The 138,581-nt window shown below is 32.8% G+C and overlaps 11 protein-coding genes and 3 long non-coding RNA genes across 22 annotated transcripts; 6 read left to right on the plus strand and 8 right to left on the minus strand.

Moving 5' to 3' along the window:
- Positions 1-197: 197 nt before the first annotated feature.
- LOC7455032 (palmitoyl-monogalactosyldiacylglycerol delta-7 desaturase, chloroplastic-like) lies at positions 198-2,108 on the minus strand. 2 transcript variants are annotated; one of them, XM_052445368.1, is made up of 5 exons: positions 1,495-2,108; positions 1,280-1,420; positions 1,043-1,183; positions 570-676; positions 198-492 (listed from the first exon to the last, which is right to left on the minus strand). In XM_052445368.1, the coding sequence occupies exons 1-5, from the start codon at positions 2,065-2,067 to the stop codon at positions 294-296; spliced, it is 1,161 nt and encodes a 386-aa protein (XP_052301328.1). In that variant the 5' UTR covers positions 2,068-2,108; the 3' UTR covers positions 198-293. The 2 variants fall into 2 exon arrangements, with proteins under 2 accessions (XP_052301328.1, XP_052301329.1); XM_052445369.1 differs by lacking the exon at positions 1,043-1,183.
- Positions 2,109-17,133: 15,025 nt separating this feature from the next.
- LOC18103457 (palmitoyl-monogalactosyldiacylglycerol delta-7 desaturase, chloroplastic) lies at positions 17,134-19,023 on the minus strand. 2 transcript variants are annotated; one of them, XM_006377824.2, is made up of 5 exons: positions 18,431-19,023; positions 18,216-18,356; positions 17,979-18,119; positions 17,506-17,612; positions 17,134-17,428 (listed from the first exon to the last, which is right to left on the minus strand). In XM_006377824.2, the coding sequence occupies exons 1-5, from the start codon at positions 19,001-19,003 to the stop codon at positions 17,230-17,232; spliced, it is 1,161 nt and encodes a 386-aa protein (XP_006377886.1). In that variant the 5' UTR covers positions 19,004-19,023; the 3' UTR covers positions 17,134-17,229. The 2 variants fall into 2 exon arrangements, with proteins under 2 accessions (XP_006377886.1, XP_024436850.1); XM_024581082.1 differs by lacking the exon at positions 17,979-18,119.
- A 22,121-nt stretch (positions 19,024-41,144) lies between these two features.
- Positions 41,145-42,501, plus strand: LOC112329088 (uncharacterized). The gene is made up of 2 exons (XR_002984563.2): positions 41,145-41,416; positions 41,500-42,501. It is a non-coding gene; the product is annotated as an uncharacterized LOC112329088 (long non-coding RNA).
- A 3,310-nt stretch (positions 42,502-45,811) lies between these two features.
- LOC127903993 (uncharacterized) lies at positions 45,812-52,705 on the plus strand. Its single transcript, XR_008056802.1, has 2 exons — positions 45,812-46,931; positions 51,554-52,705. It is a non-coding gene; the product is annotated as an uncharacterized LOC127903993 (long non-coding RNA).
- Positions 52,706-53,498: 793 nt separating this feature from the next.
- Positions 53,499-55,438, minus strand: LOC18103461 (palmitoyl-monogalactosyldiacylglycerol delta-7 desaturase, chloroplastic). Its single transcript, XM_006377828.3, has 5 exons — positions 54,784-55,438; positions 54,569-54,709; positions 54,326-54,466; positions 53,860-53,966; positions 53,499-53,781 (listed from the first exon to the last, which is right to left on the minus strand). The coding sequence occupies exons 1-5, from the start codon at positions 55,354-55,356 to the stop codon at positions 53,583-53,585; spliced, it is 1,161 nt and encodes a 386-aa protein (XP_006377890.1). The 5' UTR covers positions 55,357-55,438; the 3' UTR covers positions 53,499-53,582.
- Positions 55,439-67,865: 12,427 nt separating this feature from the next.
- On the plus strand, positions 67,866-72,363 carry LOC7455034 (granule-bound starch synthase 1, chloroplastic/amyloplastic). Its single transcript, XM_006377829.3, has 14 exons — positions 67,866-67,929; positions 68,343-68,701; positions 68,798-68,878; positions 69,006-69,104; positions 69,239-69,328; positions 69,864-69,927; positions 70,012-70,112; positions 70,212-70,321; positions 70,432-70,675; positions 70,761-70,937; positions 71,033-71,224; positions 71,367-71,453; positions 71,531-71,659; positions 71,761-72,363. The coding sequence occupies exons 2-14, from the start codon at positions 68,360-68,362 to the stop codon at positions 71,875-71,877; spliced, it is 1,833 nt and encodes a 610-aa protein (XP_006377891.2). The 5' UTR covers positions 67,866-67,929; positions 68,343-68,359; the 3' UTR covers positions 71,878-72,363.
- On the minus strand, positions 69,635-71,223 carry LOC112329159 (uncharacterized). The gene is made up of 2 exons (XR_002984640.2): positions 71,087-71,223; positions 69,635-70,631 (listed from the first exon to the last, which is right to left on the minus strand). It is a non-coding gene; the product is annotated as an uncharacterized LOC112329159 (long non-coding RNA).
- A 3,644-nt stretch (positions 72,364-76,007) lies between the features above and the next one.
- On the plus strand, positions 76,008-78,929 carry LOC7455035 (glucan endo-1,3-beta-glucosidase 11). 2 transcript variants are annotated; one of them, XR_002976823.2, is made up of 4 exons: positions 76,009-76,261; positions 76,351-77,447; positions 78,184-78,378; positions 78,766-78,929. XR_002976823.2 is itself a non-coding variant. In XM_024581490.2 (3 exons), the coding sequence occupies exons 1-3, from the start codon at positions 76,210-76,212 to the stop codon at positions 78,262-78,264; spliced, it is 1,230 nt and encodes a 409-aa protein (XP_024437258.1). In that variant the 5' UTR covers positions 76,008-76,209; the 3' UTR covers positions 78,265-78,929. The 2 variants fall into 2 exon arrangements, 1 of the variants encoding a protein (XP_024437258.1); XM_024581490.2 differs by having other exon boundaries at positions 76,008-76,261; positions 78,184-78,929.
- A 635-nt stretch (positions 78,930-79,564) lies between these two features.
- LOC7489085 (ubiquitin carboxyl-terminal hydrolase 9) lies at positions 79,565-88,181 on the minus strand. Of its 2 annotated transcripts, none has more exons than XM_052445704.1 (14): positions 88,135-88,181; positions 87,660-87,850; positions 86,411-86,647; positions 85,596-85,743; positions 84,912-84,971; positions 84,714-84,809; positions 83,572-83,967; positions 83,320-83,460; positions 82,598-82,768; positions 81,781-82,038; positions 81,558-81,700; positions 80,617-81,177; positions 80,228-80,498; positions 79,565-80,015 (listed from the first exon to the last, which is right to left on the minus strand). In XM_052445704.1, exons 2-14 carry the CDS (start codon positions 87,827-87,829, stop codon positions 79,851-79,853), a joined length of 2,817 nt encoding a protein of 938 aa, XP_052301664.1. In that variant the 5' UTR covers positions 87,830-87,850; positions 88,135-88,181; the 3' UTR covers positions 79,565-79,850. The 2 variants fall into 2 exon arrangements, with proteins under 2 accessions (XP_052301664.1, XP_002317669.4); XM_002317633.4 differs by having other exon boundaries at positions 87,943-88,166.
- Positions 88,182-90,978: 2,797 nt separating this feature from the next.
- On the minus strand, positions 90,979-97,677 carry LOC7455037 (uncharacterized). 2 transcript variants are annotated; one of them, XM_024581106.2, is made up of 8 exons: positions 96,438-97,677; positions 95,895-96,253; positions 93,649-94,743; positions 93,399-93,557; positions 92,945-93,188; positions 92,747-92,817; positions 92,507-92,629; positions 90,979-91,844 (listed from the first exon to the last, which is right to left on the minus strand). In XM_024581106.2, the coding sequence occupies exons 1-8, from the start codon at positions 97,372-97,374 to the stop codon at positions 91,494-91,496; spliced, it is 3,339 nt and encodes a 1,112-aa protein (XP_024436874.1). In that variant the 5' UTR covers positions 97,375-97,677; the 3' UTR covers positions 90,979-91,493. The 2 variants fall into 2 exon arrangements, with proteins under 2 accessions (XP_024436874.1, XP_002317671.3); XM_002317635.4 differs by having other exon boundaries at positions 92,945-93,293; positions 96,438-97,676.
- A 7,163-nt stretch (positions 97,678-104,840) lies between these two features.
- On the plus strand, positions 104,841-110,301 carry LOC7455039 (polyadenylate-binding protein-interacting protein 12). 4 transcript variants are annotated; one of them, XM_002317021.4, is made up of 11 exons: positions 104,841-105,154; positions 105,248-105,758; positions 106,308-106,415; positions 106,520-106,564; positions 106,642-106,714; positions 106,826-106,938; positions 107,053-107,112; positions 107,216-107,263; positions 107,360-107,428; positions 109,783-109,844; positions 109,948-110,301. In XM_002317021.4, exons 2-11 carry the CDS (start codon positions 105,279-105,281, stop codon positions 110,003-110,005), a joined length of 1,116 nt encoding a protein of 371 aa, XP_002317057.2. In that variant the 5' UTR covers positions 104,841-105,154; positions 105,248-105,278; the 3' UTR covers positions 110,006-110,301. The 4 variants fall into 4 exon arrangements, with proteins under 4 accessions (XP_002317057.2, XP_024437323.1, XP_024437324.1 ...); XM_024581555.2 differs by having other exon boundaries at positions 104,841-105,065; XM_024581556.2 differs by having other exon boundaries at positions 104,841-105,025.
- A 149-nt stretch (positions 110,302-110,450) lies between these two features.
- LOC18103462 (alcohol dehydrogenase-like 3) lies at positions 110,451-113,388 on the minus strand. The gene is made up of 10 exons (XM_006377830.3): positions 112,944-113,388; positions 112,707-112,843; positions 112,552-112,601; positions 112,129-112,457; positions 111,879-111,961; positions 111,498-111,573; positions 111,335-111,396; positions 111,145-111,240; positions 110,827-110,988; positions 110,451-110,689 (listed from the first exon to the last, which is right to left on the minus strand). The coding sequence occupies exons 1-10, from the start codon at positions 113,122-113,124 to the stop codon at positions 110,579-110,581; spliced, it is 1,287 nt and encodes a 428-aa protein (XP_006377892.1). The 5' UTR covers positions 113,125-113,388; the 3' UTR covers positions 110,451-110,578.
- Positions 113,389-116,636: 3,248 nt separating this feature from the next.
- Positions 116,637-119,411, minus strand: LOC7489086 (alcohol dehydrogenase-like 3). Its single transcript, XM_002317637.4, has 10 exons — positions 119,209-119,411; positions 118,970-119,106; positions 118,819-118,868; positions 118,396-118,724; positions 118,145-118,227; positions 117,714-117,789; positions 117,551-117,612; positions 117,361-117,456; positions 117,043-117,204; positions 116,637-116,905 (listed from the first exon to the last, which is right to left on the minus strand). The coding sequence occupies exons 1-10, from the start codon at positions 119,387-119,389 to the stop codon at positions 116,795-116,797; spliced, it is 1,287 nt and encodes a 428-aa protein (XP_002317673.4). The 5' UTR covers positions 119,390-119,411; the 3' UTR covers positions 116,637-116,794.
- Positions 119,412-128,248: 8,837 nt separating this feature from the next.
- Positions 128,249-129,267, plus strand: LOC7455040 (uncharacterized). The gene has a single exon (XM_002317022.4). It carries the CDS (start codon positions 128,543-128,545, stop codon positions 129,170-129,172), a length of 630 nt encoding a protein of 209 aa, XP_002317058.2. The 5' UTR covers positions 128,249-128,542; the 3' UTR covers positions 129,173-129,267.
- The last annotated feature ends 9,314 nt before the right edge of the window (positions 129,268-138,581 follow it).

The following is a 138,581-nucleotide window of genomic DNA, read 5'->3' on the forward strand; positions in this document are numbered from 1 at the left end:
ATTGAACTCATGCAAATATTTTATAGCGATTATGAACCATTTTCGTGTTTAATATTATATCATGAATCTGGGAATAAATTTTAATAGATATCTCAAAAGAGACTCACATTTCCTCCAAATTAAGATTTAATTTTTTTCAATATTTTCGAAGTCCAAATATTCTGTGAAAAAAAAAAAAAAACAGTACACCATGCACGTATATATAATAGTAGAATTATATTATATTCTTAAAAAGAAAAAAGCTTCTCATAACTCCACATAATTTCATTAATGATATCACACACACACGAACTTCAATTGTTGAAAGCCATCCTTTGCTTTTGAACTTCCGATGGCAGCTTCACATCTGTTGCCAGTCCAATAGCTTGAAGAAACCTTACAACATACCAAGTCATGTCAATCTGCCACCATTCCAGGCCATGTCTGGCTGAGTATTCAAAAGCATGGTGATTATTATGCCAACCTTCTCCAAAAGTAAGCAACGCAAGCCACCTTAAACAAGTTTGCAGAACAAAATTATTAGAAATAACCAAATCAGAATGATAAAAGCTAAGAGCAAAAGGTATTACCAATTGTTCCTAGACAAGTCGCCGGTGTTCCACGCTCGCTTTCCCCATAAATGAGAAGCTGAGTTTATTAGCCAAGTGATGTGCAAAGCCAGTGCGGTTCTCACACCCTGAAATGGTCAGCAGTAAATTAGTTTTGTTGCATAAGCTATACAAGAATGAACCTAATTGACTACTGAGGCCTGAGGAGGGTGATAAGTGTTTAAATTTTCATGTCCATTTCAATGTCTGGTCACCGATCAAATATGAATGAGTAAATCCTGAGTTTATTAGCAGACAGTATTGCCCTTTCATTTTACACCATGATTTTCGTGCCATTTGCCATTTACTTCCAATCAACTTGAGAAATTCATGTTCCAAGAGGTTGCGTTTGATGAAATTAAGTTCCAGTATAAAAAAGACAAATACTAATTTTGGCTATCTCTGTATATTTTCATGAAAAAATGAGAGAGGAGGACATGAGAAGTATTCCATACCATTCCCCATACAAGGAAGGGAAATCCTCCCACTGCATATAGCAGAACTCCAAGCGCAATTGGATGTAGAAAGTACGTGTTTTGCATGAACTTGTAAAAGGGTTGCTTCTCTAAATCCCCAACATTGTTTTGCCCTCCACACTACCAAATCATATATTTTTAACAGAATAAGCAGCAATAACACAATTTAATTTACACTAGGAAATTTGTTCATTTGAGGAGGATGAACATACAGACCTTTTCAGTAATATAATTATTGTCAAAGAGCCAAGTGATGTGACTAAACCAAAACCCTTCAGTAGGGCTATGCGGGTCTCTCTCAGAATCACAAAACTGGTGGTGGTGTCTATGAGTGCTAACCCAAAAAATAGGATCCCTCTGAAACCAACATGAAGCCATTAAAAACTGATAACACAAAAAATCAAGGAAAGAAAAGGGGAGGGTACACTTACTTGAAGAGCTTGAACCCCACAGTATGCAAAAAAATACTCGAGCCATTTTGGAAGCTTGAAACTCCTATGAGAAAGATTCCTATGGAAAGAAAGAGTGATACCTAGAAGTCCAGTGACAATACCGATGCCAAGGGCAACCCAAAATGCAGGCCAAGTGAAATAAAAAGGTCCAAACAAAGATAGAAAATGCACCGCCGAAATTACACCAGCATTGACTATATCTGATGAATTCCATTTCCTGCCCCAAAATACCTGCCTTCTTCTCCTCACCACCACATCTGACAGAAAGATTTTCCCGAGGTTCCTAGGCTCGGCCTCTGATAGAGGTGCATTACCAGCATCAGCCACTACTTGTAGTGCTTTTTTTGTACTGCTATAATTCTTATTTGAAGCATCCAAAAGACTTGATAATTTTTCTTTTTTGCATTTGTTGGTTGTTAGTGGTAGGAACTTGGGGTTATAGTGACCATAATTTAGGAGTATAGCAGGTGGAGAACCCAGTTTCTTAGCATGGGTAAAAGGCAGAAAAAGGCAAGGTTTGGATTTGGTTAATGGAGATGTCATCAAAGCCATTGAGACTTAAAAGAGGATGTATTTTGATAGAACTGATTATTTTGCGGTGGTTTATATAGCGGATGTATATCAAATTCTATGTCTCCAAGCTGTAATCTATTCCTAATTGATAGGTTAAGATGTTGCCTTTTATTTTTTGTTTTTTTTTTATATATTTATAATTCAGCTTGTTTGTTTTTTATTTTAAAAATAATTTAATTTTTTTAAAAAAAATTAATTTTTTTATACATTTTTATATCATTTTTACGTGCTAATATCAAAAATATATTTAAAAAAATATATTATTTTAATACTAAAACAAATAATTTAAAAAACAATCACGGTAAAAATACCAAACATGCTGTCAGCGCAATATAACAGGGGTGTCAATCTTTAAATCTCAACTTGGCTCCACCAAATTAAATAAAGTATAATTAATTATAAGGGTGGGGCTAATTAATTAATTGAGAGGTAGGGGAAAAACTAACGAGATCATGATTGAAGTTTCATCTCACATGACTATGCAAGAATCTCCTTCTTTCATCTTCGTGCGCCAGCAACTGGGCATATGCATATGGATCTTAATTTGTTTCAACTAGCAACCGCACCGAGCTAGCTATATGTCATTTGGCGGTTCATCTGATCTGCACTTGAAAATTGGAAGCCGTGAATCTGAATTATTCGTCATTAAAAAAAAAAATTATTATTACTAGTAATAATGCTATTCCATCCACCTCGAACACTCTTGGTGAGTGTCTTTTAATTTCAAACGTTTGTTTAGAAACGCAGATAAACTTAGTTTATAAATAAAATGTTTTTTAAATTATTTTTTATTTAAAAAAAGTATTCAAGTGATGAATTTTTCCTTTTTATTTATAATTTTGATGTGCTAATATTAAAAATATATATATAATTTTGATGTATTTTATATTGAAAAGCATCATGCACTACATTACTAAAAACACAATATTTTATATGTTATGGAGGACTGATTTCAATTGGGGAAAAAAAGGAGATGATGTGCTTCATTTTTCATATTTTGTTGCTTCTTTCAAACTAATGAGACTGAGATGGGTGTAGGAGAGGTGTAGCAAGTGATTTAGCAACTAAGTGAGAGAGAAAGGGGTTAGTGTGAGAAGGAGTGATTTTAAAAGAGAAAGGAGTAATTTTAGAGAAATTAGTTCAAGAGATAAGGCAAGCTTGGCAAATTGGCTACGGTAAAGTATTTTTCTTTATTTAATTTCATTATTTTTGTGAAATCTTGCTAGAGTTGAAAATCCCTAATTTTGGGAAAGTTTGGGTGACGTTGGAATAGTACTGGGAGTGAAGATTTTTTTTATTGATGGGTTGTATTATGAAATGTGTTGTAGAATAAAAAATATTGTATTATTGATGTATTGAAACACCGCAACCCATCTCACTATTTTTTTTTTTTGCTGCATCGTCTTCTTCAACCTTGCATAAGCCACCACTTTCCATGTAGATTTGATGTAAATCTGAATTAAATATTGGTCAATGAGGACGCCAACTTGCTTTTCAGTTTCCTATGCTTTCAGTAAAAAGTTGTGGTTAATGCCCTTTTTTTGTTGTGCTTTCACTAAAGATATGGTGGCAAGTTCTAGCTCCTACCAAGATGAATAGGTAGGTGAGGGGTAGAAGTTTTGTGTTAATAGGCCATTTGGTTTATGCAGAAAAAATGGTTTTCATGTTGTGTTGTTGGTACTTGCTTGGTCATGATGGATCAACAATGTTTGGAAGGCATGGAATAATTAAATTCATAGTGATCGGTACTCGTGTATCAAGGTAAGAAATATATTTTAATGTTGAGAACAACCAACAAGTCAAAAATAATAATTTAATTATGTATATTTATTATTATGCAATGTGATTGAACATATCATTGGAGTTTGGAAAAAATATGAAAATTTTTATAAATTAATTGAACTTGTCGGATGATGGAATTACAAATAGTTTAATGGAACATTATAAAATATTTTTTATAAAGTATTGTTTATTTCATGATATAATAGTAATAGTTAAATCTATAATTTTTTAATTAAAAATGATATATATATATCATTTTTACTCATTTTATTATCAAACCACAATTTAAAAATTATTTTTAACTAAACATTAATATATTGAACTACTTTTTAATCAATCTTAATTTTAATTATATTTTTAACTAAACATATATTTTATCAAATCAACCTCAACAAAAAAATATTTTTATAAAATAATTTTTTAAACCACAATCATAGAAATTATCACAATATCAAACATAAAATCTCATTAGTTGCAGAAACCTCCACAGTAATATAAAATGCCTAAAGCAGTGAAAACGGAGGTCACATAAAGACCATAATTTCCACCGCCGGTAGTGGTCAAGATCTGGTGAGAACACCTCGTCGGATCTCGCCCGTCAAAAGCTTAAAAATCTCTTCTTAAATCAAATCCCGTAAATTAATAGATGTCGTTATGTGGGGTTTCAATTAGGTGATAGTTGTAGCAGTTATTAGTTGTCCTTAGGGTGTCCTTGGGTGATAGTTGCAGCAGTGATGGCTATCGTGATGGTGATGGTGATGGTGATGGTGATGGTGTTATCGCGATGGTGATAATAGAGATAGAACTAGGATTATTTGTTAGGGAAAGTCAAAATTAATATAATAAAATATAATATTTATTTTAATTTATTATACATGAGTTGTGAAACAAAACCTATATAATTTAGTTTTATTCAAATAACTTACTACAAACACATAATAATCTTTGTATAAGGTAAAAGGTTTGGAGCAATACCAAATTGAGTCAAAGCAATGAAGTTAATTTCATCTTCATAATGTATCCATCACTTTAATGTTGTTGGTCTTTATACCTATCAAATATAAACATACAAAGTATATAAGAAACATTAGATAAAACGAAACATTATTTATGTTTGATAAACTTTGAAATAAAGCAAAAAATAATAAAGAATGATTCTTATATATTTATTTTAATTGTGCTCGTCGTTCTTTCATAGAATAGAAATCATCGATTATCATATCAATTGTGAATCTTTCAGCAATTTCTTTTTCTATATAGACAATCAAATAATTTGCAAGAAAATCATCCTTCATTCGATTGCGAAGTCTTGTTTTAACAATCTTCATCGCTGAAAAAGCTCGTTCAGTAGGCTGTATTGAGTTATCAATATATATTTTTTTTCAAAAAAAGAATCAATTCTTCTTATTTTGTTCATGGTTCAACCTAAAATCAAAACATATATCATAAGAAAAAATTGATAATTTTGGTGGCTTTGCTAAAAACAAAACATAAAAAAAATCCAAGCATAATCAAAACAAACCAATAAAATATATCTAATTAATTAGAAAAAAAAATCACTATAACAAGAATTCAAAAACAATTTGGTAGAACTAGCAGATCTGAGAAAAAAAAAAGCAAAAATGGTAGAATTATATAAAAAAACCTCATCAAATTATTAACAAACATCTCAAAACAAAACAAAAATATATTTTAAATTTAAGTTACCTTGTTTTGTTTGATGAAAGATAAATTAATTAGTAGCTCTACTTTAATTTGTTGTAGAAAACTTTTGCTCGCGATTTATGTTTTTATTTATGTTTTTGATCGGCGGCAGGATTTATATTAGGGTAAATTGGTGGCTCTGTTTTTTATTTCACAAAATAATACATTTATATTTTTTTCTTTTCCATGTAGATCAAGAGTAAATTTAAAGAAAATCAAAAATAAAATCACACTTAATTTGAGAGGCGCACCTCTTTAAAATATAACACTTCCTTATTATTTAATTACCTAATTACCTTTTATATATATATATATATATTGCAGGGGGCCCGGGCCTGTTGCCCCATGCTTCCGCCCCCAGTGATGTGATGGTGAAGAATGATCGGTCAAAGAAAATAAAAAACGGTAATAGAGTTCTGCAATCAAAATTAATAGGTGATAGTTGCAGCAGTGATTAGTTGTCCTAGGTTGTCCTTAGGTGATAGTTGCAGCAGTGATGGTGGTGGTGAAGGATGATTGGTTAAAGAAAATACAAAACGGTAATAGGTTCTGCAATCAAAATTCAAAGGGCTTGTGTTTGAAGGCCGAAGGGTTGCAATGATGGTGATAGTTGCAGGGGTGGTGTAACTAGTTGTTGTTGTTAGGTGGTTGCGGCAGTGATGGTGGTGGTTGCGGCATTGATGATGATAGGGATGGTGGTGACGAAGGAAGATTGGCTAAAGAAAAGAAAAATGGTAATGGGGTTCTGCAATCAAAGGGCTTGTGTGTGAAGGCCTAAAGTTTTGTTTTATCTCTACAACCGCGCAAATGGAATCAATCCCTTCAACTGTCCTGTTCAGGGCACAAATCTTGATTCGAGATTTGTTTTGTGGAACGAAACGTGTGGATTGGTTAGCTTGATGAATGCATTTGGTTTTGGGTGGTAGCTGAAAATTGTGGTAGTTGATTTGGCGATTATTGGAGCAAGTGGGACGCATCCAACCCAATTTCTGATTTCATGCTTTCTGCAAAGCTTCAGGAAAATAATGTGTATTGTATATTTTTATGTTTTAAAAATATTTTTAAAAAAATTTAAATTTTTTTTATTTTTTTTATTTTAAATTAATATATTTTTAATATTTTTATATCATTTTGATACGCTGATATTAAAAATAATTTTTAAAAAATATATTATTTTGATATATTTTTAAGTGAAAAGTAGTTTGAAAAGCAACCGTAATCATACTTCCAAACAGGTTATGTATAGGTTTACAATATCGATTGTTTTTTGAAATGATCTTTATTTGAAAATATATTAAAATAATAATTATTAATTTTTTTAAAATTTATTTTTGATATTAGTATATTAAATCAATTTAAAAATTTGGCGATTATTGAAGCAAGTGTGACACATTCAACCCAATTTCTGATTTCATGCTTTCTGCAAAGCTTCATGAAAATTATGTATATTTCATGCCTATATATTTTTACATTTAAAAAATACTTTTGAAAAAATTTAAAAACTTTTTATTTTTTTTCTTTGCTTTAAATTAATAAATTTTTGATATTTTTACATTATTTTGATACGCTGATATCAAAAATAATTTAAAAAAAAATATTATTTTGATATATTTCTAAGTGAAAAGTATTTTAAAAAGTAACCGTAACCATACTCCCAAACAGGGTATAGATTTACAATATCGATTGTTTTTTGAAATGATTTTTATTTGAAAATATATTAAAATAATTATTTTTAAATTTAAAAAAATTTATTTTTGATATTAGTATATTAAACCAATTCAAAAACAAAAAAAAAATTATTTAATTAAAAATTTTAACTTTTTTTTCAAAAACACGATGTCATCGAAAAAATAAACACAAATATAGGCTATGCCTATTTTCCTAAGTAGTGCTAATTTCTTTCTTGTTTATAAATATTTTTTATTTAAAAATATATCAAAATAATTTTTTAAATTTTTTTAATATTAGCATAATTTTTTTTTTTTACGTGGTGGTGTTGATCTTAGTAGTTGGTGGATGCTGCTTTGGTGTGTTTATAAAGGAAAAGATTTTTCATAATGGAGGAGATGCATAGAATAGAAAAGAGAAGAATATTACAACTTGAGCTCAAATAGCTAGGTGATTAATTTAAGCTTGTTTGTTTTTATGTTTTAAAAAGGTATTTTTAAAGAAATTTTTATTTTTATTTTATTTTATTTTTTTTACTTTAAATTAATATTTTTTTGATATTTTTAAATCATTTTAATGCATTAATATAAAAAATAATGTTTAAAAAATATAAAAAATATATTATTTTAATACATTTTCAAACAAAAAAATATTTTAAAAAATAACCACAACCACACTTTCAAACAACCCCATCATTATTATAATCCAAAAAACTTAACAATTATTCTTAAAGTAAAGTCAAATAATGAAATTGAAGAAAAAATCATTTTCTTTAAAAAAAAACCTAAAAAATGAAAGTCAAATCAAACTAATCTTTAAACTCTGTAACCTGAGTCATAAGATTAAGATTATCCTATAAAAGACACACCAAAAAAATCATGAAGTAAAATTCTTAATTATCCAAAATTAAAAAAAATAAAATAATTAGCAATCAAAACAATAATGATCAAATATGATATAAAAACTATATGAAAGAAAGTAATGAGGGAATAAATTGAAAATAAAATTAATCAGGAAAATAATAAAAACAAAAAAAATAGCAATCAAAATAATAAGGACTAAATTAGATACAAAAATTAAATCAAAGAAAATGTCGAGGGACAATTTAAAATAAAATTTACTTCAAAAATTTAAAAGCAAAACAAATAGCAATAAAAAAAATAATGATTAAAATTGATACAAATACAAATTCACATGACACATTTAACTTTTGGAAGGGCTAGCGTGAAATCTGAGGTTATGAGAGAGAAAAAAGGGAAGAAAAAAATATATCTATTGGCGCCTAACTACTACGTTGCCATGTACATATAATGACTACCAGGACGAGAACAATACAACACTTTCAATATTATTATGGAAGATGGTGTTTGACAGCTGGAAGGCACCGCATTCAGCTCCCAAAAAAATGAGTGCCTCTCATTTATTTGTTCATGCATGATATGCGTCAACAATTTTTGTTTTTTTAATTATATTTATATTTATCAAAAAATTGAATTACCCCTCAATCAAATTGATTATAACTAAAAAACAATTAAGAAATACAAAAAAGTCACTCGACGTCAGTTTTAAATTTTTACTTTAAAGGGAAATGTAGTTATTTCATTGTGCAATCAAAGCATTAAAAGATCAAAAATCCCTTGGATCCTAGTTTTAATTTATTTTTATTTTTTTTCTTTTAAGAGTATTTAAGTTATTTAATTTTGCATATAAAATGTTAAAAGACCAATTTGTCTCCAATCAATATGATAGTGACAAATAAACCCTATAAAAAAGAGTGGTTTGCCATCAATAACTACTTAAGTGATTTTTGTTTGAGAATGGGAAAAAAAAATCATTTTACTGTTTCAATTTATATTAAGAAAATACAAAACGGTAATAGGTTCTGCAATCAAAATTCAAAGGGCTTGTGTTTGAAGGCCGAAGGGTTGCAATGATGGTGATAGTTGCAGGGGTGGTGTAACTAGTTGTTGTTGTTAGGTGGTTGCGGCAGTGATGGTGGTGGTTGCGGCATTGATGATGATAGGGATGGTGGTGACGAAGGAAGATTGGCTAAAGAAAAGAAAAATGGTAATGGGGTTCTGCAATCAAAGGGCTTGTGTGTGAAGGCCTAAAGTTTTGTTTTATCTCTACAACCGCGCAAATGGAATCAATCCCTTCAACTGTCCTGTTCAGGGCACAAATCTTGATTCGAGATTTGTTTTGTGGAACGAAACGTGTGGATTGGTTAGCTTGATGAATGCATTTAATTTTAGGTGGTAGCTGAAAATTGTGGAAGTTGATTTGGCGATTATTGGAGCAAGTGGGACGCATCCAACCCAATTTCTGATTTCATGCTTTCTGCAAAGCTTCAGGAAAATTATGTGTATTGTATATTTTTATGTTTCAAAAATATTTTTGAAAAAATTTAAAATTTTTTTATTTTTTTTACTTTAAATTAATATATTTTAATATTTTTACATCATTTTGATACGCTGATATTAAAAATAATTTTTAAAAAATATATTATTTTGATACATTTTTAAGTGAAAAGTATTTTGAAAAGCAACCGCAATCATATTTCCAAACAGGTTATGTATAGGTTTACAATATCGATTGTTTTTTGAAATGATTTTAATTTTAAAATATATTAAAATAATAATTATTAATTTTTTTAAAATTTATTTTTGATATTAGTATATTAAACCAATTTAAAAATTTGGCGATTATTGGAGCAAGTGTGACACATTCAACCCAATTTCTGATTTCATGCTTTCTGCAAAGCTTCATGAAAATTATGTGTATTTTGTGCCTATATATTTTTACATTTAAAAAATACTTTTGAAAAAATTTAAAAACTTTTTATTTTTTTCTTTGCTTTAAATTAATAAATTTTTGATATTTTTATATCATTTTGATGCGCTGATATCAAAAATAATTTTAAAAAAAGTATTATTTTGATATATTTCTAAGTGAAAAGTATTTTAAAAAGTAACCGTAACCATACTCCCAAACATGGTATAGATTTACAATATCGATTGTTTTTTGAAATGATTTTTATTTGAAAATATATTAAAATAATTATTTTTAAATTTTAAAAAATTTATTTTTGATATTAGTATATTAAACCAATTCAAAAACAAAAAAAAAATTAATTAAAAATTTTAATTTTTTTTTCAAAAACACGATGTCATCGAAAACATAAACACAAATATAGGCTATGCCTATTTTCCTAAGTAGTGCTAATTTCTTTCTTGTTTATAAATATTTTTTATTTAAAAATATATTAAAATAATTTTTTAAAATTTTTTAATATTAGCATAAAATTTTTTTTTATGTGGTGGTGTTGACCTTAGTAGTTGGTGGATGCTGCTTTGGTGTGTTTATAAAGGAAAAGATTTTTCATAATGGAGGAGATGCATAGAATAGAAAAGAGAAGAATATTACAACTTGAGCTCAAATAGCTAGGTGATTGATTTAAGCTTGTTTATTTTTGTGTTTTAAAAAGGTATTTTTAAAGAAATTTTTATTTTTATTTTTTTACTTTAAATTAATATGTTTTTGATATTTTTAAATCATTTTAATGCAATAATATAAAAAATAATGTTTAAAAAATATAAAAAATATATTATTTTAATACATTTTCAAACAAAAAAATATTTTAAAAAATAAACACAACCACACTTTCAAATAAATTCACATGACACATTTAACTTTTGGAATGGCTAGCGTGAAATCTGAGGTGATGAGAGAGAAAAAAGGGAAGAAAAAAATATATCTATTGGCGCCTAACTACTACGTTGCCATGTACACATAATGACTACCAGGACAAGAACAATACAACACTTTCAATATTATTATGGAAGATGGTGTTTGACAGCTGGAAGGTACCGCATTCAGCTCCCAAAAAATGAGTGCCTCTCATTTATTGGTTCATGCATGATATGCGTCAACAATTTTTGTTTTTTTAATTATATTTATATTTATCAAAAGATTGAATTACCCCTCAATCAAATTGATTATAACTAAAAAACAATCATGAAATACAAAAAGGTCACTCAGCGTCAGTTTAAAATTTTTTACTTTAACGAGAAATATAGTTATTTCACTGTGCAATCAAAGCATTAAAAGACCGAAAATCCCTTGGATCCAAGTTATATATATATTGCTTTTAAGAGTATTTAAGTTATTTAATTGTGCATATATAATGTTAAAAGACCAATTTGTCTCCAATCAATATGATAGTGACAAATAAACCCTATAAAAAAGAGTGGTTTGCCATCAATAACTACTTAAGTGATTTTTGTTTGAGAATGGGAAAAAAAAATCATTTTACTGTTTCAATTTATATTAATATGTGTTTAGGTGTATAATGAAAATTAAAATCTTTTATTTTTTTTATAATTATTATACGCATCATTACAATGATGTGATCAAAGCAATTGAAGTACACATTATCTTCTAAAAAAATACATAAAGAATATTGATTATTGTTATAAAACTTGGCTCAATGTATCAATTATGGGGGATCTTGTCCAACTTTAATTTTATATCAAATTAGGTTTGGAGTTCACTTGGTCAAATTTAATCTTGGTTTGAATTTTATATCAAGCCATGGATTGGGCTAGGTTTTGTAGAAATGAAAGAAAGTCTATCAATTATTTATGGCAAGGGCATAAATTACGTATGATCCAATATAGAAACACACACAAGACAGAGATCCATATACAATATAGGAACAAAGGCTGGGCTAAGGGAGCTTGAACTCATATGATTTTCATTATTTCAGGCTCACTCTGCGGTCCTGCAATAATAACTATGCCATGATATCGAAAGGTAAACAATTCCAAGCTGATATTTTCTTTTTAAATCACCATTACGTTTACAATTAAATGGTAATTTATTTAAGAAAGGAAAAATGAAAAATAAGAAAGGAAATTCTTAATAATGTCATTCTTAATTTGTGTATTCTAAATTGGATTGAACTCTGTAAGATTGTTTAATATTGTGATATGATATTTTCTGTTTTTTTATCTAATAATAGTGAAAAAATTATTTAGTTAGTCAAATAATTTATATTTTTTTCCTCGTCCTCGTATATAATTGCATTTTAAATTTTAATTTTATAGAAATTAAAATAACTTACTTTTCATTTATTCAGATATGTTTTTTATTTATTAAGACATAGTTTTTATTTATTTTATATACAAAAATTCATCTCACAATATTTTTAACTAAGAACTTATATTTTTTAAACTACAACTAATAATATATATTTTTAAATCACAATCATAATGTGAAACATACATAATAACGATGAAGCAATATAATTATAATCCCTTTAAAGTGAGATAAGAGATCAAAACGTAAAAGCCAGAGAAATGTGTGGCTAATTTAAAAGAAAACATTTAATTGCATAGAAAAAACAATTGATTTTGTATGGCTAATTATCTATGTATGGTGCCTAACAAAAATTAATTATTAAATATTTAAATTATGAAAATTTATAACAAATTAAGTACACAACAAACTAAGAAATACATGGAATTGAACTTAACATTTTTGTTGTAACTTAAATTTAAAAGTTTAAAACCAAATAACGACTTAAGAAAAAATCAGACCAAGAAGAAAAGTATTATATTAATGATATAACGCAAAAATAATTTAATGGAATATTTTACTTCTCCTAGTTTGTGGTAAAGTAAGGCAATGTTTATTTTTGTGGTGGCACCGTATTTTTTAAAAAAACATTTCAAATGTTTTTTGGTATTTTTAGATTATTTTCATATACTAATATAAAAAATTAATTTAAAAAAAAACATTATTTTTATCGTGACATGAACGACGTTAGATGACAGGTTGAATCAAGAGGGTTTTGGATGTGTTGGGATAAATCATAAAAATATGCTTTGAAGAGTTCAGGAGTTGCTACCTAATATTATGGTCACTAAGAAACCTAATGATCTGCGACAATTTGGGTGGAGGGACTAGTTGCGCATGAGAAAAATACATCACCCCCAGTGTACCCTACCTTTGATAAGCCGCGTTGTTGATTGATTGTTTTTTCTAAGATCATGTTTTTATGTTTTTATTCGTTGATCTGTCTAAAATTCAAGAAAAGTCTTTCATGGTAAAGAAATCCTTATCTTATTTGGCTAAAACCTAACATTTCTAAAGTCCAAAAGAAATGGGTAAAATACATATCCCAAGCTTAAACAAAATGATTTTTGTGGTGCTTTTTTTTTTTGAAATTCTGGTCAAATCTTAATAGATAATCACAAACTTGTTGTGATACTCATTAATTGATCTTTTTCGTATTTCTTCAAGTGATAGAATACAATTTTTATTTTTTATAAAATATGGATGAAAATTAAAGAATTTGATACTTTGATTTTATTTAATTTAGTTCTTGAAAAAGTCTGATACAACTCCTAATGTTACGTACCTTTTGCAGAAAGGTCCTTGGTTTTGAGTTCTTTCAATTTGGTTCTTAATTGACCTCTAAACTCTGATTTTCTTGCAATTTCATCCCTGATTCCATCCAATGAACTTTGCAAAAATTAAATATGGTCCTCTAAAATTTCAATCTTCTCAATTAAGTTAGCCTTGAATTTGCATTGTCCAATTAATTCCTTGCAAACTAGGCTTCCAGACTTAATTTCTCACCAATTAAGCTTTTAATAAAATTAATTTGATCAATTAAAAATCTAATTAAGTTCTTACACTTAATTAATTCTTTTAATTTCAGCCTAAGTTAATTTCCAAACTTAATTAAATCTTTAATTAGGCTCATGATTAAATCAAATCAGTCTATTAAATATATAATTAAATTCTTAAACTTAATTTTTATGCAAATTCGTTCAATATTCACATTAAGTTAATTTTGAATTTGCATTTAGATCCTTCAAAGGTTCAATTGAGTTTTCAATATTGTCAAAGATCCAGTTTGGTCTGTCTATCCCTCATTTATGCATGTAGATCTCTCTTCAACATGTTCTTGTCATCCAAATCGCTTGTCTTCTTGTATATATTTTTTATTTTTCAATTTTTTTTTGGTATAAAAAAAAACAATAATTTTGGAGGAACTCGAAATTAAGTTATGATAATTTTGATATATTTTCAAGATAAAAATATTTTAAATTAAAAATAATTGTTATTACAATATCAAACGCTGCCTAAGACAAAAGAGCAAACTTTGTGGAAGAGATCAAAAGAGTATAATATCAAACTTTGTTGAAGAAAAGTATTATATTAATGATCTCTTCAACAAAATCTTGATCACCAATCACTTTAAAGCTTTTTGAGGCAGATACGACATTATCATGACATAGCCCTACCGTGGCCGGTGCCTTATTACTTTCTGCTCACTACTTTTAGGGCACGTGGAGTACTTGAAGGAGCCCCGTCCCAGGGCCTTTCCGACGGGAAATTGCAAAATAAAATGAGGGTTGTTGCACACACGGCAATTGCTCAAGTTTAATTTCAAAAACAAATCGCATCTGTTTAGGTAAGAATTATTATTTATATAGTTAAGGATTTATACCAACTAAATTTACCAATCACTTTAACAAGAATCCATTGATTTTAGATTTTTTATTATTATTATTAATGTGGGTGTCCGGGCCAGTATGCGCATACCTCGACTAATTTCCCAGGTCCTGAAGTTAACGACCATATAAGCCTCTAGTAGCTTTAAGATTTATAAAACTCGAACCGGTAATCTATAAAAAACAAATCTAAAATTTGATCAATTAAATTATATTTTTATATTAGATTTTCAAATAATAAATGAATGATGCAATTTAACTTGTATATCAATTGTTTAATTTTAACTTTGAACCTTTATAATTTATTATTTCTTTCCTGCCACTTGCTTTCAAGACCTCGTTGTGTTGGCAGATTTTATTTAGTGATTTACCATAAAAAAGGCTTGGGTTAATGGGTAATTTTTTTTATTTGTTGAGATATTTTTATTTTTATTTATTTATGAAAGCCATCTTTGCTTTTGAACTTCCGGTGGCAGCTTCACATCTGTTGCCAATCCAATAGCTTGAAGAAACCTTACAACTTACCAAGTCATGTCAATCTGCCACCATTCCAGGCCATGCTTGGCTGAGTATCAAAAGTATGTCAAAAATTGACCATCCACGACGGCGTTAGAATCTTCTTGATGTCCCTTTCTCGATGAAGTATTGTGTGCGGTGGTCAATGCGGTAATATGGCTTTGCTCAACTTTTTTTTTATTCTTTTTTCCTCCTTGAAAAACACGTTGCTTAATATTTTTTTTTAATATTATCCTCTTATTTTTGTTTAACTTTCTAATTTATTTTTCTTGTTTTTGATTATTTGATTTTTATCTTATTTCTTTTATAAAATTTGAATTTGTTTTTGGTTTCATTATGTATTAAAATGCTATTTTTCCTTTTATTTTTTTAATTCAAATTTGATTATTTTTCTTTTGATTAATTTTTTTCTGGTTCCTTTTGTAAAGTGTAAATTTTTTTTTTCACCCTTAAATCATACAATTTGTTTTTTTTAATATTTGATTCTTATTCTTTTAGATTGCTCCTTTTTGTTTTGGGGTCATTTGTCAAATTATTATTTTTTTCAATTTCATTCTTCAATCTTGAATTAGTTAGGAATTGAGTGTCATGATTTAGTCTGGTTGGGTTACATCGGGTTCATGACTCAGGCCGCGTGTTTGAAAGGTTAACCTAATCTTTATTTTTATTTTTTTACTTTTTTGGGTATGTTATTTTTAAAATCGATTTTTTCTCCAGTTTTGTCGTTCATCATTTTTGTTTTGTTTTGCATTTAGCTTTATAACTTTTCCTGGCATGTCTTTTATTGTGTTGTCCAATGCGCACGATCTGAGTCACGCGATTTAGTAAGCTAATCCAAGTTTGTTGGCTTTTTTTTTTCCAATTTGTTAATTATTATTTTATTCAATCAAGTCTTTGTTAGTAATTAGAACTTACATGTCTTTTTGGTTTGCTTTCTGATTTGTCATCACAACCTCTTGAACAAGTTGCGGGTTTGGTAGATATATTTGGATTAACTTTGATCATATTATTTTTTATTTTCTTCCTACCGTACTTGGTTAGATTGAAATTTATCATCATTTGATGAATGTTATTTCTTTATCCTTGTTTTTTTTTTGTCATCTTATTAGTTAAGATAACTTATTTAATCTAGTCGAGTCTATGATTTAAATCGTGATTTTTTTTTATGTTTTTATCAAAACACACTTACTGTCTCTTAACATTTTTTTTTAATGCTATTTTTTTTCCCGGACCACGAGATTAGTCATGTCTAAAACATATTGAATCATGGGATATGTTTATACACACATATACATCTGACATAAGCTAATTTAGTAATATTTATAATAAATAATTTTAAATATCAGAAAAAATGATAAAAAAATCTAAAAATAAAAATTTTGAAGGCCTCGGTAGGGTTCAAATTAAGAATGTTGAATTGGTGAATTTTGTGTATAAAATAATTGATCATAGGCTTTTAAGCCTATTTGTAAGATATCATTCGGTTTGCAAGCATAGATTAAATTTTGAAAAAATAAAAATAAAAAGAAAATGTCCTCACTTTCCTTGGTGAGTAACCGATAATTAATATATGTTGCCATTTGTCTAGTAGATTAATTACAACTCATCAATCTTAATGTGTAATGTGTTGAAATTAATGATGTGATAATGACTTCCAATTGAACTCATGCAAATATTTTATAGCGATTATGAACCATTTTCGTGTTTAATATTATATCATGAATCTGGGAATAAATTTTAATTGATATCTCAAAAGAGACTCACGTTTCCTCCAAATTAAGATTTAATTTTTTTCAATATTTTCGAAGTCCAAATATTCTGTGAAAAAAAAAAAAACAGTACACCATGCACGTATATATAATAGTAGAATTATATTATATTCTTAAAAAGAAAAAAGCTTCTCATAACTCCACATAATTTCATTAATGATATCACACACACACGAACTTCAATTGTTGAAAGCCATCCTTTGCTTTTGAACTTCCGATGGCAGCTTCACATCTGTTGCCAGTCCAATAGCTTGAAGAAACCTTACAACATACCAAGTCATGTCAATCTGCCACCATTCCAGGCCATGCCTGGCTGAGTATTCAAAAGCATGGTGATTATTATGCCAACCTTCTCCAAAAGTAAGCAACGCAAGCCACCTTAAACAAGTTTGCAGAACAAAATTATTAGAAATAACCAAATCAGAATGATAAAAGCTAAGAGCAAAAGGTATTACCAATTGTTCCTAGACAAGTCGCCGGTGTTCCACGCTCGCTTTCCCCATAAATGAGAAGCTGAGTTTATTAGCCAAGTGATGTGCAAAGCCAGTGCGGTTCTCACACCCTGAAATGGTCAGCAGTAAATTAGTTTTGTTGCATAAGCTATACAAGAATGAACCTAATTGACTACTGAGGCCTGAGGAGGGTGATAAGTGTTTAAATTTTCATGTCCATTTCAATGTCTGGTCACCGATCAAATATGAATGAGTAAATCCTGAGTTTATTAGCAGACAGTATTGCCCTTTCATTTTACACCATGATTTTCGTGCCATTTGCCATTTACTTCCAATCAACTTGAGAAATTCATGTTCCAAGAGGTTGCGTTTGATGAAATTAAGTTCCAGTATAAAAAAGACAAATACTAATTTTGGCTATCTCTGTATATTTTCATGAAAAAATGAGAGAGGAGGACATGAGAAGTATTCCATACCATTCCCCATACAAGGAAGGGAAATCCTCCCACTGCATATAGCAGAACTCCAAGCGCAATTGGATGTAGAAAGTACGTGTTTTGCATGAACTTGTAAAAGGGTTGCTTCTCTAAATCCCCAACATTGTTTTGCCCTCCACACTACCAAATCATATATTTTTAACAGAATAAGCAGCAATAACACAATTTAATTTACACTAGGAAATTTGTTCATTTGAGGAGGATGAACATACAGACCTTTTCAGTAATATAATTATTGTCAAAGAGCCAAGTGATGTGACTAAACCAAAACCCTTCAGTAGGGCTATGCGGGTCTCTCTCAGAATCACAAAACTGGTGGTGGTGTCTATGAGTGCTAACCCAAAAAATAGGATCCCTCTGAAACCAACATGAAGCCATTAAAAACTGATAACACAAAAAATCAAGGAAAGAAAAGGTTAGGGTACACCTACTTGAAGAGCTTGAACCCCACAGTATGCAAAAAAATACTCGAGCCATTTTGGAAGCTTGAAACTCCTATGAGAAAGATTCCTATGGAAAGAAAGAGTGATACCTAGAAGTCCAGTGACAATACCGAGGCCAATGGTAACCCAAAATGCAGGCCAAGTGAAATAAAAAGGTGCAAACAAAGATAGAAAATGCACTGACGAAACTATAGCAGCATTGGCTATATCTGATGAATTCCATTTCCTGCCCCAAAATACCTGCCTTCTTCTCCTCACCACCACATCTGACAGAAAGATTTTCCCGAGGTTCCTAGGCTCGGCCTCTGATAGAGGGGCATTATCAGCATCAGCCACTACTTGTAGTGCTTTTTTTGTACTGCTATAATTCTTATTTGAAGCATCCAAAAGACTTGATAATTTTTCTTTTTTGCATTTGTTGGTTGTTAGTGGTAGGAACTTGGGGTTATAGTGACCATAATTTAGGAGTATAGCAGGTGGAGAACCCAGTTTCTTAGCATGGGTAAAAGGCAGAAAAAGGCAAGGTTTGGATTTGGTCAATGGAGATGTCATCAAAGCCATTGAGACTTAAAAGAGGATGTATTTTGAAAGAATTGATTATTTTGAGGGGGTTTATATAGAGCTAATTTGTTTTTATGTTTCAAAAACTTTTAAAAAATTAAATTTTTTTATTTTTTATTTTAAATTATTTTTTCTATATTTTTATATCTTTTTATATACTAATATAAAAAATAAATCTTAAAAAATAAAAAATATATCATTTTAATATATATCTAAAAAACACATTTTAATAAACAATCAATAGAAATTCCACACATGCTAAAAAGGTGAATCACATTCAAATGGCATGCAGCGCAATATAATAGGGGCGTCAATGTAACACTTTAAATCTCAACTAGGCTCCACCAAAATAAAGTATAATTATAAGGGCGGGGATTTGGAGCAAATATAAAACTAATAACATGATGAGTTTAAAATGTTATGCTATATACTTAGTAGCTATTTGCTTTTGCGTTTCAAAAATATTTTTAAAAAAATATAAAAAAATTTTATTTTTTTTTTTGCTTCAAATTAATATTTTTTTGTTATTTTTTGATCATTTTGATACACTGATTTTAAAAATAATTTTTTAAAAATATAATTTTGATACATTTCTAAGTAAAAAATACTTTAAAAAACAACCGCAACCACACTTCCAAACAATCTCAGAAAATAGCGCGATGACTTGTTGTAATAGAACATTTAACTAAGTATTAATTGTTATAGATCGTGCAATGCTTATTCCATGGGATTATTGTTGTATTTCACAAGTTCTTCACACGCACCTCTTCAGCCTGACCATCATTTTTCATTACTTATTATAGATAGTTAGGTAATGAAGTATCATTTGTATCTAATTATTAGTAATGTTAATTGTAATTAAGTTAATCTTAGTTTCTAGAAAGAATGGTTGGTGAAGTAATTTCTGAATTCCTTAATATATGTGATTGTGAGCCTGAGGTCATTATGAATGAATGATTGTTGAATGTTAAACAATATGTGACAGGACGATATTATAGTTGTATTGAAGAATTTAGTAGACATTAATTTTTGGATAGTGCCTCGAAAAAAGAAAATGCTGTTGAAATTTTATTAAATAACTAAATTAACCATTGAAATGGTATAGTCCTTATATGATGATAACACGATGAGTAATTAACGAGGACATGAGTATATCAATTTATACATAAGCAATGAGGACATGAATATATTTATTTAAAAAAAGTATTAAATTGATGAATTTTTCCTTGTTATTTATAATTTTGATGTGCTAATATTAAAAATATATATATAATTTTGATGTATTTTATATTGAAAAGCATCATGCACTACATTACTAAAAACACAATATTTTATATGTTATGGAGGACTGATTTCAATTGGGAAAAAAAAGGAGATGATGTGCTTCATTTTTCATATTTTGTTGCTTCTTTCAAGCTAATGAGAGTGAGATGGGTGTAGGAGAGGTGTAGCAAGTGATTTAACAACTAAGTGAGTTCTAACGTGAGAGAGAAAGAGGTTAGTGTGAGAAGGAGTGATTTTGAAAGATAAAGGAGTAATTTTGGAGAAATTAGTTCGCAAGCTTGGCAAATTAGTTGCGGTAAAGTATTTTTCTTGATTTAATTTCATTACTTTTGTAAAATCTTGCCAAGAGTTGAAAATCCTTAATTTTGGGAAAGTTTGGGTGATTTTGGAATAGTACTGGGAGTGAAGATTTTTTTTTTAATTGATGGGCTGTATTGTGGAATGTGTTGTAGAATAAGAAATATTATATTATTGATATATTGACTTATCGTCTGTGCATTGAAACACCGCAACTCATCTCTCCATTTTTTTTGTTGCATCGTCTCGTTCAACCTTGCATAAGCCACCAATTTCCTTGTAGATTTGATGTTGATCTAAATTAAATATTGGTTAATGAGAATGCCAACTTGCCTTTCAGTTTCCTATGCTTTCAGTAAAAAGTTGTGGTTAATGCCATTTTTTTTTGTTGTGCTTTCACTAAAGATGTGGTGGCAAGTTCTAGCTCCTACCAAGATGAATAGGTAGGTGAGGGGTAGAAGTTGTTGGTGTAGTTTGTAAATGAATAAAGAAAAGATATTTATCCCACTTTGGAAAGAAACACTCCCTCCTAATGTTTCTAAGTGTGGGTATCTATTGTGTAGTAAATTAAGCCATGGTAGACAAACTCTCATATTTGGCTTTCTAATGTTATTATATGAATATTTATAATATCAAAAGATAGCATTTGGAACTTGAAACTTAATATGAACAATTATACTATTTCATGAATAGTCATACTGTTTGATGAACAATCATATTATTTCATCAACAATCATGTTGTTTGATGAATAGTCATATTGTTTCATCGTTATGTTTCAAGTCTATAAAAACATGTTACTATACAGAAAAGATATACAATAAAAAACAAATATTCTTTTCTTGGTCTTATCTTCTCATTCTTTTAGAGGTTTAGAGGGCTTAGCTGTATCCTGGAGGTGTTGTCTTTATGTGGGACAAATAAACACCTTAAAGATAGTGTTTTCACGTCTTTAAGTCAACTTCATATTTGTTTCCATCCTAAACATTTCTAACAATTTTAAGGTGTTTATTTTGATGGAGATAAATATGAATTCTAGCATCAAAGTTGTTAAGGATGTCAAAATTCAACTAGATCGGTTTGATGGTACGAATTACATAAGATGGATGGATAAGATGATATTCCTGCTTACTTCATTAAAGATTTACTACATTCTTAATCCGAATTTATCTGCACTACCTGAACTACAAGAAGATAAATCTGTCACTATTAAGACTGCAAGAGTAAAACGTGAAGAAGATGAAGTGCTTTATCGAGGGCATATACTGAATACTCTGACCAGTCGACTTTATGACATCTTCTCCAAATTAAAGTCACCAAAAGAAATTTAGGCTGCCTTGGAGACACACTACAAGCAGGAAAAATCAGGTTCTGATTGTTTTCTTGCTTTAAAAGTTTTTGAGTATGAGATTACTAACAATAAGCCAATGATAGATCAAGTCCATGAAATTCAAATGCTGATATCAAAACTTAGTGATTTGGATATCAGAGTTCCTGATTCACTTCAAGTGGGGGCTGTTTTATCAAAACGTCCTCCATCCTAGAATGAATATAGGAAGAAGATGTTGCATTCTACAGACAATTATACATTTGAACAGTTTCAAACACACTTGCAAATTGAGGTTCAATCTTGTATGCGTGAATTGCAAGCAACAAATTCTAAAGTGAATTTGGTTACTGAAACTGGTTTGACAATGACTCAAAACAATCTGAAAGTGCAAAAAAAAGGAAACAAATTCAAGAAGAAACAAAATGTTAATAAGAAGCATAGAGTTTGTTTCCATTGTGGAAATAAAGGGCACCATATAAAAGAGTGCAGATTCAAGAATTTCAACAAGAAAGGTGGTTCTTTTAAAGTGAATATGGTTGAAAAAGACGAAGTTAGGGAGTTAGTTGCCATGGTTTCAAACATTCAAATTAGAATGACTACCGAATTAAATATGGCAACTAATGTTCTAAAAACTTCAGATTGGTGGCTGGATTCTGGTGCAACAGTTCATGTTTGCAACAACAAAACATGGTTCAAGACTTATGAAGAATTGAAAAAACTTAAAGAGGTCTTGATGGGCAACCATAATTCTGCCAAATTTTTGGGAAAAGGAACTATTGAGTTATATTTTACTTTTGGACAAAAATTGTCTTTACTCAATGTGTTTCATGTTCCTGAAATTAGGAAAAACTTTGTATATGCTAGTCTCTTGAGCAAGAAAGGGTTCAAGATTGTTTTGGAGTCTGATAAGGTTATTGTAACTAAGAGTGGGATGTTTGTAGGAAAGGGTTATTCCTGTGATGACATGTTTAAGTTCAGTATTAATGAAATCAATGTTATTTTTGCATATGGTTGAATCTACTTCTCTTCTTTGGCATGCTAGATTAGGACATCTAAATTATATATATTTGAAATATATGTGTAAGCATGGTTATATTTCATATCAACATAATAATAAAAATAAATGTAAAGTATGTATTCAAGCAAAGATGACAAAGAAGCATTTTCCTAAAGTAAAAAGGAATTCTCAATTACTTGAGTTGGTCCATTCTGATATATGTAAAATAAATGGTATGTTAACAAGGGGTGAGAAAAGATATTCCATATCTTTCATTGATGATTATTCTCGTTTTACCTATATTTACTTGTTAAGAACTAAAGATGAAGCCTTTGGAAAATTCAAGGAATTCAAGAAAATGGTAGAAAATCAAAAGAAAAGGCAAATTAAAGTTCTTAGAAGTGATAGAGGTGGAGAATACTTTTCTGAGTTTTCTACATTTTGTGAGGAAAACGGAATAATCCATCAAATGACAGCACCCTATACACCACAACATAATGGACTTGTTGAAAGGAAAAATAGGACCTTAGTGGATATGGTCAATGCCATGCTTTTGAATGCTAAATTACCAAATAATTTATGAGGTGAAGCCTTACTTACTGCATGTCACTTTCATAATAGATACTATCTAAAAAATCAAATGTTTCTCCCTATGAAGCATGGAACGGTAGAAAACAAAATCTGAATTATTTTAAAGTGTGGGGGTGTGTAGCTTTTTATAAAATTTCTGATCCTCAAAGAACAAAATTATGACCTAGAGGTCTTAAGAGTGTTTTTGTTGGTTTTGCACAAAATTCAAAGGCTTATAAACTTTTGGATTTAGAAACTAATATGATTGTTGAATCTATACATGTTGAATTTATCGAAGATAAATTCATAAGTGATTCAAATGTGCAAGAACCAAATCTAAAAGTAATGACTTCTAGCTCAACGTTAAGTGAAAAACGTAAAAACCTAGAAGTAATAGGTTCAAGTGAACCTAGAAGAAGTTAAAGAGTTAGAAAGAAAAAACACATAGATACAGATTTTATTTCTACTGATTCAATTATATTTTTAGTGGAAGGTGATAGAATACAATATTAAAAAAGACACCTATGATCCTAAATATAGAAGATGATCCAAAGACATTTGGTCAAGCTATGTCTTCTAGGGATGTTGTTTTTTTAGAAAGAAGCGGTAAATGATGAAATGGATTCAATATTGTCTAACAATACTTGAGTCCTAGTAGATTTACCTTCAGGTTCTAAACCAATAGGATGTAAGTGGGTGTTTAGAAGAAAATACAATACCGATGGTTCTATACAAACCTTCAAGGCAAGATTGGTTGTCAAAGGTTTTACTCAAAATGAGGGTGTTGATTATTTTGACACTTATTCTCCAGTGGCAAGAATTACATTAATTAAAGTTTTATTTGCATTAACATCAATTTATAAATTGTATGTTCATCAAATGAATGTAAAGACGGCTTTCCTAAATGGACATTTAAAGGAAGAAGTGTATATGGACCAACCTGAGGGTTTTATACTTCATGGAAATGAAGAAAACGTCTGTAAATTGGTAAAGTCTTTATATGGTTTAAAACAAGCTCCGAAACAATGGCATAAAAAGTTTGGCAAAGCAATTTTGTTGAATGGTTTTCATCACAATGGTGCTGATAAGTGTATGTATTCCAAATTTACAAAAGATTTTGGTGTGATTATTTGTCTCTATGTAGATGACATGTTAATATTTAGCACCAATATGATTGGAATAGTTGAAACCAAAAGGTATCTCACTTCTATCTTTAAAATGAAAGATCTTGATGAAGTAGATACAATTTTAGGTATCAAAGTTAAGAAACATAGTAGTGGCTATGCACTTAATCAGTCACATTATATTGAGAAAATGCTCGATAAGTTTAAGTATCTCAATATAAAGGAGGCTAATACCCCATTTGACTCTAGTATGAAGTTAAATTATTATTGTGATAAAACGGTAGCACAACTAGAATATACTAGTGCCATTGGAAGTCTTATGTATGATATGCATTGTACAAGACCAGGTATAGCTTTTCCTATATGCAAGTTATCAAGATATACAAGCAAACCAAATACAGATCATTGGAAGGCTATTGCAAGAGTCTTTGGTTACCTAAAAAGAACGATCGATTTAGGCTTGTTTTATTCTGATTTTCCAGCTATGATGGAAGGATATAGTGATGCAAGTTGGATGACTAGTTCAGTGATAATAAGTCCACATCAGGATGGATTTTCTCACTTGGAGGAGGTGCAATATCTTGGGCATTAAGAAACAAACATGCATCTCTCATTCTACCATGGAATCAGAATTTATTGCTATAGCTGCTGCAGGTAAAGAAGCAGAATGACTAAGAAATATGTTGTTTGATATTAAGTTGTGGCCACAACCTATGTCAGCTATTTCTTTATACTGCGATAGTGAAGCAACTATGTCTCGAGCTTATAGTAACATTTACAATGGTAAGTCAAGACATATAAGCATTCGACATGGATATATTCGAGAGTTGATTACAAATGGTGTAATCACCATTGTCTATGTGAAGTCTGTGAATAATTTAGCGGATCCGCTCATAAAAGGACTATCTAGAGACATGGTATGAAAAACAACTAATAGAATGAGGTTGAAACCTGTTATTAAAGATACCAGTAATAGGAACTCAACTTCGGATTAGCAAAAAGCTTATCTCTTAGTTTAATGGGTAACAACAAGTTACTGTTTTGTATCTGTTGGATACTGATAATTAATTTGAGTCCCTATTCTGATAGTATTCAGTGTATTCTATTACGAAAAGTAGGATGAGCGTGGGCTCTTAATGGAATTTAAATTTCGTGTCTAATGTAATAGAGACATGTATAATTCTACCTATATAAATATAAAAGTTGTGCCGCTTTTGACAAGAGTTAGGGTTTTCTCTTGTAAATATTCAAGAAAAAAATTATTATGATTTTAGCACATGGCCATAATAATGCTAAACAGTTGTAAACCTCTTTAAGAGTTTAGATAGTATTATGTGTGTAATATTTTTTATTCTACAACAAAAGTTTTGGTTTAATCTGCGGACACCAATAACTTTAGTAGGATTCAAGTTCTAACACTAATTGAAGGTTTAAATTGCAAAATACCTTCTTGTAAGCATAATTCTTTCAAGTGAAAAGACCTTCATTACAAAGTAGTGAGGGATTGTTGATGTAGTTTGTAAATGAATAAAGAAAAGATGTTTATCCCACTTTGAAAAGAAACACTCCCTCCTAATGTTTCTAAGTGTGTGTATCTATTGTGTAGTAAATTAAGCCATGGTGGATAAACTCTCCTATTTGGCTTCCTAATGTTATTATATGGACATTTATAATATCAAAAGATAGCATTTGGAACTTGGAACTTAATATGAACAATCATATTATTTCATCAACAATCATATTGTTTGATGAACAACCATATTCTTTCATCAACAATCATATTATTTGATGAACAACCATAGTGTTTCATTAACAATCATGTTGTTTGATGAACAATCATATTGTTTCATCGTTATGTTTCAAGTCTATAAAAGAATTTTACTATATAGAAAAGATATGTAATAAAAAAAAACATTCTTTTTTTGGTGTTATCTTCTATTTTTTTTAGAAGTTTAGAGGGCTTAATTGTATCTTGGAGGTGTTGTCTTTGTGTGGGACAAATAAACGTCTTAAAGATGGTGTTTTTACGCCTCTAAGCCAACTCCATATTTGTTTCCATCCTAAACATTTCTAACAGAAATTTTATGTTAATAGGGCCATTTGGTTTATGTATAAATAATAATTTTCTTGTTGTGTTGTTGGTACTTGCTTGGTCTTTAGAGGCGGAATTAAGGGGTGGCAAGCAGGGCCCCGGGCCCCTGTAAAACGCTCCAGCAAAATATTTTATAATTTTTTTTAGTATTTAAATATAACAAGTAATGAGCTTTCTAATAATAAATTATTATTTCACTAGTTATCTTTGAAATTAAAACTATCTCAGTAAAAAAAAACAAATAACTTTTTTAATTTAATTACCTTTCTTTACCGTTTCTCTGTCTTCCTTCTCTAAAGTTGTAACCAAAAAATATAATAATACAAAGCAATGCGGAAAGGTTAAAACAAAGCTGCCAATTAATTCATTGTTCATCAAAACAAGATAATTAGTAACCCAAATTTAAAATCTTTTGTTTTGTTTTATGTTTGTTAAGAATTTGATGAGGTTTATATATATATATAATTCTACTTTTTTTTTTCTAGATCTACTAGTTTTACCATATTTGTTTTTTCTTGTTATAGTGGATGTCGCTTTTTCTAATTAATTTGATATATTTTATGGGTTTGTTTCGATTATACTTGGATTTTTTTATGTTTTTATTTTAGCAGAGCCGTTAAAATTATCAATTTTTTTCTCACATGTACCTTACTACCACAAGGTTCAATATACAATTAGACACGATCTTTCTAGCCAAATTGAGTTCTTTGAAGAGCACATACTCAATTTTAATTCAATGTAAGTTTTTTTCTTTAGAAACCAATAATCTTATTTTTATGTTAGATTTGCTTTTATATATCAGTTTTTTTTTAATATATTAATTTTGTTCTTATATACCAGTTTGGTTTACATGTAAAAAATTATACTTTATTATATTAGTTTTGACCCTTGTCAAATAATCTCAGCTCCGTTACTGTTGGTCCTGATGTATCAATTATGTTTGGAAGGCTTGGAATAATTAAATTCATAGTGCTTGGTACTCGTGTATGAAGGTGAAAGATATCAATTGCAAGATTTTTTGTGTCCAGAACAACCACCAAGTCAAAAGGAACAATTCAATCAAGTACATTTATCATTATGCAATGTGATTGAACGAGTCATTGGAGTTTGAAAACAAAGATGAAAAATTTTACAGATTAATTGAAAGTGTTGGTGATGGAATTATAAATAATTTAATGAAATAATAAAAATTATTTTTAATAAAATATTGTTTATTTCATAATATAATAGTAGTTAAATCTATAATATTTTAATTAAAAACCATCAAAATATATATATATATAAAAAAAAAATTTAGTCATTTTATTATCAAATCTTAATTTGAAAAATATTTTTAATTAAATATATTAAATTATTTTTTAATCAACCTCAATTTCAATTATAGTTTTAACCAAACACATATTTTATCAAATCAATCTTAATTAAAAATAATTTTTATAAAATAATTTTTTTAAACCATAACTATAAAAATTACCACAATATCAAATATAAAATCTCATTAGTTGCATAAACCTCCACCGTAATATAAAATGCCTAAAGCAGTTAAAACAAATATCGCGTTCATAAAATTTTTGAATTTATTTTATTTAAAATTAAAAAAAAATTATGTTTTTAAATTATTTTGATATGCTGATATCAAAAATAATTTTTTTTTATTTTGATGTATTTCTAAATAAAAAACACTTTGAACCATCATCGCTATCATAATTTCATGCTAAAAGACCATAATTTCCACCGCCGGTCGAGATCTGGTGAGAACACCTCGTCGTATCTCGCCCGTCAAAAGCTTAAAAATCTCTTCTTCAATCAAATCCCGTAAATTAATAGAGAAAACCCATAAAGAAAACATGAAGGGTTCACGCGCTCTCGTCGCCTCTGTTCTTACTGCCTCCACTGTAGCTTTATCATCAGCCTCATCTTCTTCCCTCATGGTTTCTGAGGTATTTTTGTTTTTTTGGTCGTAAGATTTGATGGTTAACTTGATTGAATCCTGACGGTTGGGTTTTTTTTTTTTGGTTTGAAGGGTTCATCAAGATCGTTATCAATGGAGAAAAATGGTGGGTTTAAGAAGGAGGAATTTGAGACAAGATTTGATGGGTTAAGGTTTATTGAGACCCTTGTCACGGCTCACAGATGATTGTGGAGTTAATCATTGATTATCGTGGTTAATTTTGTTACTTGAGGGATTAAGACGTGATTAAAGATAGAGAGGAGCTTTTTTAAAAACAAAATGGTAAAATTGAGTTATTTGTCATTTGATGTTTGGTTGTAAGTTGTAGCCAAAACTTCAAGGTCACCTGTTTTCTTTTTTAATGTTTGTGTTGGATTTTCTTTCTTAATTTGGTTTCTTTCTTAAATTTTATTTTTGTTAATGTGGTATTATAAAGAATTATTTATTTTTGAAACTAGTTTGGAAAGTAATAATGTGAGAAGTATAATGTTCGTGGAGTAATGATGTGGTGATAGCTCTGTCGTTGGTTGTTGTTAGGTGGTGGTGTAATTAGTTGTCGTTATGTGGGGTTTCAATGAGGTGTTAGGTGCAGGAGTGATTAGTTGTTCTTAGGTTGTCCTTAGGTGATAGTTGCAGCAGTGATTAGTTGTCCTAGGTTGTCCTTAAGTGATAGTTGCAGCAGTGATGAGTTGTCCTAGGTTGTCCTTAGGTGATAGTTGCAGCAGTGATGGTGGTGGTGAAGGATGATTGGTTAAAGAAAATACAAAACGGTAATAGGTTCTGCAATCAAAATTCAAAGGGCTTGTGTTTGAAGGCCGAAGGGTTGCAATGATGGTGATAGTTGCAGGGTGGTGTAATTAGTTGTTGTCGTTAGGTAGTTGCGGCAGTGATGGTGGTGGTTGCGACATTGATGATGATAGGGATGGTGGTGACGAAGGAAGATTGGCTAAAGAAAAGAAAAATGGTAATGGGGTTCTGCAATCAAAGGGCTTGTGTGTGAAGGCCTAAAGTTTTGTTTTATCTCTACAACCGCGCAAATGGAATCAATTCCTTCAACTGTCTTGTTCAGGGCGCAAATGGAAAGTATATATATATATATATATAGATGTTGCCCTCTTTCTTTCCTTCTCTTGGTAGTTAAAAGCAGAATCACATTCAAATGGCAGCAATATAATAGGTGCGTCTATCTTTAAAACTCAACTAGGCTCCACCAAAACAAAGTATAATTATAAGGGTTGGGCTCATTAATTGAGAGGTAGGGCAAAAACTTACGAGATCATGTTTCAAGTTTCATCTTACATGACTATGCAAGAATCTCCTTCTTTCATCTTCGTGCGCCAGCAACTGGGCATATGCAGATCTTTGTTTCAACTAGCAACCGCACCGAGCTAGCTATATGTCATTTGGCAGTTCATCTGACCTGCACTTGAAAATTGGAAGCCGTCAATCTGAATTATTCGTCATTAAAAAAAATGATTATTATTACTAGTAATAATGCTATTCTATCCACCTCGAACACTCTTGGTGGGTCTCTTTCAACTTCAAAGATGTGTTTAGAAAAGCTGATCAGCTTAGTTTTGTAAAATGTTTTTCAAACTATCTTTTACTTAAAAAATATTAAATTGATAAATTTTTTACTGTTATTTATGATTTTGATGTGTTAATATTAAAATAAAACATAATTTTAATATATTTTATATTACAAAGCATCACGCATCACATTACCAAACACACAATATTTTATATGTTATGGATGGCTGTTTTTAAGTGGAAAAAAAAGGAAATGTGCTTCATTTTTCATATTTTGTTGCTTCATTCAAACTAATGAGACTAAGATGGGTGTAGGAGAGGTGTAGCAAGTGATTTAGCAATTAAGTGAGTTCTAAAGTGAGTTCTAAAGTGAGGAAGGGGTTAGTGTGAATAGAAGTGATTTTAAAAGAGAAAGGAGTAATTTTGGAGAAATTAGTTCAAGAGATAAGGCAAGCTAGGCAAATTGGTTGTGATAAAGTATTTTTCTTAATTTAATTTCATTACTTTTGTGAAATCTTGCCGGGAGTTGAAAATCCCTAATTTTGGGAAAGTTTGGGTGATGTTGGAATAGTATTGGGAGTGACTATTTTTTCTTATTGGTGGATTGATTTTGGGTTAAATGATTTGGTCGAGGAGGAAATGGAAGAAAATTTCAAATTAGAATGTTGTTTTCTTTGTGTGTCAAGGCCGGCCATGGATTAGGAAAATAGGAGGATTGGAAATTAACTAACTTATGATTGTATTGTTGTTTTAATTATGTTAGTAAGAAAGATTGGTATGGGTGATAGTGTTATACAAATTATTAAGAATTGTGTTATAGTGGCTAAATTATAATGATGAAAACTTACTATGTTGAGTTATATTATGGGATGTATTGTAAAATAGGAAATATTATGTTTCCTCTTGTATAGTTTTATCATGTGTAATAGTTACACCATAACATATGTATAATGCCCTACTTATGTAAATAGTAGAGGAGTTGCTCTTACTAAGGCACTCACCAAATTATTACAAATCTATGCTTTAACTTTGTATCAGAGCCTCTCTACCTTAAATAGGTTCTTCTATTTTTTGCAGCAGATTCTTCTCCCTACCGCCATCCCTACTCCTCTACTTTCTGCTGCAGAATCTATTTTGCTGCATACGCCATCCTTTTTTATGCTGCATCCTTGCTCTCTTTTTTTCTACTGCAGATTCGTCTCTATGCTGTCTACTCTTCCCTCTCTGCTCCACATAATTTTGTTTGCTGAATTGTTGTGTCGATCTCTCCTCTCTGTCAAAGGCGGTATCAATCAAGGCTTCGCAGGTCCTTTGTCAATCAGTTGTTTTCTCTGTTACACATAATTACCTCTCTTCTCTATCATCATCATTACTATGGATCACATAGTTAGGACTGCTGCTGGTATTAATATCAGCTTGTCTTCTCCACATTCTTCCTTCTCGGTTCCTAGACTCACAACAACAACTAACACATCCATGGCTCTATTTGTTGCAATAATTTCCCTTTCCAACACCCTGCAGGTTATTAATCTCAAACTTACCAACAATAATCATTTGTTTTGGCGTATATAGATGAAGCTGTATTTGATTGGTCAAGGAGTTTTCTCGTTTGTTGACGGCTCCACTCCATGCCTCTCTTCGCACGATTTGTCCACGTAGGCTTCTGTTATCTCTGCTACCTTCAATTCTGGACCCTGCCAAACATTTTTTACTTGGAAATAGCAAGACCAGTTTATCCTTAGTGCTCTATTGTCCTCTTTTTCGGTTGAAGTTCTACATCTCGTGGTTGATTGTTCGACTTTTGCTAGTGTTTGGAGCACCCTTGAACTTGCTCTTGCCTCCCCATCCAACTATAGGATCATGCAATTACATGGCTCTCTTCAGGATTTTCGACAAGGTGATGATACTGGCACTCTCTATTTGCAACGCGCAAAGGGTTTGTTTGATGAATTAGCTGCAGCTAGCAGACCTATCTTTCTCATCGATTTCAATTTATATGTGTTTCGGGGACTTTGCGGTGAATTTCATGATTTGGTTATGAGTCTGTCAACCAAAGCTGACCCTCTTTCATACTCTGATCTCCATAGTCACCTATCTACTCATGAATTCATACATCGCAACTCACTCCCCTCCAGTTTGCCTACTGCACCCCTAATGTCCACCCCAGCGTAGCCTCCCTCAGTCTATGTTGTCTAGCGTGGTTTTTCTGGGTCTACTAGTAGTGGTTTCACGGCTCATCGGGGCAGAGGACGAAGGAGTGGCTGGCGGCATCATCGCAGTAACTTTCATCAACCCAGCGGTCAGGTCTTTTGTGGTGCTGGCGGTGGTTCTCCTTGGCAGCAACCCCGCAATCATGGTGGACAGTGGCAGCAACATCTACACCATGGTGCAGTAACAAATCAGTGGTCATGAAAGCAAATAAAATGCCAGCTCTACCACATCTATGGCTATTCCGCACAACAGTGTTCCCAGCTTGTTCACCATGAAAATCATGCCTCGGTTAACCTCTCCTTTAGTACTGTATCAGCAGAGAATTATGCCGTTTGGTTTCCTAACACAGGTGTAAATCACCACGTTACTCCAGACATTACTAGTATGACACACGCAGAACCTTATCTCGGTAATGATCAATTGAATATTAGTGATGGTAAGGGACTTGTTATATCTAATACCGCACATAATCTCCTGCATACACCAAAACAAGTCTTCACCTTGTCCAACATATTACATGTTCCTCACATTAAAAAAAAAATTACTATTTGTTCAACAGTTTTGTAGTGAAAATTATGTCTTTTTTGAATTTCACCCTTCTATTTTCTATGCCAAGGATCTCATCACCAAGGAAGTTCTTTCCGGTTAGAGTAAAGACGGCCTCTATGTCCTTTCATAGTTTTCTGCCACATCTTTGCCACAAGCCTTTTTGTCCACTAGCATGGCCACTTCTGCCGATATTTGGCATCGTCGACTTGGTCATCCCAGTTCCTGTATTTTTTTCTGAGTCTCTTAGCGTCCAATAAAAAGGTTGTTTGTACCTCTCGTCATCTTAATTTTCAATGTCAAGCTTATCCGTTAGGAAAATCCTCTCGTTTGTCATTAGGACCTTCAGGCCATAAAGCATCTACTCCTCTTGAACTTATCTTTAATGATGTTTAAGGCCCTGCTCCTCTGCTATCATCTGATGGTTTTTGTTATTTTGTCATATTTGTGGATGCGCATACAAAATTTATTTGGTTTTATCCTATTGCCGTCAAATCAGATGTATTCAATGTGTTTCAACAATTTCAAGTACTTGTTGAACGTCATTTATCTCATAAAATCAAAAATTTTCAAACTAACTAGGGTGGTGAATATCATAAATTTCCTTTTTCAAAACCATCGGTATTCACCATCGTCTCATATGTCCACATACTCATGAACAGAATGGTATTGTTGAGCGTCATCATCGTCATATTGTTGAAACTGGTCTTACTCTTCTAGGCCAATGTAAGACACCTCTAAAATTCTGGAATTATGCATTTGAAACCTCAGTTTATCTTATTAATCGTATGCCTACCTCGGTTTTAAGCAACAAATCTCCCTTTGAATGTTTGTTTCATCAGACACCTGATTATGCTTTTTTACGTACTTTTAGATGTCTCTGCGTTCCTTTCCTTTGTCCTTCCAATGCGCATAAGCTAGACTATCGCTCCACTCCATGTGTGTTCTTAGGCTATAGTTCATCTCATCAAAGTTATCGTTGTCTTGATTTGTCGTCTGACCGCATCTACATTTCTCGTCACGTTCAATTTCATGAACAACTTTTCCCATTCATTGAGTCTGCCCTCTCGTCTTCATCCTCCTCATCGCCTGCCCCTGTCTCCAGCCTACCCTCCCTCACCATTTTTCCATCTCAACCAGTCTCAGCCCCAACTCCCCTTCTCACTAACTTGTCGGTCCCCTCACCATCATCTCTATCTATGTCTTTTGATCATTTTGCAGGTTCAAGTTCTGCGATGCTAGCTTTATCTTTATCAGATTTGCCCTCTGCTACAACCTCTTCAGCCTTGTCATCAGCATTTTCTTTTCCATCTGGGCACTCTGCTCAGTCCATGCCCGGTCTGGATTTATGTGTGGATCTCTCTAGATATTCTCTTCCACAACAGACCTTCACTGATCAGCCTTCTGCTCTACCACCCATTCGGCAGCATCCCATGGTGTCGCGTCCTCGACAACAGAAGACTGCCAACATCATCTCTGTTTCTACTTCTTCTCCGCCAGTTTCAGCTCCACAGGTGATGTCCCCCTCTGCTCTTGAGCCTCGTAATTTTAAGGAAGTTGACCAGTACTTGTGTTGGCATACTGTTATGAAGGATGAAATTGCAGCCTTACATGCCAATGCCACTTGGTCATTGGTGTCGTTTGATCCATCTATGAACATTGTTGGCTGCCAATGTGTGTATAAAATCAAGCGTCGAGCCGATAGGGCCATTGACAGGTACAAGGCTCGCTTGGTTGCGCGAGGGTTCACCCAACAGGAACGTATAGATTATTCAGAAACCTTTAGTCCTATTGTTAAACCGACTACTGTTCAATTAGTTCTCACGATTGCAGTTGCAAAAGGATGGCAGATTCGACAACTTGATGTTCATAATGCCTTCCTTAATGGCTTTCTTTGCGAGGTTGTTTACATGCAGCAACCCCCAGGCTTTGTCAACTCTGCTTTACCTACTCATGTATGTCGCCTTCACAAATCTCTCTATGGCTTAAAACAAGCATTGCGGGCCTGGTTCATGCGACTTAGTGATTTCCTCCTGACTATTAGTTTTCGGGCATCAAAGGTTGATACCTCCTTATTTATTCTGAATGTGAATCATGATATCTGTTACTTACTTGTCTATGTGGATGACATCTTAATTACCGGTAATAACTCTGCATTGATTCATCGCCTCAGTATCTTACTGGGTTCGGAGTTTAAACTTCGTGATTTGGGTCATGCACATTATTCTTTGGGGATTGAAATTGCTCCCACCAGTATAGGTCTTGAGCTTAGTCAACACAAGTATGTTCTTGATATTCTGAGTCGTGCGGGTATGTCATCGTGTAAGCTTGTTGATACACCAACGTCTGTTTCCAAACTTGATCTGCAGTCTACTGAGTTGTTTTCGGATCCCACTGGCTTCCGTTAAATTATTGGTGCTCTTCAATATCTCACATTTACTCGACCAGACATCTGTTATGTTGTGAACAAGGTATGTCAGTTTATGCATGCTCCTACCGAAGGTCATTGGGTCGTTGTTAAGCGTATCCTACGATACTTAAAAGGTACATCCTCTTTTGGTCTCCACCTTACTCGTGACTCTGCTTTGTCTCTTCATGGTTTTATTGATGCTGATTGGGCCGATAGTATTGATGATAAAAAATCCATGGTTGGATATATTGTATTTGTTGGCACCACTCCCATTTCATAGAAATCTGGCAAGCAACACACTGTTGCTCGATTCTCCACTGAAGCAGAGTAAAAGGCCTTAGTTGATGGTACTGCTGAGGTTCTTCGGCTTCGCTATCTTTTGTCAGATTTATGTTTCTCTCATAGTTCTTCTACCACTATTTGGTGTGATAATTTGGGTACTTCTTATCTGTATGTTAATCCGATCTTTCATGCTCGTACGAAGTATATTGAGGTCGATTATCACTTTGTTCATGATCGAGTGGCTAAGAAGAAGATTCAGATTCGCTTCATCTCATCCAAAGATCAATTAGTCGATGTTCTTACAAAGCCACTTGCTTCCTCTGCTTTTGCTTCTTTACATTCCAAGTTTCACGTGAATAACTCACCCTCAGCTTGAGGGGGTGTATTATGGGATGTGTTGTAAAATAGGAAATATTATGTTTCCTCTTGTATAGTTTTATCATGTGTAATAGGTTACACCATAACATATGTATAATACCCCACTTATATAAATAGTAGAAGAGCTGCTTTTACTAAGGCACTCACAAATTATTACAAATCTCTGCTTTAACTAGTTAAATTAGTGTTAATGTCATAGTTGTGTTGAAAGAGGAAATGGTGTAGACAAATACTTTGGGGTAAATATGAACATAAAAAAAAATGCTAATAATAAGTATGAAGTGTGTGTGTGTGTGTGTGTGTGTATGTATTGATGACATGATTGTTGTTGATTTGTTGATGTTTGGGTTTGTAAGGGGTTTATCTAGAGTAAAGTTGGTTCTTTTAAGAGCATGTATTACAGAAGCTCCAAGTAAGGATTCGCCCTTACCCTTTTGAATTTTTAGTAATTCTTTATATAATAAAAATGTTACTCTTTTATATATGAAATTGTTGGTATCAAGTACAGAAAGTTGATATTAAAGAAAAAAATTACCTCCAGGGCAAGATAATGGAATTTCAAGAAAAATAGTTGCCTTCAATGCGAGATAATGGAATTTTAAGAAACAAATTGCCTTTGGGGCAGATAATAGAAATTCCAAGAATGGATTGCCCTTGATGGTGAATATTGAAATTTCTAGTAAGGTTAAGACTTATCTTTACAATAACTGAATGCAATGTCTTTAGAATGATGGGTAATCTCAATGTTTTTGGCAAAAAATAATTATAAAAATTGAAATTTAAGCCTTCAAAGCAAAAACTAGTATTAATAAAGAAATGATGCATTGAGGTGAGGATGATGAATGAGAAATGAATTTGGTTGTGATGTTGGGGATTTGGAGCAAATATAAATTTAATGACATTTTGATTTTAAAATGTTATGCTTATTCCATGGGATTATTGTTGTATTTCACAAGTTCTTCACACGCACCTTCTCAGTTATAACCTAACCACCTTTTCTCTATTACTTATTATAGATAGTTAGGTAATGAAGTATCTTTTGTATTTAACTATTAGTAATGCTGTAATTAAGTTAATCTTAGTTTCTAGGAAGAATGATGGGTGAAGTAATTTCTGAATTTCTTAATATATGTGATTATGTTGTAATGGAAAACTCGATGGATGGTATGGAACACTATTTTGTGGAAAAGAATGGGACATTGTATATGCATTGATGGGTTGTGAGCCTAAGATCATTATGAATGCTTGTTGAATGTTAAACAATATGTATATGATGATAACACAATGGGTAATTAACGAGGACATAAGTATATTAATTTATACATAAGGAATGAAGGGTGGAACAAGTGCAAAAAATATTGCTTGTTTCAGGATTTTTAATCAATCACATGTTTTGAAAATAAATGAATATTAGAGGGTTGTTACATATGATCTTTCATGTCTTCTTTTACTTGCAACTTGCTTGGATCATATCGAGTCAATTCTTCTTTTATTTTTATTGAAACTCTGCTCGATTTAGGTCTTAAATCAATCGGGCCATCTTGATCTCATTACCTATGACACAAGTTTAGAAAATTAATGGTGGTCAACATCCTTTTTTCACTTTTTTTAACCATATATTATTTTTTCCATTTTAATCTTTATTCTTTTGATTTATTAATTTTTTTCCTTTGCCCTTTTATAGAAGTTTTATTGGTTTTCAATTTCATCTTTTAATCCAAATTTATGGTATATTATTTTTTACAATTTGCTTATGATTCTTTTGATTTTATTTTATCCTTTTGTTTGGGTTACTATTCTTTTTAATTTAACCCTTAAATCAAAAATTTGTTGTTGTCCTTTGATTTATTTTTTATTTTGATTTTAACTTTCATTCTTTTAATTGCTATTTTTTATTTTGAATATTTTTATGTGATTTTCTTTTATTTTATCCTCTATCGATTTTTTTTCTTGGGGATTGAGCTTTGTGGTTTTTCATGCATGATACTTCTGATCTGATGACCCTAGTCACGGGTTTGAAAAATTAACAAAATTACATCCTTTTTTTTCTCATTTTCTTTTTATATTTTGTCATTCGACATTGTTATTTAAAAAAAAAAATTGGCTTTGTGATTTTCTTCGATTTCTTTTCTATTAAGTTATCTTAATCTCATGACTTAGAACACGGGATTGGCGGGTTAGCCCGGACTAGCTCACCCCTTAATTCCTAAATTATATATCTATCATGCTAGCTCAAGTTGACTCACACCGTTTTTCCCCTTTCATTATCATATTTCATCATTCTATATTTAATTGACTAAAAATTAAACAATATTAATTTTTGCTCTTGGATACAGATTTTTTCTCCCTAGTTATTGCGGTTGTTTTTTAAGTCTTTTTTCAATCTTTGCCTTTTTTTTGTTTGATTCAAATAAAAGCAACTTATTTGATTGGTCAAGACTATAATCTAGGTTATTAATTTTTTTAAAAAAAAAAATTGCTCACCTAAATATTTTATAAGAAAATAATGCATGTAAAATCATATAAACATATCATAAAATCTTTACCATCATGCATTGCCGAAGTCATTATATTTCAAAGAATCTTGAACAGAATCAAGCTTCAGCAAAACCCCAATTCTTTCAGATCCCTACCATGTTAACAACCGTAACTTTCTCTCCCATTAAGGAACTGTACAGACGTGTAATTATAGTTTAGCTAAATTTTGAATTTTTTTATATTTTTAAATTGTTTTAATATATTAATATTAAAAATAATTTTTTTAAAAAAATAATATATTTTCAAACTATAAAACATTTTATAATTTTTACCATATTCTTAAACAATCTCGAACTTTCCTCTTCCCCTTTATCAACCCAACCAATATTAAAATCACTAACCTACTTCCCTACCCACCCTATCACCCTACACCACCTAGCCACCATCACCCGAAAACTACCAATAAAAAAGTCAATCATAATAGTCAACTCTATAAGCATTCCCTATAGTGCCACGTCATCAGTCTCATGTATCGTGGAAGTACACATAAGTAGGAGATAGTAGCTCATAAAAAAGAAAATTCTTACAGACTACTAATAAATATAAAATACTTTTTAAATTGTTATTATAAAACTTGGTTGGGCTTTTTAGAATAATCTGGTGCTACGACAACTTGAGATATAGCTCTAATCGGGTTTTATGTTGAATCAGTTTAGAAGTTGATACAATTAAATAAATTAAGTCATGATTTCATCGATTCAATCAAAACCTAAAAACATTTTATTTTAACTCTTCTGTTTTTCAAAAAAATTATTGTTTTAATAAAAATAATATTTTAAAATGATATTATTTTAAATTTATCTGAGTAAACCCGAGTACACCACTAAGTTCATATTGACCAACAAACTCATGATCTAAATCTTAGATCAAATCACAACTCGAATGGAGTCTTATAAGGTTTGTATTTAAATTAGTATGGTTTAAAAACAATCGGTAAAATAGCACAATCTGATACTTGTCATCAGGGACGGCGCTAGGATTATTTGTTAGGAGGCAAAATTAATATAACAAGATATAATATTTGTTTTAATTTATTGTACATGAGTTGTAAAATAAAACCTGTATAATTTAGTTTTATTCAAATAACTTACTACAAACATATAATGATTTTTGTATAAGGTAAAAGGTTTAGAGCAATACTAAATTGAGTCAAAGCAATGAAGTTAATTTCATCTTCATAATGTATCTATCACTTTAATATTGTTGGTTTTTATACCTATCAAATATAAACATACAAAGTATATAAGAAATATTAGCTAAAATGAAACATTATTTATTTTTGATAAACTTTGAAATAAAGCAAAAAATAATAAAGAATTAATTCTTCTTAGTTTGTTCATCGTTCAACCTAAAATCAAAACATATATCGTAAGAAAAAATTTATAATTTTGATGGCTCTGCTAAAAGCAAAACATAAAAAAAAAATCCAAGCATAATCAAAACAAACTAATAAAATATATCTAATTAATTAGAAAAAAAATCACTATAACAAGAATTCAAAAAACAATTGGTAGAACTAGCAGATTTGAGGGGGGGAAATGAGCAAAAATGGTAGAATTATAAAAGAACCTCATCAAATTATTAACAAACATCTCAAAATAAAACAAAAATAGATTTTAAATTTAAATTACCTTGTTTTGTTTGATGAAAGATAAATTAATTGGTAACTCTGCTTCAATCTTTTTGTAGAAAAATTTTGCTCGCGATTTGTGTTTTTATTTCTCTGTTTGATCGGCTACAACCTGCAGGATTTATATTAAAGTAAATTGGTGGGTCTGTTTTTTATTTCACAAAATAATGCCTTTATATTTTTTTTCTTTCCACGTAGGTCAAGAGTAAATTAGGAAATCAAAAGTAAAGTCACAATTAATTACTGTAATAAAACCCAACTCTTTAAAATAAAAAAATATAACACCTCATTTTTAAAAATTAAAATGTCTTGAGGGGTCAGAGCCTCTGCTTCCCCCCCCCCTCACTTCCGCCCCTGCTTGTCACGATTAAAAAACGTGACAATTTAACATGTGTCTAATGGAAAACATGTCATGTTCTAAGAAATTAAAAAAGGTTGGCACAAATTATGATGTGAAAAGTGGTAGGAGAAAAAAAAAAGCTCGGAGGCATATAAAGCTCTAATTACAATACTATCAATATCATTAAAAAGATATCAACGAAATAAATCTAACGACACAAAAAAAAACTATCAACGATGATCAGAATGGGCTAAACATGCCACCCAAATACTGCATGTGATTTACTTGCCTTTAAGGTAACAGGTGTGACCCACCTTGATCACTATTGATGACTTTTTGCATTAAAAATCCATGTGAGACGGAACTTAAAGCAGAATTTAGAGTTTTTTTTTGTGTTATAATAGTAGTTGTTTTTTTAAAAAAATTTATTTAGAAATTTATTGAAATAATATTTTTGTATTGTTTATAATTTATTTTTAATATTAACTTAATAAAACAATTTTAAAAATAATTTTAAAATTTTTTAATTTAATTATTTTCAAAAATATTTTAAAAATACAAAAACGGCTTTAAATCTCATTAGTTGCGGAAACCTCCACCTTAATATAAAATGCCTAAAGCAGTGAAAAGCTTAAAAAATCTCATAATGTCAACGAAGGTCACATAATGACCATAATTTCTACTGCCGGTAGTGGTCGAGATCTGGTGATAACACCTCCTCGGATCTCGCCCGTCAAAAGCTTAAAAATCTCTTCTTAAATCAAATCCCGTAAATTAAAAGAAAAACCCATAAAGAAAACATGAAGGGTTCGCGCGCTCTCGTTGCCTCTGTTCTTACTGCCTCCACTGTAGCTTTATCATTATCATCAACATCAGCCTCATCTTCTTCCCCTATGGTTTCTGAGGTATTTTTGTTTTTTTGGTCGTAAGATTTGATGGTTAACTTGATTGAATCCTGACGGTTGGGTTTTTTTTGTTTGGTTTGAAGGGTTCATGAAGATCGTTATCAATGGAGAAAAATGGTGGGTTTAAGAAGGAGGAATTTGAGACAAGATTTGATGGGTTAAGGTTTATTGAGACCCTTGTCACGGCTCACAGATGATTATGGAGTTAATCATTGATTATCGTGGTTAATTTTGTTACTTGAGGATTACGACGTGATTAAAGAGAGAGAGGAGCTTTTTAAAAAAAAATTGGTAAAATTGAGTTATTTGTCATTTATGATTGGTTGTAATTTGTAAGCAAAACTTCAAGGTCACCTGTTTTCTTTTTTAATGTTTGTGTTGGATTTTTAAATTTGGTTTCTTTCTTACATTTTATTTTTGGTAAAATTGAGTTATTTGTCATTTGATAGATTTTGTTTTGCTCATGAGTTGTCAAATCATGTGTGGAAAGTAATAATGTGAGAAAGATAATGGTTGTGGAGTAATGATGTGGTGATAGTTTTGTCATTGGTTGCTGTTATGTGGTGTTGCAGGGGTGGTGTAATTAGTTGTCGTTAGGTGGGGTTTCAATGAGGTGACAGTTGCAGCAGTGATGGTGACAGTTGCAGGGGTGGTGTAATTAGTTGTCCGTAGGTGATAGTTGCAGCAGTGATGGTGGTGGTGAAGGATGATTGGTTAAAGAAAATAAAAAACGGTAATAGGGTTCTGCAATCAAAATTCAAAGGGCTTGTGGGTGAAGGCCGAAAGGTTGCAATGATGGTGATGGTTGCAGGGGTGGTGTAATTAGTTGTTGTCGTTAGGTGGTTGCGGCAGTGATGATGATAGGGATGGTGGTCAGGTGACGAAGGATGATTGGCTAAAGAAAAGAAAAATGGTAATGGGGTTCTGCAATCGAAGGGCTTGTGTGTGAAGGCCTAAAGTTTCGTTTTATCTCTACAACCGCGCAAATGGAATCAATTCCTTCAACTGTCCTGTTCAGGGCACAAATCTTGTAAGGTAAATTATTTTTTGAAAAATAAATGTGGAAAAAGTGAATTATTTTTTAATGTTTTGTAGTGTAATGAAAAATAAGTTGAAAAATAATTTCTAGTGTTTGGTTATGTCATGAAAAATAAGTTGGAAAATAACTTATTAATATTTTATTTTTCTCAAATTTATTAAAATAATGAGGAACAAATCTTCTGGAAATTGTTTTCCGCCCAAAATAAAAGGAAAACACTTTCCTGAAAACCAAGTCAAAAACTAGAAAGTGTTTTTCGTTGACCAACTTTTCTAATGGTAAATAAACATAGAAAAGTTTGAAAAATAATTTTCTAAAAATCACTTTTAAAAAAACAAACACAGTCTTGATTCGAGATTTGATTTGTGGAACGGGAGGTGTGGACTGGTTAGCTTGATGAATGCATATTTGGTTTTGGGTGGTAGCTGAAAATTGTGGATAGCTGATTTGGGTGTTACAAGTAGCTTTTGGCGATTATTAGAGCAAGTGTGACTCATCCAAAATAGGCAATCCAGCAACCCAATTTGTTGTGATTTTATGCTTTCTGCAAAGCTTCATGAAAATTACGTGTATTTCATGGAATGGAATGACAAGTATATTATTTTTTAAAATGATTTTTATTTGAAAATATATTAAAAAAATTATTTAAAAAAATCAAAAAAAAAATTTCTTTACTTTAAATTAAGTTTTTTTTATGTTTTTAAATTATTTTGATGTACTAATACCAAAAATAATATTTAAAAAATAAAAAAATATATTATTTTAATATATTTTTAAACAAAACTTATTTAAAAAAAAAAACTTATTCACATTCTCGAACAACCTATTCATTATCATAAGTTTGTCCATTCATGTTAATTTTTTTTAACAAAAAAACAAAACTTCACAATTATTCTTAAAGTTTGCCGAGAATGGCAGATGAAAGAATCTCTAATTGTTTGGTCCCCTCGTTCAGAAAACATAGACGCTGGGGACAGGATGTTGTTTGTCCTTTTAAGTAGTGTACAGCTATATATATCAAATTTTTTCTAACTTAATTTTTTTTTTTTAAATGACGAAGGTTTTTTTTAAATGGGCAAGAAAAACTTGAAATCTAGATCGAGTGATTAGTCAAGAAAAATAAGCTTGTTAATATTATAAAAAATATTTTTTAAATATTTTAATGATATTATTTAATAACAAAACAAAAATTCAATCAAATTAAGATAATCTCATAATAAAAAAGTGAATAAAAAATTTTAATTATCAGCAAATCAAATATTAAATGTTGAAGGACAAAATAAAATAAAATTAATTTTAATAAAAGATTAAAAAAACTTGTTTAATAGAAATTGAATAAAAATAGAGGTCAACTCTGGAGGAAATTAAATGATAAAACGTGAAACTAAAAAAAATCAACTTGAGTTAACTTGACTAACCAACTATCTAGGATATAAGATTAGAATAATTTCATTAAAAAAAAAGTGGTAAAAATCACGAAGCTAAAAGCCCAATAACTTAATGTTAAATAATGAAATTGAAGAAAAAATCATTTTCTTTTAAAAAAAGAACCTAAAAATCAAAGTCAAATCAAACTAATCTTCAAACTCTGTTACCTGAATCATGAGATCGGGATTACCCTATAGAAAGCAAACACGAAAAAATCATGAAGCAAAATTCTTAATTATTCAAAATAAAAAAAAACAAAATAAATAGCAATCAAAACAATAATGACCAATAACTTAATGTTAAATAATGAAATTGAAGAAAAAAATCATTTTCTTTTAAAAATAAACCTAAAAATCAAAGTCAAATCAAACTAATCTTCAAACTCTGTTACCTGAATCATAAGATCGGGATTACCCTATAGAAAGCAAACACGAAAAAATCATGAAGCAAAATTCTTAATTATCTAAAATTAAAAAAACAAAATAAATAGCAATCAAAACAATAATGACCAATAACTTAATGTTAAATAATGAAATTGAAGAAAAAAATCATTTTCTTTTAAAAAAAAACCTAAAAATCAAAGTCAAATCAAACTAATCTTCAAACTATGTTACCTGAATCATGAGATCGGGATTACCCTATAGAAATCAAACACGAAAAAATCATGAAGCAAAATTCTTAATTATCTAAAATTAAAAAAAACAAAATATATAGCAATCAAAACAATAATGACCAATAACTTAATGTTAAATAATGAAATTGAAGAAAAAAATCATTTTCTTTTAAAAAAAACCTAAAAATCAAAGTCAAATCAAACTAATCTTCAAACTCTGTTACCTGAATCATGAGATCGGGATTACCCTATAGAAAGCAAACACGAAAAAATCATGAAGCAAAATTCTTAATTATCTAAAATTAAAAAAACAAAATAAATAGCAATCAAAACAATAATGACCAAATATGGTATAAAAACTAAATGAAAGAAAGTAATGAGGGACTAAATTGAAAAAAAATAAATCAAGAAAATAATAAAAACAAAAAAAATAGCAATCAAAAGAATAAGGACTGAATTGGATATAAAAATTAAATGAAAGAAAATGTTGAGGGACAATTTTTTTAAAAAATTAACTTCAAAAATTTAAAAGCAAAACAAATAGCAATCAAAATAATGATGATTAAAATTGATACAAATACAAATTGACATAACACATTTAACTTTTGAAAGGGCTAGCATTAAATCTAAGGCGAGGAGAGAGAAAGAGGGAAGAAAAGAAAAAATATATATATATATCTATTGACGCCTAACCACTACGTCGCCATGTACACATAATGACTACCAAGAAGAGAACAGCACAACATTTTCAATGCTATCGTGGAAGATGGTGTTTGACAACTGGAAGATACCGCATTCATCTTGTCATAACCCAATTTTTGACCATTTTTATTTTAATTATTATTATTATTTTATTTATTGAAAAGGATAAAAAAATGATGAAAAAATAATAATAATGATGAAAAAAAACAAGTAAAATGAAATAAATGAAGAATGAATTAAAATTTGGGTTAAGGGCAACATGATTGGAAGTTTTAGGGTTTAATTAAACTTTGGAATTAATCTAATTAAGCTTGGAATTAATTTAATTAATCAAGTCAAGGGTTTAATTGAAAAACGGATAAGTTTTGAGACTTAATTAAGCTTGAAATTAATTTAATTAATCCAGTTAAGGTTTTAATTTGAGAATTGATAAGTTTTGAGACTTAATTAAGCTTGGAATTAATTTAATTAATCCAATCAGGGGCTTAATTGAAGAAATAACAAAGTTTGGAGTTAATTGGGGGCACGATTGCAACAGCTTAAAGTCCAAGGATTAGTTTGTAAAAAACGCCGAAATACAGGGGTCCAATTACAATTTATCCAGGGGCTTGATTACACGATTCCAGAACTTCAGTGACTGGATTGCAAATGGCCATTCCCATCACACAAAAGGCGCCGTTTCTAGAAATCAGCCGTCGCCTTCTTCGTCTCCTTCCACAGGAACGGTTTCTGCAGTAATGGCTTTGAAGCCGTTTCAATTGTAGAGATGCTTGGCATTCTCTGGCTATAAAGCCAGAGAAGATGAGAGAGCGCGAGGGGGAAGGAATCACAGAACCGGAGGGGGACTAAAAACGAAGGAAGAAGAGCAGACATGCATTCCTCTGTTTCTTCTCAAAGAAACAGAGGAGGCTAAAGAAAAAGCCACGAACAAAAGGAAGTAAACAGAGAGCTAAACCCATCTTCAGTTTAGTCCCAGAATTCAATCACAACATATGAACAGAAGAGGAAAGCAGAGGAGAGCAGAGAGTAAGTAAAAAAACCCAACAAACAGAAACGCAAGAACAGAAACTGTACAGAGGGGAGCAAGTTTTCTGCCCCTGTTTCTTCTCACAGAAACAGAGGCGTTCGTGCCTCACGATCGTGAGGCACGAACGCGTGAAGAAAGGCCATTCTCTGGCCACAGCAGGGGAATCACGGAACCAAGGACATCCAGAGAGCAGAGAGAACCCGAAGAAATACCCAGAGGCTAAAAATCCCAGACGGAAAAAACCCAGTAGACAGGGGGAAAGCTAAGCCCAGACACGAAAAAACCAGGGAGAGACCGGAGAAAAAACTGCTGAAAAACCAAAGCAGAGAATACACGAAGAAAAGCCAGGGGAAGGAGACAGAGACAGAAACAGGGGAAGAGAACAAAAAGCCAACGTACCCCAGCTTCGCCTTCATCTTCAGAACACAAACACAGTGAGCAGACGAAAAACCAGAGAAGAAAAACGCAAACAAAACCAGAGGAAGAAGCTTAAAAAAACGAAGAGAGGACCAGCATCACCACCGACTGCCTCTTCTCCAGCACCAGCTTCCAAAACCAAAGGAAGAAGCTAAAAAGGAGAGAGGAACAAGCAGCTGACAGAAGGAATACACCGAAAGAAGGGAAACGAACGAACACAGGGATCTTGAGGCAAGGATAGACGACCAAGAAAGACTGAAAAAATCCGGATCGCCATTTCCAGCACCAGGTAAGTTGCGCTTTCCCTTCTTGCATTTTAATTACATGCTCCTATAGCAGGCGTGCGTGAACTGCTCACGCACGCCTGCTGGTAAAAAAAATGGCCAGCCGGGTCAAGCCTGTGACCCGGCTAGGCCTGCTGGGTCCAGCCCAGCCACATGGGCTGAGCTGGGCCCAGCCCCCAAAAAATAAAAAAAATAGAAAATAGAAAATAAAAAAATATAAACATATAAAAAATAAAAAATTATGCATGCATATATTTAAATTTATTTTTATTTGGTTTATTTAAAGAGCTAGAGTCAGCAACACCATTCATTTTTGTTTTGAGTTACGTAATACTTACCAACGCCAGAGTTGGAAGTATCCGTAGTCGAATATTCACTGACGCCAGAGTCAAGAATATTATAAACAAATCATCATAGCATAAACTAATAAATATTTAGCAATTTAAGACAAAACCAACAATGCAGTCTGCCTTAGGCAGAACGTTTAAGGGGTGATAATATCTTTCCTTTTACGTAACCAATCCCGAGCCATAGAATCTCTGTTGACCAGTTAGGGTTCCTAGTGACCATAATACTAGGTGGCGACTCCTCAAACAAGACATTTTCCCCTAAAAGAATCAGATGCCAGAAATCTGTTCTTTTTCCATAATATAAATCAAGAGAACCATTATTTTTTAGGGCCGCCGCGATGTCGGGTGCGACACATCTCCCAAAAAATGTGAGTGCCTCCTATTTAGTAGTTCATGCATAGCATGTGTCAACAACTTTTATTTTTTTTAATTATATTTATATTTATCAAAAGATTAAATTGCCCCTCATTCAAAATTGATTATAACTAAAAAAAAATCATGAAATATAAAAAAGTCACTCGACATCAGTTTAAAATTTTTACTTTAAAGAGAAATGTAGTTATTTCATTGTGCAATCAAAGCATTAAAAGACCAAAAATCCTTTGGATCCTAGTTTTAATTTCATTGTTTTTTGCTTTTAAGTATATTTAAGTTATTTAATTGTGTATATAAAATGTTAAAAGACCGATTTGTCTCTAATCAATATAATAATAACAAATAGACCTTATAAAAAAGACTGGTTTGCCATCAATAATTACTTAAGTGATTTTGTTTGAGAATGGAAAAAAAAATATAATTTTAATGTTTCAATCTATAGTAATATATGTTTAGGTGTACAATGAAAAATTAAAATCTTTTATTTTTTTATAATTATAATATGCATCATTATAATATGTGATCAAAGCAATTGAAGTGCATTATCTTCTAAAAAAATACATAAAGAATCTTGATTATTGTTATAAAACTTGACTAAATGTATCAATTATGTGGGATCTTGTCGAACTTGAATTTTATATCAAATTAGGTTTGGAGTTCACTTGGTCAAATTTAATTTTGGTTTGAATTTTATATCAAGCCATGGATTGGGCTAGGTTTTGTAGAAATGAAAGAAAGTCTATCAATTGTTTATGGCAAGGGCATAAATTACGTATGATCCAATATAGAAACACACAGAAGACAGAGATCCATATACGTGGGAACAAAGGCTGGGCTAAGGGAGCTTAAACTCATATGATAAAAGTATTATATTAATGATATAACACAAAAATAATTTAATGGAATATTTTACTTCTCCTAGTTTGTGGTAAAGTAAGGCAGTGTTTATTTTTGTGGTGGCACCGTATTTTTTTTAAAATCATTTTAAATATTTTTTGGTATTTTTAGATTGTTTTCATATACTAATATAAAAAATTAATTTAAAAAAACATTATTTTTAGATTGAATCAAGAGGGTTTTGGATGTGTTGGGATAAATCATAAAAATATGCTTTGAAGAGTTCAGGAGTTGCTACCTAATATTATGGTCACTAAGAAATCTAATGATCCGCGACAATTTGGATGGAGGGACTAGTTGCGCATGAGAAAAATACATCACCCCCAGTATACCCTACCTTTGATAAGCCGCGTTGTTGATTGATTGTTTTTTCTAAGATCATGTTTTTATGTTTTTATTCGTTGATCTATCTAAGATCCAAGAAAATTTTTCTTGGTAAAGAAATCCTTATTTTATTAGGATAAAACCTAACCTTTCTAAAGTCCAAAAGAAATGGGTAAAATACATATCCCAAGCTTAAACAAAATAATTTTTGTGGTGCTATTTGTTTTTTGAAATTCTGGTCAAATCTTAACAGATAATCACAAACTTGTTGTGATACTCATTAATTGATCTTTTTCGTATTTCTTCAAGTATGATAGAATACAATTTTTATTTTTTTATAAAATATGGATGAAAATTATAGAATTTGATACTTTGATTTTATTTAATTTAGTCCTTGGAAAAGTCTGGAACAACTCCTAATGTTACGTGTCTTTTGCAGAAAGGTCCTTGGTTTTGAGTTCTTTCAATTTGGTTCAACCTCTATACTCTGATTTTCTTGCAATTTCGCCCTTGATTCCATCCAATGAACTTTGTAAAAATTAAATATGGTCCTCTAAAATTTTAATTTTCTCAATTAAGTTAACCTTGAATTTGCACTGTCCAATTAAGTCCTTGCAAACTAGGCTTCCAGACTTAATTTATCACCAATTATGCTTTTAATAAAATTAATTTTATCAATTAAAAATCTAATGAAGTTCTTACACTTAATTAATTCTTTTAATTTCAGCCTAAGTTAATTTCCAAACTTAATTAAATCTTTAATTAGGCTCATGATTAAATCAAATCAGTCTATTAAATATCTAATTAAATTCTTAAACTTAATTTTTATGCAAATTCGTTCAATATTCACATTAAGTTAATTTTGAATTTGCATTTAGATCCTTCAAAGGTTCAATTGAGTTTTCAATATTGTCAAAGATTCAGTTTGGTCTGTCTATCCCTCATTTATGCATATAGATCTCTCTTCAACTTGTTCTTGTCATCCAAGTCACTTGTCTTCTTGTATATTTTTTTTATTTTTCAACCTTTTTTTGGTATAAAAGAAAACAATAATTTTGGAGGAACTCGAAATTAAGTTATGATAATTTTGATATATTTTCAAGAGAAAAATATTTTAAATTAAAAACAACTGCTATTACAATATCAAACGCTACCTAGGGCAAAAGAGTAAATTTTGTTGAAGAGATCAAAAGAGTATAATATCAAACTTTGTTGAAGAAAAGTATTATATTAATGATCTCTTCAACAAAATCTTGATCACCCCAAATTAATCTCAAGAAGTAGTAGAGGATCTTTTGAGAGCTAGAGAGCAAGATTTTGTTGAAGAGATCAAAAGAGGGCAAACCAACCATCATATATATGTTCACAAGACAATGTTTTTTTATTTTTTTGAGCCACCTTCCCTTAGCAAACCATTTTTGTATATTTACCATAATTTCTCACGTGTAAAGCAAACTTTCATATCTTAAAAGGTTGGTCTAGCATATATCAGCCGAAACTTATTTGCTTTTTTCAGATCTCAAGCTTAAACCCTTCATTCAATAATAATAAAAAAAAAAAAAACTTATAGGATCACGGGCCACAGGGTATAATAAAGCACCTTGTATTTTTAGACTGCAAGGTTAGTCTGTTACTCGAAAACCAGCCTATGATACCCTGTGTTTTTTTTAAAAAATAAAAATTATTGGTTCATTTTTCCTTATAAAAAAACTGATGATGGTAAGATGATTGTCGGTCCAGATATTCTTTGCTTGGTTTTTGGAAAGGTTAAATGAACCAAGACAAATGGTGGCATAAATCAGCTCATGAGTTGGTGGGAGGCAAGAGTTCAGAGAATTAATTAAGAATATTGACTTCAATTCTGTGTCTGGCTCCCTGCTGTTCCAAGACAACAAAGAATATTAAATTAAACATGTAAATGAAATCAATTTGACTAATTGGTGTAATGAATCTCATGACTATATAATATCATATATCAAGAAAATATAATTTATACGGTCCCATAGAGTGATCAGAAAACTGTTTTTTAGGGGGTGAAATATTCAATTATGATGAGCAATAAGAATTAATTAATTACATAATGATTATATATTTAATATTGTTCTGGAAAAAAGAAAAAAACTAATATTTTATCCAATCTCTATTTCTCTGTTGTCATCTCTTAAGCATCTTAGGTAAGAATTATTATTTATATCGTTAAGGATTTATACCAACTAAATTTACCAATCACTTTAACAAGAATCCATTGATTTTAGATTTTTTATTATTATTAATGTGGATGCCCGGACCAGTATGCGTACACCTCGATTAATTTCACGGGTCCTGAAGTTAACGACTATATAAGCCTCTAATAGATTTAAGATTTATAAAACTCGAACTGGTAATCTATAAAATACAAATCTAAAATCTGATGAATTAAATTATACTTTTATATTAGTCCTTCAAAGAATAAATGAATGATGCAATTTCACTTGTATATCAATTGTTTAATTTTAACTTTGAACCTTTATAATTTATTATTTCTTTCCTGCCACTTGCTTTCAACACCTCGTTGTGTTGGCAGATTTTATTTAGTGATTTACCATAAAAAAGGCTTGGGTTAATGGGTAATTTTTTTTATTTGTTGAGATTTTTTTATTTATTTATGAAAGCCATCTTTGCTTTTGAACTTCCGGTGGCAGCTTCACATCTGTTGCCAATCCAATAGCTTGAAGAAACCTTACAACTTACCAAGTCATGTCAATCTGCCACCATTCCAGGCCATGCTTGGCTGAGTATCAAAAGTATGTCAAAAATTGACCATCCACGACGGCGTTAGAATCTTCATGATGGATGAAGTATTGTGTGCGGTGGTCAATGCGGTGATATGGCTTTGCTCAACTTTTTTTTTTATTCTTTTTTCCTCCTTGAAAAACACGTTGCTTAATAATTGTTTTTAATATTATCCTCTTATTTTGTTTAAGTTTCTAATTTATTCTTCTTGATTTTGATTATTTAATTTTTATCTTATTTCTTTTAAATTTGTTTTTGGTTTCACTATTTATTAAAATGTTATTTTTCCTCTTATTTTTTTTTCAAATTTGATTATTTTTATTTTGATTATTTTTTTCCCGTTCCTTTTGTAAAGTATAAAAGTTTTTTTTTCACTCTTAAATCAAACAATGCTATTATTTTTTTTTATTATGTTTTTGTTTAATATTTAATTCTCATTCTTTTATATTGCTCCTTTTGTTTTGGAATTGTTTGTCAAATTATTATTTTTCAATTTCATTATTCAACCCTAAGTTGATTATGAATTTAGAGTAATCATGATTTTTTCTGGTTGGGTTACATTGGGTTAATGACTCAGGTTATGTGTTTAAAATGTTAACCTAGATGCCGTCAGCCTTTATTTTTATTTTTAAAAAAAAAAAAAATTTTGAGTTCGTTATTTTTAAAATTGATTTTTTCTACTTTTTGTCATTCATCATTTTTTATTTATTTTGCATTTAGCTTTATAACTTTTCATGGCATGCCTTTTATTGTGTTGTCCAATGCGCACAATCTTAGTCATGTTATTTAGTAAGCTAATCCAAGTTTGTTGGCTTTTTTTTTCCATTTTGTTAATTATTTGTTTATTCAATCAAGTCTTTCTACATTGGGTTTGTTAATAATTAGAGCTTAATTACATGTCTTTTTGGTTTGCTTTCTGAGTTGTTATCACAACCTCTCGAATAAGTTGCGGGTTTGGTAGGCACATTTGGATTAACTTTGGTCATATTGTTTTTTATTTTCTTTCTATCGCACTTGATTAAATTGAAACTTATCATTGTTTAATAAATGCTTTTTCTTTATCCCTGTTATTTTTTTTTTTGACATCTTATTAGTTAAGATAACTTATTCAATTTAGCCGAGTATATGATCTAAATCGTGATTTTTTTATTATTTTTTTATCAAAACACACTTATCGTCTTTTAATATTCTTTTTTAATGCTATTTTTTTCCCCGGACCACGAGATTAGTCATGTCTAAAACATATTGACTCATGGGATATGTTTATACACACATATACATCTGACATAAGCTAATTAAGTAATATTTATAATAAATAATTTTAAATATCAGAAAAAATGATAAAAAATCTAAAAATAAAAATTTTTGAAGGCCTCGGTAGGGTTAAAATTAAGAATGTTGAATTGGTCAATTTTGTGTATAAAATAATTGATCATAGGCTTTTCAGCCTATTTGTAAGATATCATTCGGCCTAGTGAATCAACATTCGGTTTGCAAGCATAGATTAAATTTTGAAAAAAAAAATTAAAAAGGACATGTCCTAACTTTCCTCTGTGAGTAACCTATAATTAATATATGTTGCCATTTGTCTAGTAGATTAATTACAACCCATCAATCTTAATGTGTAATATGTTGAAATTAATGATGTGATAATGACTTCCAATTGAACTCCTGCAAATATTTTATAGCGATTATGAACCATTTTCGTGTTTAATATTATATCATGAATCTGGGAATAAATTTTAATAGATATCTCAAAAGAGACTCACATTTCCTCCAAATTAAGATTTAATTTTTTTCAATATTTTCGAAGTCCAAATATTCTGTGAAAAAAAAAACTGTACACCATGCACGTATATATAATAGTAGAATTATATTATATTCTTAAAAAGAAAAGCTTCTCATAATTTCATTAATGATATCACACACACACAAACTTCAATTGTTGAAAGCCATCCTTTGCTTTTGAACTTCCGATGGCAGCTTCACATCTGTTGCCAGTCCAATAGCTTGAAGAAACCTTACAACATACCAAGTCATGTCAATCTGCCACCATTCCAGGCCATGCCTGGCTGAGTATTCAAAAGCATGGTGATTATTATGCCAACCTTCTCCAAATGTAAGCAACGCAAGCCACCTTAAAAAAGTTTGCAGAACAAAATTATTAGAAATAACCAAATCAGAATGATAAAAGCTAAGAGCAAAAGGTAATTACAAATTGTTCCTAGACAAGTCGCCGGTGTTCCACGCTCGCTTTCCCCATAAATGAGAAGCTGAGTTTACTAGCCAAGTGAAGTGCAAAGCCAGTACGGTTCTCACACCCTGAAATGGTCAGCAGTAAATTAGTTTTGTTGCATAAGGTATACAAGAATTAACCTAATTGACTACTGAGGCCTGAGGGGTAATAAGTGTTTAAATTTTCATGTTCATTTCAATGTATGGTCACCGATCAGATATGAATGAGTACATCCTGAGTTTATTAGCAGACAATATTGCCCTTTCATTTTACACCATGATTTTCGTGCCATTTGCCATTTACTTCCAATGAACTTGAGAAATTCGTTCCAAGAGGTTGCGTTTGATGAAAGTTCCAGTAAAAAAAGACAAATACTAATTTTGGCTATCTCTGCATATTTTCATTAAAAAAAAAGAGAGAGGAGGACATGAGAAGTATTCCATACCATTCCCCATACAAGGTATGGAAATCCTCCCACTGCATATAGCAGAACTCCAAGCGCAATTGGATGTAGAAAGTACGTGTTTTGCATGAACTTGTAAAAGGGTTGCTTCTCTAAATCCCCAACATTGTTTGGTCCTCCACACTACCAAATCAAATATTTTTAACAGAATAAGCAGCAATAACACAATTTCACGCTAGGAAATTTGTTCATTTGTGTGCGTGTGAGGAGGATGAACATACAGACCTTTTCAGTAATATAATTATTGTCAAAGAGCCAAGTGATGTGACTAAACCAAAACCCTTCAGTAGGGCTATGCGGGTCTCTCTCAGAATCACAAAACTGGTGGTGGTGTCTATGAGTGCTAACCCAAAAAATAGGATCCCTCTGAAACCAACATAAAGCCATTAAAAATTGAAAACACAAAAAATCAAGGAAAGAAAAGGGGAGGGTGCACTTACTTGAAGAGCTTGAACCCCACAGTATGCAAAAAAATACTCGAGCCATTTTGGAAGCTTGAAACTCCTATGAGAAAGATTCCTATGGAAAGAAAGAGTGATACCTAGAAGTCCAGTGACAATACCGATGCCAAGGGCAACCCAAAATGCAGGCCAAGTGAAATAAAAAGGTGCGAACAAAGATAGAAAATGCACTGACGAAACTATAGCAGCATTGGCTATATCTGATGAATTCCATTTCCTGCCCCAAAATACCTGCCTTCTTCTCCTCACCACCACATCTGACAGAAAGATTTTCCCGAGGTTCCTAGGCTCGGCCTCTGATAGAGGTGCATTACCAGCATCAGCCACTACTTGTAGTGCTTTTTTTGTACTGCTATAATTCTTATTTGAAGCATCCAAAAGACTTGATAATTTTTCTTTTTTGCATTTGTTGGTTGTTAGTGGTAGGAACTTGGGGTTATAGTGACCATAATTTAGGAGTATAGCAGGTGGAGAACCCAGTTTCTTAGCATGGGTAAAAGGCAAAAAAAGGCAAGGTTTGGATTTGGTTAATGGAGATGTCATCAAAGCCATTGAGACTTAAAAGAGGATGTATTTTGATAGAACTGATTATTTTGCGGGGGTTTATATAGTGATGGGTTTGCGGAAGAGTAAGTGACTGGTTGTTTATAAGGTAATGCTGCTTTTCAAAAAAAATATAGTATAAACGGCACAGTCAAAAACTCCTTTAAGAGATTTGTTTGAATGTCATGTCAAATTTATAGATTATTGGTTACTTTTTAGTTTAAACTATGGAAGGGAGGTAGTGTATATTTTTTATTTTAAAAGTATTTTTAAAAAAATTTAAAAAATATATTTTCTTTTTTAATTTTTATGTTAGATTTTTTTTTTTAGTTTTTTATGTTTTTGTGTTTTAACAGTATATTTTAAAAAATTAATTTTTTTTAAATTAATATTTTTTAATGTTTTTAAATCATTTTAAAGTGCTGGTATTAAAAATAATTTTTTAAAAATAAAAAAATATTATTTTAATATATTTTTAAAGTAAAAATACTTTAAAAAAATCCAATTATATTTTTAAATAAATTTTTAATTTGATTTCTCTTTTATTTTTTACATTTTATTTGTGATCAAATTGAGTTATTTGTCGTATAGATTTTGTTTTGCTCATGAGTTGTCAAATCATGTTTGCTGTGTTGCAGGGGTGGTGTAATTAGTTGTCGTTAGGTGGGGGTTCAATGTGGTGAAATATTTTTAAAAACAACCTTTTTCACATTCCCCAAGAACTCATTCATCGTCGTACGTTTGTCCATTCTTAAAGTTTGTAAAAGTAGTGTACAGCTGATATATATATATATATATATATATATATATATATATATATATATATATATATAAATTCTTTCTAACTTAATTTTTTTAGATATATATATATATATATATATAAATTTTTCTAACTTAATTTTTTTTTTAAATGATGAAGGTGTTTTTAAATAGGTAAGAAAAACTAGAAATCTAGGTCGAGTGATTAATCGAGAAAAATAAGCTTGTCTATATTATAAAGGTATATTTGAAATATTATTAAAATATTTTAATAATGTTATTTAATAATAAAACAAAAATTCAATCAGATTAAAATAATCTAATAATTAAAAAAGTAAATAAAAGATTTTAATTACCAGCAAATCAAATGTTAAATGTTGAAGGACAAAATAAAAAAATTAATTTTAATAAAAAAACAAAAAAAAACTTGTTTAATAAAAATTGAATAAAAATAAAGGTCATCTTTTAAGAAAACTAAATGATAAAAGATGAAACTAAAAAAAATCAATTTAAATTAACTTGACTAACCAACTACCTAAGAAATAAGATTAGGATAATCCTATTAAACAAAAGTGGCAAAAATCAAAAAGCTGAACGCCCAATAACCTAATGTCAAATAATAAAATTGAAGAAAAAATCATTTTCTTATTAAAAAACCTAAAAAAATCGAAGTCAAATCAAACTAATCTTCAAACTCTATGATCCGGGTCATGAGATTGGGATTACCCTATAGAAAGCAAATACAAAATGTCATGAAGCAAAATTATATAGGGACTTTATTTATAAAAAAAAACTAAATGAAAGAAAGTAGTGAGGGACTAAATTGGAAATAAAATAAATCAAGAAAATAATAAAAACAAAAGAATAGCAATCAAAAGAATAAGGACTAAATTAGATACAAAAATTAAATGAAAGAAAATGCTGAGAGACAATTTAAAAAAAAAATCAACTTCAAAAATTTAAAAGCAAAACAAATAGCAATCAAAATAATAATGATCAAAATTCATATAAATACAAATTGGCATTACACATTCAACTTTTAGAAGACCTAGCGCGAAATTTGAGGTGAGGAGAGAGAAAATAGGGAGGAAAAGAAAAAAAAATATCTATCACCGCCTAACCACTACGCTACCATGTACACATACTGACTACCGGGAAGAGAACATCACAACACTTTCAATGCTATCTTGGAAGGTGGTGTTTGACAGCTGGAAGATACCGCATTCATCTCCCAAGAAATGTGAGTGCTTCCTATTCATTGGTTTATGCATGACATGCGTCAGCAACTTTTTTTTTTTTTTTAAGAGTATTTAAGTTATTTAATTGTGCATATAAAATGTTAAAAGACCGATTTGTCTCCAATCAATATGATAGTGGCAAATAGACCCTATAAAAAAGACTGGTTTGCCATCAATAACTACTTAAGTGATTTTGTTTGAGAATGGAAAAAAAAATTATTATTTTACGGTTTCAATCTATAGTAATATGTGTTTAGATGTACAATAAAAAATTAAAATATTTTATTTTTTAGGTTTGGAATTTACTTAATCAAATTTAATAAATTTGATTTGATAGTTGCAGGGGTAGTGTAAGAAGTTGTCGTTGTTAGGCGGTTGTAGTAGTGATGATGGTGGTTGCGGTAATGATAATGATAGGGATGGTGATAATGAAAGCAGTTATACTGATTGTTGCAGTAATGATAATGATAAAAATGGTGGTGATGAAGGATGATTGGTTAAAGAAAAGAAAAATGGTAATGTGGTTCTGCAATCAAAGGGCTTGTGTGTGAAGGCCTAAAGTTTCGTTTTATCTCCACAACCGCGCAAATGGAATCAATTCCTTCAACTGTCCTGTTCAGGGCACAAATCGTGATTCGAGATTTGGTTTGTGGAATGTAGGAGTCATCATTTTTAATTCGGTTTGGTTTTTATTAAAAAAAAATAATTAAATCGAAATTTTTTTTTAAAAAAACCGAAACCGGTTCAAACCGCCCGGTTTCGGTTTGGTTTTTTAGGACAAAAACTGATTCAAACCGGTTTGGCTCGATTTTTTCAGTTTGGCTCGGTTTTTTTTGTTTGGGTTCGGTTTGGTTCGGTTTTTTCGGTTTTTTGCTTATAAAACCAAAACCAAACCAAACCGGCTAGTTTTTTTAAAATTTTAATCGGTTTAATCTGTTTTTTTACGGTTCGGTTTTTTCAGTTATTTTTTTTCTCAGTTTAATCGCTTTTTTAATTTTTTTTTGTTCATCTCCAGTGGAATGGGACGTGTGGATTGGTTAGCTTGATGAATGCATTTGGTTCTGGCTGATAGCTGAAAATTGTGGTAGTTGATTTTGGTGTTACAAGCAGCTTTTGGCGATTATTGGAGCAAGTGTGGCGCGTCCAAAATAGGCAATCTAGCAACCCAATTTGTGATTTCATGCTTTCTGCAAAGCTTCATGAAAATTATGTGTATTTCATGGAATGTATAGGTTTACAATATTGATTGTTTTTTTAAATGAGTTTTATTTGAAAATATATTAAAATAATTATTTTTTAAAATTTTAAAATTTATTTTTAATATTAGTATATTAAACCAATTTAAAAACAAAAAAATAATTTTAAAAAAAATTTCAATTTTCTTTTTAAATATAATATCATCGCAAAAATAAATACAAATGTAAGCTATGCCTATTTTACTTCTGGCAACTTAGAGCAGTGCTAATTTTTTTTTTGTTTATATATATTTTTCTTTTAAAAGTATATCAAAATATTTTTTTAATTTATTTTTAAATTTTTAATATTAGCATAAATTATTTTTCTTATGTGGTGGTGTTGGTATTAGCCGTGGGTGGATGCTGCTTTGGTGTGTTTATAAAGGAAAAGGTTTTTCATGATGGAGGATATGCATAGAAAAGAGAAGAATATTCCGACTTGAGCTATAAAGAAGGTTTGTTTTTATGTTTTAAATTTTTTTTTAAAAAAAAATATTTTTATTTTTATTTTACTTCAAATAAATATTTTTTTATGTTTTTAAATTATTTTAATGTATTAATATAAAAAATAATTTTTTTAAAAAAAATATATATTTTAATATATTTTCAAACAAAAATTATTTTATAAAACAACCACAAATAACTCATTTAATGTCATAATTTTATCCATTCCTGTTAATTATTTTTTTTAACAAAAACCTTAACAATCAATCTTAAAGTTTGTCGCGAATGGCAGATGAAAGAATCTTTAATGTGTGGTCACCTCGTTCAGAAAACATTTACTTTGGGGACAATATGTTGTCAGTAAGGGGCCGTTTGATCGCGGTTGATTCTGTGTTTTACGCAACCACAATTCTTGTTTGTTAGAATGATTGTGGTTGCTTTTCAAATAGCTTTTCGTGTTAAAATGCATGTTAATAATATTTTTTTTATTTTTAAAAATTATTTTTGACATCAGCACATCAAAATGATTTAAAAACACTAAAAATATATTAATTTAAAGTTAATAAAAAATTTTCAATTTTTTTCAAAAACATTTTTAAAGCATAGAAACAAACAGGCTATACAATTATTTGATAACATTTAAAACAAAATTTATTATTGATGGGTCCATTGTATTTTGCATTAAAAATGCAGGTTTTATCAAAGCAGGCTGCTTTTCTTCTGCTACACTGCATTGTTCAGGTTTTACCATGTGGACAGTCCTTTTTTTTCTTTAAAAAATCAGTGAATTATAAATTTACTTATACGGTTTACATTTATGTGAAAAATAATTATTTAAAAAAAAAACTAGTTGAGAATAAATTAAATTTACTCATATTATAATTTTAATTTTATTTCTAATAATATTTAACCTAATTTTATTAAACTTTTAAAAAATTATAGAAACTGTAGTTCTTATCGGATGAATTTTATATGTAATGGAATTGTAGATAGTTTAATGGAACAATAAAAAATAGTTTATATAAAGTATTATTTATTTCATGATGTAATAGTAATAGTTAAATCTATAATATTTAAATTAAAAATTATCAATATATATATATATATAAAATTTTATAACCTTAATTTGAAAAACAATTTTTTAACCAAACACGTTAAACTACTATTTATTTAACCTCAAATTCAACCACAGTTTTAACTAAACATATATAAATACTAAACCAATCTCAACTAAAATTACTTTTTATAAACCATTTTTTTTCAAACTACAACCACAACAACTATCACAATACCAAACACACTAAATTTTGTCTGTCATCTTAAAGAGTGCACAACTATATATATATATATATATATATATATATATATATATATATATCAATTGTTTTCTAACTTAATTTTTTTTTCAAAATGATGAAGGTGTTTTTAAATTGGTTTGAAAAACTTGAGATCTAAGTGTGTGATTAGTAGAGAAAAATAAGCTTTTGAATATTATAAAAAGTATCTTTTAAATATTATTAAAAATATTTTAATGATATTATTTGATAACAAAACAAAAATTGTATCAAATTGATATAATCTCATAAATAGAAAAGTGAATTAAAAATTTTAATTACCAGCAAATTAAATGTTGAAGGACAAAATAAAAAAAATTCAATTTTAATAAAAGACTAAAAAAATTTGTTTAATAGAAATTGAATAAAAATAGAGGTCAACTCTTAAGAAAACTAAATGATAAAAGGTGAAACTAAAAAAAATCAACTTGAGTTAACGTGATTAACCAACTATCTAGGATATAAGATTATGATAATCTCATTTAAAAAAGTGGCAAAAATCACAAAAGTGAAAGTCCTATAATCTAACGTCAAATAATAAAATTGAAGCAAAAATCATTTGCTTTTAAAAAGAACCTAAATAAAATCAAAGTCAAATCAAACTAATTTTCAAACCCTGTGACCTGGATCATGAGATCGGAATTACCTTATAGAAGGCAAACACAAAAAAATCATGAAGCAAAATTCTTAATCATCCAAAATTGAAAAAACAAAATAAATAGCAATCAAAATAATAATGACCAAATATGGTATAAAAACTAAATGAAAAAAAATTAATGAGGGGCTAAATTAAAAATAAAATAAGTCAAGAAAATAATAAAAACAAAAAAATAGCAATCAAAAGAATAAGGATTAAATTGGATACAAAAATTAAATGAAAGAAAATGTCGAGGGACAAATTTTTTAAAAAAATCAACTTCAAAAAAATTAAAAGCAAAACAAATAACAATCAAAATAATAATGATCAAAATTGATACAAATATAAATTGACATGACACATTTAACTTTTGGAAGGGCTAGCGTGAAATCTGAGGTGAGGATAGAGAAAAAAAGAGAGGAAAAGAAAAAATATATATTAGCACTTAACCACTACGCTGCCATGTACTTATACTAACTACTTATACTAACTATAAGGAAGAGGACAACACAACACTTTCAATGTCATCGTGGAAGGTGGCGTTTGACAGCTGGGAGACGCCGCATTCATCTCCCAAAAAATATGAGTGTCTCCCACTCACTAATTCATGCATAGCATGCGTCAATAATTTTTATTTTTTAAATTATATTTATATTTGTCAAAAGATTGAATTGCCACTCATTCAAATTAATTAAAAAAAATCATGAAATACAAAAAGGTCACTCAACGTCAGTTTAAAATTTTTTACTTTAACGGGAAATATAGTTATTTCACTGTGCAATCAAAGCATTAAAAGACCGAAAATCCCTTGGATCCAAGTTATATATATATATATATATATATATATATATATATATATATATATATATATTGTGCTTTTAAGAGTATTTAAGTTATTTAATTGTACATATAAAATGTTAAAAGATCGATTTATCTCCAATTAATATGATAATAACAAATAGATCTTATAAAAAAAGACTAGCTCGCTATCAATAACTACTTAAATGATTTTGTTTAAGAATAGCAAAAAAATATTATTTTACTGTTTTAATTTATAATAATATGTGTTTAAGTGTACAATGAAAAACTGATATCTTTTATTTTTTTTATAATTATAATATGTGTCATTATAATAATGTGATCAAAGCAATTGAAGTGCATTATCTTCTAAAAAAGTACATAAAAAATCTTGATTGTTGTTAAAACTTGGTTCAATGTATTAATTATGTGGGATCTTGTCCAACTTTAATTTTATATCAAATTAGATTTGGATTTGACGTGGTCAAATTTAATCTTGGTTTGAATTTTATATCAAGCCATGGATTGGGCTAGGTTTTATAGAAATGAAAGAAAGTCTATCAATTGTTCATGGTAAGGCCATAAATTACGTATGATCCAATATAGAAACACATACAAGACAGAGATCCATATACAATATAGGAACAAAGGCTGGGCTAAGGGAGCTTGAACTCATATCATTTTCATTATTTCAGGCTCACTCTGCGGTCCTGCAATAATAACTATGCCATGATATCGAAAGGTAAAAACATTCCAAGCTGAGATTTTCTTTTTAAAATCACCATGGCGTTTAGAATTAAATGGTAATTTATTTAAGAAAGGAAAAATGAAAAAGAAAATTCTTAATAATGTCATTCTTAATTTGTGTGTTCTAAAATGGATTGAACTCTATAAGATTGTTTAATATTGTGATATTTTCTGTTTTTTTATTTAATTACAGTGAAAAAATTATTTAGTTAGTCAAATAATTTATATTTTTTTTACTGGGCTTGCATATAATTATGTTTTAAACTTTGATTTTATAGAAACTAAAATAACTTATTTTTCATTTATTAAGGCATGTTTTTTATTTATTGAGATATATTTTTTATTTATTTTGCATGCAAAAATTCATTTCACAACAATTTTAACAAAAAACTTATTTTTTTGAAATTTATTATTTTTAAATCACAACCATAATATCAAACACAACAAAACAATATAATTATAATCCCTTTAAAGTGAGATAAGAGATCAAAACGTAAAAGCCAGAGAAATGTGTGGCTAATTTAAAAGAAAACATTTAATTGCATGGAAAAAACAATAGATTTTGTATGGCTAATTATCTATGTATGGTGCCTAACAAAAATTAATTATTAAATATTTAAATTATGAAAATTTATAACAAATTAAGTACACAGCAAACTAAGAAATACATAGAACTTAACATTTTTGTTGTAACTTAACTTTAAAAGTTTAAAACCAAATAACGAATTAAGAAAAAATCAGATCAAGAAGAAAAGTATTATATTAATGATATAACGTGAAAATAATTTAATGGAATATTTTACTTATTCTAGTTTGTGGTAAAATAAGACAGTGTTTATTTTTACGGTGGTACTATATTTTAAAATAAAAATCTTTTAAATTTTTTTGATTATTTTTAGATTATTTTGATATATTGATATAAAAAATTAATTTAAAAAAACATTATTCTTATCGTGGCGTGCACGACATTAGATGACAGGTATGACTCTTGAATCGGGGGGGTTTGGATGTGTTGGGATAAATCATAAAAATATACTTTGAAGAGTTCAGGAGTCGTCACCTAATATTATGGTCACTAAAAAACCTAATGATTTGTGAGAATCTGGGTAAGAGAACTAGTTGTGCATGAGAAAAACACATCAACCCCAGTGCACCATACCTTTGATAATCCATGTTTTTGATTGATTGTTTTTTCTAAGATCATGTTTTTATGTTTTTATTCGTTGATATGTCTAAAATTCAAAAAAAATCCTCCTTAGTAAAGATATTCTTATTTTATCAGGCTAAAACCTAACATTTTTAAAGTCCAAAAAAAAAATGTGTAAAATACATATCCCAAGCTTAAACAAAATGATTTTTGTGGTTTTTTTTTTTTTTTTGAAATTTTGGTCAAATCCTAATAGATAATCACAAACTTATTGTAATACCCATTAATTGATATTTTTTGTATTTCTTCAAGTATGATAAAATACATTTTTTATTTTTTTTTATAAAATATGGATGAAAATTATAGAATTTGACACTTTGATTTTATTTAATTTAGTCCTGGAAAAGTTTGGTACAACCCCTAATGTTACGTGCCTTTTGCAGAAAGGTCCTTTGTTTTGAGTTCTTTCAATTTGGTTTTTAATTGACCTCTAAACTCTGATTTTCTTGAAATTTCACCCCTGATTACATCCAAAGGAGTTTGTAAAAATTAAATATTATCCTCTAAAATTCCAATCTTTTCAATTAAGTTAACCTTTAATTTGCATTGTCCAATTAAGTCATTGCAAACTAGGCTTCTAGACTTAATTTCTCACCAATTAAGCTCTTAATAATATTAATTTGACTAATTAAAAGTCTAATTAATTCCTTACACTTAATTAATTCTTTTAATTTCAGCATAAGTTAATTTTCAAACTTAATTAAACATTTAATTAGGCACATGATTAAATCAAATCAACCTATTAAATATCTAATTAAATTCTCAGACTTAATTTTTATGCAAATTCGTTCAATATTCACATTAAGTTAACTTTGAATTTGCATTTAGGTCCTGTCATAACCAATTTTTGACTTCTTCTATTTTATTAATAAAATAAAATAAATAAAATAAATGAAGAATGAATTAAAATTTGGGTTAAGGGCAACATGTTTGGAAGTTTAGAGATTAATTAAACTATTGACTAGTTTAATTAATCAAATCAAGGGCTTAAATGGAGAATTGATAAGTTTTGAGAGTTAATTGAGCTTGGAATTAATTTAATTAATCAAAACAAGGGTTTAATTGGATTATTGATAAGTTTTGAGACTTAATTGAGCTTGTAATTAATTGAATTAATGAAATCAGGGACTTAATTGAAAACATACCAAAGTTTGGGGTTAATTGGGGGCAAAATTGCAACAGATTAGAGTCCAAGGACTATTTTGTAAAATGCACTGAAATGCAGGGGTCCAATTAAAGTTTATCCAGGGGTTTGCTTACGAAAATTTCAAAACTTAAGGACCAAAACGCAAATGGCCATTAACAATCGAACGACGTCGTTTCAAAGAGAACCGTTCGTCTTCTTCCGCTCACCAAACCAGAGAAACGGACGCCCCTGCCATCACTACTCCTGCAATAGCGGTCCTGAGTCTTCATTACCAAGGGAAACGCATGCCATTCTCCGACTATAAAGCCAGAGAAGGGATGCGCACGTGGGACGGAGAAAAAAAAAGCCACGAACGGCAGGGAACAAGAAACACAGAGACGAAAAAAACCCAGGAGCAGAGGGAACAAAAGGAAGAAAACAGAGAGCTAAACCCAGCTTTGGTTTAGTCTCAGAATTCAAGCATAATATACAAATAAAAAAAACAGAGAAAAGACGATACAAAAACACAGGGAGACGGAGAGGGAAAAAACAGTGAAGAGGAAGAAGAAAACAGAGGGGAGGCACTGGACTGAGGAAAGAAGCAAAAGGAAAACAGAAGGGAAAGTCATACGCAGACGAGAGTAAAACCACTGCGCTGCAAGCCTCCTCGCCATCTCCAGAAGCAGGTAAGCCCGTTCTCTTCCATTCACTGTCGTTTTAAATTGTTTAGTTTGCAAGAACTGTGTGAAGGTAATTTAATTACCTTCGCACAGTTGATGCACGTGTGAAATTGCTTCACGCGTGCATCTGACTTAGCCCAGTCGGGTCTAGCCCAGCCCATATGAGCTGAACTGAGCCCAGCCCAAAAAATAAAATAAATAAAGTAAAATAAAAATAAAAATAAAAATAAAAAAATAGAAAGTGTAGAAATAGAAATTTTACATGTCTTAGAAAAAATGTATTTTAACCATTTATTCACTGATATCAGGATTAGAAATTAAAAAAATATATATATATACTGATTTTTTTTTAGCTGGAATTTTTACCAACGCCAGAGTTGGAATTATTCGTGGTAGAATATTTACCAACGCCAGAGTTGAAAGTATTCGAGATCGAATATTCACTGACGCCAGAGTCAGGAATATTATAAACAAATCATTATAGCATAAACTAATAAATGTTTAGCAATTTAAGACAAAACCAGCAATGCAGTCTGCCTCAGACAGAACGTTTAAGATGTGATAATATCTTCCATTTTACGTAACCAGTCTCGTACCATAGAATCTCTGTTGACTAGTTAGGGTTTCTAGTGACCATAATACTAGGTGCCGACTCTTTAAACGAGACATTTTCCCTTAAAAGAACAAGATGCCAGAAATCTGTTCTTTCCTTTGTAAAAATTTTAAGGCCGCCGTGATGTCGAATTTGCATTTAGGTCCTTCAAATGTGCAATTGAGTTTTCAATATTGTCGAAGATCTAGTTTGTTCTGTCTACCCCTCATTTATGCATATAGATCCCTCTTCAATTTGTTCTTGTCATCCAAGTCGCTTGTGTTCCTGTATATTTTTTATTTTTCAACTTTTTTTATTAAAAAAATGATAATTTTGGAGGAATCTAAAATTAAGTTAAGATAATTTTGATGCATTTACAAGTGAAAAATACTTTAAATTAAAAACAACTACTATTATAATATCAAATACTACGCTTGGAATATCAATTTGGTATATTGTATCCTTGAACTATTGTTTATTAAATAAATTAAGGCATGCAATCAACTTTGACCGCTGAGACTGACAGTCAAACTTTGATCATGAATCCAAAATGCTATAGATAATATTGTTTTGAAGTAATTCAATTTTTCTAACAAAATAATTAGAAAAGACAAACACGAAGATACTTTTTTCAGTGTTGTTTTTTTTACAATTCGAAGAGAGAAACAATATTGATTTAAAAATCCTTTTGTTTTTTCGTTAAAATTCATCCGAACAGTTAAAAAGAACAAATACCGGCTGATGCATGATTTGTATTTTTCTAATTATTATTTTTTTGTAAAAATACATCAAATTGTTTTAAAATAGAATTATTTATAGCATTTAGAGATTGTCTTCTAATCTTAAATTTAATCGACATACTTCATTTCTCTAATAAATAATAGTTTGGGGATATATACAATAAATCACAATGATGATTTAGACCTTATTTGCCACGTCCCAATGATATAGTGGTAAAATACACCATCAAAGAACACAATAATCAAGGGTAAATCAACCACAAATTAAAAATACAATTTCCTCATTCTTTTTTAAATCAGAAAATCAATGTTGTCTACTGTAGGAGTGACAAGTGTCAGCTAGAAGAGCTCTTATGTTCTAAAACTATTCATGCAAGTTGCCCAGTGGATTATTAGGGCAAATTTGTTTTAGAAAAATACTACACCATCCATATTCATGAATGGCAATGGCACTTTGGCAATTCAAAGACCAAGTAATAGTAAAGATTTTTCTCTCAGTTTCTCTCTCCGCCGTACATTTCATAATCTTTTCATACAATTTAATTCTCTGAGGGATGTCGGCACTTGATGACACCCTTCATAATCGTTTCTGCCACTTGATTTGAAGCCTCCAAAAAACATTCCGGCACACTTAACCTCAAGTATAGTGTTCGGAAATGTAGCTTATATTGTTTTATAAAATATTTTTAATTTAGAAATATGTTAAAATAATATATTTTTATTTTTAAAAAGATATTTTTGATATGAATATATTAAAATAATTTTAAAAATATTAAAAAAATTTAAAATTTTAAAACACAAAAACAAAAGAAAAAAATCATACTCCCATGGTGGGTCCAAAATTCCGTGCGAGTTACGGACCACGAACCCAATCTTGAGGAACCTAGTAACTCCCATAAGCAGTACCATAATGCCACGTGTCATGGCATGTGTTGCCATGCAACTACTACAAAACCCCATATCTTTGCTCACAAAATATTCAGTCATTTCCAAACTTGGCATATAGTCATATACGTACCTTAGACGGACTTCACTTGCTAATCATGTAAGTTGTTGATTTTTTTAAAATTTTTACATGTTTGTTTGTTTGTTTGTGATATTGCTAGCAATTGTTTTTGAGATTTTTAACGAATTGGTTTTCCTAGGATTACAAAACAAAATATCAAAGTCTAGAGATTTTCTTGCTGGTTTTTTTTTTTTTTTTGGTTCACTAAGGTTGTATTGTAAGGTGGCTAGTGCCATGTATTTTGATCATTTCTTGGCCGTATTGTCACCATTTCTTACTTCTTTGTTATTCATTCGGGTTAAATTTCTGAGCTTGGTCAATTCGAGCATTTTTTAGAGGCACCCCAGAACATTTTTTTCCGTTTTTTTGGTTTCATGGCATGATCAACTTGGAAAGTTTAAAGAAATTAGAAGGGATTTTCTTTTTTAACTTTTTGGGGTTTGAATTTGCAGAGCAAGGGACGAGAACCATGGCAACCGTGACAGCTTCACATGTTGTGTCAAATAGCTCAAATGTGAGCAGCCATGGATCAGAAACAAAGGCAAGTTTGGGTCAAATTGGCTTAAGGAGCCAAAGCATGACCCACAGTGGTTTAAGGTCACTGAACATGACGGACAAGCTGCAAATGAGGACTCAAGCATTCGCTAGGAAGTCTGTGAAAAAAGCCTATGCCACTTGGAATCACACTTCAGGAAAAATTGTTTGTCTTCAAGGAGGAATGACTGTGGTCTTTGTTGGCATAGAGGTTGCTCCTTGGAGCAAAACTGGTGGTCTTGGTGATGTCATTGGTGGACTTCCTCCAGAAATGGCTGTAAGTATATAGGGTTTCTGATACTTAGTTTCCTCTTTGACAAAATGCCAGGCACGGCTTGGGTTTGAACAATTTTATTGTGCTATTGTTGTTCAGGCAAGAGGCCACCGGGTTATGACAATCTCTCCCCGATTTGACCAGTACAGAGATGCATGGGACACTTGTCTATCGGCTCAGGTAATTTGTCATAGTTTCGCTATGTTTAAGAGCTTCATCTTTACTTTGTGTCTGTGCCTGTTTCCTTGCCTGTGAAGATGGTAATGTTTGAGGTTGTTTACTCAAATGATGAACTTCTCATGTACAGATAAAGGTTGGAGACAGAATTGAAACTGTTCGTTACTTCCACTGCTACAAGCGTGGAGTTGATCGTGTGTTCGTGGATCATCCAATGTTCCTAGAGAAGGTTCAAAATTTTGCTGATTACTGATTCTGATGTCTAAGAATGTAGTTCTTGCAAATTCAGTTCAGATTACAAGAATAGGCTGTCTTTTTTGTTGTATGCGCTGTTTCTGATTCTAAAGTAACTGGACGTTTAAGGTATGGGGCAAAACTGGATCCAAAATCTATGGTCCTACAGCTGGAGAGGATTACCAGGATAATCAACTGCGGTTTAGCTTGTTCTGCCTGGTAAATATAATTTCCATCCCTTCTAATTTCCTATGCATTAATTTTCCAATTGTTCTTCATGCAAAAAGAATGGATAAAAGGGCAGGCATTCAGTTATCTAACTCAAAATCATTGCACCGGGAGAAAATATCACGACTTCAAAACTGGTGAATACATAAATTGTTTTTCATGTGCATCCTGTAGTTCGTATGCAGCTCAGTTAAAATGTTTAGTGACTTGCATTACAAATATAAACCAGCACCAAATCTTGCATGGCCTCACTTGTTAAGCTGTGTGGTAAGCTAGAAGCTGCATCATGGGTAGACATAATCAAAGCATGTGTCTTTTAGTATAAACTTTCACGCAAGTAGACCTGACTGCTTGCAAGTTCACTTATTCTACAAAATGATTAACAATGAGTTAAGAGAAATTTCAGAACATATTCATGTTATTTTCCATCCGCTAATGGTAGTTGATCAGCATCGGTGTTCCGATAATTGCTGGTATAGTGGATAGGCAAGTCAATAGTAAATGGATTCTTTTGATTGCTTTTCAGGCTGCTCTTGAAGCACCAAGGGTTCTGAGCTTGAACAGCAGCAAGCATTTTTCTGGACCATATGGTGTGTGCCTCTTTACAAAAATGTGAGACTTAATTTTCCTATGAAGAAATTTCTCCAATGATGTTATTTTCTCAATCAATGCAGGTGAGGATGTTGTCTTTGTTGCCAATGATTGGCACACAGCTCTCCTCCCATGTTACTTAAAATCAATGTACCAATCCAGGGGACTTTTCATGAATGCGAAGGTAATTTACCCGTTGAATTGAGACCTTCAGAGATATGCTTAGCTTGGATGTCCGATTGCACAGTTGCTGACATTGCTGTTGTTAATTCAATCATGACAGGTTGCCTTTTGCATCCATAACATTGCTTACCAGGGCCGATTTGCCTTCTCAGATTTCTCACTCCTCAATTTGCCAGATAGGTTCAAGAGCTCTTTTGACTTCATGGACTTGTGAGGATTTTGTTTTAGAAGCTGATGCTTTCAGATGACTAGAACCATAGTTTTATACAGGTTTGTGTGTCTCCTCCCTTTCCAAATACTGAGGGATTTTAATTGGGCAGGTATGACAAGCCTGTGAAGGGAAGGAAACTCAATTGGTTGAAGGCTGGTATATTGGAAGCCCAAATGGTTTTTACTGTGAGCCCTTACTATGCCCAGGAACTTGTTTCTGGAATTGAAAAGGGTATGGAATTGGATCACTGCATCCGTAAAACTGGCATTACTGGTATCATAAATGGTATGGATGTTCAAGAATGGAATCCTGCAACAGATAAATACACTAGCATCAAATATGATATCACAACTGTAAGTGCTTTATAACGGTTTTTAGCACCAAAGAATGCAAATCTGAAAGATAAAGACGGTGATTTGCGGGGTTTTTTTTATTCAGGTCTCCTATGCAAAGCCATTGTTGAAGGAAGCACTTCAAGCAGAAGTTGGATTGCCTGTTGACGGAGATATTCCTGTAATAGGCTTCATTGGTAGACTGGAAGAGCAAAAAGGTTCAGATATTCTTGCTTCTGCCATTCCAATGCTGGTTAAATATAATGTGCAGATAATAGTCCTTGTAAGTGTCAAAGTTCAACATTTTTTACTCCTATGTTATGCTGCTGTGATGCCAAAATGTTTGAGTTTAATGACGGGATCTGTTGTTTCCTTCAGGGAACTGGCAAAAAATACATGGAAAAGCAGATTGCCGAGCTCGAGAAAAAGTACCCTGACAAGGTCAGAGGAGTGGCATTGTTTAATGTCCCCTTGGCCCATATGATCATCGCTGGTGCTGACTTTATGATAATCCCCAGTAGATTTGAACCATGTGGCCTAATTCAGTTGCATGCTATGCGATATGGAACGGTATTGCCTTAAACATCTTCTTCTCTTTACGTAGCTACTATCTTAATTCACTCTACAACTTTAGCTTGTCTCGAATCTTCTAGCCAGTTGCTCTAGTCTTCTAGTGAAGGATGACAGTAATAACCGCTAAACTTTGCTGCAGGTGTGCATCGTTGCCTCCACTGGTGGACTTGTTGACACTGTCAAGGAGGGTTACACAGGATTCCACATGGGAGCCTTCAGTGTTGAGGTAAAAGCAAAGTGGCAATTACTTTCTTGATTTTTCTGTTTCCTCTACCCTTGATTCTAAAACAAGATATTTTGCAGTGTGATGCAGTTGATCCAGCAGATGTAGCTGCAGTAGTTAAGACTGTCGTAAGAGCTCTAGCAGTCTACGGCACTGCTGCCTTCAGAGAAATGATAAAGAATTGCATGTCCCAAGATCTTTCATGGAAGGTTAGTGACTAATGAGGATAGGGAGCTCCGTCTTTCCTGAAACAATTTTTATTTCCTGGGATCAAAAAAACGAAAAATGAATTTTGGTTTGATATATGCAGGGACCAGCCAGGCTGTGGGAGAAGATGCTGTTAAGCCTAAATGTTGCTGGGAGTGAAGCTGGCTCCGAAGGAGACGAGATTGCTCCACTTGCCAAGGAAAACGTTGCCACTCCTTGATCAACAGAGATAATATTTAATGGTTTCTATGGACTACATAAATGAATCACGATAAAGTCATACAATCTACTACACACTAACAGAGCTTGCTGGGATTCGAAGCTGTTTGGCAATCGTTGGCGTTTTGGAAGGCTGAATGGTGTTTGTGTCTCTGTAAAGAGAAGTCATAACTAAAATGTAAAGCTGGTTTGAGAAATCAGAAAAAGATTCCTCAGTTTTCCATGCTTTATGTGGCTAAATAAAGACTTCTTCTGATAAAGGTGCTTTCGTGTTGTGGATAGATCGATGCTGTCCACCACAGATGTCAGCTTGTAGATCTTTAGAAGTCTCTGTGAATTCAGTGCTTTAGTACTATAGCTAAACGTAGTTCTTCGTGTACAGAATTCTCTTTCTGAATGTATTGCAGAGTTCTGGATGAGCTGCAGAAAAAACCCTGGACTTGGCATGTGAATGCAAATAAAATTTTGCAGATAAATTATCCACTAATTCAACACAAGAACATGGCCTCTCAGCAAAATTTGGCAAACAAGCCACACACTTCCATTAAACAATCGAATATTCAGTCTGGTTAGGAGAGTTTTATTTGGTTTATATTTTTCCTACTTAGATTTAAACTCTTTTATAAACAACTTCATGTATTATAACTTCATGTATTATTTTATGAATAGAGATTGAGGTTAATACTATTGACTTCAGAAATTTTTTCAGAACATATAGTTCAGGATTTTCTCTATAGTTTTGGATTATTACCTTGGGGCCTGAGGACTCTTAAATCTATCCTTTATGTATATACCACTTGAAATCTCTGAGGAAGTTCTGCACATAACAAATTCTGTCACCTCCACTATCCATCATGAAAGACATTCTTCTTTCATGGCTTGGGAACTATATAAGATGAAGGAGCCATTCGATATGATAGCCGAGGCTTGAAGTGAGGCATTCATTGCCCCAGCCTTGTTGCTGTGATCATAGCCAGGAAGCTTTTCACTGTATACTTTAACAAGCATAGGAAGACGAGAATCCACTTCACTAAAATCAAACTGATTGCCAATAGCAATAGCAATTCCTTGGGTACTAGTTTGTCTGCTGGGGTTTAGGGTTCTGATAACACCTGCAAGCAATGAAGGGAACTCAGTTTAGTCAGCACAGCATCACACGAACATTCAGCTAAGCTGGTTTGCTATCAATAGAATTGCTTGTTTTCTCCTCTGGATTCTAGACTGCTCAGGTGCAGGAGGAACCATCCAAGTTCCTAAAAAAATACCCTTAAATTCCCATCTATTTTTCCTAAACTTTAACTTGAAACCTCCTGATACGAGAGATTCCGTGTTTCATGTCAACTGCTTGGGATGTTTATTTGAGCACAATAATTGTCAAATTCAAATGACTTGTCCACTGAAGTTTTATTAAGAGTCACGGGTGTTTTGGTGTGTAACAGAGGTTTTTTTTTTAAATGTTTTTTTAATTAGAAAATATATTAAAATAGTTTTTTTATTATATTTTAAAAATTATTTTTAATATTAGTACATCAAAACAGTCTAAAAACATAAAAAAATTAATTTAAAACAAAAAAAATTAATTTTTTTACATAAAAACAAACAATATCATATATTTGAAAAATAAAAAATTATAGCACTCCAAGGCAATACTAAGTTTAATCAAAGATTTTTTTTTAAAAAAACTAAAATTATTTATTTTTTAATAAAATTAAATCAAGTTTTAATCTGATTGATTAAATTATAGATTAACATGTTAAATTAACTAAATTTATTCAGTTAAATTTTACTCAATTTATTTTGAAACTTAGTCTATTCCAAATTTCAAATCGACAAGTCACTGAGTTAACGGTGGACTGATTTACTACCAATGATTAATACTTGAAGATAAACAACAACTACAATTCAATAAATAAAGCAGCCCTTTGAACATTATTGTCAATTAAAGCAACACATGGTAATGATACATAAGCAATCAAATAAAGAATTTAGTCAAGTTTACATGATTGATTGCATCACCATCACACACACACATATATATATATATATATATATATATATATATATATATATATATATATATATATATATATAGACACACACACACACATATATATATATATATAATGGTACGTATGAACTTGATGGCTACCCTTTTGTCTTCACTTAAATCATAAAAAGTTTTCGAATTCAATAATGTTCCTTAGACACATCATACCCTGTAATTTAAGAAGAATTATGATTTCCCATAACAATATTAAATGGAATTGTTTTTCTCAATAATATAGTATTTTTGTACTAGCTTTCATTTATTAAAATTAAATCTAATTTTAAATGAATTTAATGTTCTATTAAGCTGTCCAAATAATAATATAAGGTGTTTGGTGTGATTATGGGCTTGCCACGTAACTGTACGTACTTTGCTATCTACAATTATTTTTTTTTAAAAAAAAAAGACAAAAAAACAGAGGTATGCATGTGATGCCTGTCGGACAAACACTCAGTGGACTCCACAAAACTAATCAAGCCATTCCATTCCTTCACGAGATCAATCCAGATGCATTTATCAGGCACAGTAATAAAAACTTGAAAGTAAAAAATTTATATTTTTATAATTTTAGATTTGAGTTTTGTAGTTACTATATGATGTTACTGGAGACTTACATAATCATTAACTTAAAACTCATGGAATTAGTCGAGATACGTGCAACTTTGTCTAGACACCCACGATAATAAAAAAAAATACATTTGCCTTCACACTGGTTTTGGTGATATCCCAAATTATTCTCTAATCCTCAATTAGGTACCAAAACTTTTCTTATTTTTCAATAGAACCCCTTTATATAGACACGCGAGTGAGTGCTATTTGGTTTGAACCAACAACCATAATAAACCAAGTTTTCAACTTGGTTCATATTGAAGTTTAAATTCGACTATTTTGTAATTGAACAAAATTTTTATTTTTTTAATAGAAATTATTTTTAATCTGATTAATAAAATTTTAGATTCAGTTTCCATTGGGAATTAAATATGTTATTCATTCATTAAAAATATATAATCAACTTTTTCAGCATTTAATCGAATAACAATTAACACTAGCCTATCATATTCATGCATGCATGTTAAGCTTGTTTATCCAGATCACATATTTTATTTTAATTTTTATTTTGATTTTGATTTTTATTTTAATGATAAGAATATTTTTGGATCAGCTTTTACACATCTACCCAAAATCTTTTTGTTTCTAATGAAGTCATTCACTTTCCAGCTAATGTATTCACTGGGAAATGATTTTCTTCTAATTGTTTTTTTTAAAAAAAGATTTGAACTTGAACGATAACGCATGGTGTACATGTTCACTTATCAAGAGACAAAGCTCTTGAAAGTCTAAATTAAATATTTATACAAGAATCAAATCGATTAAAGAATTATTAACAAGTTAGAACCTAATTTAGGCAAGTTTTTGTTCGACAACTGAATTAATTGTGTGTTAGATGTTATAATAATTCTTGGAGCTGTGATTTAAAAAAAAATATGTAAATTATAGATTTTTATAATCAAGTTTTTTTTGAAAAAATTAATAAAATACTTTTAAGAGTGTATTTGGGAGTGCGGTAGCGGTTCTTTTTTAAAGTGTTTTTCATTCCAAAATATATTAAAATAATATTTTTTTATTTTTTAAAAATTATTTTTAATATCAACACATTAAAATATTTAAAAACATAAAAAAATATTAATTTAAAACAAAAAAAATTAATTTTTTTAAAACTCTTCCAAAACACAATAAACACAGTTTTCTCCGTAACTCACCGCACCACTAACTGAGCCAAGAACCAGTAAGTAATTTGAGGTTTCCTCTTTGAATTTCTCCCCTTCTAAATTCAATGATAAAGAATCTTTAACACTAAACACTGCGCCGCATATAAAACAAGCTGCATTCTTCCATTTTTATCTTATCTAAAGCCAATATTGCATGCTACTCTCTCCACACAAATAACCAGAAGCTAAAGATCCATTCTTTTCGCTCCCGGGATAGCGGCGTGATTGTTTTTATGTTAAAAATAAATTTTAAAAAGTAATAAATATATTTTTAAATAAAAAAATACTTTTTTAAAAAAATACTACCACAAATCCTAAACAATGTCTGGTCACTTACTCGCCAGTCCCATTGCTTATACAGTTTCATGCCATACCACCCTCAGTGTATTTCACTCACTGGTTAGGCCTATAATATCTAGATTTTTTTTGGGTTACTCTCAAAAAGACTGCTGTGGACTAGCTTCTTGCATCAAGATTTCAAGTCCCTTTTGAGCTTACTTGACCACTCTGCTGAAGAATGGAGTACTGTAGATTTTACTACTGTGCTTCACTTATCCTTTCCATTTCAGGTACTTTCTCTTAGATCCCATGTTTGTTTGAGGTTTCAACGTCTGTCTTGCTCTGAAATAAAAACTGAAGGTTGCGTCTTGATATGCAGGTTTGGTATTTCCTGTAATGGTGGGTTCTATTGGGATCAATTATGGTCAGATTGCTAACAATCTTCCAGCACCAGACAATGTAGTCCCTTTAGTGAAATCAATTGGGGCAACAAAAGTGAAACTTTATGATGCAGATCCAAGAGTGCTTAAAGCATTTGCTAATACAGGAGTGGAATTCATAGTTGGTCTTGGAAATGAGTACTTGTCAAAGATGAGAGATCCAGAAAAGGCACAGGCTTGGGTTAAAACAAATGTTCAAGCTTATTTACCAGCAACAAAAATCACTTGCATCACAATTGGCAATGAAGTCTTAACCTTTAATGACACAGGTCTTACAGACAACCTCATTCCTGCAATGCAGAACATTCACACAGCTTTAGTAAATTTGGGACTTGATAAGCAGGTCTCAGTTACTACAGCTCATTCTTTGGCAATTCTTGAAGTGTCTTATCCACCTTCAGCTGGATCTTTTCGAAAAGATCTTGTGGGGTGCATCACCCCCATATTGAATTTCCATGCCAAGACTAACTCGCCATTTTTAATCAATGCATATCCCTTTTTTGCATACAAGTCTAATCCCAAACAAATTTCTTTAGATTTTGTGCTGTTTCAGCCAAATCAAGGGATTGTTGATTCGAAAAGCAATTTCCATTATGATAACATGTTGTTTGCTCAAATTGATGCTGTGCATTCTGCATTAGCAAGTTTAGGATACAGTAAATTGCCAGTTCATATATCAGAAACTGGCTGGCCATCGAAAGGGGATGCAGATGAAGTAGGAGCAACCCTCGAAAATGCGAAGAAATATAATGGGAATTTGCTTAAGATTATTTGTCAAAGGAAGGGAACTCCAATGAGGCCTAATACAGATTTCAACATTTATGTTTTTGCTTTGTTTAATGAAAACATGAAACCTGGACCAGCTTCTGAGAGGAATTATGGGTTGTTTAAGCCTGATGGAACACCGGCATATTCGCTTGGAATTAGTGGAACAGATGCTGTTAGTGCTAACACCACCACCACCACTGGTGCTCCTGCGCCTCCGTCACCGGATAGTTCTTCAACTGGGTATTTGTCAATTTCTGCTGCTGTAAAGGTAAGTCCTTGCCTTCTTTGTGGTGCATTTACTTTTGACGTTTTTGTTGTTGTCTCGTGTACCTAACTTGAGAATGTGTCGTCTTTTGTGGCATGATTAAAGCATGAAGATAGAATGATGAAGCATGTTTCAACTTGAGTGGTTACTGTAGTTTTCATTTAATCTTGATAAGCTTTTAGTTTATCAGAATTAAATTGGCAATTCAAATCTTGTCTGGTCGCACTCACAGTGAAGTTTGTTATCAATGGAGTTGTCATTGACTGGGACATGGGACTAATTTAAGCCTCTGAATTAAACATTGATGGGGACAATTAGTTGAACAAATGTTGTCATCTCACATGAGTAGATTAGATGAGAAAAACCCTATAGATAACAATAACAAGTTAAACATGCTTAAAGTAGGTTTGTTGGCATTAGTTATGATTGATGCATTTCGATCAGATGCGCTTCTTACGCGCTACGACACATGAATAAGATCATGCAGAGACCATATGCAGAAGCTGATTCTGACATGTTGATATAAAATGTTAGCAAGCCATTCAATCCAATTGCTTTCAACCTGGTCATGTCTAGTTTTACTACGAGTCAAATAATCATGTCTCTATTTTCTCATTGTGAAATAGCAAGTGACGGCGAATGAATGTAATTTCAGAAACTGCAGATTGTTTTTAGGGTTTTCTGTGAAATGGGAGTGTTAATTCATTGATTAACATCTTGGTGTTGTCTGTTATTTCAGGAAAGATGTTGTAGTTGCATAGGCCAACTGTTGTTTCCACTGCTGTTGTTGAACTACTTGGCCTTTAGACTAGCATTTTGAACTGTGTTTTGCTTTGGAAGCCCTTGATAAAAAAGAATCAGCCGTTGAAGCAAAAATGGATGGAAAGAAGGGATTTGGAGAGAGAAGGAGGCAGCTTCTTAGCTTAAAGGAAAGGTGAAGTTCAGTTCTATTCCTTTTGCTTGTACACTGCAAAATGCAAAGCATCATTCTTTACCATTATTAGTAGACTACCACCGCCAAGTGCTCAGTGAATTCCATTCCCAATGAGCCTTAATAGCTCCTCAGTTGGGCCCTTTAGCACCCACTTTTATTGATATTTTCGATTAGTTTTTACTGCCACAAAGGGCCATCTTGTTGGTAGGAATTTCCCGTGGACCATTATATCCTGACCAGTTGGGCCCTTCACTGCCCACTTCATTATTGATAATTGGTGCGGTTGGTGGGGGTGGACAACTCATAGGCATGGCTGGTTATGAGGGTTGCTTTCACTCTTTTTAGCTGGCAATGCCTTTCAACTTTTTGTTCTCTTGTCTTTTGCAGGGGATGTTTTCATATCTCTAATAATTTAAGTTTGCTGATGGAGAGTTTGATAGATCAAGCGAGAGTGGATTGCATCTGTTGCTTGTGATAGATTACTGATTAATTTGCTGTAGTTGTTTCTACTTTATTTAGTGTGAATGAGATTTTATTCTCTCTCTTTTTCACTCCAAGGATCCTACTATTAGCCCTCATATATTCAGCATCCTTATAGTTTAAGACCCACAAAAGATTCCGTATCATTTGAATTTCAGCCATTAATCCAGATTTTCTAAGCTAATTATCAAATCATCATTTTGAAAGAGAGTAGTTTTTCGGTTTGTCTAGATCAACTAAAATGACGTACGACCTACCGAGTCTACTTGATTTAAAAGCAAACCCGGTCCCAGTTCAACAGATCACCGAGTTGAGTTGATCCACAAGGTTGATACCCATGCATCAAGTGCAGGCAGGTTGGAGAGGCTCTTTAAAATCTTTATCATCGTGAGCCCTTCATATCCCTCTTTATTACCTGATACCCTAAAATGCAAGATTAGGACAACATTATCAACGATCCACAAATTAAGTAAAGTTTTAAGGTTTTTTAAGGAAGATAAAAATGGATAATACAATCTAAGGGTGACAAATACATCAGGGTATTCTTATTCAGATTCAAATCCCCTCAATCTAATTGTGTACTACACTATCAATCTAAACCGATGATTGTATACCATGTTTGATAGAAACCACAAGGCATGGTGTCCTCTAATTTTGTAATCCAGTCACTAGGAGGGGAGTCTAGGGTGCGAAAATGCAAGAAGGCAAGAGAAAATGGCTGGCCCCAGCCCAACATTCATAAGAGGACCGATAAGAGCAGCCGCATTTAGAACCAAAATCTCTCCCCAAAAATTAATATTAATACATTATTAACTAATTGCCTGCCACTTCTTTTCCTTGCAATACATGAATAGAGATTCTTCTACTGGTACCTTACAGGGTTGTTTGGCAAAATTATATCACCACAAAGCTGGCTGATCGGCTTGATCTTTAATGCATATGCTCCAAACTACCAAGCTATAGCATAGCAGAATGCACCGAGCCATAGCATTTTAAAGACCTGCATGAGCTTGTGATGTCTCTCCCAATTCGGCCTTCGATTCAGTCTTAACCCTTCGGTAGAATAAGACATAAGCAGCTGAGGTCTTGATGTCAGCTTCATTGACTGGAGAAACTCGACTATCGTCGAAACTGTACCATCTATTATCATCAATCAACTGCAAGGTTGGTGAACAAAACAACTTGGACCTCAGAAAATCAGCCTCCAAATTCGACACAGATATTATAACTAATCATGCATGATGAACCCATTAGGTATTTCTAGGAACTCCTAGAGTAGTATGAGAGGTCTAAAATGATTGCACTACATGACAACTGCTGCACTAAAACCTCGGATTGATAATTCATAAAGGCCCGAGTATTTGTTTACCTTGGCAAATGCAGTATAGTGCCCACCACCTAGACCACCATAATGGTTGCTGATGGCATATAACTCATACGTGTATGATTGTCCATCCTTTTGTTTCACATATTTGCTCAAATCAAGATTGTGAACGGGGAAATCCACAAAAGTATCCAGTTTGTTCTTCAGGTATCTGCTGTATGAGAACCGTTTCAAGTGAAAAACAAGAATATCTGGCAACATCCACAGGTCCAGTTTCTTGGTGGCTTGCCTATGTTCTTTACAACTAGGACAATACCTGCATCAAAATGAAATGCATCGTCATAAATATAGTATGATGTGCTTTTGCTTGGTATCCAAAGCAATATCTCACAGGAAATGTAGAAAAAAATTTTGTTTTTAAGAAACCATCATACCACATGTCATCAGGCCCTAAAGGTTCTTCTGTCAAGAATGCCTCCAGGCACGAAAATAAAGAGACAGCTTCCTGCCGGGTTTTCTTTGCTCTATAGCCAGTCTTGTGATAAACCTCTGGGAGATCCTTTAGATTGCTGGAATCGTATAATTTCTGTTCTTTCTCAGTCCACTCAAAGACAACCTTTATACGATTCCCAGATTTTATGACAGAATCCTTAAATATTGGCTTGCAGCTTAAATACCGATCATCAGTCAAAAAGAGCTGGAAAGGCAATTCCTGGCTAGATGTACCCTCTAGTTCTGTGTTGCCCATGGATTGGTCCCTAGGTTCACATTGACCATTGCAGCCACTTGATGTCTCACCATTAGCCTCCAAAAGAAAACCATTCTCTTCGCCACTATGAGCCATAGTAGAGGCACATGCTCGTTTCAAAGGCGAGAGCAGTCTGGAAGCAGCCAAATAGATATCAGCTCCACTTGGTGAGTCATCGTCCATATAAGTTATCAGAGGTGTGCCAAAATACTTCCCAACATTGCCCTTCAGTATATCTGGAGTGCACCTGTGAAACCAATGCATAAGACTTCATCTCAAAGAAGTGAAAGAAACGAAGAATATAAAGAAGGAATAAACAGTCAAGCAAGGCACCCAGCATATCCCTGTCTATCCTCTATTGGACCCATTTCCCTTTTGGAAGAAATTATCCTCTTATCAGTTCAAAATTATGGTGTGAATCAAATACTATTTGCCCACAATTATTTTCTTACCAATGACATGCAACACATTACATACAGCCAATTATGTTATGAATGATCATTACCATTGCAAATAATCATACTCATATATAACTCAGTGACAAAACTACTAACAAGTAACAATGATATACATTGCACAGTTCTCCAATAAAAAACCAACAGCAAGAAATCTGCAGAAGTTACTTACTTATCCCTATGAACAATCTCCAGCTTCTTTCTTCCTGCCCCTTTTCCACAAAACCGATAGGCCACAATATGGTCTTCATCCTTTATAGAGACCAATGGTTCAAAAGGATTTTCCAACATCCTATAAATCTTGTGATCATATACCTATGACAAGCAAAGGTCTGACACCTTAGCCTCTTAATGGAATAATTGAAGAAAATAAAGTTCAAGAGAAAACTTCTTACTTCTGCCAGCAGAAGGCTTTCTCCACTTTTCAAACCGCATGCAGAGTCCAGTGCTTGACCAAGATCTCTACAATTACCATGTTTCAGCACTGAAACAGTGCAAGGCATTGGAAGACCACTTCCATCACCATGAAACACTGTTACTGTCATTATCCGAGTGACAGTTGAAGGCAGTGGCAAAGACAAGTACATGAAGGGATCAAAAGTAATTGAAATTTTACTGCAAATTGGGCAAACCAGCGTCGACTTATATTGACCCTGAGAATTATTTTCCAACATATACAAAATGTCAGCAACTGAAAACATGAATTCATACTAGATTTTGTGTTCAGTAAAGCAAATCATATAGTACATGACATTGCTGGGTCCTAGTATGACAATAAAGGAAGCCAAACTTTGACACACAAAACTGAGATACTCATCTATAACAATACCATGAGCCGCTTGCTCATCATCAATTAAAGTAAACAAATTGAATACTAAATGATTATTAAATATCACAAGCAATGAATTCCATTCTTAAACAGGTTTGGATTTTGGAAGTCTTGCCCTAAGTCCTTACTAATCAGGATGTTCGCATGGAAGCTGGTACTTCTAGTTTTAAAGTTGAGCATAGATAGCATAAAACAAAGGAGGTAAATAATGTTGAAGTATCTAAGATCACTGTGTAATGAGGACCTTACAACTAGATTTTACAACAACCAACCCTCAACCCCAAACTAGCTGGGAATATTACAAGACGAGCTCATCTATGAAAAAATTATTCAACCTTATTATGCAAACCATGGAAACAGATAAAAATATAACACTTCCTTACTTGACAAACATCCACAATAACTGAGTCATTCCGAGTCTTGTGATTTCTCCAACACTCGTCTGCAACTTCCTCGTCTGGTTCACCACTCCAATCCTTCATTTCAATATAAGGCTTTTGCTTGACACGATTCAAATCTTCATGCAGCCCATCCAGCAAAAAGGCAAGAAGTTCCTAAAACAAAAGGATCCCATGAACAATGGAAATCATGATAATATCAACAACACCAATCATCATTCTGAAGAACAAAAAACACAATAGTGCTAAGGATCCATCGTACCAGAATATTTATTGACAGAAAGATGCAAATTAGAAGCATCATATGTCTTACTGTCGTCATCAGTCCATGAGTCTAGATTATTGTATAAGTCACTTAACACATTATATCATCAAGAAGGCAGAGTTCCAAATACGCGAGTGGAAATTTATGAAGGTCAATATTCACTCATTCCTTCGTTTGATCAACAAAATGACAAGCAAACACTTGGGCTAGGAATATTTGCAGGTGCTATTACAGCACTTCTTTATAAGTGTGGTCCAGTTTTAACTAGAGTTGCACTATCAAAGGTGAGATTCAGACTTGAGACCTCACCCCTCCACTTATGCAAGAGTAACACTGAGATACACCTACAAGCTCATTGGTAACTAACAGAGCATTTAAAAATTGAATTATACTACTAATATTGCTGCTGTAGAGTAACAAGTAGAAATCACAGAGTACTAACTTGAGAATCATGTTGATTATAACCACTGAATTGAGGAGCAAATAGCGCTAGTTTTCCCTTAAACACACGTGGTGCAATCGCGGTCCGGCCTGAGGACCACAGTTTCCTCAACAAGTCACCAAATGCAAGTGCAAGTTCACCCTACACGGCTACAACATAAGTTAGCAAAAGTGCAAAACATATAGCCAGTGTTCTTCAAAAAGTCTATATGGAATAGCCATAAGATGACAATAACTAAGCAAAGCCACCTACATGCATTCCTAAAGGATTCTGTGTGTTGATTTCCTCAGAGTAATCTTGCAAGAAATATTCAACAAGTTGGGGTGTGTGGAGTAAGCATTGTAAAGCACTGTTCATAAAGCAAGTATTTCCCATATTCTGCAGTCCTGCCAAACCTCCCTTTTCTACTCTCCTAACAGAGCTATGCACACCAAATCCGTCGTCCATATCTTTGAATGATGAGTTTACGGCACTTCCTGGCCATAAGTTCAAGCTATAACTACTTGAGTGACCATTTGACATGGCAGGCCCTCCTGCAATCGACATGGGGGACCTTGGAGGTTCCAAGGCTACCAATGCTAACTCATTCCCTGTTGAATCCTTTCCAGATTGAGAAGGAGAACTATCAACTTTCAGCTCCAAAAGAATCTGCAAAAGGAAGAGGATGCATCAACCACAGTGATGTGGGACAAGAGCAAAATCACCAAAAGAGGAATTTAAGTAGAATAGAAACCAAAATCACCAACAAGAGAGACTCTTGAAGGGACCAAATCAAGAGGGACACACTTGATCTTGAAGGGACCAAATCAAGAGACACGCTCAATCTTTACAAAACAAACCAAGAGAGATGCACTCAATCTTGAAGAAAACTTAGTTTGTTTTTCAACTATTAACTTAATTGACTGTCTAGGTCATTATTTATGCACCAAACCAAATAAAATAGGAAATCCTAACAAGTCTAAATTGAATAAGGAAGCTAAAATTCTAATTTAACTACTAAATAATAAATACTAATATTCCTAAATAATAAAATCTAGACTAGCCATACAATATTAAAATTCTTAAATAAATAAATATTGATTCATATTGAGTTTGGTAAGAAGTCTGTAAGATAATGTTTTCCCCTTTACGAAAGCTGCAACTAGGAATTAAGATATTGAGTTTGGTAATAGTTGGACTTTCTAGAGCCTAGTTAGAACAACCGAGTCAGGTTCTACAACTGTTAACATCTCTAGGAAATCAAATTGGAGCAGATGAAATTACTACAAGTCCATGGTCAATGATAATTTTCTGATGGAATGAAAATCAGAAGCATTATTAACATGATGGCTTAAACATTTTAACAAAAACTAAAGCATTTTCTCATATGCATAATTCCTCACAAGATTACAGACCTCTTGATCCATCTGCAAGTGTAACTCCTCCAAGGTTTGGTTTGAAATGCTCAACTGTGAACTCTTTTGCTTATTGAAGAAGTCCCATATAGAGGCCTGTCAATATGCATTAGAATCAGACAAATGGGAGAGATTAGCCATTCAGCATCCAAAAGGAAGTAAAAGTAAATCAAGCAAAAACCAAAACATAAAACAAACCTTTTCACGCTCTACTCCTCTAGCTGAGCAAACCTTCTCATATAACTCATGCAGAGAAGCCTAAAAAGGAAAGCAAATTAAAACCTGGATGGTATACAGTAAGTAACTTGAATCAAAGGGCATTGTCCAGTGTTCACTGTCATAATGTTTGACCAGTACATATAACAAATCCTCAAGACAAATCGATCGATACTCAGAAATTCTGAAAAATAAAATTCAAAGTTCAGAAACCCAGTTCTGTTTAGTCAGCATCATATCATAACCTTCAAAGCCAAAGCCTTAGCAGACCCTTATAAAACCAACAGTCCCTCGAACATATCTTCTATCAATAGAAAAACTTAATTAAATCCTCAATTTGATGCAACACAAGCGTTAAATTGCACTACCTTCATGTTTGTGCACCTATTCTATATGTCCGGTATAAAAGTTGATGCAATTAAACAGTTAACTTGCAACAATATGAAATATCAGAGAAATTACCCAAATAAAAAGAAATTTGACAATCTAGTGAACCAATGAGCTGAAGACTCACATATGCAAAGCTGTTATCCAATGAACATTTAAACACATCAATATTTCTTTATATATGACAAAAATGATATTTCATGAAAATAGAAACTTGTTGAACAGAATCAGCTTAAATTTTTTGAGACAGAGATAAAAACAAGAAGAAAATGACAATACCTTTTTGCTTATCTGTATAGTTGATTCACTGTCATCTCTGGAGTCAATTAACTTGAGGCAAAGTGGATAAACCTCCACGTTGAACTGCTTTTTATTAAAAACACCCTGAGAGATCATCTTTCTTGGTAACGCTGGTCCTCCTTTGTACCTAAAAGACAGAATGATAGAATATATCAATAGTACCAGGGCACAAAGACAAACAGTAGTTTTAAAATATATGCAAAAGTGTGTGTGGGTGTGTGTGTAAGAGAGAGAGAGAGAGATTCATGTTTAAATTTTAAACAATTATGCTCATTTAAAATTTTTGCATCCATTCAGATCAATCACTAAATTACATGGAGATTAAATTAGAGTGTTTCCAAATAAACTAGATAGAGAAAAGAAGCGCTGTATCCATTCACTACAATGATTAAGATATATAATGCTTTCAAACAAACTTCCAAATTAAATGCAATCCTGCAACTACAAATGTCAACGCCAGATATTAACATAGACTAACGCCATCATAATTTTGCAAATGTCAAATCCCAAGCCATCAGATGATGAGACCATAACACACATATACCTTATCAAATTCCTACTTTACAAGTTTTTTATTCAACCACTACAATAAAAAAGCTAAGCCATTGGGCAGCAAGATCATAATACATATAAACTCATATCAAGAGTCAAGATCCCTATCTTAGCAACTGGGATTCAATCACTAACAGTAACAATCAATCCAAGTCAGCATAATTGTAAAATGAACTGCTTTTTTTATTTTGGCAGTTGGAACAATCAATTCAACAAGGAAAGAAATAGGAAAACCTCCTTACCACTGGACAAGCTTCTCCCAAACTTTCTTAGGAACTAATACATAGTCCCTTCCTTCCAACAGCGTTCTAACAAGCTCTAGCTCATCACCCTCATTACTACTTCTGCCCTCAATTATATCAGAGTTATCAATTGGACCAGGCCTTTCAACATCCAAATCTTGAGGCTCGGAAGATTTCCCATTATCCAAGTTGTCAACACCACCACGACCAACATAACTCTCCCATTTTGAGAACCACCTAAACATCAAAAGAAAACCCAATTACAGCCATGCAGATCCTTTTATTGACAAATGGATTCAATTATTAAAACGTGAAAAAGGATCACATTATTATGGTAAGCATCTATCACATCCCTCAGGGCAATAACACCGTACCCTCATCTAGCATAGCCTAATTGTATCTAAACAGGCCACATGTTGTAAAACAGTAACTAGGAAAAGTAAAAAATAGACCAAACCACAACACATGCACAAAACCTCAGCCCACTTAAATTACAGTGGCATGAGACTCTCAGGCAATAACACAACACGCACACCATATTTAGCTTGCCTAGCTATCCTAATAATTAAAAAAAGTCAATTTCTATTTTAACCCAATCATTCAAAGAATCTCTTAAACTACATGCCTTACTTACCAATCAAGCATAATTGACGCACCTTTCCGTGAAATATAACAATCATAGCAAACAGGGTTTTTCTTTTTTTTAGGATAAAAATAACCCAACTATTTGAAAGAAACTATCAAAACACATGCATTCCTAACACACCATCCATTATCAGCAAAATCCCCATAAAATTTGTCAATTACAACAGATGCACAAATCTGATTTAAAATAAGATTAAAAAAAAACACTTAACTCACCGCCCCTTGTTCAAAAAAAAAAAAAACACGAGTAGATACAAAAGTTAAAAGCCACAACAACCACACACAAGTCATGTTGACCGCCTAATTAGCACAGCTGTAGCTAGAACTAATTAATCATTGCAAAAGGTGTTTTTTCTTCAATTTGGATAAAAAGATAATCCAATTATTTAAAAAATCTCTTAAAACACATTCCTTACTTACCCAATCAAGTAAAATTATCATCCAAATTACCAAACATTCGACAGTTGCAAAAAATCTCATCAGAATTACTTCAAAACCCACTTCCTCCATTTCAAAAACCAAAAAATCTCTACCACCATAATTAGCTAAAAAAGTCCCACAAAATTCAAGAAAACCTAATCAAATCAAGAACGAAAAAAATTACCTAGAAGAAACAACAAAATACAAATTCCCTTCTTTCAAATCACGTTCAGCTTCACGATTCAATTCCTCAACGATCTGCTTCTCTTCTTCAGGTGTACACGGCAAGCAACTTCCTTCACCTCCACCTCCTCCTCCGTTCTCCATTAAACACCTTGAGTCAATCATCGTCATAATTTCTGTCTTAATCACACTCTACATTCCAATAATCAAACCCAAATTAGTTATCAAACAAAAAAACCTCACAAAAATCAATAAATCAAATTCGGATTTCGATTACTCCTTACTGTGATTTTCAGTTTCGTGGAAATCAAATTGCCGATTTGAAAGACTGTAATTTTTTCTACTTTTGGGGAAATTTTAAAAATCGAGAGAGAGAAGGGAAGAAACCCTAGATTTTAAGGGTTTGATTTTTGGTTATGGAGAAAATCATTTATAATAGCAAGAATTTAGAGAGAGAAAGCTAGAGAGAGAAGTACCGTCTTTCCAACGATCTTGTCTTTTTTTTAAAAGCTTCAGCCTGCCACACAGACCGTTTTATAAAAGAAATAAAAATAAAAACATATTGACTAGTAGATTTTGAGAAAAATATATTTTAGTCTATCTTGATTCACAATTATTACACTTTAGTTATTGTAGATTATGATTTTTCAATGTTACCCCTAGAGTTTCTTTTGAATGGCTAGTCGAGGATTCTGAATGCTTGTTTTTTCCGGCTGGTTGGTGCATTTTTCCTTTTGTTGAGATGGATACTTGATAATGAATAATGGACACAAGTCTCCCTTTAAAACTTGTCCGGGCTAATTTGAGGCTAGAATCTCTAAAGATATCAAAGGATCTAATCTTGCCACATGTCAAGAGATTAGAGAATAAAATAGTTAGAATGTTATTAGTATTGTTAGACAGTTAAGAAAGTCAGTTAGCTTTGGTTAGATAACATAAACAAGCTTCTAACCATAGTTTGATATAAAAAAAATGTGAGTGTTAGTAAAAACAACAAGAAAGAAATTATACAGGAGCTTTTCTTCTTTCTCTGTTCAGCAGAAATTCTCTATGTTTCTCTTCATTTCTCTTATTGCCTATGTGAAAATTTTGTTATCTTAACATAGTATCAGAGCACATGGATTCTTGATCTTGTGATCTTCTGCTTCTGCATTCTCTAATTTTTGTCTCTGTTTCTGGCATTATTATCTCCTTATTCAAGCAATTCTTTCGTATTAGTTGATTTATCTATTATTTGTTTGATATATTGTCAAACTGAAAATTCTTCTTTAAATCTTCAACTTTCTGCAAGATTCTTCCTTCGCAATCTTTGATTCTCTTCTTTTCTACTTCTTGCACTCTAAAAAATGATGACTACTTCTCAACTTCAGATTGTTCAATCTCCTATTACTTGTTTGCTTCCTACGGTTTCTACTGCTATAACAACCAAGCTTGATGATACAAATTATCTGTTCTAATCTTATGTTTGGCTCCTCCAAGCCTGCGATTGAGGGGGAATGTAAAGATATCAAAGGACCTAGTCCTACCACATGTCAAGAGATTAGAGAATAAAATGGTTAGAATGTTGTTAGTATTGTTAGACAGTTAAGAAAGTCTGTTAGCTTTGGTTAAATAACGTAAACAAGCTTCTAACCATAGTTTGATATAAAAGAAATGTAATAGTGTTAGTAAAAAACAACAAGAAATAAATAATACATGAGCTTTTCTTTTTTCTCTGTTCAACAGAAATTATATCTACTTCTTTTCATTTCTCTTCTTGCCTCTATAAAAAATTTGCTATCTTAACAGAGCCAGGATTAAAAAAATAAAAATAAAAATCTAGATTAACCTAATGATTTGGTTAAATATCTGATTATAAACTGTTAATTATTTATTTTTTTAACAAAAATAATATCTTTTTAGTTTATAAAAAAAAATTAGTGTTGATTAGGATTAATCAGATAACCTGGTCAAAATCTAGTGCTCTCATTAAAACTCGTGACCCAAGCTTTAAGTCAGGTTAACACGAGATTAAAAGCTTGTTGGAGAAACATCATACATATATGATTATTGTAAACATTAATTAGATTTCAACTCACATGATAAAATTGGTATTATTACTATACTCATTATGTTTGTGTATTTCCGTATAAACCTCGAAAGTATAGAGATACTAAATCAAAAGAATTTAAAAAGTTGATTCACTTTTAGATGGTGCTAGCTATTCATTAGGGAAGGGTTAAATTGAAACTTATTGGAAACTTTAGAGTTTATGTTGAGGAATTTTAAACCTAGAGAGACTAAAGTGGAATATTTCAAGATCTCAGGGTCTAGAATGTAGTTTATCAGATATTATTTTCAATAACCATAAATTCTATTAACTTGTTGTTTGTGTTTTCTCTTGAAAGTGGTGAGTGGGTTCAATCATGAATTCACGCAATCTATTTTCTTTTATCTTTATTAAGGCTTTGATTTTTTAAACATGGAAATGACTAGTGGGTGATGTGATAAATGACATTCATGATTTTGTTTTTAAGATTTTATTATGGATTTCTTTTAATATTTTTATTAGTGAGATAAAGTTTCAACCAATAATTCACATGTTAATGTTAAGTTTTTTTTTTTAATTTGTGTATGGAAAGTGCTTCGTTTTAAAAATAATATTTTTATTTTATTTTTAAAAATTATTATTTATATTAAAATGATCTAAAAATATTAAAAAAATATTAATTTAAAGTAAATAAAAAATAAAATAAATTATTTTTTTCAAAAACACTTTTGAAACGCAAAAACAAACAGAATTAAACTTGTTGCTAAATCTAATTTATAATTCAAGTTATGGGTTACACGGTTTATTGATTTATGATTCGAATTATGGGTTACACGGTTTAATCTGAGTTGATTTAATTTTATTTTTTAAAAAATTAAAATGATATTATTTTATATATATATAAGATTATACGTTGATATGGTTATATTATGTAAATTTTCAGGTTGATTTTTTAAAAAATTCAGTGGAAGCTATAGAATATATGTTTGTTTCGTGTAATTCTCCTTGCAGTTATAAAAAACGAAGGAAAAGGGAAAAGGTAATTAGAATCCAATCAAACAAATAATAAATCTAATAAACATTAAGGTCGTAGAATATTTGTAAGAACTCAAATTTGGAAAGCCTCCACCAAAAGCAGTTGATATTTCCCATCACCTTTTAAACTGTCACATTGATGCACGTTGATGTTAATTCTTTATTTTCCTACGGTGATTAGTATATATTCATCCAGCGAATAATATTTGGATTTCATTAATTCTAACTCTTTAAAAAAAATACAGAAACAAGAGACTTCTCAACAAGAACAAAATGAGTGGCGGCTTCAGACATCAAGCAAACCTCCACGTTACTTATGGTTGTTAATACATTAAATCCAATGGATTCTTTGCACCTAAGTTAACATGCTGATTCTACAGAAGCTTACAAACAAGCTGCTTCTTTTCTAATTTTGCAGAATCTACTCTAACAGAAAGGCTGCTGCGCCTCTACACAAGATGAATCTTTTACATGTTGCTACAAAAGCTACACCATTTCATATGTACATTAGTATTACAGGTTTGGCTCCAGCCTCGATCTTGCACCTGAACATTGGCGGCCAGGACAGTTGATGACCAAATGCAACTCAGTACGGTAGCAGAGGCTGCAGACACAGATACAATCACAATTACAAAGGATTCTGCGGCATCCTCTACAACTAATAGTTGCACAATATTCAATTCCATGTGGAAGATGCAGCACTTGGCTGAAACCAAGAAGCAGCTGCAATAAGGTGTCACTGTGACCCAAAATCAACTAAACTATTAACAACTATGAGGTTTCTGTATCATCTGAGCTAGCTGTGGCCTCACTTCCAGCCAAACCTGCTCCACCTTCTTGACTCTCGTCCTCACTATACAAAGTCTCGTTACTTGAATTAGAAAATAGGCCACTGTCATCATCAGTGAGTGTATCTGCCTTCCGCCGTTTCCTGACATCTTTTATACCTCTTCCTTGTAGTGCCAGGCGCCTTCGTTTCCTTGCTTTTCTCTTGCCCTTGGGAACCTCTTCTCTTTGTGACTCAAGGTTTTTGCCTTCTCCTTTTGCAGTTCTTACCTTGCCATAGTCATTATCTTCTGATTCATCAGGATCAAACTTGCGCTTTTTTCTACTTGAATTTGTCTGGTACAGAATCATTGAAACCCAGATTTAATTGATGATTAGTAAGCACAGCAAATCCAAGTGCAGTAAAGTATTCAATTGAAGGGGGGAATGATCCACTAAATCCTACCTGTAAATTGTAAATGATATGTGAATGAAAGCAGCGGAACCAGAATTACAGTCATCCGGTTACCTTATGTTTCCTAAATGGCTTTTCAAAATACATACATATATATATATTGTGTGTGTGTGTGTGTGTGTGTGTGTGTGTGTGTGTTCATTCATTCCTATATGTGTGTGAGTGTGTGTGATATGCAACACCACCATTATTACTCAAAGGACCAGAGCTAGCCACAACCAAGGTCACATAAAAAGCCCTTTATCAATACTGCTTGGGGTACAGAACCCATGGTCACGGCTTTAGGATTAGTCAATCAGAAGGATCAAACCACCAAGGACAGAAATAACTGATAAACATGCATTGATTGTAAATAGGAATGCATCAATTAAATATCCCCATTTACAGCTTACTAAAACATGTACAATCAATTATTATCTAATTTTGGTAAAAATCATTTTTAAGTATAGGTTGACAGCATGCTTTAATAATTGAGCAACTAGCATCTGTGACTTGCACAGCAAAACACCATTTCATTTGAAAAAAAAAAAAAGCTTCTGTGTACCTTGGGACCACGATCCACCAACCGAGCCCATTCATGCCGATTCCTCAGGCAATCAAGAACAGCCTGAGAAGGACTTGAATATGCATAGCGTTCTCCATTATGCTTCCTCAAGTTTTTCCAGTGCTGCAAATGGAATTACAATCAGTGAAGGAGATCTGGTTTATTCACTCAGAATCAAAATGACACCAAAACAAACATGCAGAAAACAACAAGCACTTAATTAAATAAAAGCAACCATACCGGTAAGACGGCATTACAGAGTTCCTCATATGTCATGCGTCTGCCTTTGCTCATAATCTCATTGATTAAACCTATGGATGATGAAAGGAAATGAATATTAAGTTACAAAGAAACAGGGAAAAAACAGCCCCATCTGTTCTTATCCTTTCCTTTTGGCTCTAAACTGATGCAGAATTTAAATTCCAGAGAGGTAGCTACCTGGCAGAGTGCGATGAACAGGAGCCCGAACAGTGCCTGTCTCCTCATCAGAAATATTCCTTGGTGAATTACGTCTAGATGACAAATGATGGTCATTAACCTCAGTAGAGGAAGATGGGCCACTGTTTGCAGTTGAGGTGGAGGCAGGCGGGATGTTGTTCTTGACAGAATTTACTGCTGTCGGAGATCCATTATCCCCTCTCTTCGACACCGAGTCAGCTTTATATCCTGTATCTTGTCTCCTCTGATCAGAAGAAGATGGTCTGTCAGTCTTTTTAGCCTCATCATCAGGCTCCTGAAAACGGCGAAACCCATCTTTTGATGTATCCTTACCTTTTCTTCTAGAAGCCTGAAGAATAATAAATTACAGATCGTTTTCAAGTACCATCTCAGTAACCTATATATGTTCATAAAGAAATATTTATGAAAATCATGTTGTGGAAGTAAATCTTACCAAGCTATGGTCTTTTGCTCCAGAACTAGATGTCCGCTTCATCAGCACACTTGTTGCGGTTGGAGAAACTGAATGTGGCAAACCACCTGCATGGCGAACACGCGGCACACGAGGTACTCTAGGAGAACTATTGAGTTCTTGATGTAAAAGCAAAGCAAGCTGTCAAGAAAAACCCCTCAAATGTAAACTAGATGGAAAAGAAAATGAGAACAAAAATAAACTATTACAAGAAATTGCAATTTGTTTTCACCTCTTCATCACTTAAAGCCGCAGGCGAATTGGTTGGTGCAGAAGGATTCATTGACAATGCAAGACTTGTCTTAGATGATGACTGGCCATTAGACTGATTAAACTTTTCAGATCTTTGGGGTAAACCTGATGCAAGTGCCTTACTATGAGCATGTGAAGTGCTCTCAATTTGCAGTGATCCGGCAGTATCACCAGAATTCTGTGCTGAAGATGCTTTAGAGGATAAGTGAAGCATGGAATCTTTTGAATCTGAAACAGTTCTCTTAGGAACAGATGTATGTGAACTCTTGCTTGAATGCAACACTTTTGAAGCAGAATTCACTGAGGATTTTGGACATTCTTTTACTGTTTTCTTTGAAATGTCATACCTTTCTTCTTCTGTCACTATCTCACTTGTAGCTCGATCTTTCTTAATACTAGAATTGCAGTCAGGTATAACTTGTTGCATAATATTAGAACTAAAATTCAAAGTATCTGAAGTTTTAAAATTGTCAGATGAAGGTGTTTGGGAGATCATCACAGTGGATGCAACAGAAGATGCTTTTGCAACACAGACAACAATTTTACGCTGATTGGGTAGTGCTGGAGAGCTTGAGATGGTTTCACCTGCTTTTGACAGTTCTTCAGCAGTCTCTGTAGTGTTTTTAGGTTCTGGGAGACATTGTTGCATTTCAATTGAGCCTTCAGCTCGTTTATGCTGACAAGGACCATCACATAATTTGTTAGCTTCACCTGTGTTACAAAGAAGAACTGCTTCTAAATTGCTGCCAACCTCTTGAATTTTATGGTCATTGGATGAACCACCTAATGCTGCACCATTCAGTTTTGGATTTTCAGATATGTTATCATAAGATATCCTTGCATCTTTTGCATCACCATGAGAAGACTGACGATTCAAGCCCCCCTTAGAGTTATCATCATCCACTTCTACTTTAACATTAGATTGTGCAGAACTTGGAATTGCATCACCATTATCATTAATCTGATCACCCATAACTTCTGGAGAAGCACTAGCCGGCTCCTCAAGTGCAGGCACATCTCTTCCTGTGGAACCCTCCACTTTATCATCTAAATTTCCACTTAGCATGTTATTGCCCTATAGGAAGCACAGGCAAAGTCATTCAAACACCAAAAGAAATCTCAGAGCATAAAATTTAACATACAATTACACTTAAAGGAAGAGCTTCATGATAGGTAAAATATAAAATGTAAAGGCTCAAGGAGGGACCGCCCTATTGTAGAACAAGAGAAACTACAAATATGTCTAACAGGAATAATCTATTTAATAACTCAAGAAATAGGTAAGGTGTCAAATATGAAGTTTGTTTGCATGATGCTAATGGGACTTGGAATGGGGGAATTTCCAGTAAGCTTGGTTGGTTTACTGCTATCAGACCTGAAATGTGGGCATTTCATGGGGGTTTGCAGGAGGCTTGGTATAGAGAATTTCGTTGCATTTTGTTGGACTTGAATTCAAAGATGGAGTTTGGTGTGTTGCAACTCATCAGGCTTAAAGCTCATCCAGGTCAAGTAATGCATGTACTATTAAGAGATTGGGTTGGAAACTTGGGCATGTCAAGTATGGGGAATAAGTGTGCTGTTTTTCAGTAGCATTGGGGTTGAGGGACATGTTATTCCTTTTTGCTTTGAGGATTTACTAGAAGGAACAGGGCCTCTGTTGTTTGATGGTTTAAACAAAGAAGGCTGTTCCCCAAGTTTAGTTTTAATGTTTAGGTTCTCTGGCCCAATTTTGAAGAAGAAGAACCCAAAAGATTCTTAAAAGGAGCAAAGGATTCTTAAAAGGAGATGCTCTTACTTACATAAACCATCAATTTCCACTCCCACAACAAATGTATATATATAATTCTAATCATCAATAAAAATTAAAACCCAAACAGAAACATTGATAATAAGCGAAAAAGAATTTCTAAAAGTTCTAGCATAAAGATTGATGTGCTGCATATCAAAGACATTGAGACAGATTTAAACAGTATTCCAAATAACTAGTTATGCATTTTCTGATCAGAACTCGGCTTTTGCAAGATTCCACAGATTGTCATTTCCAATTCCATTTCAAGGGATTCTAATCTAGCATCACTTACAAAGGTCATTATTGGCTTTATTCTAGCAGTCTAGTTTGTTTTATGGATTGGTAATCAACAAACATTCTCCAAATATCAATTGATCATTAAGAACAAAACACAGTACTATCCCAAACCAAACCAAAAAGAAAGGAGCAACGCTTACCTCTTGTTTCCCACAATCATTGTGTTCTGGAGCTGATGCCACTACATTAGACTCTTTGGGAGAACTCTCAACAGCAACCACAACATCATGGCTAGACTTCTCTTCCTCCAATCCAGCTCCAGTTGATGAATGAGGTCTAGACATGTCAAGAGACAGTGCTTCTGAGGATTGCTCAGCCACTGCTAAGTTGGGCTTCTCAACACCATTTTCAACTGCTATATAACTATCTGATTTCTGTTCTTGAATACCGGAGTCCCTTAAATGCTTGCTCTTGTTACCCTGAAGTTCACCCTTGAAGGACTTCGGAGCTCTGTCTTCATAAAATTCCAATGGTTTTGCATCACTGGTGGACGTAAATGCTAGTAATAAGAATAAAAACAACAAAGAACTGGAGTCAACAAGTGCGTGTCTGCTGCTACAAGATGCGACCCAATGCCTAAACTTCATGCCATTAATGTGAAATATGGGTACTTGGACAGCTAGAAAAAAGAGTAACAGATAACACAAGTAGGAAACAAAGCAAAGAAAGGTACATCCAATCACCTGTTTTAGAAGCATGAAAAACCCTCTTCTTTGCCTCCACCTCCTTCTCTGCAGTTCGAGCCTTCTTCTTTACACTCCGATCCTTGGCCATCCCAAGATCTTCTTTCTTCCGCTTACCTGAATGCGCCACAACTGACCTAAGTACACTTCTCTCCCTTTTCACTGCGAAAGTAGCACCCCTAACTTCTCCATCCTCACTCTCCCACTTCTTCATCTCCCTCGAATAAACCTTCCTCTCATAACCACCACCCTCGTCCCTCCCTCTCCTGTCACCCAAATCTGCCACTGGCATCCCCAACACACTCTCCTTCGACAATGAAAACAAAACCCCCGCACCCTTGTCAACCATATTCTCATTCTCATTCTCCTCCTCACTCCTCTTCTCTACCTTCCTCTCCTTCTCATCCCAACACGGAAACTCCCTATACTGAAAACTAAACTTTTTCGGCACATACCCGGTACACTTCCACAGCTCCGGCGTAAAAACCTTTGAAACCCCACTAAACAACCCAGGATCCCCACCTGGAATCCCCTGCACGTGAACTCTTTCCTCCATCGGTATCTCTGTCCACAACCTCAACCCTTTCCTCTGCGGACCAACATTCCCCCCGCCCCCATTCTCTAACCTAATCGTTTTCGTCGGCAATTCCACTAATAACTGCGCAACCTCAGTCTCCTCACTATCATCATTATTACTACTATTACCCCTATTCTTCCTCCTCTTACATTTATCACAGGTAAACAATTCTTCACCCTTCACATACTTTGAACAGCGCGTGTGTACCCACACGCCACAATCATCACAATTCACCATTTCTTCTCCATCATCAAAGTTTACACCACACACACAATCTACCGTCCACGACCCATCCACCCAGTCCTCATGTGATTCATACTGGTGGTGGGTCTGGAACCGGTGAGATCGCCCTCCCTTCATTCTTTTCTATGCCCCTAACCACCACCAAAAAAAAACTCTAACCCTAACTTCAAAAAACCTAATCACATCGTAAATTCAAGAAAAACGTAGACTAGAGAGGAAAACTTGCCTGGGGAATTCTTCCAACATTGATTTCTTGTCAAGAAGCTGTAATCTTGAGGATGTTATTGAAAGAATTTAGAAAACTTATGGGCTTTTAAGGAATTTTTTTCTGTACCAAGGGATCTGTCTTGTGTGAGCGTAGGGAAAAAAGGGGTTCTGCTCCTGGTTTTTTTTTTAGTGCACGAATGGCTTGTAGACAGAACAGAACTGTAGAATTTAAGGATTGTTTTTTGTTTTTTTTTTGCGTCCGGATTTTTATTTTGTTTTTTTTTTCAGACAAGGGTAGCTGGGCTTTTGTAGGATTGGGCTTGGGTGAGGATGATGATGGGTTACACTTGTGCTTATTGAGAATGGGTGATGGGGATTTTTGGGCCTCGTTGAGTTTCAGAAGTCAACGGTTTTGAACTTCGACCTAGGTTTTTTAATTGATTCGGAATTTTTAAAGAAAGAATTGGAGTTGATATTGATTTTTTATTTTGTTTAGTTCTTAATTATGTAATATTAGAGAAAACAATAATTGGGATTATGGTTTTCTAGCTTGAATTTAAAAAGTTAAAATAAATTAAGTATTATGAACCATTAAAGTTAAATTATTTAGTTCGAATATATGTAAACTGTATTTGTATAGCTAAATTATTTATTCTAATAAAATGTGTCATTCATATGAGTAGAATGTATATTTTCTTCATAAAAAAAGCCATTAATTTTTTATTTTGATGTGTATTGAATTTTGTGTAATAAAAAACTAATCTTTATTATGTTCATTGAAGGTGATTTTTTTTATAAAAATTTGTGATTTTATCTTATTTTCATATAATATAAGGAGGAATATAAACATCTTCTCAAATATTTTAGTAAAGGGTTAGATAGATGGCCGTTTGTGTTCTTGCGGGTCAATTTATAAACAATATAAATTCTTATAATAATGGCAATTGAAAGTTAGATTTATGAACATCATGCCAAATCCACATAAATATTATCGAATAATAATTTTATATACAAAAAAAAAAAGCAATGCATAGTTGCACATAACATATAAAATTTATTGAACAATAATTAAAAAAACAATGCAATGCTGCACTTATCAAAAATCATATTCAAAAAATAATTAATTTATATAAAATCATGCATACCTTTTTAAAAACTAAACACACACAATATCATTTAAAAACAAGCACAATCTAATAAAAATATAAGCAAGAAATTTATTTTAAAAAATATACACAAATAATGCATTATTTAAAAAAAACTAAAAAAAAAACATAAGAAAATAATTAGGTCAGACGCTTGCAGGCATAGTAAGCCAAGCACTTTGGACTAACAAACATACATGACCCATGTTAACTTGGGTATGACAAACATGTCAGACTCATGTTAATTTGTAATTGGCGACCTGCCAAGTCCAAGCACTTTAGACGTGGCTAACGCGAAGTTCAAGTGCCTTAGGTTTGGGAACATGTTGGACCCAAGCGTCTTTGGGTGCCAAACCTAAGTGAATTTAGGTCCAACAATCATGTCAGGTTTTATTACTATTTTTTTTCAATAATAATAATATTTTTTAAAATTTTTATTAATAATTATGTTGATAATATTAACAATAATGAACATAATAATAATGTTAAGAAAAATAATATTAATAAGAAGAAGAAGAAGAAAAGGAATAACAACAACAACAATAATAATTTTTAATTTTACCCTTCAAATCAAATTTATAATTTTTTACAATAGTAATAATATTTTTTCAAATTTATTAATAATAATATTAAACATATCTAACTCAAGTTTAAGTGGGTCTAGCTACCATGCAAGACCCACATTGGTTGGGTCTGTCAAGTATGTCAAACCTATGTTACTTGGGTCTGGCAAGCTTGCGAGACTCACGATACTTTTCAATTCAGTCCTTCTACTTTTGATTTTTTATTTTTTTTCTTATTTTTTTTAAAAAATTATAGTTTTTAATTTTACCACTCAAGTCAAATTTATAGTTTTTCTTTAATAGTAATAATTTTTTTCAAATTTATTAATACTATTAATAATAAGATCAAACATGTCTAACTTAAGTTTAGTCGATGTGACAACAATGTTGGACCCACATTGGTTGGGTCTGCTAAGCATGTCACACCCACGTTAGGTCTACGGTACTTTTCAATTCAGTCTTTCTATTTTTTATTTTGTTATTTTTTTCCCTTGACTCTTTTCTCAACGTTCTTATAGTTTTTAATTTTACCATTCAAATCAAATTTATTGTTTTTCTTTAATAGTAATAATATTTTTTTCAAATTTATTAATAATTATATTAATAATATTAACAATAATGAAAATAATAATAATAAAATTAATAATATTAAGAATAAGAATAATACTAATAATCATAATAACAATAACAATAATAATAACAATCATTTTTAATTTTATCTTTCAAATCAAATTTATAGTTTTTCTTCGATAGTAATAACATTTTTTAAAAAAATTATTAATAATTATATTAATGATATTAACAACAATGAAAATAATAATAATAGTAATATTAAGAAAAAGAACAACAACAACAACAATAATAACAACAATAATAATAATTTTACCCTTAAAATCAAATTTATGGTTTTTTTCAATAGCAATAATATTTTTTTTCATATTTATTAATAATAATATTCAACATGTTTGTCCCAAGTTTAAGTGGGTGTGACAACCATGCAAGGCCCACGTTGGTTGGGTTTGTCAAACAAAAGTGTCTGACCCATATTGGTTGGGACTAGCAAGCATACCAGACCCAAAATGTCTTGGGTCCGGCAACCACGTTAGACCTAAGGTTCGTGGGTGCAGACCAAAGTTTCTTGGGTCTGGAAAATATGTTAGACCCACGTTGTTTAGGTTTGGCAAGCCTGCCAAACCCACCTTGGTTGAGAGCTTGCCTTAACAGACCTGGGTGTCTTAGGTTTGGCAACCACGCCAGACCCACGTTGTTTGGGTCTTGCAATCTTGCTGGACTCATTATGGTTGGATCATGCAAGCATGTCAAACCCACGTTACTTGGTTCCGGCAACCTAGCGTGTTTAAGATTAACGTGTTTAAAATAAAATAAAAAAAGCATGATTGCCCCAATCAATCTCAGACGCAAAATCCACCCGCAGTCTCTTGAATCTAGCAAAATTAAAATAAATAACCCAGCGCAGTCACATAGTATTGATACCAACCCAGCGTTTTGACAAAGTACTTGTACTTGCCTAGAATGAAGAGAAACAACAAAGAAACCACTGTCATCTCGTGCAAAATCAACCAAAATCTCATCTAACTACATCAGACTAGCACTCTCCCAAGAACAACCACGCAAACGGTTACATTACAGATAAGACCTGTATCTAATTACCAGTTCCTTCACATTGAACAAATAAGGAGAATGACAACCCACCAAACACCTACTGACAACAAACAACCCAGCAACCCACAACACGTCATGCACATCACGAAAAATAGCAAAAAGCAAACTGTTTACAACTTATCACAAGAACCAACTAATTCCTCCCCAATAAATATTACTCAAATCCACAATGAAAATACTCACAATCTACAATACATGACTTATCTCTTTTTTTTTTTTTTGTAATGCGCATTTATTTATAATTACAACACAACAACCAATTTATTTTATTTGAAAAGTTTTAATTCTTGAGCTAGATCTTGAAATGTTTTTTTGCACTAGTCTTATGAATTATATGGTCATAACTTTAGGCCCATTTTCTAGATGGTTGAAGTTCCATCTCCATGAATTTCCTTAAAATTTCCTTTCATTTTTTTTAAAAATTATTCATCAGTTATTTTGTTTTCTTAATGTAGTCTTCGGCAAAGTTTTTTGGTTTCTAGCGTTCTAAAAAAATATAATAAAATAACACAGTACAAGATTATTTAAAAAAATAACACCGTTTTGAGAATCGCAGATAACATCTGTGATTCGTGAGTCGCGTGATTCTTTCAAATTGTAAATTTTGAAAGACATATGATTTAATTAAGAGAGAGGAGAGAGAAGAGAGAGAAAAAAGAAAGATAGAAAGAAAAGGACTTTGGAGGCACATTGAAATTCTGATGACAGTACCATCAGTAACATTGAAAAAAATTTGACGACTAGTGGGTTACACTAGTGGCCCAAAGGTAAATGAGTCCTGACACCTTTGGATGACTCATGTAACTTACTCTGTTCATCGTTTGTGACCTTCTTTATTGCTGGACTCGTCTCGTCGAGATCTTTTCAACGGAACTAATGGTGTCATCATTGGAGTTTTGATATGCCTTAAGGATTTTTCTCTTTCTTTCTTTCTTTATTTGTTTTTTTTCTCTCTCCTCTCTCCTCCTTGTAATTTGTGAAGAGGGAGGATAGAGAAAAAAGTAAAAATAAAACAAAGAGACCCTGGAGTCACTCCGAAACTCCGATGACGACACCACTAATACTATTGAAAAGAATTTAACAAGACGAGTCCAACGACATAAAATAAGGTCACCAACGATGAACAGAGTTGACTACACGAGCTGTCCAAATGTGTCAGGGCTCACTTGCCTGTGGGTTGCTCATGTGACCTGTTTCAGTCACCATTGATGATTTTCTTTGATGTCGTTGGATTTATCTCATTGATATATTTACAACGGTATCAATGGTGTCATCATCGAAGTTTTAGTGTGCCTCCAAGGTATTTTTCTATCTTTTTTGTTTCTTTCTCTCTCTCTACTCTCTCCTTATTAAATACCGTGTTTTTTGAATTTTGCAATTTGAAAAAGTTTTTAGATGACATTTGTGATTCTCAAATCACATATATTATACGCAACTCTCAAAACTATATTATTTCTTTAAATATTTTTTACACTACATTGTTTTATCATTTTTTTTTAGCATGCTAGTGTCCAAAAATTCTCTTCTTCGGCAGCCTATAGAAATCCCATCAAATTGGAAAGTAAAAAAAGGCTAAAAAGAAAAAACAAATGGAAAGAAAATCTCCTATGGATATAAGACAAGCTGTCGTTTGTTACTTCAATCCCAAAAACACCCTCCGCTGATTTCATGGCCATCTATCGGTCACTTTCGCTTTAGCCACCAACCAGCACGGAACTCAGCTTTCTCCACAGCAGCAACACTGCAGGAAGCAGCACCTCTAGATGGGGTAAGAAGGTAAAAGAATATTAATAGTTGGGCAATGCGGTTAAAAATGTATACAAGTATGTTTTAAAAATACATTTGGTTTTAAAAAATATTAATTTTTTAGTGCTTTTTATTGTTTTAATATTGATGTCCAAAAAAAAAAACTAAATTTTTTTTTTATTTTGATGTATTTTAAAATAAAAAAACACTTTTAAAAAAAAAAAAAAAATAAACATAAATTATCATATTTCCAAACACGAAAAATTAGGCTCTGTTAATTTATATGATACGAGGTGATGCAATTTTTGTTTTGCTCCAATCACATTGAAAATATTTAGTTGGTCAATATATATTATAGTTTTGCATAAATCATACTAAAAGCTGTCTAATGAATTATTACTTAAGGAAATATTATGAGTGTGTTTGATATTATAATAGTAATTATTTTTCAAAATGTTTTTCACTCAAAAATATATTAAAATAATTTTTTATTTTTTAAAAATTATTTTTAACATTAACACATCAAAACTATCTAAAAAAACATCATAAAAATTTAATTTAAAAAAAAAATCAATTTTTTTAAAAACAACATTTTCAACACAATAACAAACACGTCATAACAAACTCGTCTTACAATTTATAAACTTAAAAATAAACAACACGGTTGTATCTGATTTGGGATATAATTAAAAAAAAATGCTTCAATTATTGGTCAATTCACAAGTACAGAGTGAATTCATGAATACAGAAGTAATATGAATAAACTATTTTTATTAAAATAATAAAAAGCTTATATCATTATGTTAATTTAGAAGTATCAATTCAACTCACAAATATGAAAGATATTTTTATTAAAATAATAATATTTTATTTTTTCTCTTTTATATCAATTCATATTTTATTTGATTTAATTAAAAAATTAATCAATTCAAAATTTATTTTTCAGAGTTTATTTGGTGCGTGTTTATTATTATAGTGTATGAAATTTTTTAAAAATATTTTTACTTGAAAATATAATAAAATATTTTTTAATTTTTTTTATCATAAACATTAAAAAATATTAATTTTATATTTTTAAAACTAAATACACATTTGAAATTCAATTCTAATCGCAAAAACAAAATATGACTAATCAACCCGGCACGCCCAAGAGCTACGCATATAGTACAATGCTTACCATTCATGATTCAACAATCCCGCTCAGTAATTACATGCCGCGTGTACATATTCTACCATGATGTGTAAACTACAAATCAGTCCTCCAACAATGTTAGATTATTCATACTACTACTTTTCTTACAATCTCATGATCCAGCCCAACAACCGATGATCTAATAACTATTTTCCTTGATCATTCCGGATTCATTAATTAATAATAGAAGAAAGTGAGAAAACTTATTATTATAAATACAATTATTAATAATTTAATGATAATTTTTAACGAGTCAAGTTTCATTGATTAATAATAAAGAAATTAAAAAACCCCAATGCTACACGTGCAGGGGAATTAAACAAATTTTACATAACAACCAAATAAAATATATCTTAGAGTTTATTAAAATTATATTAATTAACCAAAAGAGTAAATTGATATTAAATAAATTTGTTCTTTGTGAAGTATTGAATTTATTACACTATAACACAAATTTATATTATGTTATTTTAAGCAAAATTTTAATATTAAAATAATTAGATGGTATTTAACTTATGGAAAGATTTGTTGGCCAACTTTATTTGTATATTATAAAATAAAGTCAAATCATATAGAGTTATTTTAATAAACTAAATTAATAAATTCATTAGAGTTTCTTTCTAGAAAATAAAATTTAACTAGAGATTCAAATTAATAAACGAACCACAATCTAAATACTGTTTTAAAACCCAACCTAATAAATTGATCCATTATTCGAGTGAGATTCAAGATCCATAATGAGTTGAGTTTTAACAAAAATAAAAAGAATTAATTTAATATAACCTAGTAAAAAATCTATGTTAGTTGGAGACCTAGTCAGCTTAAGGAAAAAAACAATCAAAACCCATTTTTTTTATTATTTTTTTTAACTTTTTTTATAAAATAAAAAATCAAGTTAACTCCAATTCATGAACTAATATTTTTCCCAGTCGAGTTTAAAACTAGAAGTCTAATAGCAAGATTGAGATAAGTTTTGGCTTTAGGACTGAATTGAAACATTCTTCATAGATGGATGATAATTTGTCATTAGCACCAAACAAAAGAAGAAAGATACAAGGCTTTAGGTGTGCAAAACAAAACAGAGAAGGAAACAAAGTAAGACCAAACTTCAACAATCAAACTCTCTTTCACTTTCCATTTTTTTTTTCAGACCAAAATGTGAAGAAATCAAGATCCAAGAATAAATCCAAAGACAGCACAACAAGAAAACACAGACAGCATCAAACACCACTGCAAGGAATTAAAAAGTTTGCTTCTTTATTATTTTTCCGTGTAAAGTTTTAATTTTTATTCGACATTGTTGTTGTCTCAGTGGTTATTTTTGATGGGTTGTTTTTTGTTTTCTCCGTAGTTATTTTGAGGTGGGTTCTGTGTCTTTTAGTTTAGCCTTGAGTCTTTGTATTTTTGTAGCTCTAAAAATGGTTTCTTTGTTGTGTTTTTCTCATGTTTTGTAGCTGATTTTGAGGTTTGTTAGAGAGCAAAATCATGGTTGTTGGAGATAATGCTAGTGTTGATTTGGGGAATATTAGCGTGGACTCAAATGTTTCATCATCATCAAATGATCAGGATCATCACAATCACAACAACAATGCTCCGATTCAGCCTCTGTACATGAAGGTTGCCCAGGTGGGCCATCATCAGGCTCATCACCACGATCATCATCATCAGCAGAGATCAGATGGTGGGGAGAGTTACAAGAGGGAGATTCGAGAGTTGCAGGAGTTATTCTCTAAGTTAAACCCCATGGCTGCTGAGTTTGTGCCTCCTTCACATTCCAACAACAACAATTTTGGTAGAGTTAATGGGCTTAGTGGATTCAATGGAGTTAATGGGGGATTTTATGGCAACAACCATATCAGCAGCAGCAGCAGCACCACCACCACCAACAACAACAACCTCAACTTGGTTGTGAATGGAAATGGCTTCGACAGAAGTGGACAAGTTAATGGAAATGCTGCTAGAAGGGTAAAAAAATTAATGCCTTTTTTTTTTTTAATTAATTAAGTATATTGTATTACAAATTTCAGAAACCGAAAAAGGAGTAAATTTTGAATGTTTTTGGTATAGTATTTTTTTGGTTTTAGAGAATTGACAAGGGTTAATTGAACTCGGCCAAGTGGTATGCGAGTCTAAGTTTTGAAAATGATGGAACTTTGAGATTCAAGAGCCTGTTCCATGTTGGTTTTTATTTGTTTAGATGGGTTTTTTTTGGGCTTGGATTGGATATTTTGAGCATGAAATACAGAGATGGAATCTTGTGCTTCGTGGTGTTGGGATATTTGAAGTTTAAAAAAGCAAATACAACTGGGTTTATTATTTTGTTTGCTTAGATTGACTGAAGGTTATTGCTCACATTTGTCTAAAATGGTCAAATTAAAAATACAAACTTTGATGAGCATTTTTATTTGATTTTAATGAGTTTTTATTATCCTTTCAGGTTAGTGAACTTTAATGGGCTTTAATTTAATGCCTATGAATTCTAGGATTTGTTGATCGTATGTTTGCTCGTTTCAGAAGAAAAATTATGGTCAGGTGAAACGTAGAATCAGTAGCAGGACAAGTATGGCTCAACAGGAGGAGATAGTTCGCAGGACTGTGTATGTCTCTGACATTGATCAACAGGTATATGCTTCTGTGTGATTGTTCTTCTTTTGATTTCAATGGCGGTTTCTGACTGCATCATCTGTTTGTGCTAACTAATTTTTTGGCTTCTTTTATGGAATTAGGTCACTGAAGAGCAACTAGCAGCTCTATTTATTAATTGTGGACAGGTAATGCTAATCTAGTTTCTTATGTAGACAGCTTTTATAGGACTGTACTTTCGAACAAGTTCCTGTCTCATCTGCAGGTTGTTGACTGTCGTATCTGTGGTGATCCCAAATCTGTACTTCGTTTTGCCTTTATTGAGTTCACTGATGAGGGTAATGTTAATTTTATGTGCTATTTTGATTCGATGCCTACCTTAGAATTCCATCATGTGTGTGTGTGTGATGGTTATATGCTTAATTACTCTGTGGTGGTTGGATATACAGAAGGTGCTCAGGCTGCCTTGAGTCTGTCTGGGACAATGCTTGGATACTACCCTGTGAAAGTGCTGCCCTCCAAAACAGCTATTGCACCGGTTAACCCAACCTTTTTGCCCAGGGTGAGGGTGCTTTGCTGTATGGCCATTGAATCATGCCAAGTTTCTTACAATAGGCCTTTATGTGTTAGTTTGATTCTATTTATCTTGCTGATCAATCGGTACTTTGGATTTTAGAATGATGATGAGCGTGAAATGTGCGCAAGAACTATCTACTGTACAAATATTGATAGGAATGTGAGTATTTGGATTATTCATCATAAAACATAACCTTTTTTTTCCATGAGAAATATTGTAATTGATGTTCTTTTCATGGTCTAATACGCTTAACATTCCGCAGCTTACTCAAGCAAATATTAAACTCTTTTTTGAATCACTCTGCGGAGAGGTTTGTTAGTACAACTTGTGAACTTGAAAGTTCTTTTCTTCTGGATGTTACAACATTATTAGCGGGTTATTTTATGGTCCGGCTTGTCTGATGCAGGTGTATCACCTGAGGCTGCTAGGAGATCATCATCATCCTACTCGTATTGCTTTTGTGGAGTTTGTTATGGTAATTGCTTCATCCTCTAATGCTGAACTTTCACTCTCTTTCAATATCAAACAAATATAGGTGGAGCTTAGGGAATCATTTGGCAAGGTAATAAGGATTCTAGGGGACAAGGTTGGTTTGAGGAGGGACTCTATGCTCTTGCACATTCTGAAAGGGACACAGGACTAATTATGAGTGATGTAGTGGTGTCAAGTGTCGACCTTTTGAGACAGTTGGTTTAGGATTCCCTTTAGTAATTTCCCTTGAAACAAACCTTTTTTAAGTGCCAGAGAGCTAACAAATGAAGACTTAAGGCTGTTCCTTTGACTTTTTCACCCATCTAGCACACAATGGTAGGCCAAGGTTCTTATTGCTATTAATATTTTAATTCCTGCTAAAGATTAGAAGTTCTGAGCACAAAAGAACTGACAAAGCTGCTGAACTTTCTAGATACATGTAATGGAGCTTCATCATCAAGAAGCATTTTGACACAATAACAAAGTTCACAAGAATTGACATTTTAATTTTCTTGTAACTGCCAAGAGTGACATGCATCAAAGTGAAATTACATAAATTTGTCTATATCATGTGTTTTATACTTTGGCTATACTATGGCACTATTCTTTATCAGAGATGGTTGATTTTTTTGCTATTCATAAATGATAGTTGATAATGTTGTGCTATTCATACTTTTTTTCTATTGCAGATTGCTTAAAAATCATAGTTATGAGTTGTAAGATGAAGGAATCTTTAATATAACTGTTTGAGTAATAATTTGGATGGCCATTATTATGGAGAACAGGCGTCATGCCGGATAGACTCTAATGCAAGTTAGGAAGTGAGTTCTTTACAGTAAATCAAGAGAAATTGTAGACATAGGAACTCTTGGAGCCTCTAAATGAAAACAAACAAAAAAACTATATTCCTTAAAATGAATAACTACCATTGATCCATTTATTGTGGAATTTATTGGATTTCCAACAAACAATCTGAGATGGATCTTTGACTTGTGATGGTGCAGTCACACTCAATAAACCTAGGATTATCTATGCCTAAAAAATCTCTAGCGTGGCTAGGTTTGTTCATAAGACAACAAGATTCCTCAAATGGTTTCTAGAAATATCCTCCATTCTCCAGGATTATTAAGGAAGAAACAGTTTTTTTCATGTTGTCACTTTTAATAAAACACAATATGCATTTAGGATTACTTATCATCAAGAATTACATCTCAGAATCCATGCCCCGTAAGATGTTTTAAACTTTATTGTAGACCTTTTGATTCAGAGATTTTCTTTCTAATTTCACTCTACTTTGATCTTTTATAAATTGTCTCAACAAACCAAAACCCAATGGAATTAAGATGGTATATAAATGATCCCATTGTATTGGTCACAAAAATCAATTTTGTACATAAAACTACATAATTGTGCTAATTATTATCAAGTACTTTTTATAACTCAACCTCTAATAGATCATCACTTTTAAGTGGCACTAATGCTTTATGGTAACAAGCTCCATGGTTGACTTATTGGCTGTGTGCAGTCCATGTATCTAGTAGATACTATCAACCCTCTGTTTGTATAGGCAGTGTTGCAATCTGAACTTGTTGGTGCGTAGCTTAGCTACTTTTATTCTCTTTACTCTTCAAATGAAAAGAACTTCCTTTATGGGATGTGGACTCAATATATACCCTTCCACTATCACTCAACTTGATCAGGTTTCATGTTAGTCTGTATGAAAGCCTTCAGTAACCAACATTTTCTGACTGTTTCTTATCGCAGAAGAGAATACTTCTGCTGTGTGTAATTATCAAACTCTTGTTATTACATTGGCTGTCATAAAGGCATGTTGTTACATCTCTCACCACTGTCTTAGAAATGTTTCCAAATTACTGCACTTGCATACAAAGATGTTATTAGTTTACATGGTATTTACTCTGAAACTCATGGATGTAATAGTAGCAGTCAGCATAGTTGGGACCCCTTTAAGGCCCATAAAATCTATTGTTGATGCCCTGATTTGCCATGGCGTGTGCTAGTATTTGCAGAGATACATGTTTAAATTGCATTATCATCTGATAAGCTGGGAAGATTTCTTCTAAACTATCAACAATTATCACAGATGATACTTTTAGTGACTGAAGTGATAGTGGTGCTTCCTGTAGTTTTAAGATGGTTCCAGGATTTGTTTGCAAGTACTTTTACATGTGCACTTGCATTTTTCTGTTATAACGTAGTTATCTTTTTTGCGCTGTTTTTGTTATTGTCTGCCTTTCTATGCTTTACTGGCTAAGATATTATCCAGTATCAGAATGATTTCATGTTTTATTAGTGATATGTTGACTCATTTTGTGCTCCTGTAAATTCGCTATGCAGGCTGAAAGTGCAATAGCTGCTCTCAACTGTAGTGGTGTGGTTCTGGGTTCATTGCCGATAAGGTAAGATTGCAAGCCGTACCTCATCCCCTAAAAATTCTCAATTTTTATGACTGAGAAGAACTAATAAATGCTTTGGCTAACCTTTGATGTTCTCTATTTTCAGGGTGAGTCCATCAAAGACACCTGTGCGACCACGTGGTCCTCGCATAACTGTGCTTTGAAGTGTTCGATGCTCAAACTGACTTTAAAGTCAGCTTTTATATATTTAGATACGTACAACACACCAATGTAAAGATGTTCCCCTTGTTTTATATTCCTTAATGTCACCATCCTTTCCTCCTTCGCGTTAAATCTCTATTATCATAGGAGTTATCTTTTGGTTATTCTAGCAATATATAGAGTTGGATGGAACTTTGAGGCACTACTCTAATATGGATTGGACTTGCCCTGAAGTTTGAACCTCTCCGAGCAGTTTCTGACTTCATCTAGGTGATATTTTAGATGGCTCGTTTCAGTTGATTGGGCTGTGCTCGAATGTTTCAGTTCTTTTTTTCCGAATTATTCCTGTCTTATGTCCACTCTAATAGATGATTGTTAATCCAACAATCATCTCAGAGGGTGGCAAGATCTGATAATTATGAAAACTGCAGTTTTGCTGCCCAATCATGAAAACAACTCTAAAGGTGATGTTATTGGCAGAAATTAATAAATGAATTTCGATTTTCTTACATGACAAATGTTAAATAAACAACTAGCTCTCTTTTATTTGTCTTAAAGTGCTTGCCTGTTAGACCTCAAACGTGCAGAAGACATCTCAGTGCCTTCCCATCACCGAGCAGCTGGAACGCTTCATTTATCTTCTCAAACGGAAGTTCATGCGTGATGAACCCATCTAGATTCACAACCTGGAAACAAAATAAAGCATGCTTGTAACGAAATTCGATTATTTTGTTCTCCTCAAATTTCTATGTACGAACTACTTGCTTGCAAATGAACATATTTCCAACACATTTAATAGAGAAATTTGACGCGTTAAACTGACCCCGTTCATGCAGGCTTTGGCAAGTTCAGGAAGTTGGCTCTTTCCCTTGAAGTCTCCAAAGGTTGTCCCAGAGATGCTCCGACCATCAAACAACTCCATTGGATGGAGAGGCAACATTTTAGGAGTGGGATAAATCCCGACGACTACTGTCTTTCCCCAGCCCTGTCACATGCAAAATCCACACATGTCAACATTATTGACAAGCTTTGAGGGCCGAGCGATGGGCAATCTGGTTCTTGAGTAATATTTACAATAACCCACCCACACACAAAAAAGAGAGGGTGAAACTAGAGCAATGAAATGCTAATAGTGACTTACATCATGAGTGGACAAGAAGGCTTCTCGGAGAACCTCCACATTCCCTGCACACTCAATGCTGTAATCCACACCTCCACTAGTCATTTCCCTGATTCTCTGCAACACCATTTGCTAGGATGGTTAATACTTAACAGTCACATGCTCAGCAATCTAAGATAGAGAAAACTCCATGTATATTTTAGTTGTCAACCTGGTGCACTGGCTTTGAACTATCTTTTGGGTTTACAAAGTCAGTCATTCCCATTTCCTTGCCTGCAACCATATCGAAAGACATTGCCATAAAACTCGAAGGTCAGGTCTTTCTTTTCTGGTGGGAATTGGAAATATGAAGAATCAATAAATGAAAAGGATACCTTTATCGAACTTTTCTGGGTTGATATCAACACCTATTATTTTGGATGCTCCTCTGGCTCGTGCTCCTTCGGAAGCCTGTGATCAAAATAATTTAGGCTAAGCTTCATGTTCTTATGAATTGGACTGATCATCCTATATATGTATATATAATTTTCCGTTTGATTTGTGAATAAATAGAATGAACGGGAGATTGTATTTTTGTGCCCACAGTAAAACTTTCTTGAAAGTATATTCAATTTCAAATAAAATTAAAATGTAAAATATGTTGAAAAGTGGCAAAAATATGAAGTAAAATATGGCAAAAAATTTGCCACATTCACGGGCCCTGTTCATTTGTCTCATGCGAGACTAGAAAAGCAGATGAAAAGGATGTTACTTACTGCAAGTCCCAAGGCCCCTAAACCAAAAATAGCCACACTTGATCCAGCTTGTACATTGGCAGCATTCCATGCGGCTCCTACTCCTAATCAGGTTAAACATCAAATTCACATGTCCAAGATTAGAAAAACACGCATTCAGAGTGAGTCTCCAGAGATTTTTGATATCTACATGATAATGGGAGGGACTAGGGAGCCAGGCGCCTAGGCCTTCAAGAACGAAGAAGAGATCAATGAATTTTCGGTATCTTACCAGTAGAGACACCACAACTCAACAAGCTCATCTTCTTGAGGTGAGCATTAGGATCAATCTTGACAGCACAGGCAGAATCAAGCACAGAATACTCGGTGAAAGTTGATGTGTTGAGAAAATGGAATATGGGCTCTCCATTCATGGTAGAAAACCTACACTTTCCATCATTTTCCATCACACTCTTGAACGGGTTGACACGATAAGTTTGGCAGAGATTGGTAGTCTTAGTTGTGCAGTAGGGGCAGTGGCCACATTCTCCATTGAAGATTGGAATCACATGGTCGCCCGCTTTAAGGTCCGTGACACCTTCACCTACACTCTCAACCAGCCTGCAAAACGTATCCAAGTCTCCTTAAAATGGTAATGAAATATAGAAAACAAGACATTGAGTGATCAAATAATAGTACTAGGAACATGTCTTACCCAACAGCTTCGTGTCCTAGAATTCGAGGATATGCTCGCTGAGCTTCATTCTTTAGAACAACGACAACGTCAGTAACTTTATTGTGATCAGCACAAGAACTTAAACTGCATCAAAGTAGATTAAGGTTAAAGTTGTTTAGTGTTATATATGTTACCTCGCCTTTCCAAGCGCTTAGATCAGTGTGGCAGATTGAAGTGTAGAGGATTTTGATTCGGACCTCCATCTTCCTCGGGGGTTCAACTCGGATTGTTTCCATAAGAAAAGGTTGTTTCGGACCCCGAACAACGGCAGCTTGATCACCATAAAAACCAATGAAAAATACGAATCAATAAAGCAAGTTTCAATCAGGGATCGATCAACATAGGATGCTAATCCAAGCTGCAATTCTTACCATTGCAAGTGATGACTTTCCCTGACGTCGCATTCGGATCGAACAACTTACTTCCCGGCACATTATCGTGCAAGCCCCGAGACGCCGATCCTAGTAACTTAACGAAGGCTTGAGATGAGTTTGAGTTGCATCTCGGCAGGGTTTGTGTCAATATTCTTCTTGCTTGCAAGAGCATTGCCATGTTTTGATAACTCTTGGTATGTTTGATACTACAGCATGCATGTGTTTACATTCATATATTTATAGTAGTTGGGTAGCTAGCTAAAAAGAGATGTAAACTTGGTGTAATCTGAAAAAAAGCCAACGAGCACGCTAGAATTAACATGAACAACCATGGATTGCTATATATTGAGAAAAGTCTGAAGGGATTAATTCAACCAAAATTAGCATGTCTAATCAGTACTCTGGCTAATTTTTGCTATTATTTGGAGGCTACAAGATGAGAATAAATTATTGTTCTAATGAGGGGAAATAATTTTACTTTTTTTGCGTAGTCTAAATCAAGGATGTGGATAAGTGTTCAACTTGCACAATACAGGCAAATTATTTATTTTGATAAAGACAGAGTTCTGGGGGTTGAGGACTTTATGTTAGAGAGCATGCTCAGGCTAGTTGGCTGAGGATTATCTGACACAGCTCATGGCATGTTTTATTCTGAATTATAATTCAAAATTAGATATTCCATCACTTTTATTAATTCAATTCAATGATGTTTTACCGTGTTATCGGAGCGTGTTGCTTTAAAAAAAATTTTGAATATAAAAAAATAACATCTAAATTGTTGAAATTTTTTTTTTGATATTATCATAAAACTTGTTACAACTATTTAAATTTAAAAAATCCCAACCCGTGTATTTATTTAAACCCGATTCTTAAATTAAATTATGTGAAAATTATCTTGACATGACCTTATTCATTGAGTAAGTTCAGAAAAAAAAATCAATACAATATTAAATGATAAAATTAAATAAAAAGCTCATATTAAGGGATACAATTAAAAAAAAAATAAAGAAACTTAAAGGAATTAAAATCTTCATATTAAAAAATAAAATTTGATAAAAAAGCCAAAACATAAATAAAGGAGGGGTGGGGGGAACTTTTATCATTCGATAAAAAAATATAAAAATTAATTTATTATCAACGTAATACTTAACCGATAAAATGAAATAAAATATCATATTAAATAATGAGATTGAAAAATAAAAAATAAAAAATATTATAAAAAGAAATGATAAGTAAGAATTATAGAGAATCAAATAATATAGTGAAAGATATATAAATAAGTACTGGAGAAATAATATCCGTTGTAATATTATTTTAATAAATTTTAAATAAAAAAATTATTTTAATATATTTTTAAATAAAAAACAATTTTAAAAAAATCATGACTAAAATTTAACAACCATCCTCGCCAATCATTCACCAGCCAACCAAACAACCTGCTATTGCAACAATCAGCCCATTCACATAGCCATCTTCGAAAAAAGAATAAAAAACACAGCAGCACCGTGCCAAAAGAGTAGCCACAGCACCTGATCTTCCTCAACTAAATGAAAAATCAAAGCACGGTTGCGACCACCAATCCCAACTCCCCTTTCCCGATCAAAGTAGCCAACACATCTCCACTTAAACCAAGCTTTCATTTATATCCGTTTTCATGGGTTTCGAAGACATTGTGTGAGTCACGCATCCCTCTTCCTTGCTCCATTTCACGCCAATATCCATGTAAACATAGCACATGTAACCACGCACAATCGCTGCCCAGTTCTAATTCCAACAGTTTCCGACCACCTCCAGCAGCTCTCGAATGCCGTTTTTGAAACTCGAATGAATTTTAATTTATTTTGAATAATTTTCAATGTATTATCATGCCTCTGCATACACTATGAATATTTGAAGTGTCGTGTCCGTATCTGAACATGCATGAGAAGTTGCACCCCTCGTAAGGTGTATGGTGTATCCTAGCCCCTTTTACTAACTGATCTTCAGAGATATCTCCACTATGAATAGTACAGACCAAGATTCTATCCTACTTAGGTTTGCTATAATTAGAAAAATCTTCAAGTTGAAAAAAAGTATCTAACCTTGTAAAATCCTGATGATTGGATTTTGGTGGAAATAAACGAGAACAACATATAAGAACGCTATGGACCCGTTAGAAATGCTAACTCAAAGGCATAATAAAGGTCCTAAAACTCTATAGCAACTATGGGAGAATCGAGAAATGGGGTTTTGTCGTGAATTTGAGCATGTTTTAGTGGTGGTCGGATGTGGTATTGCCTCGCAGAAAATCATTTAGAGAGAGAAAAAGGTAGACAAAGTGAATGGAAATGGTGAAAATAAAGAAAAAGACCAACTCCTTGCCATGTATAGATCTACCAACATAGCAAAAAATGTTGGCATTGTTTACTTGAATGGATGATTCATCCCTATTGCCCCTCAACACGTCCACCACTAATGAGAGACGTGGCAAATAGATGGCAAGTACTTTGAATTTCAAAAGGCACCAATCCTCGGCCTTCACTCATACACCTACACGCAGACCCCTGGGCTTCCAGCACAGACATAGTCAGGACAGAGCCTAACCATTGATGACACCCGAGGAAATGGAATGACAATACAATTGAGGGGATAACATAAAGTGATCGGCTGACACAAGTAAGAAGAGCCATGAGGTCCATCATGACTTCAAGCGGACATGACAATGGAGTGCACAAGGGAGACAGACACTACCCCCATATATGAAATGTGGCACGACTACTTCTCCTTAAGTAAATTCTTTATACTACATCAAGAATTGGGGAGGGGGGCTCTCTTTTTTAATTCCCTTTTGTTTTCTTGATTCTTGTTTACGTAATGCTTTTACTAGTAATCTTTCTCGATATTTCTTTCAATTTGCTGTTCTGATATGTTCTCTCTTAGAATCCAAACAGTCACAGAAATATTCTCTCTGTTTTTTCCTTTTATTCATAATGGTGGCCTTCTCTTTACTAAAGAGAGGCCGTTACCCCCCCCCCCCCTTTTTTTATTCTGCTCTTAAATTCTTAGAGTTAATTGTGCTCCTTATTTTAAATTACTTCTCTCAGTACATTCGTATTTAATCCCCCCTTTTCTCTATCAATTTCGGCCCTTTTTTTAAAAACTTTAAAGAGAAACCATTGTTTATATCGTGTTATTCTCATACACTACACCAATGTAAAGATGTTCCCTTTGTTTTATATTTCTTCATGTCTCCATCCTTTCTTCCTTTCCCTTGAATCTCTAGTATCATAGGGCTTATCTTTTGGTTATTCTAGACATATAGAGTTGAATGGAACTTCGAGGCTCTATAAGATTCAATGCATTATTCCTCTCTAACATGTACTGGACTCGCCCTGAAGTTTTAGCTTCTCCAACCAGTTTCTGATACTTGAACTTCCGTAAGAATTTTCTGAAACTAAATTTAGACTTGTGTTTATGAGAAATGGTTATTGATGCAGTTCCAATTTCACCTAATCGATAACTTAGATGGCTTCAGTTCTTTTTTCCAAATTTACTTGATACTGGCTGTGTTTGTTCATATTGAACCAATAGTCATTAATCCAACAGGAGTTGATTTCTCAGGTGACAGGTGTTGCCATGTTAATCCAATAATCATTTCAGAAGGTGGCAAGACCTAATAAATATGAAAGCTGCAGTTTTGCTACCCAAACATAAAAACAACTCTAATGGTGTTGTTATTGACAGAAATTAATAAATGAATTTCAATTTTCTTCTGTATGCATGTACAATTAATGTACATTACAAATGTTCAACAAACTACTTGCTGCCATGTCAATGCCATTAGCCTTCAAGTGCTTGCCTGTTAGACCTCAAACGTGAAGAAGACATCTCAGTGCCTTCCCATCACCGAGCAGCTGGAACGCTTCATTTATCTTCTCAAACGGAAGTTCATGCGTGATGAACCCATCTAGATTCACAACCTGGAAACAAAATAAAGCATGCTTGTAACGAAATTCGATTATTTTGTTCTCCTCAAATTTCTATGTACGAACTACTTGCTTGCTAATGAACATATTGCAAACACATGTAATAGAGAAATTTGACGCGTTAAACTTACCCCGTTCATGCAGGCTTTGGCAAGTTCAGGAAGTTGGCTCTTTCCCTTGAAGTCTCCAAAGGTTGTCCCAGAGATGCTCCGACCATCAAACAACTCCATTGGATGGAGAGGCAACATTTTAGGAGTGGGATAAATCCCGACGACTACTGTCTTTCCCCAGCCCTGTCACATGCAAAATCCACACATGTCAACATTGTTGACAAGCTTTGAGGGCCGAGCGCTGGGCAATCTGGTTCTTGAGTAATATTTACAATAACCCACCCACACACAAAAAAGAGAGGGTGAAACTAGAGAAATGAAATGCTAATAGTGACTTACATCATGAGTGGACAAGAAGGCTTCTCGGAGAACCTCCACATTCCCTGCACACTCAATGCTGTAATCCACACCTCCACTAGTCATTTCCCTGATTCTCTGCAACACCATTTGCTAGGATGGTTAATACTTAACAGTCACATGCTCAGCAATCTAAGATAGAGAAAACTCCATGTATATTTTAGTTGCCAACCTGGTGCACTGGCTTTGAACTATCTTTGGGGTTTACAAAGTCAGTCATTCCCATTTCCTTGCCTGCAACCATATCGAAAGACATTGCCATAAAACTCGAAGGTAAGGTCTTTCTTTTCTGGTGGGACTTGGAAATATGAAGAGTCAATAATTGAAAAGGATACCTTTATCGAACTTTTCTGGGTTGATATCAACACCTATTATTTTGGATGCTCCTCTGGCTCGTGCTCCTTCGGAAGCCTGTGGTCAAAATAATTTAGGCTAAGCTTCATGTTCTTATGAATTCTACTGATCTTCTTATATATGTTTATATAAAGCATGATATGTGATATATCTAGTGCCTTGTAAGAATTGAATGAAAGTATGTTTTCTGTTTGATATTTCAATAAAAAGAATGAATGGGAGATTGAATTTTTGTGTCGACAATAAAATTTATTGAAAGTATATTTAATTTCAAATAAAATTAAAATGTAAATTATTTTGAAAGGAGGGGAAAATGTTTTGCAAAACATGGCCAAAAATTTGCCACACTCACCTGCCCTGTTCATGTCTCTCTTGGGAGAATAGAAAAACAAATGAAAAGGAATTCACTTACTGCAAGTCCCAAGGCCCCTAAACCAAAAATTGCCACACTTGATCCAGCTTGTACATTGGCAGCATTCCATGCAGCTCCTACTCCTAATCAGGTTCAACATCATATTCACAAGTCCAAGATTAAAAAAACATACACATTCAGAGTGAGTCTCCAGAGATTTTTGATATCTACATGATAATGGGAGGGACTAGGGAGCTAGGCGCCTAGGCCTTCAAGAACAAGAAGAGATCAATGAATTTTCGGTTTCTTACCGGTAGAGACACCACAACTTAACAAGCTCATCTTCTTGAGGGGAGCATTGGGATCAATCTTGACAGCACAGGCAGAATCAAGCACAGAATACTCGGTGAAAGTTGACGTGTTGAGAAAATGGAATATGGGCTCTCCATTCATGGTAGAAAACCTACACTTCCCATCATTTTCCATCACACTCTTGAACGGGTTGACACGATAAGTTTGGCAGAGATTGGTAGTCTTAGTTGTGCAGTAGGGGCAGTGGCCACATTCTCCATTGAAGATTGGAATCACATGGTCGCCCGCTTTAAGGTCCGTGACACCTTCACCTACACTCTCAACCAGCCTGCAAAACGTATCCAAGTCTCCTTAAAATGGTAATGAAATATAGAAAACAAGACATTGAGTGATCAAATAATAGTACTAGGAACATGTCTTACCCAACAGCTTCGTGTCCTAGAATTCGAGGATATGCTCGCTGAGCTTCATTCTTTAGAACAACGACAACGTCAGTAACTTTATTGTGATCAGCACAAGAACTTAAACTGCATCAAAGTAGATTAAGGTTAAAGTTGTTTAGTGTTATGTTACCTCGCCTTTCCAAGCGCTTAGATCAGTGTGGCAGATTGAAGTGTAGAGGATTTTGATTCGGACCTCCATCTTCTTCGGGGGATCAACTCGGATTGTTTCCATGAGAAAAGGTTGTTTCGGACCCCGAACAACGGCAGCTTGATCACCATAAAAACCAATGAAAAATACGAATCAATAAAGCAAGTTTCAATCAGGGATCGATCAACATATAGGATGCTAATCCAAGCTGCAATTCTTACCATTGCAAGTGATGACTTTCCCTGACGTCGCATTCGGATCGAACAACTTACTTCTCGGGACATTATCGTGCAAGCCCCGCGTTGCTGATCCTAGTAACTTAACGAAGGCTTGAGATGAGTTTGAGTTGCCTCTAGGCAGGGTTTGTGTCAATATTCTTCTTGCTTGCAAAAGCATTGCCATGTTTTGATAACTCTTGGTATGTTTGATACTACAGCATGCATGTGTTTACATGCATATATTTATAGTATTTGGGTAGCTAGCTAAAAAGAGATGTAAACGTCGTATGATCTTAAAAAAAGTAAACGAGCACGCTAGAATTGACTTGAACAACCATGGATTACTATTGAGAAAAGTCTGAAGCGAGTAATTCAACCAAAATTAGCGTGTCTAGTCAGCACTCTGGCCGAGGACAAATTATTGTTCTAATGAGGGGCAATGCTTTTACTTTTTTTTTTGCGTAGTCTAAATCGAGGATGAGGACAAGGGTTTCAACTTGAGAAATGCGGGAAAATTATATATTTTGAGAAAAAAAGAATACTGAAATTTGGGTTGAGGACTAGAACATCTGACTTGCATATATAAATGTGTGTATATATATAGTCAATCAAAGGTAAAAATCTCTTCAAAAAGAGACAGCTTAGGTTAAAAAACATGGATGCTGGCTAAATTTGGATGCTTCCTTTACTCTGAATTATGGACAAGATATCTTAATCCTTGTTGGGGCACTCTTATTTTGGAATTATGATTCAAACTTAGAAATTCTATCCTTATTAAATATGTAATTCAAATCCATTAGACCTCTTGTTGAATAAACAAAAAACCGGAAATTCTAACGTTATTAATTTACTCCTAATGCCGCATTTCACCGATTCATGAGTAAGCAAGGTTTCTTATGCGTTGATGGTTTATGCTCCACCAATAATGAAGCTCTCACACCATTAAAATATAATGACTGAGCTGATCAGAGTCATGAAATATATATGGAAGCGAAGTCTTTGTTTATTAATGGGATAAATATAAGTAAACTGGAAGCTGTTCAATTTAGGGCGCCTACCAGCCCATAACAGCCTTGAAAAAGTCATAATCTTCGAAAGATTTGCAGCAACCTCGATCAAACCTCGCTCATCGATAGCGAATAGAAAATGATTCTAGTTTAATGTTTGCTCATTTGTCATTTGTCATTTTTATTGTTAGTCCCTCTTTTAATTCTCTTACAAAAGCTCCCACATTAAACAAAAAAAAATCCATCCCCTCTATTAATGTTTGAATTTATTAGTAGCAATATTTATCTTGCTTGAATGATTAATTTGCTATGACTTTGACAAGTTTATATATATAAATATAAAGATAAAGAGATCATGGTTAAGCCGGGGGAATCACGAAGTTCAAATCTTAGAGGGTGTTTAATTTGAAGGTGATTCTAGTATTTATTTTGGGATCCACACAAAAAATATGTATTTTTAGTTTTTGAAGATGTAGTTTGTGCTTTAAAAGAGTTATATATTTAAAAAAAATCACCACATCTCTAAACCAAACATCCTTTTAATATAGGACGTGAGAAGTAAAGTTTTTATGAATTTTGTAATTTTGAAGTACATAGATTTTTTTTAATTAAATTGAAGAGATTGGCTTAATCCGGAATGTGAAAACTCATAAAAAAAAATACATATAGATAGACAGAAAGATAGAGTTAAATTGCATTTTTGGATTAATTTTAGAGGTGTGAGTTTGGATTGCAATGGAAAAAAAAACTCAAATAGTATTAGATGTTTTGTCGAAGAGAAAATTTGCAGATAGCTAGAAATATATTACTCTTTGTGAAAAAGCTATGGAAATAACAAACATGATGTGAATCTATATTTTTGGTCTACTCAAATTAAGAAAAATTAAAAAATTTATATAAAAAACTATTCCTTATAGTTCGGAATTTTATTTGTTAAACGAAGGAGCACATCTCTGACTATGAACCTAATCATATATATATATATATATGAATGAATGAACTAATATCATTGAAAATGAATCCAGGCATGCAACCCTTGAAAATTTTAAGAGAAAAAAAATTCACAAGATCTTAAGAGAAAAAAATTCACATGATCTTAATATTATAGTTTTAAACCTGTAATGACTTGATTTTTTGATCTAGAACCTAAACTGGTTTGGATTTAAAAAAAAATATAAAAAAATAAGTTAACATGACTTAATCTAATTAAAAATCAGAATTAACCTGGGATTCGGACGCTCCAGATAAAATAAGGTTGAAAATCCATTAATAATTTTTTTTTAAAATCAAAATAATATATAATTTTTTTAAAAAAATTGAGTTGAATCTCTGACGCAGGTCTTATCCCAAGTTAATACTGAATCAAGTTTAAACCATGCTTAATATAACAGAAAATACAAAAATAATAGAAGGAAAAGGGGTTAAATAAGAGGGGGGAAATTAATGTAGTCGAAGAAAGAAGATGTTGCTTTCCATTCTTTCCCTGAAACAATGGGAAAATTAAATATTGACACATGGTCAGTGGGTCAACAAAGTTGAATTGGCCTGGCGTCTGCATTCAGACAGTTTTGATTTAGAATTAGATCATGATTGGAAGCCAATATTTATGAAGCAAGGGGCCTGTCTCCCTGTGAAGAAACTATATATATATTTATAGCTAGTTTGTTTCTGCATGCACATGATATATATACGCGACATTTTGATAGTAGTTAGCATTAAATGTGGCCAAAGGTAAAAGGATAGTTACAATACCTCGTTGGTCCATGACGTGGCTTAAGACTTGCTTATAAGTTGGGTGAATTATCTCGTATTAATCTAAAATAACTTTCAAAAACAATTAGAAGCTAAAAAATAAGGAATGTTTAAGTAAGTATTGGACCTAGATAAAATCTCTATACAAAGACTCTATATCCATGCAAATTAACATTAAGATAAGTGAATTCTATAAAAAAGGTTTTTTTATTAAATAAAATATGTTATACTGGTCAACCTCATAAAATCGTAAAAAATACACACACACAAAGAGGGGCTTAATAATCTAGCCCAGACTTCTCAGTTATATACTCTTCATGTTGGGCAGCAACGACCCTGACTAGTAACATGTCTGTAAAATTAGGAACCAAGGCTAGATGGAAGGTTGCACTGAAATTCACCTGAATTCCTCTTAAGAGATTGAAGAAATACAGGTTCGACACGGTAACAAATATCTTATCTTTCATAGTCTCGATCAAAGCTATTAACCCTCTAAAAAAATTCTTAGAACTCCCTAGGAGAGTCCCTTGAAGCTTCCAACTTAGCCTAGGAATTTGGGTTTCTTCTCTGGCAGAAACAAAATCAATCTGTGCAGTAGTAAGCTCAAACTAGCCTGGGAGGCGCTCACTTTAAGAAGCTCCTGTCTTAAAGGAACCACTTGGTTATAGGTAACTTGAAGCAATTTTTCACTTGAGCCTAACTAAAGGGCAAGACCTTGTGTTTGGTCCTTCAGCGTGAAATAAGCCACCTTAAGGCTATGCAGTTTGATTTCTACAGTAGTTTCTTTCCTTTGCAGTCATTTGAAGGTAGCTTGATTCGCCCTGTTCATGGCCACGACCTCCCTTGCATGACCTCTTTCGACCACCCAGTGGGTGCACATCATGGAGGTTTGCCAAGGGTAAATGTTAAAATGATAATCATAAAACCAAAAAAAAAAAAAAAACAGGAGAATTCCTTACATTAAAGGCTATTTGGCCAGTTAATGCCAAATGGTGATAAAAGCTTTCATCAGACATCATAGAGATGTCTAACGGGATGGTGAGGGTCCTCTCCAACACTCTCACCACCTTGAGGCTAGTCTCCTCAAGGTCCGACTTTCCACTAACAACAGCCTCCATGAGATGCCTCTTCTCATCCGCTAGGGTGGAAAAATTGAAAGGAGTGTGGCCAAGAGCCAAATAAGTAAAACCATCCTTGAACTCCCAACAATAGCCATAGTGGAAGGCTTAACTACTACTTCTATAGTCGATAAGATAGGAGGTTGTGGGAGGAAATACTGCCACATGAGCCTCTATAAATGGGCACGGGACATGGGATTCCACCGGGGTAGAGATTCTCCTCTTAAAACGAGCGATAACATCTATAATCACTATAGGAGGAGTCAAATTTGCTTCTTTCCTGGCTGGGTGAAGATTACTTTTAGGTTCAGTCAAATGCTGAAGTTATATATATATATGTTTGGCGAGCTGTCAGACCTACTATCTCTAAACTCATCCAAGCATAGAGTCTAAACATATATCAAATTAATATCCTCTTAAACCCAATTGATTTGATGCAAGTTGCATGCCATTCTTGTGACCTTTTGATTCAAAATACCTCCGCTCAATGAATTTTTCTAGAAGTTTGTCATCAAGAGAACACCATGGATTTTTTTTTTTTTTTCATATGAGATATATTAATCAAAATTAAATTTTTTTTCTAAGCGATCATGAAGATATGTTCTCTATCAACATAAATATGTTTCAATTAAAAAAATTAACAAATTGCTTGGTAGTCTCATGAATTGAATTAAAAGGTAAAAATAAAAAGCATGTCATATCTTTTTAACTTGTGCACCAACTTAAAGAAAACAATTTTTATCATTTATGAGGCCTGACATATCTCTAGCTTACTACCTCGCCGGTAGAAAATGTGATAGGCCGAGAAAAATATTGTATGCTGTTCAAGACTTGACCCCACGTTGCTGTACAAAACAAGCCCATGTTCGATTCGAGTTTGAGCTCTGCAGTTAGGGAAGGGCTTAAAGTTGACTGAAGGTTTGCAAAAATTCTCTGGGTTTTGAAGTTTTAGATCTAGAAAAAAAGCCCACTTCGTGATAATGTTCCCGTCCTGTTGCATAGCACTTTAAAATCTATTTTTATTTAATTATATAATAAAAAAATAAAATTTTATAGAAAAGATAATGAATAAAATTATACAAGAAATTTTTTTAATAATATTTTCTCTTATTAATTTTTTTTATTAGCTGCGTAATTCATTGAGTAAAATGTAATGGAAATTAGAAACAATATTCATAAAAAACTTTAACGATACTAATTAAAAATTAAGGAAAAGATTGTGTATTTTTAATTAAAAACTATTTTTTTTATTAATGTAATTATTTTTTTCCAGTAACATTTTTTTTAAAAAATAAATTGTTTTTTAAGTAAAAACTTATTATGATAGCAAGTTTCAATTAAAAAAATAAAATAAAATCATTAATCAATCAGTCTTTACACGTTTAATTACTGCAGAAGAAGTGATGATGCATGAAGGGATGTGCAAAATTACTGCAAAAGCCAAAAGATGCACCTTCCTTGAACCATCTCTTGCATGCTTGTCGACAAAATTCTCCCCCTTTATGTACTAAACACATTTTATACCATGATTTCCTCTAGTCCCATACTTCCATGCATTAATCTCCCATCTAGTTTCCACTTTCTCGATCCAAATTAACACCTTTTCGTAACAAAAAGTAACATGTTTAACTATATAGTAAGTGGTCTAGTGACAAAAGCTTGGAACTAAAATGTTTGCTTCTCCTATAGTTTCAGGTTCGAGTTCTATGGTTGCTAATATAATAGCCACTTGCGGCTTACATGATCGTTAACTTCAGGGCCCGTGGGATTAGTCGAGGTGCGCGCAAACTGGCTTGGACATAAAGTCCTTTATCATCAAGGGTAACGGCAGTAATGGCGCCTATCATTTCTTCACGATATGTAACTTGGGCATGCCTATTAGTGTTGCTTGTGAATATCATTCTGCTACTTCAGTAAGCATGGATAACACAAGTGGTTCAAAGAGAACCAAAATGATTCTGCCAAAGCAACAGCTTCCACAATTGCTGATCGAGAAGATATCAGCAGCAGAGACATGTAGACTCAACTCTTCATCAAGGTGGCAGACAGGGCTTGAGACCATCCCTGAAGAAATCTAGTATTTTGTTTTCTTTTAAGGAAATTAATTATAAATATATGTCAAGTAGGGTGGGCGGGCTGGGGGATGGAAAGAGAAGTCAATTTTCTTCTCAGGCGCCGATCAAAATGATGGGAATGAAATAGAATTTCAAATCTAAATTAGTGAAGAGAAACACAAAGCTGAGTTTATCACATTAACATGCTTGTAGCTGTATTTATAGAGTAGTAATTGTTTTACATTGAAATAAGCAATTTTATTGAATTTATTCCTTGTTACGTGTTTTAACTCAATCGGGTTTGGCCGTGTTTGTTTTTGCGATTCAAAAACGTTTTTGAAAATATTTAAAATTATTTTATTTTTTTCTTTGCTTTAAATTAATATTTTTTTTGGTATTTTTAGATCATTTCGATGCGTTGATATCAAAAATAATTTTTAAAAATTAAAAAAAAATATTATTTTGATATTTTTCTAAGTGAAAAGTACTTTGAAAAGTAACCACAACCACACTCCGAAACAGACTGACATCCGCATCAAATTAAATTCATTCAGAGTTAAATTTTTTTTTTTTAAATTTGTTTTTGGTTCTAATCAACTAACTCACTGATCAAACCAGTTTTAATAAATGTGGAAATTGGAGGCCCTGGTTATGTGTAAAAAAGCCAGCAAGACTTTTTTTTTTTTGGCTGGCACTTTATGTACACCAATCACAGGGGACATCTTTGTCTTGAGTGGAAAGAGGGCAGTCAGGAGTGAACCTCTCCTGTTCAAAAAGTTGCAGACTTTCACCATCTTTTATGCTTCAATCACGCCCTACTTAGTCCTGTTCATATCAGTCCCTCTCAATTGTTTGAAATTAACATCACCTGAGTGGATGTTCTTCCCCCGGGTTCACGAGAAAAAAATAGGTAGACATATTATAAGAATATGTTGTTCCTTTTTCTTTTTCTTTTTCTTATTAAAGAAAAAGTTTGATCAGAAGAGATACCAATGTCAATTGAATTTTAATATTGATTTATTATTAATTGTTGATGATTAAATATTATAATAATTATACTAGAAAATTATAAATCTTAACCTTTGAATCTTAAACATAATGTCTTTTTGAATTTTATCTAATATTGATTATTACATAATTTGTCTACAAATTAAATTAATAATTAATTTATTGTGGTACACTTTAGAGACACACCTGTTTCTTTTTTCATTTTAAAAGCGTTTTTGAAAAAAAATTGATTTTTTTTCTTTATTTCAAATTAATATTTTTTGATGTTTCTATATTATTTTGATGCGCTGATTTCAAAAATAATTTTTAAAAAATAAAAAAAATTATTTTGATACATTTCTAAGTACAAAACACTTTGGAAAGTAACCGGAACCACACTCCTAAAATATTAGAAGATTTAACTTTTTTTGTTAGTTTTTTTAAATATAATTAAAATTTATTTTGAGGTGTATTCATTTTTAGTGTTATTACATGACAATAGATTTTCTATAAAATTACGGAAAAGCAATTGACAAAAATGGTTTGCTTTCTAGCAGACCCTTATCCTGGATTAATGGTGTCTCAAGCATTTAGAACTTTTTATAATATTGTCATAGCTTTTATATTTTAATTTTTTTTTAGAAATGTGTTAAAATAATAATATTTTTTAAAAATTTATTTTTAACATAAACACATTAAAAATTTTGAAAAAACAAAAAAATTAATTTAAAAAAAAAATTAAAAAAATTAATTTTTTTCAAAAACATTTTTAAAACATAAAAACAAACAAGTTTTTAAATTATTTTCACCAAAAAACCTAAAACATGCAAATTTTTTGTATTTGAAGATAAGAGTTTTTTTTATACAAAATGACAAATTTTCCATGTATATATATAAATATATATATTGTTCAATAGGATTTTCCAAATATAACTATGAGACTAAATCTATTTCTTATATACATTTGTAAATATCGCGAGTGCCAAGAGAGATTCGAAACAGTTTATATCCAAAATCAAATCCTAGCATTTCTTGAGAGTGGTTGATAGAGAACCATCCCATATGATATATTATCCAATTAATACAAGATACAATTAGCCTTATTATCTATTAATTGCCCATTAAACACCTGTTAAGGTTATTAATCATGCTTCGTAAACTCAAATTATGCATTGAAAAATGTATATTTAATGTTTTATTCTTCTGAGTGACTCATGAGTGGACAAACAATTACTGACATTGAAAATTCTAACGATATGTTATATGCTAATTAATTTACCATATTAATTATTTCATAACAAGTGTTCCTGGCACCACTTAGCGAAACCCCAAAAGAGAACATTTTCTGAATAGTTAATGGAAAAGTGAAGCTCTTTCGACTTTCCTGGATTTCAGTAGTGTTCCACTTATATATCTGTCTATTTCTTCTTCTCATCATACACTTATCTGTCTTCTTTTCTTTCGGATTTCTTTTTTGTCTTATGTGAATACAGTACTGAATTCCACTAAATTGAACAACTAATAGATTTTGAAGACATGATTCCTGATGTCCTGGCGATTGAATCATATGTGTTTCGCTAATTATGAGATCATTTGTTTATATATATATATATAAAAGCAAGGCAAAGTTTTTATTTACTTGAAGACTGACATTGTCTGGAAAGACGAGTATCAAATGTTGGAGGATTGAAGGATCTACCCCAGTGCTAGTGTTAGAGTGTGTTGATTATACCTACAAGGAATTACTTGTTTTTCTTGAAGATCACTAAGCTGTCCCTTAAATCTGACCTGCGATATCCCAGACGATGATGGATGTCCCTTATTGAAGGTGATGCATCCCTTCCCTTTGGTAACAAAAATTTCTCCTATGGGACCAAGATTTGATAAAGAGAAAGTAGAAAAGATTATAGTTCCCTTGGCTTTCCTCCATTGAATGTTGACTGAGATCTTTAATAAAACAACTATGATATATTCCCCAGCTACAAGGGCCCCAAGAGGATCAAAAGGAAATTGTAACTTTGCTGGCAATGTGAGCATGGCCTACCATCCATCATGCCGAACTTAATAAATATCATTGTTTTCCGTGTATGAACATGTTGTTGAACTATAAATTATACACAGCAATAAATTCTAATAGTGATGCCGGTGGTAGTGGCCACATTTTCTCTTTCTTTCTTAATTTGTTCCTTTTGTTTCTCTAGTGGGATTGATTGAGGAACTCTTAAAGAAGAATCCCACCAATGATTATTTCTCTCTCTATCCTCACACATTCCCTCCTTTAGGCTTTAATTCCCTCCAAGCTAGAGCTATAAGAGAAGAGTTGTGTTTCTTTAGCTATAGAAACTCTCTTTTCTTGTCCGCTAAACTAAATCCATTAAGAAAAAAAACAAGTATTTTTGCTTGGTTTCTTGCTTTGGGCATGGGAAACTGTCTATTTGGAGGCCTAGGAGTGGCAGAAGGAGTGATAAAGGTGATGACATCTAATGGTGGCATCCTGGAGTTTAACACACCAATAACAGCAGGATCCATCACAAATGAGTTTCCAGGCCATGCGCTTTTTCCAAGCCAGGATCTATTTTGGGGACCACTTTCCCTACAAGAAGAGCTTCAAGGAGGACAGTCTTACTATTTACTGCCACTCCACAACTCAAAAATTGGTGGCCAAATAGTAAGAGAAGGTCATGTTAGATCAAAGAGTATACCAGCTGTTGCTGCCACATCAAATATTGTCACACCTTATAGGATGTCCTTAGATTATCAAGGCGCGTTAAAGAGATCATACACTGAAGTTTTCTCTAGGTACAACAACAGCTACGACAAAAGTAATAATGGGTTTTGGAAAGTGAAGCTTGTGATTAGTCCAGAGCAGCTAGTGGAGATTTTGTCACAAGAGGCTAGGACAGAAGAGTTGATCGAGAATGTGAGAGCTGTAGCCAAATGTGGAAATGGGTTCTCATCATCAGCTTCTTCTGTTGAGTTTTCAGATTCTTGGAGTCTATCCAGCAGTAGGAATGCTTCTTGTAAGAAAGATAGTTTAGTGGATATTTAGTGTGAAGTGTTACAGTTTGATTGAAAACTCTGTCTTATGTTATAATTACATTACTAGTCTATTTTCTTAATCATACGCTGAGAAAAGATTAGCAATTCGCATTTTTATTTTTTTACTTTTCCATTGCTCATAGATCAGTAGTGTAGATTCTCAGAGAAAAAGATTAAAAAGTCTTGTGAAACATGACTACTTCAATATAAAAAATTGGATGGCCACAAATTCAGAATTTATAATAGATATTTTTCCAAAATTGAATAGCATTTTGGGGTCCAGTTGGCTGAATACGAGCTTCCAAAGTGAAGTTTCCTGGGGTCTCTCTGATGCTGGCGGTACCAGTGGTTGAACCACCCTTGCTGCTGGAGCCAAGACCAGTGAACACTGGCAATTTCTTGGGGTCTTGTAACCCAAAAAATGTATTCTTTTTATTTTGAATTTTGTAATAATGAAACTATCACTGAATCCATCAAGATATAAATAAAATTGATTTAACTTGTATTTGAAAAATTCATGACTAAGAGTTTGATTTAGATGGAGTTTTAAAACGAATATAAAAAAGTATTAACTTGATGAAACTTGGTTTATTGGTCAAGTTTTTAGTGAACCCGATCAATTTAGTCAAACCCTATCCAGATTCAACCCCGATCAACCTCAAAAAAAGAAAAAAGAAAAATGAAATGGCAACATTTTATAAAATGTCCTTTTCTTGTAAATCTCTCATGTTATTAACAGGGCACCAGGGATTGGGCCAATTCTATAAGGAAATGGATAGCCCTCAGATTTAGACCTAAACATGTAGATCCACCAAGAAATCCAGGCCAACATGAAAAAGGAAGCGATAAAGCCTACTTTGATGAGAGCAGTGATGTTGGCCAAATCTTGCAAATATTGGGCTTGCATTGTTAAATCTGTCTGTGCTCTTGTTTTCTCAACAGGCCTTGAATTGTTAAACGCAGACCATACCCTTTTTTTCTGACCTCCTTGAGGTATGCGCTCCACGCAAAGAAATATTCAACACGAAGATGACATGAATATACACAATCAATGACATAAGGCTCCCAATAGATAGAATAATCTCTAGATTGTTTATGGGATCATTTTACTTGATGGATTTGTGCTATACAACAGACAATATTCAACAAAATCAATTGACAACTTTGAAAATGCGTTTAGGTAACAACACTTTCCTGGATTTCCAAAGATACAACACTACCAACCATTTTTCTGGGTTTCTAAAGATACAACACTACCAACCATTTAGTAGGTGGTCCAGTGATAAAAATTTAGGATCAAAGGGTTTGCTCCCCCTGTGGTCTTAGGTTCGAGCCATGTGGTTGCTAATATGATGGTTATTAGAGGCTTACATGGTCGTTAACTTTAGGGCCCGTGAGATTAGTCGAGGTGCGCGCAAACTGACTCGGACACTCACGTTAATAATTGTAGCAAATTGTCAACATTTGCAATTGTCAACATTTTTCTCAACCACTCTCAACCACCCTCTCCACCATCAACCACCCTCTCCTTTACAACCACTATATTTATGCTTCCCTTTCTCATGTAAACAGATTCAAGACTGAAGACAAGAACGAGAGAGGAAGAGTGCAGTGTGTGTGCAAGAAGTAAGTGTGCAGAGAAGTGTGGTGAGTGCAACTGTGAGAGTGAGTGCAAGTGAAGATTTGAGAGAAAAGAGTGTAAGAGTGAAACACTGGTTTTTTGTGGGTTGTATTGGGTTGAGTTGAGTGTTTGTATCATTCCTCCATTAATATACAATCTGCTACCTCCGTGGACGTACCCGGTTTTGGGGAACCACGTAAATCTGCTTGTGTTGTGTTTTATTTGTGTTTGCTTTCGGTCCAGTATGCACAACAAATTGGTATCAGAGCATTAGGGAAGCTAGAACACTGAAAAAACACGTTTTTCAGCTCTCTGTTCAAAGTTGCAGAATTTTCAAAGTTCTCAGATCTTGCTTTTGACCAGCTGCGGAGATTCCTCTCGTCCATACGAGTCCGGCGATATAAAGATTGTCGAAATCGGAGTTGAACCGAGCCCTGTAGAGCGCGCCGAAGTTTTGCCGGAAATCTGCCGGAAAAACCAGACAGTGCCGGAATTCTCGCCTGAGAAGACAGCCACGTCATCCGACACGTAGGCGCTGAGTCATCATCCACGTCATCAACAGAGGGTCCACATCGCTCTGTCATCAGACACGTCATCAGCCATGTCATCTAACAGTGACAGAATATTCTCTTGACAGAATAAGAATATTCCGTTACCAGTAAGAGAATATTCCCGTGACAGAATATTCTTTATCAGAGACAGAATATTCCTTCCCTGAGTCAACTCGGTCAGATTGGTTTTTTGGCCAACTCAGTGATTTTTTGACCCGTTTTTGGCCGAGTCAAGTTGGTTCCTAGCATTTTCAACCATTCCGGACGCAACCGTGGTGTCCGTTTTGTTAAACAGCATACCGAAGTTACTGTTTTGGCACTTTTGAGCATAAAAGTGTGTGTTTTAACAATTTCGGGATTCCATTTGTAATCCAAAAGACGTCCTAATGGGTGATATTCCAGAAGAAAAATCAGCGGGGAATGCTAGTATACCTCCACAATATATCCCGGTATCGAATACCAAATTTGAGGTGGAGAAGTTTGATGGGAAAGGTAATTTTGGCATGTGGAAATGTGAAGTCATGGATATGCTTGTCCAAATGAATTTAGATTTCACTCTAGAAGATAAACCAGAGGATCTGGATGATAAAAGTTGGGAAAGGATAAATCGGCTGGCTTGCAGTTCTATCCGACTTTGTCTTGTAAAGGATCAGAAGTACGCCTTTTCAGAACAAAACTCTGCAAAGGAATTATGGCAAGCACTGGAGGACAAGTTTATGAAGAAGAGTATAGAGAATCGTCTCTACTTGAAGAAAAGGATCTTCCGTTTTCAGCACAAGAAAGGTACTTCTATGAATGAGCATCTAAATGATTTCAATAAAATGATAGCTGATTTGAAGAATTTAGATGTGGAAATTGATGATGAAGATAAAGCTCTATTGTTATTGAATTCACTGCCTGACACATATGAACATCTCGTCACCACTTTACTGTATGGTAAAGAAAAGATTAAATTCATTGATGTGTCCAATGCTTTGGTGAATAATGAGTACCGAAAGAAGGACCAGATTGTTCACAAGGAGTCAACGTCAGAAGCATTGACAGTTAGAGGCAGAACAAACCCCAGAAGATTTCGAGGGCGAGGGAGATCTCGCTCAAAATCCAGAGGAGAATCATCAAACAGACGATATCTTGCAAAAGATGAGTGTGCCTTTTGTCACAAAAAGGGGCACTGGAAGAAAGATTGTCCAATCAAGGGCAACAAGGAAAAAGATGAACCAACTGTGAACGTTGCACGAGATGAGGATGAACAAGACTCTGCATTCATGGTCTCATCACCAGAAAACCATTCTGGTGAATGGGTTCTTGATTCTGCATGTTCCTATCACATGTGCCCTAACAAGCACTTATTCTCGAGACTCGAGGAGTTCGATGGAGGAGGTGTGTTGATGGGTAATGATGATGTGAGTGAGATCAAAGGGATTGGGACTATCCATCTGAAGATGCATAATGGGGTAGTCAAGACACTAACAGATGTACGGTATGTACCTGACTTGAAGAAAAATCTCTTCTCACTTGGAGTCCTAGAATCCAGTGGTTATAAGATTATCATGCATGGTGGAGTCCTGAAAGCAATCCGTGGTGCATTAGTTGTCTTAAGAGGCACGAGGATAGGAAACTTATATTTCCTGGATGGATCTACAGTTACTGGTACAGCAGCTGTTTCCAAAAGTATAGAAGATGATGAAGCAGATAATTCCAGACTTTGGCACATGCGCTTAGGGCATGCTGGTGAAAAGGCTTTGCAAGGATTAGTCAAGCAAGGTCTATTAAAAGGCGCCAAGACTGGGAAGCATGGGTTCTGTGAGCATTGTGTTCTTGGAAAACAGACAAGGGTCAAGTTTGGCACTGCAGTACACAACACAAAAGGGATCCTAGATTATGTTCACACAGACGTATGGGGACCTTCAAAGAATGAATCTCTTGGAGGTAATCGTTGGTTTGTTACTTTTATTGATGATTTCTCAAGACGAGTATGGGTTTACATGATGAAACACAAGGATGAGGTCCTTGATATCTTTCTGAAATGGAAGAAAATGGTGGAGACTCAAACTGGAAGGAGGGTTAAGACTCTTCGGTCAGATAATGGTGGTGAGTACACTTCAGATCCTTTCTTTGAAGTTTGTCAGGATGAAGGGATCAAGCGACATTTTACTGTTCGCAAAACACCACAACAGAATGGAGTAGCGGAACGCATGAACCGCACATTGGTGGAGAAAGTCCGATGTATGCTATCACATTCGGGACTAAGCAAAGTGTTTTGGGGCGAGGCATTAAGCTATGCTCGTCATATTGTTAATCGGTTACCTTCAGCAGCATTAGATGGTAGAACCCCCTTGGAGGTATGGTCAGGCTCTCCTGCAAATGATTATGACTCTATGCGTATATTTGGTTGCTCAGCATATTATCATGTTACTGAGTCCAAGCTAGATCCTAGAGCCAAGAAAGCTATATTTTTGGGCTTTAGTGGAGGAGTAAAAGGCTACAGACTCTGGTGTTCTGAATCAAAGAAAGTGATCTTGAGTAGAGATGTCACTTTTGATGAGTCTGGCATGTTACAGCAAGAGAAATCACAGGAGAAGGAAAAACAGTCTGGTGATGCACAACAGGTGGAGTTGGAGACTTCAGTCATCCCTATAAAGACTGTTCAGACAATCTCTACTGAAGGAGATTCAGATGAAAGTTCAGATGAAGAGGATGCAACAACTCCAGCAACCACACAACAAGAATCCATTGCAACGAGTAAACCGAAAAGAGTTATCAAGAAACCTGCTCGGTATTGTAACATGGTGGCTTATGCACTTCCGGTGATTGATGATGGAATCCCCTACACCTACAAAGAAGCAGTACAGAGTGTAGAAAGTGCAAAATGGAACGAGGCAATGGATGAAGAGATGAAATCTCTCCACAAGAATCAGACTTGGGATTTGGTACAACTCCCTAAAGGAAAGAAGACAATTGGTTGCAAGTGGGTATATGCCAAGAAGGAAGGTAATCCTGGAAAAGACAACATCCGATTCAAAGCAAGATTGGTAGCAAAAGGCTATGCTCAGAAGGAGGGGATAGATTATAATGAGGTATTCTCTCCAGTTGTTAAGCATTCATCAATTCGTATTCTGTTAGCCTTGGTTGCACAGTTTGATTTGGAGTTAGCCCAACTTGATGTGAAAACTGCCTTCCTACATGGAGATTTGGAAGAGGAAATTTACATGTCTCAGCCAGATGGTTTCAAAGTCACTGGGAAAGAGAATTGGGCTTGTAAACTGAAGAAGTCATTATACGGATTGAAACAATCTCCTCGCCAGTGGTATAAGCGATTTGATAAGTTCATGGCAGAACATGGATACACACGGAGTCAGTTTGATCACTGTGTATATTTTCGCAAACTTCTTGATGGTTCTTTCATCTATTTGCTCTTATATGTGGATGATATGTTGATCGCATCAAAGAGCAAGGTGGAGATTGATAGACTGAAAGCTCAACTGAGAACTGAGTTTGAAATGAAGGACCTTGGAGAAGCTAAGAAGATTCTTGGCATGGAGATTCAGAGAGACAGAAGAAAAGGCACAGTCTGTTTGACACAGACCCAATACTTGAAGAAAATTCTACAGAGATTTGGGGTAGATGGTAAGACCAAGCCTGTAAGCACACCTTTAGCTCCTCATTTTAAGCTAAGTGCTTCAATGTCTCCACGCACAGAGGAAGAGCGCAAGCATATGGCTCAAATTCCTTATGCAAATGCAGTTGGTGCATTAATGTATGCAATGGTTTGTACAAGACCAGATATTTCACATGCTGTCAGTATGGTGAGCAGGTATATGCATGATCCGGGAAAGGGTCACTGGCAGGCAGTTAAGTGGATTCTACGGTACATTCATGGCACAACTGATATTGGTTTGAAGTTTGAGAGGGATGATAGACTCGGACAAAATTTAGTTGGTTATGTCGACTCGGACTATGCTGGTGACTTAGACAAGCGTCGTTCCACAACAGGCTACGTGTTTACACTTGCTAAAGGGCCTGTAAGTTGGAGGTCAACGTTACAATCAACTGAGGCAGAGTACATGGCAGTAACGGAAGCTTTCAAGGAAGCTATTTGGTTACATGGGTTGATTGAAGATTTGGGAATTGTTCAAGAGCACGTGGATGTCCATTGTGATAGTCAAAGTGCTATTTGTCTTGCAAAGAATCAGGTTCATCATTCCCGCACCAAGCACATCGATGTTCGATTTCATTTTGTTCGAGAAATTATGGATGAAGGGGATATTCTGCTACAGAAGATTGGTACCGCAGATAATCCAGCTGACATGCTCACAAAATGTGTCTCAGGGATCAAGTTCCAACATTGTTTGGACTTGGTCAACATCTCTCGGTGTTGAGCACCTTCAGGGTGCAGCGCCATATGGCGCATCAGAGGCAGCATTGATTGATCACGAGGATTGAATGGAAAAATCTTGCCAAGGTGGAGATTTGTAGCAAATTGTCAACATTTGCAATTGTCAACATTTTTCTCAACCACTCTCAACCACCCTCTCCACCATCAACCACCCTCTCCTTTACAACCACTATATTTATGCTTCCCTTTCTCATGTAAACAGATTCAAGACTGAAGACAAGAACGAGAGAGGAAGAGTGCAGTGTGTGTGCAAGAAGTAAGTGTGCAGAGAAGTGTGGTGAGTGCAACTGTGAGAGTGAGTGCAAGTGAAGATTTGAGAGAAAAGAGTGTAAGAGTGAAACACTGGTTTTTTGTGGGTTGTATTGGGTTGAGTTGAGTGTTTGTATCATTCCTCCATTAATATACAATCTGCTACCTCCGTGGACGTACCCGGTTTTGGGGAACCACGTAAATCTGCTTGTGTTGTGTTTTATTTGTGTTTGCTTTCGGTCCAGTATGCACAACAATAATAATATTAAAAAAGATACAACAGTACCTGCTATTGAATCAACATGGTGATGTATTTGTCGATGATCATTTTCATAACATAGAACAAAGAACCTGCTGCTTTTTTTGCAGATTCGAGTCAACCACATACCAATAACCCTTTGATAATACTCAAACAACCATCGAAATCTAAGTTTTTGTTTTAAGTTTGAAGGTAGCCTCACTTGTGTACAAAATTTATGATGATCTCCCTCCCTAGTCTAGATCCCTTGCTCAGAGATTTCAATCACTTTCAAATGTGTTGTTAAAGCAATTAAGTTTAGCTATAATATCCCTATGATTAATAAAAACTAAAGAAAATAAGAAAAAATTAACAATGACTAATCACATACACTTTCAACTTGGAAAAGCAAACCGTCGTATTAATTTCAACATCACTGCCTTGTCATGGCGCCATCAAAGTATTTCACTTGGAAATCTTGTGGGGGCAAGTAACCAACCGAGTTTACTTCAATTTCAACAATTTCAGCTCAGCAATACTTCTCAAATAAATAAAGCCCACGTCAGGTAGTATGTTGGTACCTAACGACCAGCCATGCAACAGATGTTCATAATTCCAACACATGCCAATGCATTGCCTCTTCAGCATTAGCTTCAATTCGATGTTGCTTTATTCTGGGATTGTGTTTCATGTTCACTCAATACTCTTACAAATACATCGGTTTGTTGCTCTCACTTGACTTGTGTGGCTGGCGGAAAGCCTCCACAATTTCATTGTTTGGTGATTAATTTATGGTAAAGTTATAGCAAAATATATAGCGGCAGTACTGTTCGAATTAAAACTAGCTTTTTGGTGCATGATTAATGGACACCATATGAAAAACATGATCATTTCATGTGTATTAATAATGTGTCCTTTCTTATGATCAAATTTCTATCCAACCTCTTCCCACATCGTTTAGCTATCCAGATTTTGCCCGTCTAATTTCGGTAAATCCAATAAAATACATATCTATTTTATATATAAAAAATAAATTATTATTTCAGTTTTATATATCAAAACCAAAAATATCGAAACAAGGGCTCAAATACTCATGATGATTTAAAAACTTTAGTAATCAAACAAAAGGGCTATTGAAATTATTGTCCCATAGAAAAATCCATGGCTTCGAAGATCTACCAATAGGAAGAAGGTCACCCGCAGCCGCCTCCAAAATGCACGTTCCACATCAAGAGACTGTAATTAAACGTTATGCATGCGCCTCCGACCATCAATCGAGAAACCAAATAAGGGAGAAATTCAATGAAAGCCTATATGTAGGCTGCTTGCTAGCTAGCTACTCTTTATTCAAACATTGTGTTCTTCTTCGAAAAGCTTTGAAAATATTTCTTATAAGCACCTGCTAGTGAAATGAGAAACTCAATGAAAGCTACGTCCACCCTTGAGACATGATCTAACTTGGACATTTTTTTCTCTTCGGCAAACAAAGATCGATGCTTGCAGTCAAGTAAGAGATTTTCTAGATGCTTCATGACATGGATTTTGGCTCATGAATATGCGTACACATGCACCTTGCTCTTCTAGACATAAAAATTATGTTGAAATGTTAGTGTCAAGACAGTGCTGTGCATCACTTTCTGTCTATAAAACAATTAATTCGCATGTTACTATACATATGTGTACAAAACAAGTTTTGACTATGTTCATATATATATATATATATATATATATGGGGTCAAATTCTTTATTTTATAAACCACAGACTGTTATTCCATGATAATAAGGTTTTTTTCTTCTTCTACTTTTTAAGTTTAATTCTTAAAATTAACGAGTACCTTTTAAAAAACATTATTTTTTCAATAAATAAAGAAATATTTTTATAATTGTTTAAAAAAGATTACATTTAATCTCCGTTAATATACTAGCTAGAATAAAAATATCTCTAACCATTGAATTATAAAAAAATCTTCATCTTATATATTATAAATTAGTAAAAATAATTACATGATCGAGGGCTTTAGCCTACTGCTACTACTACTATATATTATTATATCCATCTGTAGATTTCAGTATATAGAAAAACAAAGACACATCAGTTAATAGCCGACGATGTATAATTGCATTAAATAATACAAGCACAGGCAAACAAATAAAAAATATTTTGCAAAATAGAGAAAAAAGCGAATGCCTGCGTCTAGACTGCTCTATTTTTGTACTGCTTCAATAGAGTGCTGGATCCCCTCCCTTTGCACCATATAAAATACATTAATTATTTACTAATCCCAAAATAACATGAAGAACTTAGCTTAGTCATTGTTTGACTGCTGTTGTGTTTTGTTAGAAAAGGAGGAAGAGGAGGAGAAA

The sequence above is a fragment of the Populus trichocarpa genome, chromosome 11, assembly GCF_000002775.5.
Source record: "Populus trichocarpa isolate Nisqually-1 chromosome 11, P.trichocarpa_v4.1, whole genome shotgun sequence".
Taxonomy (NCBI): domain Eukaryota; kingdom Viridiplantae; phylum Streptophyta; class Magnoliopsida; order Malpighiales; family Salicaceae; genus Populus; species Populus trichocarpa.

Bases quoted from the DNA above. Each gene is read 5' to 3' on its own strand.
- LOC7455032 (XM_052445368.1), bottom strand. From the start codon at position 2,067: ATGGCTTTGATGACATCTCCATTAACCAAATCCAAACCTTGCCTTTTT. The intron at 1,184-1,279 runs GTCTGTATGTTC...ATGATTTGGTAG, and splicing joins ATAATTATATTACTGAAAAG to TGTGGAGGGCAAAACAATGT. The intron at 677-1,042 runs GTATGGAATACT...TGACCATTTCAG, and splicing joins CCTTCCTTGTATGGGGAATG to GGTGTGAGAACCGCACTGGC.
- LOC18103457 (XM_006377824.2), bottom strand. From the start codon at position 19,003: ATGGCTTTGATGACATCTCCATTGACCAAATCCAAACCTTGCCTTTTT. The intron at 17,613-17,978 runs GTATGGAATACT...TGACCATTTCAG, and splicing joins CCTTCCTTGTATGGGGAATG to GGTGTGAGAACCGCACTGGC. The intron at 17,429-17,505 runs GTAATACCTTTT...AACTTGTTTAAG, and splicing joins GACTTGTCTAGGAACAATTG to GTGGCTTGCGTTGCTTACTT.
- LOC18103461 (XM_006377828.3), bottom strand. From the start codon at position 55,356: ATGGCTTTGATGACATCTCCATTAACCAAATCCAAACCTTGCCTTTTT. The intron at 54,710-54,783 runs GTAAGTGCACCC...TGTTGGTTTCAG, and splicing joins GTGGGGTTCAAGCTCTTCAA to AGGGATCCTATTTTTTGGGT. The intron at 53,782-53,859 runs GTAATTACCTTT...AACTTTTTTAAG, and splicing joins GACTTGTCTAGGAACAATTT to GTGGCTTGCGTTGCTTACAT.
- LOC7455034 (XM_006377829.3), top strand. From the start codon at position 68,360: ATGGCAACCGTGACAGCTTCACATGTTGTGTCAAATAGCTCAAATGTG. The intron at 69,329-69,863 runs GTAAATATAATT...ATTGCTTTTCAG, and splicing joins GGTTTAGCTTGTTCTGCCTG to GCTGCTCTTGAAGCACCAAG. The intron at 70,938-71,032 runs GTAAGTGTCAAA...TGTTTCCTTCAG, and splicing joins ATGTGCAGATAATAGTCCTT to GGAACTGGCAAAAAATACAT.
- LOC7455035 (XM_024581490.2), top strand. From the start codon at position 76,210: ATGGAGTACTGTAGATTTTACTACTGTGCTTCACTTATCCTTTCCATT. The intron at 76,262-76,350 runs GTACTTTCTCTT...CTTGATATGCAG, and splicing joins ACTTATCCTTTCCATTTCAG to GTTTGGTATTTCCTGTAATG. The intron at 77,448-78,183 runs GTAAGTCCTTGC...CTGTTATTTCAG, and splicing joins CAATTTCTGCTGCTGTAAAG to GAAAGATGTTGTAGTTGCAT.
- LOC7489085 (XM_052445704.1), bottom strand. From the start codon at position 87,829: ATGACGATGATTGACTCAAGGTGTTTAATGGAGAACGGAGGAGGAGGT. The intron at 86,648-87,659 runs GTAATTTTTTTC...TTTGATGTTTAG, and splicing joins TATTTTGTTGTTTCTTCTAG to GTGGTTCTCAAAATGGGAGA. The intron at 80,016-80,227 runs GTAAACAAATAC...CCAACCTTGCAG, and splicing joins ACTATACTGCATTTGCCAAG to TTGATTGATGATAATAGATG.
- LOC7455037 (XM_002317635.4), bottom strand. From the start codon at position 97,374: ATGAAGGGAGGGCGATCTCACCGGTTCCAGACCCACCACCAGTATGAA. The intron at 94,744-95,894 runs GTAAGCGTTGCT...TGCTTCCTATAG, and splicing joins ATGATTGTGGGAAACAAGAG to GGCAATAACATGCTAAGTGG. The intron at 93,558-93,648 runs GTGAAAACAAAT...TTTTCTTGACAG, and splicing joins CGGCTTTAAGTGATGAAGAG to CTTGCTTTGCTTTTACATCA.
- LOC7455039 (XM_002317021.4), top strand. From the start codon at position 105,279: ATGGTTGTTGGAGATAATGCTAGTGTTGATTTGGGGAATATTAGCGTG. The intron at 105,759-106,307 runs GTAAAAAAATTA...TGCTCGTTTCAG, and splicing joins ATGGAAATGCTGCTAGAAGG to AAGAAAAATTATGGTCAGGT. The intron at 106,715-106,825 runs GTAATGTTAATT...TTGGATATACAG, and splicing joins TATTGAGTTCACTGATGAGG to AAGGTGCTCAGGCTGCCTTG.
- LOC18103462 (XM_006377830.3), bottom strand. From the start codon at position 113,124: ATGGCAATGCTCTTGCAAGCAAGAAGAATATTGACACAAACCCTGCCG. The intron at 112,844-112,943 runs GTAAGAATTGCA...ATGGTGATCAAG, and splicing joins GAAAGTCATCACTTGCAATG to CTGCCGTTGTTCGGGGTCCG. The intron at 111,574-111,878 runs GTAAGTAACATC...TTTTGATCACAG, and splicing joins TAGGGGCCTTGGGACTTGCA to GCTTCCGAAGGAGCACGAGC.
- LOC7489086 (XM_002317637.4), bottom strand. From the start codon at position 119,389: ATGGCAATGCTTTTGCAAGCAAGAAGAATATTGACACAAACCCTGCCT. The intron at 118,228-118,395 runs GTAAGAAACCGA...GAACCTGATTAG, and splicing joins AAGTTGTGGTGTCTCTACCG to GAGTAGGAGCTGCATGGAAT. The intron at 117,205-117,360 runs GTAAGTCACTAT...TGCATGTGACAG, and splicing joins CCTTCTTGTCCACTCATGAT to GGCTGGGGAAAGACAGTAGT.
- LOC7455040 (XM_002317022.4), top strand. From the start codon at position 128,543: ATGGGAAACTGTCTATTTGGAGGCCTAGGAGTGGCAGAAGGAGTGATA.